Source organism: Geotrypetes seraphini, chromosome 2, assembly GCF_902459505.1.
Source record: "Geotrypetes seraphini chromosome 2, aGeoSer1.1, whole genome shotgun sequence".
Lineage (NCBI taxonomy): Eukaryota > Metazoa > Chordata > Amphibia > Gymnophiona > Dermophiidae > Geotrypetes > Geotrypetes seraphini.
Genome location: NC_047085.1, coordinates 258,082,313 through 258,226,491, shown reverse-complemented (window position 1 = coordinate 258,226,491; position 144,179 = coordinate 258,082,313). Strand labels below are relative to the sequence as shown.

General features: G+C 43.1%; 1 protein-coding gene across 1 annotated transcript; it reads left to right on the top strand.

Moving 5' to 3' along the window:
• The first annotated feature begins 30,190 nt into the window (after positions 1–30,190).
• Positions 30,191–133,615, top strand: NPTXR (neuronal pentraxin receptor). The gene is made up of 5 exons (XM_033929465.1): positions 30,191–30,754; positions 120,588–120,826; positions 125,237–125,483; positions 126,056–126,235; positions 132,933–133,615. The coding sequence occupies exons 1-5, from the start codon at positions 30,191–30,193 to the stop codon at positions 133,155–133,157; spliced, it is 1,455 nt and encodes a 484-aa protein (XP_033785356.1). The 3' UTR covers positions 133,158–133,615.
• The last annotated feature ends 10,564 nt before the right edge of the window (positions 133,616–144,179 follow it).

The following is a 144,179-nucleotide window of genomic DNA, read 5'->3' as shown; positions in this document are numbered from 1 at the left end:
AGATGTCATCCAAACTTGGTATACATATCACTTGCTATCTGGGAAAAAATACTGTGGTGATGGGAAAGGGGGGTGACGTAAAAATAATCAAAAACGACAGATATTAGTGTATAATCCATAGTTTTCAGGCTCGCTGATATTAATACTGATACTCCCGATGCCGTTTGAGTCCAAGTTCAGCCCCATACAGAGGGCCATTCTTGCTGCTACAAATGAAGATGTCCACGAAATAAACAATCAAAATACTTCCCGTTTTACCAGGCGTAATCACTGAATACAAGTCTATCAATACCGGAAGATTGGGATAAATAAATATCTGGGCAAAGCCGGGTAATCAGCTAGTATACAAATAATATCAAGGTGTGCTTGGAAATTGTTTTTAATCAGGCTGGTGGCTCCCAGTGGAATTAGGATAATTCCTTCTCTGTAGGCCCCAATTAATTGCACCTGACCTTTCTTTCTCCACATATAGTACACTGGGTAAGCATACTTGTGACTTCTAGGGGAGGATGGAGACAGTGAGCCTTATGTTTCCTGTGATGGGGAATGGGGGGGGGGTGCTCTTTGAAATAGTCCATAAACCTTAATTTGAAGGGAATAGGGTGAGGCTGCTATCAAAACTCTGCATCGTCTGATTGGAGGATGCGTACAGTTTTGCCACATACAACTCAACAAAAATCTATGAATGTTATCTAACTAGAACCAAGCTAAAATCTAACTGATGTGAGTTTGAATATAACTAGTTTTGCTCGTCATTTGTTGCTTAGGCACACATAGGATGTGCTGAGGCTTGTCTGATACTCAAAAAAAGCTCTGCTCCTAAATTAGGCTGTTATATTTGCAGTCTATTTTCACCCAAACTTGGAAGCAGGGTCAGTTTAAGGGATTGTGGTGCCCTGAGCCAACTTGCTTTGGCGGCACCTCCCCTCCCCCTTCCCCGCTGGTCTAGCATCTCTGTCTTGCCCCCCCAATACAGTCTCTCTTTCTCCCTCTTCTGTCCCCCTATTGCTCCCTTTCACTCCTTTGCAGTCCTATAAAGTTTAAGCTGGTCACCAGCAGCAGCAACATGACAGGCTGCCTTCGGTCAGCCCCTCGCTCTTCTCTCTCTGATGCAAATTTCTTTGGGCAGGATGCAGCAGAGAGAAGAGCGAGGGGCTGGCCGAAGGCAGCCTATCATGCTGCTGCTGCTGCTGCCACCAGCAACAAGTTTCAAGTTTATTAAGATTTGTTATCTACGCAATATCATATATTTCAATGCGTATGACAATTAAAAAAAAAGGGGGGGGAGGACAAAACAAGACATTGTATACAAATTATATACGTTCTAATCCAAACTGGTACAAAAGGCAAGGGGGATGAACTACAATCTTTAAAGAAAGAAAAGAAACATTTAGGGAAGAACACATATGGTGGGAATACATAAGATGAAAATAAAATAAGGATAATTTGGTGACCTACCCGTAAGATTGATTAGGGTCTAAAGGTTTAGTAATTGGTAAGTTATGCTGTCTATGTATTGAATGCATCCTTATATATAAAGCTTTTTAAGGAGCGCTTGAATTTTTCTAAGGAAGGTACATTACGTAGGTATAGTGGTAAATTGTTCCAAAGCTGGGGTGCTATGACCGAGAAAATGGTAGATCTCCTGGTCTCTATTATTTTTAGAGAAGGAATAGGTAATAAATGTTGTTGTGTTGATCTGAGTGCCCTAAATGGAGAATACGGTATTAAAAGACGATCCAGGAATATCGGCGCATGTGATTGTTGAATTTTAAAAGATAACAGTATGATTTTAAAAGTTATTCTGTGTGTGACTGGTAGCCAATGTGCAGTTTGTAAAAGTGGTGTAACGTGGTCATATTTTTTTGAATTTGTAATCATTTTTATTTGCTGTATTTTGTATTATCTGTAGCCTTCTTATTTCTTTATTGGCTATGCCATGGTATAAAGTATTGCAATAATCTAGCTTAGAAATGATTAATGAGTAGATTAGGATGTTGAGAGCTTCAGGTTTTAAAACTTACAGGACAACAGAGGTGAGAAGGGATGGAGCAGTGCTGGACCTGGGGGAAAGAAAAGGCTTAAGGGCAAATTCTATAAGAAGCGCCCCTAAGTTGGGCGCCGATATAGGCGTGATTCAAGCAAAATTGGATGCTGTTTAGTGAATCGCGCTGAACGGTGCCTATTTGGGCACCTATTTGGGAGGCATCCAATAAATAGGCCAGCTCCAGCTCCAGCTAAAATTTAGGTACCCATGCGAGTGCTTAAGCACGCTTAAGAACAGCAATTCTATAACAAGGCGCCTAACACAAAGCCACGCCCACGCCTAACATGCATAGGGCCTATTTTTATGAAGGCCGCCTAAATTTTTAGAGGCGCCTTGATACAGAATAGCTCTTTCTTGATAGGCGCCTAAGTTTCAATGATTGCTGATTAAAAAACTTGATTGACCTTGCTATTCAATTTAGATACGCACCTATCTAGATTTGCGCCTCCATAATAGGTGCCTAACATTAGGCACTGGTTACAGAATTTGGGCCTTAATCTGTAGATCAGGTGAGGTCAGAGGCTGGGTATTTTGGCGCCCTTTATTGTGGGTGCCTTGGGTCAGATCCTCGCCTGGTCCAGCGGTTAAGCGGCCCTATTTAGAAGCCTAACTTTTCAGCTAAAAACTTATCTTAATTTAGGTACTTAGAAACAATACTTATCTGCATGATAGTCAAAACAATTTAACTGGGCAGGTACTGGATGTTACTGGAACAGTTTTTGCATCTTTTCACATTTTTCATGACTAGCTCGGTCCCTTCGGCTTTTCCTGTTATATTCCCCTCTTTCCCTCCTCGATCCTTTGTGTTCTCTTTGCTTTTACTTTTTTTTTCTTCTCTATATTCGCTGTAAGTCGCCTTGAACCTGATTAGGTATTGCGTGACGCACAAATGTCAGATTAGTTTTCAGCAATTTCTCTTCCCATTAAAAATAAAAAAAAGAAACCAGTGAGAAAATGGGGGGGGGATGACTAAAAGCATGAAAGATCACTGATTGCCTTAACCGATTTACCAATAAATCCTCCCTTCGATGATTCCTTCTGCAGTTTGCAATGAAGTCACTTTAACTCGAAGTACCATCTGCTCTGTTCTCTGATTAGAAATTCAATAGGCATCTTATTCATAACTTCCCAATGGTACTGAAAGAACTGGCTGTTTATGTTCTGTGCTCAATACTGAGAGCATCTGCTATGCCTTTTCTACATGTGAATCCCCTCTGCTATAATAAGCCTTCCTCATGAAAGTCTGACTGCAGGACTCTGAAATGTCTTTAACGGAATAAAACTTGTAAAGTGGAAGAACTGACAAATATTTTCTTTGATAATTCAGTTGTCATCCAAACCTTTAAATAAGCTAAGAAAGATACTATAAGCCCAAGTTTCAAGTTTCTTTATTTTTGATATACCGTCTCAACACAAGTGTCTAAATGGTGTACAATATAATGAGATTAAAGAAAGGTAAATAAAAGCAATATCTTATCAAATATTAAAAATACTAGATGGGTTCACATTGACTTACACATGGAACCAAAGGGAAATTGGGGAGGATGAGGCCTTCATTGACGGAGTCATCCAAGAGCTGTCCCAAGTCATCGAGCAGGCACATGACACGTCCATTCTCGGGACCCCTAAACATTCAGCTTTGAAACCGACAGTTGGGGTTCAGGAAATGGCTGGAGATGCTGATTCCTGGCAGCTGGTGACCTCCTCCACAGGTAAGCATAGGAGACCCATCCCCCCTTCTTCTTCTTCTTCTTCAATTTCGTCATCCTCTTCTTCTTCTTTTTTCCGACAGAGCAGTTTTACATCTACCCCTCACCTCACCCTGAAGAACAGATTCCAAATACTACAGGATGGGACTGCCGACGAGGAACAGGATGAGGTCCAACCCGAGGCTCCAGTTCCAGAGTCTTCTGATCAACCTCCCCTGAAGAAGCGCAGAGTTGTGGTCATTGGGGACTCCATGCTGAGGGGCACCGAGGGACCAATCTGCAGACCAGATATACAGTCAAGGGAGGTATGCTGTCTGCCTGGAGCCAGGGTCCGAGATGTCACCGCCTGTCTAGATAGACTACTCACGCCCCAAGACCACTTCCCTTTGCTTCTCATCCACGTAGGAACGAACGACACAGCCAAGAACACCCTGGAGAATATACCCATAGACTTTGGAGCCTTGGGTGAGAAGCTGAGGCGGACGGGAGCACAGGTGGTATTCTCATCGATCCTTCCAGTTAGAGGCAAGGGAAGAGCCAGAGATGAGCGTATTCAGAGGACCAACGAGTGGCTACACGGATGGTGCAGGGAGATGAACTTCGGATTTCTGAACCATGGAGAGGCACTACAGGGACTTCAGGGACCAGACGAACTTCATCTAACCAGCAGGGGTAAGAAGGTCTTCGGACACAGACTAGCACGTCTGCTTCGAAGAGCTTTAAACTAGGTAAGTTGGGGGAGGGTACCAGTGCAGTGGGTAACCATCCTGAGGAGGAGAGTCACAGCTCCACTTCAGAGTCCGAGGTAAGTGTTCACTTTGCTATCAATTCCAAGTCCGTGGTAAGTACTCACATTGCAAATAATTCTGAGTCCGTGATAAATACACACATTGCAAACAATGCATTTGGGGCCACACTCACTCAGATGGGGAACTACCCGCAGCGTCCTAGCAATCACAAGGCATGGAGGGCTATGTATGTCAATGCACACAGTTTAGGCAATAAAATTCTGAAACTGGAGACCGAAATAATAAATGCTGATCTAGATGTAGTGGCGATTTCCGAAAGTTGGTTCACGGACTCTCATGGGTGGGATATGGCTATACCGGGTTACAACTTACTTCGTCAAGACAGGGAGGGCAAGCTAGGAGGAGGGGTAGCGCTATACACTAGGGAGGACATTAAAACTACAAGAATCACGGAGGTCAAGTACACCGGGGAATCTCTCTGGGTAAACCTAGCCAGAGGCAAAGAAAAGTGTCTGTATCTTGGTTTTCCAAGACAGCTGGAAAACAAAGACATAGAATTAATCAAAGATATAGAGAATATCACTTTAAGGGGGGACACTGTTCTGCTTGGGGACTTCAACATGCCCGATGCAGATTGGAACACGCTCACAGTGACAACCAGCGCCAGCAGAAGGCTATTATCCGCCATTAAAGGAGCACAACTGAAACAACTGGTATCAGAGCCAACTAGGGCACAGGCGATTCTGGACCTGGTACTCACCAATGGAGAAAGCGTATCGGAGGTCTCGGGAGGTGATAAGTTAGCCTCCAGTGACCACAACATGGTATGGTTCAACCTCAAGAAAGATTTCACTAGATTGAGCACGACAACAAAAGTACTCAACTTTCGAGGCGCTGACTTCAAACGCATGGGAGATTTCGTCCATCACGCACTACAAATCCAAGAAGTGGCCGATAATGTGGAGGACATGTGGTCAACCTTGAAATCTACCTTACATGCAGCAACGACCCGATACATAAAATCAACAAACAAACGGTGAAGAAACATTAGACCCGAATGGTTCATCGCAGAGATCTCAGATCTCATTAAAGAAAAGAAGCTTGCATTCATTTCCTACAAACATTCAGAGACAAGGGAGGCTAAATTGGAATACAAGGCCAAGTCTACAGCGGTGAAAGCGGCAGTCAGAGAGGCCAAGCATCAAGCGGAAGTAAACCTGGCAAGGAACATTAAGAAGGGTGACAAATCTTTCTTCAGGTATATTAGCGACAGAAAAAGAAACACTGATGGGATAGTGCGCCTTAGGAAATCAGATGGGGGGTTTGTAGAATCAGATTCAGATAAAGCCGAACTACTAAATGAATACTTCTGCTCGGTCTTCACCTGTGAGGCACCGGGGTCTGGTCCACAGTTGCAGGTAAAGCAAAGTTCAGAAGACCCATTTCGGGATTTTGAGTTTAATTCTGGAAACGTCTACGACGAATTATCAAGACTCAAGGTGAACAAAGCCATGGGCCCGGACAATCTACATCTCAGGGTGCTCACTGAGCTCAGGGACGCCTGGCAGAACCTTTATCCGTACTCTTCAATCTGTCCCTGAGAGCGGGAATAGTCCCCTTGGACTGGAAAACAGCTAACGTCGTTCCTCTGCACAAAAAAGGTTGCAGGACAGAAGCTGCGAATTACAGACCGGTAAGTCTCACATCAGTAGTGAGTAAACTCATGGAGACACTCATCAAACACAAGTTGGACATGATACTAGACGAGGAGGAACTACGCGATCCCCACCAACATGGATTCACCAAGGGTAGGTCCTGTCAATCCAATCTCATCAGTTTCTTTGACTGGGTAACAAGGAAACTGGACTTGGGAGAGTCCCTAGATGTCGTGTACTTGGACTTCAGCAAAGCTTTTGATAGCGTCCCCCACCGCAGGCTATTGAGCAAAATGAAATTGATGGGATTAGGTGAAACACTTACAGCATGGGTTCACGATTGGCTGAGTGGTAGACTTCAGAGGGTGGTTGTTAATGGTACCATCTCTAAAACATTGGAGGTAGCCAGTAGGGTGCCGCAGGGCTCGGTCTTGGGCCCGATCCTGTTCAACATATTTGTAAGAGACATGACTCAAGGACTTCAAGGTAAAATAACATTATTCGCTGATGATGCCAAACTAAGTAATATTGTGAGTAACGGCAATCTGTCCGACAGCATGACGCAAGACCTGCTTTTGTTGGAACAGTGGTCCTCGACCTGGCAGCTTAGCTTCAACGCTAACAAATGCAAGGTCATGCACCTTGGCAACAATAATCCGTGCAGAACGTACACATTGAATGGAGAAACCTTAGCAAGGTCTGCCGCAGAACGGGATTTGGGGATGATCATCAGCGATGACATGAAAACGGCCAAACAAGTGGAGAAGGCTTCATCTAAGGCTAGGCAAATGCTGGGTTGTATCCGGAGAAGTTTTGTTAGTCGGAAGCCCGACATCCTAATGCCTTTGTACAGAACCATGGTGAGGCCTCATCTGGAGTACTGCGTACAATTCTGGAGGCCACATTACCGCAAAGATGTGCTGAGAATCGAGTCGGTACAGCGAATGGCGACCAAGATGGTCTCGGGGCTCAAAGATCTATCATACGAAGAAAGGCTGAACGAATTGCGGCTATACTCTCTTGAGGAACGTAGAGAGAGAGGGGACATGATTTAGACGTTTAAGTATGTCACTGGTCGCATCAAGGTAGAAGATAATGTTTTCCTTCTTAGGGGACCCTCAGCCACAAGAGGACACCCGCTGAAAATAAAGGGCGGGAAGTTTCATGGCGACACCAGGAAGTACTTCTTCACTGAAAGAGTGGTGGACAGCTGGAACAGGCTCCCAGTACAGGTGGTTGAGGCCAGCAGCGTGCAAGTTTTTAAGATCATTTGGGATGCTCATGTCGGATCTCTTCGAGGGAAAAGGTCATCAGAGAACAATTAACTAGGGGGGTGGGTCAATGGAGTGGGCAGACTCGATGGGCCTTGGCCCTTTTCTGCCGTCACTTTCTATGTTTCTATGTTAAATACATCAAAGTAAAATTAGTAAAAAAAAGGGAAGTAAATGGGGAGTGGTGAGACATTAGGGTGGGGATCGCTTCAAAAGAGGCGTTTGGTGTTTCAAGGCTTCACCAGTGTTGAGGGTTTGAGAAGCGAGAATTGGAACTAAAGAGTATAGGCGTCTTTAAAGAGAAAAGTTTTAAGTTTAGCTTTAAATTTTCCAAGAGAGTTCTCTAATCGAAGATCTAATGAAAGGGCATTCCACAGAGAGGGGGCGGTGACGGAAAAAATGGATTTGCGAGTGGTATCGTAAAACAGTTCACATACTGATGGTATGGAAAGTAGGCTTCGATTCAGCCGGCAGCGGGCAGCACTTTGACTGCTCGCTGCCGGCATTCAACTCAGATATTTAATGGCAGGCCATTTCCAGTGATCTGCACTGAATATCCAGTTTCACTTTTGACTACAACTTAGCCGGCTAAGCTGTCTTGGTGGGGGCGCTGGCACCTCTCCTGCCCCCCCCTCCCATGCCATACAAACGCCATCCCTTCTCCCCGTACCCTTTAAATCTTCGCTAGCGTGAGCAACTTCCCCAGCCTGTTGCTTACACCGGCCTGGCTCCCCTATGAAATCACGTCCAGATTGCAGGGTCAGGAAGTGATGTCAGAGGGAAAGCCAACATCAGGGCAAGCAGCAGGCCGAAGAAGGTGCTGCACTGGCGAAGATTTAGGGGGTCTTTTACTAAGGCGCACATGCGAATGCATCCATAGAATATAATGGGCACGTTAGCACTTAACGCGCACTAATATTTAGCGTGCGTTAAATCGGCTAGTGCGCTTTAGTAAAAGACCCCCTTAAAGAGGTACTGGGGGGAAGAGAGGTTGCGAGTGTGGCATGGGTTGTGGGGGAGGGGGGTGGAGAGGAGGGGGCGGGTAGCCGCCACCACCCCGGGTGCCTACTAGCCTTGCTATGCCACTAACTGTACCTACATAAAAATGGCATCTGCAGTAGAGGTCTGCATGGGAACAGGGATCGCGGGAATCCTGCGGGTCCCATGGGGGTCTCACGGGAATACCCCCTAACCCACTGGACTCCCTTGGGGACCCCCCTCTAACCAACGGGATTCCCACGGGGATGGAAGGCTTTGGAAGCAGGGTTCATCCATATAATATAATGGACATGTCAGCCTTAGTAAAAGAGGGGGTTTATAAGTTAATTACCTAACAGAAAACAAAAAGAGTTCCACCAAAGAGATTCCACAAGGAAAACAGCAGCGCAAACACAAAAGAAACTGTGGAATTAATGATCCTGTCAGAAGTAATTGCTGATTTTTATGGGGACGGGTGGTGATGGAGGTAATTCCTTGTGGGGATGGGTGGGGACGGAGAAGATCCTGACGGGGATGGGTGGGCATGGGTGGGATTTCTGTCCCCGTGCAACTCTCTAATCTGCAGGCATAAGGGCTAGTGTTGTGGCATACAGGTGAGTATAGGATGTGTTGGGTGGGTTTTGGAGGGCTCACCATACAATAAGCAGGTTATGGTGGCATGTGTACCTGGGGCTTTTTAATGTGACATTCACTGCAGCACCCCCTAGAGTGCCCCTCTGCTCTACTCAGTTGTCTATGTGGCCAGTTTAGTAAGAATGCAGGCTGCACGCCAGTCCCAACGACTTGTTTTTGTGCATTTTTCATTTGGACATTTTGGTATTTGAAAATGGGCCAAAAAGATAGACGCACTAAGGGCCAAAATGTCTGATCCTCTCTTCTCTCTCCCTTCTATAGCGATTAACTTCTTCTATTGATCACTCTGTCCTCAAAAATGGATTTCCTGTCCTATTAACCCTCTTTCTTCCTTCCTTCTTAAAGTCAATCAATTTGTACCTTTGCTTAATCTTTGTAAACCGCATAGAACTTCACGGTATTGCGGTATTTAAGCTGTTATTATTATTATTATTATTATTATTACATAGGTCATTCAAAAAAAAAAAAATAAAATAAGAAAAAGATAGTTGTCCTACAGTTCAAAAAGGAACATTTTCTCTATTGGATTTTTGGACGTCTTTCCCAAATCATCCAAACTCATTCGTCCTATTTAAAATGTTCCTTCATGTCACACAACGTAGCCTGTTAGTGGCTAGCCACTAGTCATGAACATTCAGCAGGAGATACTCCGTTCCTGGCTGATTAGCTTTGAATATCAGCCAGAGGTATGTCCCAAGGGACTTCAACACATAAAGAATCCTGCCAGCTAATATCAGCAACCCAAAAAATTACCGTTGTAAATGACAACATTATATCGCAATTCTTCTATATGGTAATGAAATCCAGATTCTCGTACTACAAGCTAGGCCAGACTCCAGACATGTCTAGGAAGAAGACTTTATAGCTAATCCTAGTTATGCGTGGGAGTTATAGTCCCTGATTTTACCCATTGAAATCCATGATGCAGGTACCATAATGCATCAGTACAAGGATGTCTGAAGCCAGAAATGGTCCATAATCTCCTTGTTTGAACTGGGTGACTTGGCACTTCTGAGAATCTCATTATAAACCCCCCACCCCCCCCCCCCCAGATTGGTAATATACACCACAGTCTCCAACAACGGATGTAGGACCTTTCTAGATACAACTCACCATAAAAAATGTTATTCAAATCACAAAATGTAAAGGGAAAGGGAATGGAGACTTGTATATTCGCCTTTTGTCTCTTTGGCATTTCAAAGCTGACATTCAAAGCTGCACCATGGCAGCATTTCTACTGCGGCTTTGTAAAATGGCCCTAACAGTTTCCATTAGCAAAATTAAGTCTCCAGTTTCTGCTTTCCTCAATTCTTTTTCCCAGGGTCTCCATTTACTACTTCTTCTCTCCCTTTCTACATCCAATTCTGATTTCCATTCATTTTTTTCCGTTTATTTTTTTGCCTATCTGCTCAGATTTCATTCATTCTTTCCATCCAGTATTTAATCTTCCTCTCAGCTGTCTCCCTCACCTTAAACCCTCCTATTACTCATCCTATGATTCTTCAAGTTTTTATGTTAATTCTCTGCTCATCCTTCCAGCATCTCATCTCTTTCTCCTCCCCTCTATCCAGCACCTCCTTTCATTTTTTTTTCCTTCTCTCTGTACAGCACTCCCTCTCTTTTTCCATCCTCTGCCCAGCATCTCCTATCTTCCCCTTCCATCCAATATCTTAGCTCTCTCTCTTTCCACCTCCATCTAGTATCCTCATCATCCTGCTTCCTCCAATGTGCAATATCTTCCTCTGTTTCTCTCTTACTCTGTCATCATCTCCCCTTTTTCGCTATTCTCCCTATGCCAACATTCCCCTTTTTATCCCTATAACCCCATGTTCCTTTTTATTTTTACCAAATCAAATATCTCTTTCTTCCCTCTCCTCTGTGCCAGCATCTTCCCTATCATATTCTAGTACCCTCTGTATTCCACCATACCAATTCAGCATCTCCCTTCTGACACTTTACGCCTCTCCTCATGTCCACAAACTACCTTTCTCCCCTGAACAAGTATATTCTCTTTCTTTCCATTCTTTTCTGATACAGAATTTCTCTCTCACCTCCCAAACTTTGTCCAGCAGCATTTCTCTCTCTCTACCTATCCATCTAGCATCTTCCCCTTGACTCCCTACTCCCCCTTCCCGTGTTCAGTATCTTGGCTCTGTCTCCCTATCACCCCCCCCCCCCCATCATCTTGCCTCTGTCTTTCTACCATCACAAGCCCAGCTTATTCCTTCTGTACTTCTACTCCACAAAGGGTCCAGCACCCCCTCTGTATCCCTATCTGTCCTTTGTGCTCCTATTCCCTCCCCCCATTATGTCTACAATCCTCCCATCCTATCTAATATCTCTTTTTTTTTTCTTTTTCCTTACATAAGCCAGCATCTTCCTTCCCCATCCTAATTCATCTCATCTACTACCCAGCCCATATTTCTGCTTGCTTTCCCCCCCCCTTCAATCTAGCATCTGTTCTCTTCCCCTGACCCAGAATCATACCTTTCTTCTACCCACGGCTTCCTCTGCTACTGCTGCTTTCTGTGACATGCAGCGGAAACAATAAAGCAGAGTAGACATGGGGCCTTCTGCCATGCCTGCTCTGCTACACTCTATGCCAGTGCTGGTCTCAGTTCTATCCTTCACAAACAGGAAGTGGCTTCAGAGGGGAGGTGGATTTGAGACCATCACTGGCAGATTGTGTAGCAGTGCAGGAAGAAGGAAAACCCTCCAGCTTCTCTCTGCTTTATTATCTCTGCTTCATATCGCAGAAAGCAGCACTGACAGAGGAGGCAGCAGCTAGAAGAAAGGTACAATTCTGAAGGATCAGAGGATCCACATCTGCAAAAAAAACTGGAGTGGCAAACAATTATTTTGGGGAGGCACTTGTCACCCTGTAGTGATGCCTACGTACAGTGGCATAGCAAATGAAGGAAGCACCCAGGGCAGTGGCATCACCATGCAGTGCACCCCCCACACAATTCATGTATCTTTTCAATATCTTCAGCAGCAGTGAGCAGCATCTCCTAGCTACTGCTTGAGCCATCCTTAGCCCTCCCTCTGATGTCACTTCTTGGTCTTGTGACCAGGAAGTGATGTCAGAGGGAGGGCTAAGGACAACGTGAGCAGCAAGTTAGAGATACTGCTGCCACCAGTGATCACATGAAGAGGGAGGTGGGTGGGTGGGCGAACAGGCGGAGAAGTGCCAGTACCCCTGCTAAAACAGTGCCTAGGGTGGTCAGCCCTTCCCCCCCCCTTGTTGCACCAATGCCTATGTCTTAGTCCAGTCCTTTTTAATATTATTGTAAGCAATACTTTGGAAGGGCTATCTGGTGAGGTTTGTTTCTTTGCATACGATACCAAAATATGCAATAGATGTTGGTAGCATAAGGAGGGGTGTAGCAAAGTTTGAAAAATGGTCCAAAATTTGGCAGCCAAAAAATGCAGATTCTTGCATTTGAACTACAAAAACATAAAGGAGACATACAGTACAGTATAGTCTTTTGTTAATCACATTGAACTCATGGCTATGCGGTCCAGAAATCTGCTATTATGTTATGTTATGTTATCATAACAGATGATAGAAAAGATAAAGATAAAAGCCAGAAGGATTCTTGGGTGCATAGGAAGAGGAATAGCAAGCAGAAAAAGGAGGTGATAGTTCTCTGTATAAGTCTCATTTAGAGGAGATTGCACCTTCAAAAACTTAGAAACATAGCAACATGATGGCCGATAAAGGCCAAATGGCCCATGTAGTCTGCCGATCCGCAGTAACCATTATCTCTTTCTCTCTCTGAGAGATACCACGTGCCTATCCCAGGCCAGCTTGAATTCAGACACAGTCTCTGTCTCCACCACCTCTTCTGGGAGATTGTTCCACATATCTACCACCCTTTCCGTAAAAAAGTATTTCCTTACATTACTCCGGAGCCTATCACCTCTTAACTTCATCCTATGTCTTCTCATTGCAGAGTTTTCTTTCAAATAAAAGAGACTCGACTCATGCGCATTTACATTACATAGAAATTTAAACGTCTCTATCATATCTCCCCTCTCCCGCCTTTCCTCCAAAGTATACAGATTGAGATCTTTAAGTCTGTCCCCATACGCCTTATCACGAAGACCACACACCATTTTAGTAGCCTTCCTCTGGACCGACTCCATCCTTTTCATAACTTTTTGAAAGTGCGGCCTCCAGAATTGTACACAATATTCTAAATGAGGTCTCACAAGAGTCTTATACAGGGGCATCAATACCTCCTTTTTCCTACTGGCCATACCTCTCCCTATGCAGCATCCTTCTAGCTTTCGTTGTCACCTTTTCAACCTATTTGGCTACCTTAAGATCATCACATACAATCACACCCAAGTCCTGTTCTTCTGTCATGCACATAATCCTCCATAGTCCCAGGTACGTTAGATAGATTGTGAGCCCACCGGGACAGATAGGGAAAATGCTTGAGTACCTGATTGTAAAACTGCTTAGATAACCTTGATAGGCGGTATATAAAAACCTAATAAACTTGAAACTTGAAACCCCCTAAACTATACCGTTCCCTCTGGTTTTTGCAGGTACTAAAATGGTTAGTGGTCTTCATGAATGAGCATATGGGGACAGACTTACATATGTTAATACAGTGGTGCCTCGCATAACGAACGCCTCGCACAGCGAACGCTGCGCACAACGAACTTCATGTCTTGCTTCCAACAACGAACTTCGTTTCACACAATGAAGTCGCCCGAGCTGCATCCTTCCGCGCAGGCACTGCGCTTAACTGCCCTCTCTCCGCCTGGCTCCCTGTGCAGTGGCGGACCGTCGGCTCGCAGGGGCCCGGCGCCTACTGCTGATGCGTTGGGGGGGGCGGAGCTACTCTCGCCGCTTCCCCGATGCTAGAAAAAAAAAATGAACAGTTAAGTCCCAGTTTTTGCCGCTGAGACTCTGCCCTCTCTCACTGTAAAATTAGACTCTACTTAGTCTGTCTTTAAATTTAAAAAATGTGTGTTGTTTTAAAAAACAATTATGTTTTTAGATGTATCTAAATAAAAATAATAACAAAAAATTTATCTTTTTTTATGTCATCTTAGCATATTTTATGCTACAGAACGAATTATTTTTTTTAACATGTATTGTTATGGGAAAACGCGTTTCACATAACGAACTTTTCGCATAACAAACTTGCTCCTGGAACCAATTAAGTTCGTTGTGTGAGGCACCACTGTATGTATACTTTGGAAGAAAGGCAGAAGGGAGGAGACATGGTAGTGACATTTAAAACCACCATAAAACTGGAATTCACACCATCATTCAGATTAACCACATAAAAATACCAACATAGATATAGTGGCAAAAAATGGGCCGCAGCTTTATTGTTATTAACAACACAATCTTAGTACATTCAACTTATCAACATTTGCAATTCAGTGTAGCTTAATCACAAAATCTGGAGCTACTCGATGTCAAACTAGCTCCTTTCACAAATTCTCACCCATTCCCCAATTCCCTTTCTGCAAGACTTGCGGTGCCACAAAGTCCCGCCACCACCCATGGTGGTGTCGCACATGAGCAGCAAAACAAAATTAGTCACCAAGTCTGTTTCATAGCCACACTGATCCAAAATTGTTCCCCTAACATATAAATTTTTCCGCCAACAAAACTGCGACCACCCCACCACCCCAACACCCCAAATAACCAACCCAGCAAAGGGATGGGAAGGGTGGGAATTTTCCACCCAGCAACCTAACCTTCCCACATCCCCTCCAAACCTCTAATGCTGAATTGCCCGCCAATTCTCCTCACATATTCCCCCAATCCCTGCACCTTTCCTTCAGCCAATCCTAACTCCTTCCCAACTAACCACCTATCCCTCAATTTCTTCCTTCAACACCCCCTCCCTTTCCTCACCCTGCCTAACAACCCACTACCCACTTATGTCCCTTCTTGCTCTTAACTAATTAACCCTTTCCTCCCTCTCCCCACCAATTTTCACTGGCTCATCCAGTGTTATCTGCCCGCAGGTTAATCTGCAGATGTCCTAATATAAATGCATAGGAGGTGAGTCTCTTCCAGATGAAATGAAGCTCTAGAATGAGGGGGCATAGGAAGGAGATGAAGGGGATAGATTCAGGAGTACTCTTCTTTATGAAAAGGGTAGTGGATTCTTGGAACAGTCTTCTGATAGAGAAGGTGGAGTCAAAGACATATACATTCATTTATATACCGCAATTCCCTCTCAGTTCAATGCAGTTAACAAAAGAACTCAAAAAAGCATGGGACAAAAAACAAATCTTTGTGAGAGGATGCTATGGATGGACAGACTTGATAGGCCATATGGTCTTTATTTGTTGTCATTTTCTATGCTTCTGTTTCCTAGTCAGGTTTTCAGAATGTCCACAATGAATATGCATGAGATAAATTTGCAGACCAAGGGCTCCTTTTACTAAGGTGCGCTAGCGTTTTTAGCGCACGCAGGAAATTACCATGTGCTATACCGCGCGCTATGCTTAGGTGTTAAGGTCTACAGTGCGCTATTCCGCGTATTAAAGCCCTAACGCAGCTTAGTAAAAGGAGCCCCCAAGTCACTAAAACGAAGAGTAACTTATATGTATATATATTAGAAGGAAAATTGCAAAGGACAAATCGTATAATGAACTCCTCACACAAAAAAATAGTTTTCTTAATCACAGAGTGATACCAGCGGTATTCAAATTGTTATTGTGTTCCAATATGTTCTCAGAGACTTGGAGACTTTATGAGATATTTATCTTAAAATGATGTCCCACTGACCAATCATTGCATATGTTCTGTAGAAAACTTATCTCATGCAGTCACAAAATTCCAAAAATATAGGAACAACTTATCTCAAATTTCAAATTTGTAGGGTCCCGACATGGAACATGTTTCGTGCTCTGCTTTAGGGAACCCAAACCAGAGTTCATATGCAAAAAAACAAAAGAAAAACCCAGTCAAACAAAAGACTCAGAACACTCCATAATAGTAATCACAAGATATTTAAACAACTCCAAATGTGAACAGATAAAATTGCTCCAAACACAGCCTCAAACATAGAATCTGTGTATGCAAATATATCTCATGAATATTCATTGTGGACAGGTTTGAGAATCATTGCAGTTATGCTTTGGATGCATGTAATCTTTCGATTAGAAAACATTCACCTCAAAGATCAGCACATGCTTCAGGTGAATTAGACCCTGTTTCAAGGAGGCATTCAAGATGAGGATAGACAAATATGTTCTTTGCATTTGGAGTTCTAAAACTATTGAAATATAATAAATATAATACATATAATACCTATATGTATTATACCTATATAATACATATAATAAATATAATACCTATAATACCTATAATATCTATATATATAATACCTATATAATACATATAATAAATATAATACCTAAGACAGCATTTTTAATTTAAAACCAGTTTATTTATGCGTGCTTCATATTCTGCCTGAGCTGACACACAAAGACCAAGCAGTTTACAGTCAGCAATGGATAGAAAAGTCAAACACAATCACACAGTACCACAAGCTGACCATTTTATTTTATTTATTCAATTTTCTATACCGTTCTCCCAGAGAAGCTCAGAACAATTTACATGCATTTATTCAGGTACTCAAGCATTTTTCCCTGTCTGTCCCGGTGGGCTCACAATCTATCTAATGTACCTGGGGCAATGGGGGGATTAAGTGACTTGCCCAGGGTCACAAGGAGCAGTGTGGGTTTGAACCCACAACCTCAGGGTGGTGAGGCTGTAGCTTTAACCACTGCACCATTCTAGAAATCATAATGTAGTAAAAGTGAGACAACTACAGGACAATCATGCCATTGTGACATCACTGATGAGGTTGGTTCTTAAGCATTGGTAGAATGAGGCATTATGATGTCACAGTACCAGCTCTGGTTATCAGAGTCTGAAGCTCTTCACACTGTTTATTTATTCAATTTTCTATGCCGTTCTCCCAGGGAAGCTCAGAATGGTTTACATGCATTTATTCAGGTACTCAAGCATTTTTTCCCCTCTCTGTCCCGGCGGGCTCACAATCTATCTAATGTACCTGGGGCAATGGGTGAATTAAGTGACTTGCCCAGGGTCACAAGGAGCAGCGTGGGTTTGGACCCACAACCCCAGGGTGCTGAGGCTGTAGCTTTAATCACTGCGCCACATTCCCTCCCAGGATAGCACCTCCCAACACCTAATTTCCGTCATCCTCACCAAAAACCAATTGAAATAAATGGGTCTTTAATAATACTTTAAACTCTGACCAAGAAACCTCCGATTGAAGATTGAGCAGCAATCAATCAATAGTTAATAGAACAGAATTCAGATAACTATCAATACATCAATACATGTAACTTAATAAAACACCTCATGTATCTGAATATATACATCAAAGTACAAAACAAATGGTCTGCAGTAATTAATAATGAAGTTAGACACTATAAATAAGAAAAAAATCAATGCATGTTACTTGTGCCCCCAAAACAATAATGAAAGATGCATCCAACCATTTTCCTCAACTAGCATTTTCAAAATGTAGTTATTGGTCAGTTTGACGAAATGCGTACTTTCCAATAAAAGGGCTAATAGATTCAAGGATTCATTTTGAATTGAGTAAACTACATAGAAAAAAATTGGAAAATTGTTTTGCCCTTAATGGTATGAAAGCAACATACATGTAAAAATGAAATTAGCACTGTTTTTTAATTACAACGTTTAAAGAGTGATCATCTATGTAAAAGCATGCAGGCTATTCACATAACTTCTCAAAAATATTAATTTGCAAAATCATTAGTTTTTATGTCCACAACACATCTAGGCTTATATAGTACCAGATAATTCCTCAGTTGTCCATGACTATGCAAAATGAAAACTTAAAATACAAAATAAAATAGAAACCACTTTCTGCTTTTGACCGACAGAAAACCGATGCAGTGCTCTGAGGGAGTCACTGCATTCTGGGCCCCTTTTACAAAGTGGTGGTAGCGATTCTCGTGTGGCAAATGCACTGAAGTCCATAGGAATTGAATGGGTTTTGGTGGATTTGCTACAGGGGAATCACAAGGAGCCCTCAGTGAAAGTTACAGCCAAAAGGTGTCGATGCAAATGAAGCCCACATGTTGTAGAAAGTGTCATGTCATAGAGGTTTTTTAGTTTACAGGAAACGAAAGCATGGACAATTATGTAAGAGTTCTTTTATTGCAAGAAAGGGCATATGTCCATATTGCTAAGAGGTTGAAGAAGATCCTTTCAATTGTCGATAATAGCCAAATTACAAGATCTTGTCACATACTTTAATAAATTAGAATCTTTTGTGTAAACACTGCCACACGGTGGCTATCCTCCCCCTAAGACAGGGCTTTTTATTCATATTCTCTCACATAAATGCCTTTGAAAATTGCCCTCATATTGTTTAAAATTCAATCCATCCAATCACTTGAACATACAATAAAATCAGGAATAATATTAAGCCGTGTGAGATTGAATAATGATGCTACAACCAACCTACTGCTTTGGTGCTGGTGGCTGTGGTGATGGGTTTAACAAACAAAGGGAAAACTGCAGGAATGGTGGACAAGACACCAAGTCTTTATTCAATAAACATAAATATGAGCAGAAAACAGTTTGTATCCAAAATATGGTCCAAGAAGTTGATGAACTGGGACCCGACACAGTCCGTGTTTCAAAGAAACATTTCTTCCTCAGGGGTCCTAAAAAGTATCACATACTAAGGTACCAAATGGATAACAACTGAAAATGGCAGTTATGTAGAGAGCTGAGCGAGTTGGGTGGGCTCCTCAGCAGTTCAAAAGCGAAAGTGGTGGTGAGTTTGCCTTGTCATGCAGAGGAAGCTAGGCATGATTCCCAGTACAGGTCTTCTCTTCCCCAGATTGTATAAGGCTACAGACGCTGCAGAGGCAGAGTTCACCGCGCCTGTGGGGAGGGAATCACAATTATTGTGCAATAGTGACATCTAGAGGTCAGATTTAGGGCCCATGATTGCTGAATTCTGGAAAGAGTCCTAGGACATGGCCCTAATCAAAAGCTCTCATTGCAGTGACTAGCCTGAACCAACTTGATCCTAGAAAACAAGTAGGCACTCGGTCTGCAAAATCCAGACCACAGAAAGGTGAGCAGACTGAAGGACAGACCAAGTAATCCAAAGCAATTCAAATCACCATTCATTAGCAGCAACACTGGAGAGGTTTGCAAGTTGATGTCAGTGGTCAACTGAGCTGTAGGCAGTTTCAGGGTAATGTTGACACATACGTAGCTTCTACAAAGCAGTTTTTGGTATCAGATTCAACAGAAGCAGGTGGCTGAGTGGATGATATGGAAGGCCATAACAACTGAAAGGATAGGAACCAGACATTACAATCCAGGCATTGGGAACCAGCTATGACAGTCCACAGATCAGGCTTGTGGAAGTCCAGTAGAGTGACAAGATCATCAGAGATTAAATAGATGCAGAGTGATCACATGATGGTGGCAGCTTGAATGGGGCGGTGAGCCTGAGTTCCACTCATGGAAAAGAAAAATCTTGGAAAAGTTACGTGAGTGTATTGTTTTATATTTAAGATTTGGAAATCTTAACCTATAGGTTTATCTACTAAATTTATCATTAATCTGGGGTTTCTCCATGGAAAATAAAAAAGCCAATGTACATACACTTCTCCCTCCATATTCGCTGTGATAGGGGATTAACAGAACCGCAAATACAGAAAAATGGCAAATAACTTTTTCATATGTTATTCGCTGTTTTCTATTAATAGAATATGGTGGAACCGCGAATAACATGGTGGGAGACCTGGCCTGTTCCTGAAGAAGAGGCAAAACACAGTGAAGAAAGTGCTGGGAATCTGCGATTTCTCTATGCAAGCTGATGTAATTTGGGGGAGGAGCCAGGAAGCTAAAAACCATGAATAATCGAAACCATGAATGCTGAAACTGTGAATACGGAGGGAAAAATGTAGTTTAAAGATACCCCTTGCTTCAAAAGGAAGCAAGATATAAAGGCATCACCTTGTCATATCTTATTGCTAAGAAGATAAGCCTAGCCGTAACATTCTGGATGGTCTGTAATTTTTTACATAGATTTACTGTACAAACTACATAGAGAACATTACAGTAATCTAGTTGAGACAATACAGGTGCTCATAGGTGCCAGCTCTGTGGGTGCTTTGGGTGCTTGGGCACCCCCAATACTTTGTTAAATTTAAAGTTGAAATCTCCATGCTGCAGAGCAGCAATGGACAATAGGAAGGAAATGTTTCTGAATCCCAATTACTGCTACCACTGCCCTCTATTGCAATTGGCTGGAATATCTGACCAATGGGCTACAAGAAGAAGAGACAGCTGTTTTATATCTTATTGGCTTATGTGTCAAAACACTGGCTGTGTCAAGCTGAGCTGTAATTCATTCCATGTGATTCTCCAATAACGATTGTGTGTTCCTAAGGAAGGACTATTTTTTCACCCTTACTTTTTTCTGCTTGAGCCCTGAAGCATACCACTTAATGCTGTCCACTCTTTAGATTTTTCATTTTTACACTGTAAGATGTAAGATGTTCATCAAAAGCCTTCCATCCAGGAATACACTTTGCCACCAAGCCCAAGAAAGTTCAGAATCAACAATAAAAGCTGGTGCTCCACTATATCAAATGCACTTGCTAGGTTGAATTGTAACACAAGAACTTGTTGGCCCATACTCATGCATCTCCTAATCTCAGTGATCAGTGCTGAAATGTTTTATGAAACTCAAATGTCACTCGATTGTGTGAAATGTAGTAGTCGATGGTGTTCAAAGTACTCTATAAAAAGCAAAAGGTGGAACCAAGTCCTGGACTTACAGGAGTTAAAATATCAATATTTATTGGTGTATATTAAAAATACAATATAATGTCATAAAAATCATATTATAAAAATCTGTCCATTGCCAACAGTTATATAACATGAAAAAATAGTGCTATATAAAAAAATAATGGACCCTACACAGTCCATATTTTGGCAATGAATTGCCTTCCTCAGGGGTCCTTAGCACAGTGGGCTGGAGGTTAAGCAGCCAGTTGCATCATGAGATGTACTGTTGTACGAATCTTCTGACTGCACGCCTGGTGGTCCAGCGGTGTATCCCGTGCCGAGCCCCTCCTGCTGATGTCAGCACTCAGAAGCCAGCGATGCACCTGGGCCGGCACACACAGGAGTGAGCTTTTGGAGCTCCTGCCCGGCCCTGCCCGGCTTTCTTAATGGCTGCCATGAGAACCGCGAGTCCTGTGAGAACTGGCAGCAGCGTTTCAGTGAGTGGGGTGGGGCGGGAGCTACAAAAGCTCACTCATGCATGTTCCAGCCCAGGTGCGCCGCTGGCTTCTGGCCGTTGACTTCGGCAGGAGGGGTTCAGCGTAGGATACACCGCTGGAGCACCAGGGAAAAGGTACGTGGGGGAGGGGTAATAGTTAGTATGGGACAGGAGATGGGAGGGATCCCTCCTGTCCCGGACTAGCGGCAGGCCTGCAGTGGTCACTGGGTGATACCCAAATATAGGACGAGACCCCCATTTTGGGGCCATTTTTTTGGCCCAAAAATCTCATCCTAAATTCGAGTATATACGGTAAAACATAAATTTCAAATATGGAAATACAAAGAGGAAATGGAGGGAAGATCGGGAAGAAATGCAATAGTTATAGGATAGAAAAACATATAAGGTTAACACAGCTAGGAGCAGGTTTAAGAAAGAAAAATGATCTCATAAAGGAAGGAAAGAAAAAGATAAAAGATTTTTAAAAACTATATTGAGTTAAGATAGAAAGGCATCCTTAAGAGTTTTTAAGTAGGAATATTGGACAAACATCTAATAAGCACTGAAATTAAATGTACTTGGATAGTAATTTTTTTAATTCTGTTTCTGTGATTGGAGAAAAATCCTCTTCAAATCTATCTGCTGGAGTTTTTATCTGTGAGAGGTCATTCATTTCTTTGGAGCTTGTATGATTTCCTAGTAATTTCTCTTCCCTGTAATGGTAACACTGAATAAGTCAAGTCCAGGAGTTCCTGACACTTGGGAGGGAATGCTTCTTCTGATTCCAAATAAACTGACAGTAGAAAAGAACAAGAGGAGACCATCAGATCAGAAAATGGAGTCTTCTTCAATGACATGAGAACTGCCTTTTATGAATAGTTGAAAAAATTAATGAATTAGCATTACTGTCAACACTCGTGAGCTTCTATGAACTACTACAAATGCCACATGATGTATAACATTTTCAAAAGAAGAGGTCTTACATAGGGGTTTTCAATTCAGAACGCAGAGCATACCAATCCAGTCTGGTTTTCGAGCTATCCAAATTGAATATGCCTGAGATAAATTTGCATGCATTGCCTTCTTTGTATATACATCTATCTCATAGACATTCATTGTGGGTATCCTGAAAACCTGACTGGCTGGGTGTGCCCAGAGGACTGGGTTGAAAACATGATCAACACAGATAATTATACCCAGACAGAGTTTAATGGACCATAAAGGAACTAGCAAACATCAACATATTTATCCTTCTAGTTTATTTCATTCCTACTATATTATAGTGAAAGATTAAAATAGGTTGGCCTGATTAGGATGGAGATTGAAAGGTGCACATTGCCAGGTGGTGAGCAGAGTTTTGGTTCTACCCTGCTCATAGGTGCACTGAAATTATGATAATTGTACAAATATTTCCGATAAAATATTGTTTATTAAAATTTAACAGACATCCTGTTTCAAGGCATTTATTTGTACAATGGAGGAGCATTACAAGTCAGGTCGTATAAATGCAACTTCCCTGACTTAACGTCCTCAAAATTCCGTTCTGCTAGGTTCACTTAAATATACCTAATACATGATGACATTTTACTGCCTGCATATAATTGGTCAAGAATACATGAGGAGGAGGGAATTGGAAGACTGGATGAATTGTTTGCTCACTTCTTCATGTTTTTGAACACTGCTGGATCACTTCATTAGATTTTTGCACTTGCACTTTATCTACTCTGATGATTTTGGGATCAGTTTGCACATGAACTCTTATATTTATGATCTTTGTGTGACTTTTCTTCTGCTGGATGGCTTAGGACTCTAACTCATTTTCTTGGCTCGGCTATTATGGCTATATAATAATAATAATAATAACAGCTTATATACCGCAATACCGTGAATTTCTATGCGGTTTACAAAGATTAAGCAAAGGTACAAATTGATTGACTTTAAGAGGGGAGGAAGAAAGAGAGTTAATAGGACAGGAAATCCATTTTTGAAGAGAGAGTGATCAATAGAACAAGTTAATCGCTATAGAGGGGAGAGAGAAGAGAGGATCAGTTGTCTAGATACTTTAGGAACAGGTGTGTTTTCAGACGTTTCCTAAATTCCTCATAAGTAGTGGGCAAATGCAATTGTTCTAGGTCTTTACCCCATGATGCTGCTTGGTGCGAGAGAAGATGTTCATGGTGTTTTTTCAGTTTACAACCTCTCACTGGGGGGGAAACGAAGTTAGAATGTGAGCTTCTCTTGTGTCTGTTGGCTGAGAAGATGAAAAGGTCAGTTATATATCTAGGGGCAAGTCCGTGTAGTGCTTTGAAGTAGAAGCAGGCAAATTTAAACTTTACACGCGCCTCCATTGGCAGCCAATGCAGCTGCCGGTAGTAGGGTGTCACGTGGTCAAACTTCCTCAGCCCAAAGATCAGTTTGACTGCTGCATTTTGCATCAATTGTAAACGCTACATGTTCTTTTGGGAAATTGCTAAATAGGCGATGTTACAGTAGTCAAGTAGACTCAGTATGAGGAATTGGACTAGGGTTCTGAATGCCGCTGTATTGAAATAAGCTTTAATGGATCTGAGTTTCCAGAGAGTGAAAAATCCCTTTCTGATCAAGGAGTCCACCTGGTCTCTCATGGTTAGGCACTGATCCAAAATTACACCTAGTATCTTTATGGTAGGTTGGATAGGGTAATTAAGATTATTGATACATAGTGGTGATTTGGTGTCAAGCGGATGTGGTGAAGCAACAAAGAAAGTTGTCTTTTCTGAATTAAGTTTGAGCCTAAAGTTTGTCATCCAGTGCTCCATCACGTTTATGGCTTCTGAAGCTTTAGGAATAGTTTCAGAGATAGAATTAACGAATGGGATGATGATCGTAAAATCATCTACATAACTAAATAGTTTTATCGCCAACTGGGTTAGCTGCATGCCTAGTGAGGACATGTTGACGTTGAAGAGCAATGGAGATAGCAGAGACCTTTGTGGCACACCGGATGGATTGCTCCAGGTATTTGAAAGTTCATAATTAAAACGTACTTGATAAGTGCGGGACATAAGGAAGCCACAGAACCAATTCAGCACCTCGTCCCTGATACCAATGGTGTCTAGGCATTGCAGCAGTTTCCCGTGGTCTACTAGATCAAAGGCAGAACTCATATTGAATTGCATAACCAGGGCATTAAGGCCCTTACTAAACAGTAGGCGCAGATTGTCTAAAATAGCCGCAATTACTGTCTCAGTACTGAATAACGGTCTAAAACCGGATTGAGTTTCATGTAGGAGAGAGAACCGATCCAGATAATCCATCAGTTGGGTGTGTACCAATCCCTCCATAATTTTTACAATAAACGGAATGGATGCTACTGGTCTGTAGTTGGATATTATAGCTGAAGATTCTTTTTGATTTTTTAGAATTGGGGTTATTATTATGTGACCATTATTAGAGAGGAACTTCCCAGTTTTTAGGTTATGAGCCAAATATTGCATCAACGATAGTTTAAATACTAAAGGTGCCGCTTTCATGATTTCTGGGGGGCATGAGTCCAGAACACAATAGGATTTAGAGTATTTGTTATATGCCGGTGTATCATTTCCTTGGGTGATAGGTATCGGATGATCACTAGGGTCATTTGTTGAACAATGAATTCTAAGGTTTTTAATTTTCGAATCGAAGTGTAGTGCTAAGTCATTTGCAAAGAGTAACTTAGCTGAAGTTTGGATCAACTCGAGTTAAGTGATTTATGAACAATCACGACTATATAATGAATTTAGTGGATTCCTTTCCCTTTTTTCAATATATATCTTTTTAATATATTGTTTTTTGTTTAGGTGCATGTTTATATGTTTGCTTTTTAATGAATTGATGATGTTAGAAATAAAGTCTTAAATGCATTTATATTATATATATCATGAATTGATATTGGTTTATTTTTATCACATTGACATAATATTTGAATGAATCTAGATTGTGATTTCAAAGAGTGGATTATTTGTGGGTTATATTTCATTAGATTTGAATCTCTTTATGTTTTTGAATATAATTTCTCTCAGAGGTTTTTGTTGTTTGAACAAGAATACTTGATACCATATAAGGTGCTTGCATGCATATTGGGGGAGTGTCTGTCCCCCTCACACAAGAATTCCTGAAATTTATATTTTAATACTAGCTTACCTAATAAAGAAAAGGTGCAAAAGAAACCAAGAAAAAGTATTACAATATACTTACAGAGGAAAAAATTATCCATACACACAGCTTTAAATCATTTCTCCTTAACAGTCAAACTGCTGCTCCCATGTTACTGAGTCACTTAAGAGCATGCATTGAAAATCCTGTGAAAGAGAAGGGGAGTGGCCAATCCACTCCCACAAAACCTACATTTTTCTATATGACTCCTCCAGTACAATTTTTAGAGGTTATTATATTTCAATCTGAACCCTTGAATATGAAAGTTCCTACATTGATAGTTTACTAAAATTTAATTCATCATATATGCATTTTGTATATCCAATTAGCATTTCTAACTTTATCCTGCAAAAAAGGAGAGGGAACCCCCTCCCCTGGAATGTAATCTCTGTAGTAAAAAGAAAAGTCCATCTCTATAGCAACCAGGTCAAAAGCCAAACCTTATCTGCCACAGGTCTTTGGAGACCAGACTGGGCACACATTGAAACAATGGAACTTCATAAAACTAAGCTACAGCCTGGGTGTATCTGCTCTGGTCTTCAACAGAGCTTATATATTAATTCTAGTGACCTGAGAGAAGGCCTACTCCTGTTTCCATTGACCTCAGCACAAAACACATATTTAGGTCAATATATTATCCCATATTTGTCTTATTTGGTTTGTGTTCTGGCTTATCCAATTGTAATTTTATATAGCCATTTATAAACCCTTCTCCTCTGCCCTTGGATTAGGTCCTTATTTTATAAAATCAAACCCTGACTAGTAAATCCAGAACAATGGGAGGAAAATATAATGGCTATTTTATTTTTCATGCTTGCCCATTCTACCACATATCTGTCAATTTTTAATAGGCTGCCACGCCCAGGTTCAAAAGGGCCACATCAGTGGAGAACAAGAATTCAATATCTGGAACCAGTTTCTGTTCTCCAGACCACAGGGATTCTGTGGAGGCTCTGGCTGAGGGATTTCTGGTTGTTTCTCAATAGCAATACCTAGTGGTCAGTCAGAGTAAACAATAGTCTGTGGAACCAGCTTCTGTTCTGTCTAGACCAGTGGTTCCCAAACCTGTTCTGGGGGACCCCCAGCCAGTCAGGTTTTCAAGATATCCCTAATGAATATGCATGAGAGAGATTTGCTTATAATGGAAGTGATAGGTATGCAAATCTCTCTCATGCATATTCATTAGGGATATCTTGAAATCCTGACTGGCTGGGGGTCCCCCAGGACAGGTTTGGGAACCACTGGTCTAGACGATCAATTGGGGATTCCATGGAGGCTCTGGGTTGAGGAATGTTTGACAGTCCAAACAGAGGAACAAAACCTCCACATTAAACAATGGTGGAAAAATTAGTGGAGATGACGGAAGGATTTTTAGTCATTGCTCAACAGCAACAGCATCATCTAGTGGTCAGAGTTAGCTATGGTTTGTGGACTCTGATAGCTGGGCTGGAGTGAGCTTCGATGACAACTGCAGTAGTTGGAATCAGGACAATACTGGGCAGACTTCTACGGTCTATGTCCTAGAAATGTCAAAGAAAATCTAATCATGAATTAATAATGTGTATGACTATTGGGCAGACTAGATGGACGTTCAGGTTTTTTTGTGCCGTCATGTACTATGTTACTATGGAGCTCATTTTCAAAAAGAAAAATGTTTAAAAGTGGCATAAAGGGGCAGATGGATGTTTTTCTTGCCAAACCCTTCTAATTCACTTTTTTCAAAACCTATTTTCTAGATGGATTTCTACGCTGTTTATCCGCAGTTCATCTAAATCTCAAGGGGGCATGTTAGAGGTATGTTGTGGGCAGATCTAGGATGGATGATATGGACATTTTTCTGCCATAATCTAACATTTTAAAATATGTCCAGGGCACAATTTGGATATCTGGGGCTAGACCTGTTTTAACAACAAATAAGTGCCTAAAAAGTGCCCAAACTGATCAGATGACCACTGGGTGTTTGTAAGCATGACCCTCCTCCCCCTTCCACCTCCAAAAATGTAAATGAAAGAGTACATAACTGCCTGTATGACAGCTTCAGATGTTCTGGGCAGTCCTGTTAGAGCAGCATGCAGTTCTCTGGAGTAGCCTGGTGGTCAATCCGTGAACTGCAGAGAAGGGGGACCAGGCCCATATCCCACTCTAACTACTAAACTTGTGGTGGAAGGCATGAACCCACCAAAACCCACCCAGAACCTACTGGACTATCGTATAGGTGTCACCTGCATGCATAAGGGCTATTGTTGTGGTGTACAGTTAGGACCAGTAGGTTTTGGGTGGGTTTTAGAGGGCTCATCACACAATATAAGAGGGTTATGATGAGATGCGTACCTGGGACCTTTTATGTGAAGTTCACTGTAGTACCCCCTGAGATGCCCCACTGCTCTGTTGGGAGGTCTGTGTGGCCAGTCTACTAAAAATGTCCCCCACCACCTACATCCCAATGGCTTATTTTGTACATTTTTCTTTTCGATGTGTATTTTTTCAAAAAGACAGAAGCACATCTGAAACATGGTACCACTTCAAGATCCCAGCCAGCATACCTTCTTCAGCTCTGTGGCTGGTACCAGAGGCAGGATCCAATGGTACTGTCAAAACTAACGTTTTCTTAAGATAGTTTATGCAATTATTATTCTCTTCCTCCCTTATAAGGTGGGTTAGATCAGTTTAAAAATTGAGATTATACTGTTTTCTTTAGTTCTGTGATTTTTCTTGTAATTGCTGGTTTATTTTGAAATTTTCAAGAAATCAATAAAAAAAAGTTTTTTTAAAAAAAAATTGGCACTATATGCAGTTCTCTACACTGGCTATGCCAAATTCCACTTCTAGAAAATCCATGAGGTAATTATGAATAAAGGCTGATGGAATTATAGTCTAACAGGTCTTTCCCAATTTAGCTGGAAGCCCAAATGTGCAGAAGGAAACTGCCTGGACAATAAAATAAAATAGAGTTGGTTTGTTTAGGAATTTCTATTTTTAAAAAAAGGTGGGGAGGGAGACTTTTTTGTTTACAGTAACTATAATTTTAAAAAGTGGGGAAAGCAAGCAAATGAGCATAGCCCATGGAATTCTTTCCACCCCTCTGCATATAACACACAGGTGGTTTGTGTGTATGCATATCTTCTATATGTTTATTTGTTCTGTTCGAGTGTGTGTGTGTGTGTATTTCTGCTGGATTTCAATGTGTTTGTGATCAGGAAAGGAAATGAGAGAGGAGGGCAATTTAAAAGGTGTAATTCCTTTATTACTATATGGGGAGCTGGGGCAGTTGTGAGAAGCATTTGGAGGGATTGGGCCAGTGGCAGGGAGTAGTTTGGGAGCTGAAGGCAGTTCAGTGATGGTGGGGCATTTGTGCAGTGGTAGTATTTGGAGTAAGACAGTGTACAGGATGATGGGAGCAGCTTTTGAGGGTGGGTTAGTTTGTAGGTGCTGGGGCAATTGCAGGGTAGTTTGTGGGGTGGTGGGGGCAACTGCAGGTATAGTTTTGAAGATGCAGAAGCTTCTAAGATGGTGGGACTATTGCAGAGGTAATTTTATGGGGTAAGTGAAGTTGTAGGGCGAGTATTTGGGGGTGGGGCAATTTGGAGATAGTAGAGCAGCTGTGGTGGGATAGATTTTGAGGAGTGGTGGCAGTGGGGGGGGGTGTGGAGGGAGTTGGAAGAGCAGAGAACAGAGAGAGGTAATTTCGAGAAGAGGAATTTTTTCTGTATGCTATAGTTTATTGCAGGGATCTCAAAGTCCCTCCTTGAGGGCCAAATCCAGTCGGGTTTTCAGGATTTCCCCAATGAATATGCATGACATCTATGTGCATGCACTGCTTTCAATGTATATTCATTGGGGAAATCCTGAAAACCCGACTGGATTGTGACCCTCAAGGAGGGACTTTGAGATACCTGGTTTATTGTATGTAAGTTCCTATGCTCCAAAAACGAACTCCTTTTTCTATAGAAATGTATTGCAACATATTTCTGAGAGGCTTATTTTCTGGAACCCCATTCTGGTCTGGCTTATTTTCAGCCTTGTGTCTTTATTTTTATTTTCCCCCCCACATACGAACTTTCATCCTAGTCTGTTAAATTATCAGAGTTAATTCTGCCCCCAGACAGACGGATGAATAGACAGACATATTGGCTCCTTTTGTGTATTTCCGACTTCCCTTTGAATGAGGAAGAATAAAAAAATAATAATTTTTTGCTTGAAACAATAATGTTAAATAATGGATTTCAAAATCGTCTGGGAGAGATCTGTGAAGCCCTGAAGCTCAAGAGTCTTTGTGAAGAATCAGATAGAAAGGCAACCTCACATTCTAATGATATAGCACTGTTTCTTTAAGAGGCAAGGCCTGAGTAAAATCACAAGAGAGACGAGCCAGTGACGTTAATAGCGAGCTCTCTATTGACTGTCTCCAGTGAGAACTGATGAACAGCTCTGCTCCAAGCAGCAGCTAGAAGCAAAACCCAGAGCCGAGTTTGCTTATTTCGTCTTTTTCCTCCCTCTATCCGCTCCTCTATTTCTATCTGTCTCTTTGGAAGGTCTTTGTTTTATTGGTTTGAGGATCTTTCCTATTTTTTTATTTTTTTTTATTTTCCACTGGTGTGGCGATCCTGAAATCTGCCACCCTGAAGTTTCTAGCTGTTTTACTGGCAGCGGGGATGCTCGCTTTCCTTGGTGCAATTATTTGCATCATCGCAAGCGTCCACCCTGCCACCAGAGGAACTCTCCACGGTACTGAAAATGAGTCCGTCGCCTCACCTGCCGAGGGACTGGGAGCTCTCCACGGTGTTGAAACAATGTACGGCGGCCGGCACGGTCACAAAAATGGCTTTGTGGACCTGTCTAGTTCCAGACCCCACACACCGCAGACCTTCAGCCAGTTCCTGTGCCGCCCTCTTACCCTGGAGTGCCCATCGGACAGCCCACAAGATGCCCCCCACCCTCCAGAAGACCTTCTCTTCCTCCAGACAACAGCTGAGCAACTGAGACAGACCGTACTCCAACAGAAGGAACAGATAGTCATTGACCAAGAGGCCATCAGGGAACTGACGGGCAAGCTAAGTCAATGTGAGAATGGTTTGGAACTGAGCTTCCAGGACAGTACCCATATCTGGGGACCCAGAAAAGACCACATGGGAGACCTGCCAGTGGATTCCCCTGAAGGAATGCAGGAGATGGAAGAGTCAGTGAGGACCCTGAAAGACAGGATAGAGAAGATAGAGGTATGTTTAACCAATGTGATAGCACACCCCAGATAAAATTTAGAGTTTCATTATTTATTTTTTTGGGGGGGGGGAGTGCAGGGGTATTCGTTTCCACATTATATTATATAGTTTTCTAAATAATATTATAGCAATAAAATCTGCATTATAAAATAATTTTTTCACTTTGTCTGTCACCATTTAGCACATGTATCGATTTTCCATGTAGCATGTTCTAATTTAATAGATGATTATAATTAGCATATTAATATTTTAATTATTTTGTAAATGGTTTAACCCACCCACCCCCCTTTTACAAAACCACATAAGCAGTTTTTAGCGTAGGCCAGCGTGCTGAATGCTCTGCATTGCTCCCGAAACTCTATGAGCGTTGAGCGCAGCACAGAGCATTCAGCCTGCACTGAAAACCACTTTTGTGGTTTTGTAAAAGGGGTGGTGGTTAATTTTCTATATATTTTAGTCTCTCCTTTTTCTAGATAAGATCATGGGAATTATGAGAACATTTTCCATGGATTTATAATCCCCTTAAATAAATTGCAGTATAATTTTATTGGAAAATGAGATTCAATATAGGACTTTTATAAGAACATAAGAAACGCCTTCACCAAATCAGACCATAAGTCCATCTAGTCTGGCGACCCGCACACGCGGAGGCCAAGCTAGGTGCTCCCTGATGGAGACCTTGATTACCTGTATCCCTCAATGTGATTTGCAAGAAGGTGTGAATCCAACTTGCGCTTGAATCCTAGAATGGTAGTCTCCATCACAACCTCCTCCGGGAGAGCATTCCAAGCGTCCATCACTCGCTGTGTGAAACAGAACTTCCTGACATTTGTTCTGAGCCTGCTGCCCCTCAATTTCAGTCCATGACCTCTTGTCCGTGTCACATTTGAGAAAGTGAATAATGATGTTTCGTGGTCTATTTTGTCGAATCCTTTTAATATTTTGGACCAAGAAACATCGTCATTCACTTTCTCAAATGTGACACGGACAAGAGGTCATGGACTGAAACTGATTACATACATGAGGCAAAACTTTTTGCATGTGTGTATGTATATATGTGTGCACATGTACATGTGTTTGTGTGTGTGCATAGGAAAAGAGAAAAAAAATTGACAAGTCCATGTGCACATATGCAAGTTTCCAAGTTTCCAAGTTTATTAGTTTTTAATATCCCGATCATAAAACAAATATCTGACCGGTTAACAGTAGAATTAAAAAAAGGAGAAACTAGAAAGAGATAATAGTAAGTGCACGAAAGTGTATAAATTAAATGTAAATGACATATACAGACATACTGGAAAGTGAGGATAAAATGGGGGGGATGGGAAAAGTTACATAATTTAGAAGAAATGAGATAGAGGGGAAGGGATGGAACGAGAAGGGTAGGGGTGCATGGTTGATGAGAATAAGGCTAAGAGTGATGTAAAAAAAAAATAAAAAAAAAGAAATAATGGTTAAATTATGATTTATCATAGGCATCTTGAAATAGGAAAGTTTTAAGCTCAGTCTTGAATTTGAGTAATTGAGATTCGTCGCGAAGGAACTGAGGAAGGGAGTTCCATAATGTGGGAGCTGTTATTGCAAAGTTGGTTTTACGAGTATAATAGGATTCTTTTAAAGATGGAATAAAAAGGAGTTTTTGGTCGGTTGATCTTAAAGAACGGGGAGAACTTTGAGGAATAAGTAGTTTGTCAAGAAATAAAGGCTTATGAGATAGTCTGATTTTGAAGGAGAGCAGGATAATTTTATAGATAATGCGATGGGTGATAGGGAGCCAATGAGCTTCTTTGAGAAGAGGAGTGACGTGTTCAAATTTTCCTTTTTTGTAAACAAGTTTTATTGCTGTATTTTGTATAAGTTGTAGTCGGCGAAGATCTTTTTGGGGTAATCCTTTAAAGAGAGAGTTACAGTAGTCTAAGTGGGAAATGACTAGGGAGTGAATAAGAATGTTAATTGAATCGGTATCTAAAATAGAACTGAGTGAACGGATAATTCGTAATTTAAAAAAACAAGTTTTTACGACTGAACTTATGTGATCTCGAAATGTAAGCTCTCTATCGAGAATAACACCTAATAATTTTACTTTGGTAACCATTTGTAGTGGTAAAGAATTGATAGAAATTATACCTAATAGAGATTCAGATGTTTTAATGGGAAGAAGGAGACCGCAAGATTTGTCAATATTAAGTGAGAGTTTATTTGAAAAGAGACAGTCGCTTATAGTGTCTAATTTATTGTTTAAATCTTTTATATCTGAGATGTTTGATGTATTGATTGGATAAAGAAGTTGTATATCGTCTGCATAAGCGAAAGTTGTGAAACCTATTGATTGAGCTAAAGAGAGAAGAGGGGATAGAAAGATATTAAACAATAACGGAGATAGAATGGAACCTTGAGGTACTCCGAAAGTTTGTGATACCATTGAAGAAGTTTGGTTTTTTACATGTACTTTAGAACTACGTTCATGAAAGTAAGATATGAACCAAGTGAGAGCATGACCTGTAATACCGCAATCTTGTAGTCTAGATAAAAGAAGGGAATGGTCTATAGTATCAAAGGCTGAGGATAGGTCGAGGGAAATTAGTATGACAGATTTGAGATGGTCATGATAATATTGGATAGTTGAGATAAGGCCTAGTAATGATAATTCAGTTGAATATGAGGCTCGAAAGCCAGTTTGATATGGATGAAGAGCATTAGTTTGGTCAAAAAATTCGGACAGTTGAGAATAAATGATTTTTTCAGTGAGTTTAGTAATTACAGGTAGGTTGGCGATTGGACGATAATTGTTGGGCAAAGAAGGATCTGAGTTATATTGTTTAAGTTTTGGAAAAACAAGAGCTGTCTTCCAAGCTGCGGGGACGTGGCAATCGGAGAAGGACTTAGAAATCATTTCCAGTAGGTAAGGGCCAAAAAAGGAGAAAAATTTTTTAAGAAGTATTGGGGGAATACTTTCCAAAGAGTTATTAGGAGAGTTTATAGATTGTAGAATAGAAAATAGTTGAGTTAGAGAAGGCATTATAAAATTGGTGAAAGTGCTGAATGGAAGTTGAGTTATAAGGATTGCAAAATTGTATATAACCAATGTTCTTTACAAAGAAATAATATAAACATTTTAAAAAAATGTACCTTCCCACTAAAGCACTTTAGTATTTTTCATTATTCAACTACACTTACCCCCCTCTTTTACTAAATCTGCTAGCATGCCTTGATAAAAGAGGGGGTTAGTCCAGATGGCATAGTGTTTAGAGCTACAGTCTCAGCACCCTGAGGTTGTGGGTTCAAACCCTATGCTGCTTCTTGTGACCCTGGGCAAGTCACTTAATCCGCCACTGCCCTAGGTACATTAAATAGAATATGAGTCCACCAGGACAGATAGGGAAAATGCTTGAAGAACCTGTATATAAAATCGCGGACTAACCCCTTCTTCTACGAAACTGCGCTAGCGATTTCTAGCGCAGAGAGCCACGCAGAATGGCCCGCGCTGCTCCCGACGCTTATAGGAACTCTTTGAGTGTCGGGAGCAGCGTGGGCCATTTGTCGCGGCTCCCTGCGCTAGAAACCGCTAGCGCAGTTTCATAGAAGAGGGGGTAAGTGTATAGCCCTTGATGGAGACTGCCCCAACTTTGTTGGTTAGGCTGAGAACTTTTCAGCGGCCCTTTGTATGCTCCATATGTGGGCATATTTGAATACATGCATGTGCACATGTATGTGTGCAATTCTGTGTGAAAGCCAGTATCTTTACATACCATTTTGGGTTTCCCTGTACAAGAGTGTATAATATTGTGTACTTGAATGTAAGTAATACCTTTTTAGTGTGCTAACAGTATAGTTTTAATAGCATTTCAGAGTTATATTCCTTCCATCAGACTACTGCATAGTGAGCCGTGGATGATATTGGCCCTAATATGGGAGTAAATTGCAAATTGGATTAGAAAAATGGTGTTTGTTTTCAAAAATGAAAAGAGTTGTAAAGTAAAGGGATGAAAGGGACAACGACATGTTTATAGAAGGGATAGAAAGTTAACAGAGACAGCAGAAAATTTTGCAACTATAGGAAATTCAGGTCTCATGCATAAAGAAGTCAATCTCTCTAGTAAGCCCTTTTTAAATGGGTTTTTTTAATTGTTAGAAAATAATGTAACATTTCTGGGTAGGCTTGAGAAAAACATTTACTATTGCGAGCATAATGTCATTGATAGAGTGATCTGACCCACAAGAGCTGTTTTTAAGAAAATGTTGGGTCAGATCAGCAGTCAATAAAATAATAAGGAATCAACAGCATGTGAATCTTTTTACTTATCCTTTATTGCAGTATCAATTGCTTGCCCCATCATTTGCATGCCTGACGGGACCCGTTTCGCCTAAACAGGCTTTCTCAAGGGTTCAAACAAGGAGCACTGCATAATACAAAGAGTTATTTCTTTTTTCAACCATCTTTATTTTCTCTTCTTTATTAATTTCCAGGTACTTTTTAGTTAGATTGTGAGCCTTCGGGACAGTAAGGGAATTTTTTTAAGTACCTTCTTACTTCTCATTTATAATCTTAATGCATATTTTCTTCAAACCGCTTAGAACCTAACGGATGTAGCGGTATATAAGAAATAAATTACATTACATTACATTATACCATATCACATTAGCATCCCTGAAACAGATCAACATACAGAGTCAGCATGTTATGCTATCATTCCATTTTATAATCAGACCCTGACAAGTGAGGGTGATTTGGGTTGTGGAGTTTTCCTACTTACCTCACTTTCCGTCTTCAATTTTTTGCTTCAGATCAGCAGTCTACTGAGCCCTGCATCTTCTCTCCAAAAGTGACTGGTCAAGATTATGGGCTGTCCTAGTGGTTTTAGCGCGAGCTACATTGCCGCACGTGCTACACGCTAACGCCTCCATAGAGCTGGCGTTAGTATTTTCTGCGTAACGCAGGGATTAGCACGCAGTAAAAATGCTAGTGCATCTTAGTAAAAGGAGCCCTATGTGTAACTTTGTGGCAGATATTAACATAGAAATCCATTCACTGTTGCTTAGTCCCAGAAATGATGATCCCTAAGTCTGCCTGGTTAGTACTTGCTAATGAGTTTGGTCCTCCAAAAATATGTCCAACCCTTTTTTAAAGCGCAGCTATGATACTAGCCTTGGCCACATTTTCTGGCAACACATTTCACAGCTTAATTATGTACGGACTGCAAAAAATAGTTGTTTTGTTTAATTTAATTTAAAAGGATATTTATAGCCTGCTTCTATCCAACTTTAAGTTCAAGGCAAATCATATCATAAAAGACATTATAATTAATATACAGCGATATTACAATCAATACACATCATTCACAATGTTTAAAAAAAATCTCTTTACATTGCATCCTTACTAATTGCTTAAGACTGAGTACCCAATCAAATTTCAAATTAAAAAATCCACTGTGTTTAAAGCCAAGTCTTTGCCATCTTTCTACATTTTCTAACTCTCTCTCTTGTATAGCATTCCACTGTACTGGTGTTCTCCAAGTCAAAGTTATTTTTTGCTAGCTCCCATCAATCCGCATTCTCACATAGGGCCCTTATCCAAAGCTGCGGTAGCAATTCTCCCATGGCAAATGCACTGAAGCCCATAGGAATTGAATGGGCTTTAGTGTTTTTGTTGCAGGGGAATTGCTGCTGTGGCTTTGTAAAAGGAGCCCTTGGAAACTGCAAGTAAATATCATCTTCTGAGTTCTGATCTCACTGCTTTCTGGACTAAGTGTATAGCCCTTAATGGAGACTACCCCGACTTTTTTTGATTGGTTTGAGAACTTTTCAGCAGCCCCTCATATTTATATACATATGATGATTCAGCACCCCAGATTATTTAATGCATCATCACCAAAAGTTAGCAATTATAGGGGTAACATGATCATAATTTTTGGCCCTTTTAAAATTTTGAAGCAAAATTCTGTATTAGTTATAGGCATGATTGAAATTTTTTCTCAAGATGAAGTGTCCTATAATCCTACTACCGGTACTATTTAGAATATAAGAACATAAGAGTTGCTGTACTGGGACAGACCAAAGGTCCATCAAGCCCAGTATCCTGTTTCTGACAGTGGCTAACCCAGTTCACAAGATCCCAAAGAGTAAAACATATATGCGGCTTATCCTTGAAATAAGCAGTTGATTTCCCTTATGGACTTTTAGGAAGTTATCCAACCCTTTTTTAAAACCTGCTAAGCTAACTGCTTTTCCTAAATTCAAAATACCATTCCACTACTCACAATTTTATAAACCTCTATTACATCCTTTCTGTCATCTGCCTTCCAAGTTGAAGAACTTTAATCTGTTAAGTTTTTCTTACTTTTTGTTGCCTTTTTCTAGTTCAGCTATATTTGTATTTCCTAACCTGTCCGAACAATAAGCCTAGCATAGGTTACAATAAAACATGTAAACCAACAATCCCTCTCCTTTACTAATGCATAGCACGGGTTTTAGTTCCAGCAGTGGCGGTAACTGCTCCAACGCTCACAGAATTCCTATGAGCGTTGAAGCAGTTACCGCCACTGCCGGCACTAAAACCCGCGCTACGCATTAGTAAAGGAGGGGGGAATATAACATAAACCAATAATAAACAGTGCATTGTGACCTAGTCAACACAATAACCAGGATCAGCTATGCATAGTCCAAGTGGATTTGTAATCAGCTTAATTACCACTATCGAGCCACCTCTATGTTTTTTTTATAATGGCACTGAAAACCAATATTACTCAGTGGGTGGTCACACCATGAATTTATACAAAGGCATTATCAATTATTTTCTTTCTCCATAATTTTTTGATTGCTGTCACAAACTGATTTGAGGATTTCAATGTTCTGTCCACAGGGACACCAAGATTGTTTTCCTTAATAGTAACTTGTTCCTCCTTCCTCCGCCCGACGCCACTCGAGCAGGAGGGATCTGCCCTGCCCTGCTTAACTGCGAGCCTGCTCTCCTCCAGCCCATCCGAGGGCTGCTACAGGCTAGCGTGATCCGGCTTCTCTTCAGCCCACTGCGGGCCGCCGAAAGTTTCTGTTCCGCCTCAGCGACTCCAAGGCAGAGGAAGGAGGAAGTTTCCTCCATCTTGTTCCTTCCTTCCTCCGCCCGACGCCACTCGAGCAGGAGGGATCTGCCCTGCCCTGCCTAACTGCGAGCCTGCTCTCCTCCAGCCCATCCGAGGGCTGCTACAGGCTAGCGTGATCCGGCTTCTCTTCAGCCCACTGCGGGCCGCCGAAAGTTTCTGTTCCGCCTCAGCGACTCCAAGGCAGAGGAAGGAGGAAGTTTCCTCCATCTTGTTCCTTCCTTCCTCCGCCCGACGCCACTCGAGCAGGACTGAACGGCCCTGCCCCTGCCTCACACTTGAACTCTGCCTCCACAGCCCACCCAAGAGCTGCCGAAGTCCCTGCTAGACAGTACTAGCACTTCTGGGCTCCTTTATGCCTCACCTCACCGTCCCCCCCCCCTCCTTAGCTCATCAAGGTCCACTGAGGACCTCCAGACTCTCAGCTCCCCTTGCCCAACCCGGACTCTGCTCGTTGCCAAAGTTTACCATTGTTCATATTCCTGTCTCTGTACCATATTTTATTATTGTCTATGCTTTTCATTTAGATGCCAAATTCCACCTTGTCTTTGCCTAGCTCAGCACCAAACTGTATCTCTGCCATACGGAAAGCGCTTAGCCGCTAACCGCTTCTCACCGATATAGCTCCCCCTTTGATCCACCCCTAGAAAAAAAAAAAAAAAAAAAAAAAAAAAAAAAAATTTATATATATATTAAAAAACTCTCATCCCTTCTCTTGGCCCTGCACTCAGCCAGTTTAATCCAAGTTCTCCTGCTACTCCCTCCTCTACCTCTCTCCCCCCCCCCCCCCTGCTGCAGACTCTCACACATCAACCTCCCAGTCCTAATTCCCCGCTATGAACCCTTTCTTCTGGATCCTTCTCCTCCTACTCTGCTCACCTCTCTATACCTCCCTCTGTCTGAAACCTCCCTCTCCCAACCTACTCGACCCCGCTCACTCCAATAACATCTGCCCTGGACTCAAAATCCCCACACTGATTCGCACCAGAATTCCCCCTCTCAAGAAAAACCCTCGAAAAGTCAACCAAGATTCTCTAAAACCCCTGCCCACTGCCAATCTTCCCAACACTGCCTCAGACTCTCTCACCCCAGTCCCGACACTTTATTGCAATGCCAGATCCGTGTGCAATAAGACCCAAATCTTGAAAGACCTTCTAGATGAGCACGACCCTGGATTCCTATGCATCACTGAATCATGGATCGCCAAAGACGATCTATTCACACAAAACGAACTCCTCCCCCACGGTTACCAAGGCCTCTTCTCCCCCAGACCCAATCGAAAAGGAGGTGGTCTAGCACTCCTCTACAAATCTTTCTTTGACGTCCAGCTCCTTGAGACGGGCACTCACGCTTCCCTAGAATATTTGCTTGCCTCAGTCAATGACGAACTCTGCACCCACCCATTGGGCATCCTGTTACTATACCGCCCACCCACCCCTTGGACCAAATCCTCCAATCTCGTCTTTGAGACCATAACAAATGCCTTCCTTAAATTTCAAAGACTTCTGATCGTTGGTGATATTAACCTCCACCTTGATGACACCAACAGCAAGGACACGACTGAATTCAACAACTTCCTTAACTCTCTAGGCTTCCCCTCACCCACCCCTTCTCCAACCCACGAAAAAGGGCACACTCTAGACCTCACCACTTTCCTTGATCTCACCGACTACAAAACTTCAACCGACGACACTCGCTGGGAACAAGTCCCTTGGTCCGATCACTTCTTAGGGACTACCTGCCTCCCCATTTTCATGTCCCATCTTGACTCCCCACCCCACCCCTCTCATTCCATAACCTTTCGCAAAAAAACCTCGAGCAATCTATTCTGGTCCAAATTCCTCAACCAACTCTCCTCCAACCCTAGACCTACAGACCCCGAATCCCATTGGCGCAACTGGACTGCCCTCTCCGAGTCCACCTACCACTCCCTTGCTCCAATATCCACTAAAACCATCTCCTACCCCCGAAAGGCCCCCTGGTACTTACCTCTTCACAGAGAACTGAAACAGAAATGTCGCGCTCTAGAGCGAAAATGGAAAAAAAATCCAAATCCCCCTCTGATAGACAGACCTGGAGGATCAATATTAAACTTTACAATTCTACACTAAAAAAAGCCAGGAAAAACTTCTTCGGAGACAAGATCTCTAGATCCAACAACCAGATCAGTGCGCTGTTCAACATCTGGCGCTCCCTAACTACAAAAAAGGACCCATCTGTGCTCCCACCGTCTCTATCAGCCGATGCCCTCGCAAATTTCTTTAATGAAAAGGTTACCACCCTAAGATCCTCCTTCCCACCCACAGTCTCCTACAATTCCCTGACCTCTACTGACCTCAACCCTACCTTACCTATATCCACCCCCATTCCCGCCGACAGATCTTGGACCGCCTTCGAGCCTGTTTCCGATTCGCAAGTCTCCAAACTCTGCCTCAAACTAAAAACCTGCAAGTGCACTCTGGATCCTTTCCCCTCCTATCTATTCGAGAATATCCCTACACAGGCCATCGCTTCCCTCACCGAACTCATAAACTCTGCCCTAACATCGGGCCTTTTCTCCCCCAACATGGGACACATTTCATTGACTCCTCTACTGAAAAAGGCCGAACTTGACCCCTCCATGCCATCAAACTACCGCCCCATAGCAAATATCCCTCTCCTAACCAAGTTATTAGAATCCATCATATCCACCCAACTCTCATTCTACCTAGAAAGATTCTCTATTCTCCTACCCCACCAATTCGGCTTCAGACCCAACTTTAGCACCGAATCCCTCTTGGCTTCACTAATCTCTAAGGTGCAACATCTCCATTCTCGCAACAAATTTGCTGTTCTCCTACAATTTGACCTCTCCGCAGCCTTTGATGTCGTCCACCACGACATCCTAATCTTCCAACTCTCCGAAATAGGCATAAGCTCCACAGTCCTAGATTGGTTCTCGAAATTCTTACGCTTCCGCTCCTACACCGTTAACACAAACGGTACCTCTTCCCCCCCCTGGAAGCCAAAATGTGGAGTCCCGCAAGGCTCACCCCTCTCCCCTATCCTTTTCAACATCTACATGTCCTCTTTGAAACTCCTCCATCTATCCCCCCTAGAAACTCTCTACTCCTACGCTGATGACATCCTCATCCTCCTCGAGACCGACTCAAACCTCTCAAACCTTGCTGATAACATATCCACATGCATAACGAATCTCCAATCCTGGGCCCAATCTGTACAAATGAAACTGAATGAGTCCAAAACAAAACTACTTTGGCTCGGCCCAATTTTAGATCATTTACCCACCTCCATCCCACTACCATCCGGCCCCACTCTTCAGCTTGAATATTCAAGCAAAGTCCTAGGCATCGTCATAGACTCCTCTCTCTCCTTCAACGATCACCTCAACTCCTTGGTAAAAAAATGCTTCTTTAGCCTTCATATGCTGAGGAGAGTGAGATCCTGCTTTCATCATTCTCACTTCACCGTTCTCGTTCAATCTACCATCCTCTCTAGACTGGATTACTGTAATTCCATCTACATAAGCCTAACTAAGAAAAACCTCCATAGACTTCAGCTAATTCAGAACGCCGCGGCCAAGCTTATTTTCGCAAAAGGCAAGTTCGATCACGTCTCCCCACTCCTCTCCAAGCTTCACTGGCTCCCAGTATACTCCAGAGTCCTCTATAAATGTGCCTGCTTAGTCTTCAAGATCCTACATGGCGTCCTCCCTCCCGTTATCCCACTCCTTTGGAACTCCTCAAACCCACACCCCACTAGACCCTCACAAAAACTGAAACTGTCTTTCCCCTCTATAAAAGGTATATCCCACGCAGGAAAACTTGGAACATCCCTCCTCTTTAGAACCACAGAACTCTGGAACAACCTCACACCCCCGCTCAGAAATTCAAGCTCCTTCCAATCCTTCCGCAAACACTTGAAAACTTGGCTCTTCTCAAAAATCTAATTACTTCCCGTTCTCTAGCAACCGGTCCCTCTCTATCTTCTTAGTCCCTCTCCTTTATCCCTTCATTGTAGTTCCTTTCCTCTTAACTTCTGTAAACCGTGCCGAGCTCTGCGCTTGCGGAGATGGCACGGTATACAAACCTAAGATTTAGTTTAGTTTAGTTTAGTAAACACAGAACTATGTACCTTTAGATTAATTCTTCTTATATGTATCACTTTGTACTTCTCCATATTAAATTCCATTTACCAGACACCCAATTTCCCAGTCTTGCAAGGTCTTCCTGCAATTTCCAATAGTTTGCTCATTTTTAGCTATTTTATGAATAATGTGGCATCTGAAAATCTGATCACCTCATTCATTGATTATTAATTAATGAATAAAAAAGGACATTTTTGAAAGGACAACCAAGTCAGAATAGAGACATCCTGCTCATATCATCCAAAATGGACATCCATCTTACATATATTTTCCAACATGAAATATGTCAGGATTTCCTGTTTGAAAATATGTGAGATGGACGTCCATGTGCTGAGGTACAACATGAACAGCCATTTTACAAACTGGAATGTCCAACATGTGAACGGCAAAAAATCAGGAACAAAGACGTCTGTCTGGAAGCATTCTTAGAAGAATGACTACATATACATCCCTACAGGGCAGAAGGGCGGCCTAATGGTTAGTGATTGACTTTAAACAAATGGATCCAGCTTCAAATCCCATTTTAACTCGATAAGAAGCTCTTCTGCGGTTTAGTAAAACCCAGCATTACTCTGTAATTATGAGTCTTCCAGGAACAGAAAATACCTATACGTACTGTAGCTGAATGTACACCACTTCAATAGCCTTCAAGCTTGCAGGTGGCTTATGGATTTAAGTACAGTAGGTATGTTTCTGTTTCTGGAGGGCACTCAATAAAGAAAAAAAAAAGAGCTAAAGTGGGATTTGAACCTGAGTTTCTTAATTTAAAGTCCACTGTACTAATCACTGGGCTACTCTTCAGACTTACTCTCTGCTTTGTTAAGAATGCCCATAGTACATGAAGCTGTCACAGAACCTGGTATCCAGTGATATACCTAGTATATTTGACACCCGGGGCTGATCATTTTTAACACCCCCCAAATATATATTTTTTAATATATATCTTTATTCATTTTAAAGCCAAAAAATAAATGCATCATGTTATACAGTCATTTTACACTTTAAGAGCACTTAAATTCTATCAAATAATATTTTATAACAAATACATATATCATCCCCACCCTTTCTACATATCCAGCAATTACATTCAAATTAAAAGTATCTCCCCCACCCTGGATGTGTATCATCAAAGGGGAAAATCAACAATCACTCCTTACAAAATTTTTCCAGTGGCTCCCAGACATTCATAAACTTCTTATAATGTCCATAAATATTTTTATTAATAATCCATGAGTCACACAACAAGGGTGCACCTAGGAAAAGGCAGCATCTTAACCACTGCAGTGAGCACTAGAACATCAATGCACCAAGCCAAATTAATACAGATCGATCCTGTACAGTCAATGTTTACAGAAAACCATGTCTTTTTCATACATACAGAACACAGATACGCACTCACATAAAAACATAAGAACATAAGAATTACCGAAGATGGGTCAGACCAGTGGTCCATCGTGCTCAGCAGTCCACTCACGTGGCGGCCCCCAGGTCAAAGACCAGTGCTCTAAATGAGTCCAGCTTCACCTGCTTATGTTCCAGTTTAGCAGGAACCTGTCCAACTTTGTCTTGAATCCCTGGAGGGTGTTTTCCCCTATAACAGCTTCCAGAAGAGCATTCCAGATTTCTACCACTCTCTGGGTGAAGAAGAACTTCCTTACGTTTCTGCGGAATCTATTCCCTTTCAGCTTTAGAGAGTGCCCTCTCGTTCTCTCTACCTTGGAGAGGGTGAACAACTTGTCTTTATCAATTCCCTTCAAGATCTTGAATGTTTCGATCATGTCCCCTCTCAGTCTCCTCTTCTCAAGGGAGAAGAGGCCCAGTTTCTCTAATCTCTCACTGTAGTATATGATTACCTTTCAATATACTGTAAACCACTTTGGGTGAATCTCTTCATGAAAAAGCAGTTAATAATTCCCAAATAAATGAATAATTTCTTCAGGACTATCTCAAGAGAGATTTTATCAAATGCTTTCTGTAAATCCAGATACACATGCTATTACTTTACAAACATAGCCACCTGCAAATAATGGCATTTACATGTGAATATTGCACACAAGTGTAAATATTCATTTCAGAAAGCCATTATTTACGCATGGAGATCCACACCACACAGACATTTCAAGGGGGTATGGCTTGGGCATAGTCTGGGAGTGGCATAAACATTGCTAAAATCTATATATTGTATTCCTCATTTTATAGAGGGAAAATGAATGGGGGGAAAATATCCAGCAGGTTTTACACCAGCTGAAAGGCATAAATAATTGTACAGAAGTGTTCGTTTCAGTCGAAGATTTGCATGAGGGATTCTTCTAAACCCGTGTAATTTATTACCACCTCCAAAATGAAGCCACTTTAGATGTGTGACTTCACTACTCAATTGGCAGCATTTTTACAAGGTTTTAAAAATAGAGCATCTACAAATGGAAGTGGCACTACTTACAGGTGAAAGATGTGACATCGCTATCACCATGTATAGGTTCTGATATATCTATATGGGAGCTCCTGGGTCCATGCTGTTCATTTTTTCTTTTATTATATCTTTATTCATTTTCAAAACTTCAATAGTGCAATATAACAAATGCAACGTATAATTATACAATAAAAGCACTTTCAACTTAAACATGTTCATAATCAACCATTTCCCACCCAATAAAACACAAAAACATATATTACCGCAAAAACCTTACCCTATTCTAAATACTGATATCTTCCCACCCACCCCAGGTGTAAATATTTAATTTGGAAGAGTAAATTTATTTATGTATTTATTTATTTTTATTATAATATTGAAAGTATAATATATAATATTACTGTTAATAATTAGAATAAGAAGGGGATAAAAATTGTTGAATGTAATAATTCTGATGATAATAATGTATTTTCATACAGTTTTTCTGATTCTTCAATTGTATACATTATAAAGTTTGAAATATCAATAAAGATTTATTTAAAAAAAAAAAAATCAATTTAAGACACCCCCCACCCCCACCCCCACACCACACACCCTTCCCTGGATATGTATCAAAATAACAAAAACTGACTCACAGTCAACAATCAATTATAAAGCTGTTCATTTTTTCAATGTGTATATTTGTAAAATGGCTGCTTAGGCAGCATGTGCTGAAAAATGCACACACGTGTGATCCTGCTAGCATTTTAGAAAAGGTGTTGCGTCAACAGATTCTTTTCTAAAATAACAGCAGAAATGGGCATGTCCTAACCTGGGTGCCTCCAATCCAATATTAACGTTCTAAGTAAAATGGAGCTCTATAGCAACTAATTCTTCTTTATCCACATCCTTATTTGTTTATGCCTTCAAAGAATTCTAATAGATTAGAAAATATGAATTCTCTTTGCTATATACTTATCAGCTCTTCTCCGTTCAGTCTTGTTTTCCCATACGACCTGTTATTCTAATCCTACTGTGTCACCATTTCCTGACACCATAGTTTCCTGAATCACCCCAGAATCCTTTCCAATTTTCAGATATACTTGTGGATTTAATGACAATTTACAGATTTTGAATAAGTTGATGTTTGATTTCCTTCAGAATTCTGGGGCAGATACCATCAGATCATGGAGATTTCTTGCAATTTAATTTGTCAATGTGCTCTAGTATTTCTTCTAGATTCGTAGTGATTTACTTCAGTTCCATTGAATTGTCCACTTGTTCTCTGTAAAGGTTTATTCTTGACATTTGACCTGTTTCACTAATGTAGCATACCTTTTCACATTTTCTGCACTGTTTTCCATTTAGGACTAACAAAAGTACTGCAGACAGATGTACAAGATGCAGGCAAGGTTTATTTTGAACAAACAAACAGATTGTTGCATACAAATAGACCACTTTAAATAAAATATGGGGCAAAACATGGTCCATGTTTCAATCAATGAATTAACTAATGTAATAAAGGTACAATCGTATTCTGTAAAGAACAATCTCAACTCAATGTACATTGTTAAATAATCCCCTGAAGTAGCCTGCTCGCAGGCGAAATAGAAGATCTTATCTATCGGGACGAAGATGTTTCTTCAGATGAGTGTTTGACTCTCTTATACATGCTAAGATACATAACTGTTTAGCCACGCTACTAGACGTTGTTTAGAATTTATCTACAGCTGTAGCTGATTGCCATACATTTAGTTAGTTTGGGGCTGTCTCTCTTATTTATAGAAAATTACAGGACGTTTGATTTCAAATCCTTTGAGAATCTTTTGATAAATATTCTTCTAAAGCGATGCTGAAGTATGAAAGTAATTTATAACTGTACGGAGTTTTTTCATAAACCCGTGATGAGGTGGTGAGCTTTGGTACTTGTGTAGTCCTGGCGACCCACAATTGAGGTTTATTTTTCTCCGTTTATTTATGATTTTGTCAACTGTCCTGTTTTTGTGATGTTTTGAGTGAATGAACCCCTGCTTTAACCATGTTTCAATCAACCATCTATTTCAGGGGTCCCATAAAATTGTGGATTCAAAGGACACCCAACAATAATGCCTGATCTGTAAGCTATTTATTTAAGCGATGGGAATGTACTGCTCTAGTCCCTAGTACATTTCCATTGCTTAAATAAACAGCTTACAGATCAGGCATTATTGTTGCGTGTCCTTTGTTAATCTGTCTGCAGTACTTTTCTTTGTCCTGGGTTCACCGCATTTGTGCTGCAGGCTTGTTGGATTCTCTTTTTCTTGTCTTCGTTCTACCTGTTTCTCCATTTAGGCAGAATGCATTTTCCACATGGTTAATTTTAAAGTCTAGTTTACAATGTGGCATCTTGCAGGTTTTGTGATATCTTCTTTTTGGCTTTCTGTTTGAAGCTTCCTTCTCACCAAATTTTGCTATAGATTCAGTGGTTACTGAATCTATAGACTAGAAGAACTGAAGGTCTTTTTTTTGGTGGTGGGGGGGAGTTTTCAGGGGGGGTTGTACTCTTGGATGAACAGTATTCAAAAGATTACTGGTGTCAAGGTTTTCCTTTGTTTTTATTATAGTAGGCCTTCCCTTGATATTTTAAGTGAGCAAGAACTTTTCTTGAACATTGCTCTTTAGAGCAGAGGTTCTGCTTGCATTATCTCCACTATATGCAAATAATCTCATGCATGTTCATTGTTGATATATTTTAAAACCAGACTGGCTTGGTGTGTCCCAAGGACTTGTTGAGAACCTCTGTTTTAGAGTTATAGACAAAGCCTAGGTTTTTACAATTCTGCAGCTGCAGAAAGGGACAGAATTTCCATTCCCATATTGAATCACCAGGGGAGAGTACCAGATGATAACAAAAGCAACAGCAATTACAGCATTCATATTTCAACCCACTCCTCACCCCATACCATTCACAGCTTGTTGAGAGGAGGACAGCAACAATGGAGCATCTCAGGTTGAATCACACAACATTATGGCATCCAGCACGGACAGAGGAGGAAGATGCAACCTGAATCTAATCAGCTTCTTTGATTGGGTAACAAGAAAGCTGGATATGGGGGAGTCCCTGGATGCCGTGTACTTGGACTTCAGTAAAGCTTTTGATAGCGTCCCACACCGCAGGTTATTGAGCAAAATGAGTTCGATGGGATTAGGTGCAACATTAACTGCATGGGTTAAAGACTGGCTTAGAGGTAGACTTCAGAGGGTGGTGGTGAACCGTACCCTCTCCAAAACCCAAAACATCAGAGGTAATCAGTGGAGTGCCACAGGGCTCAGTCTTGGGCCCGATCCTTTTTAACATCTTCGTAAGTGACCTGGCTCTGGGGCTTCGAGGTAAAATTACATTATTCGCCGATGACGCCAAACTATGCAACATAGTGGGCGAAAGCACAGTGCCAGATAGTATGACACAGGACCTACTCTTACTGGAACATTGGTCCATGACTTGGCAACTAAGTTTCAATGCCAAAAAGTGTAAGGTCATGTACCTTGGCAGCAGAAATCCATGCAGATCTTACACCCTAAATGGTGAGACCTTAGCAAGAACTACAGCAGAACGAGACTTGGGGGTAATCATTAGTGAAGACATGAAGACGGCCAATCAAGTGGAGAAAGCTTCATCTAAGGCTAGACAAATGATGGGTTGTATCCGTAGAAGTTTTGTCAGCTGGAAGCCAGAAGTCATAATGCCATTGTACAGATCCATGGTGAGACCTCATCTGGAATATTGTGTATAGTTCTGGAGGCCACATTACCAAAAAGATGTGCTGAGAGTTGAGTCGGTTCAGCGAATGGCAACCAGGATGGTCTCAGGACTCAAGAATCTCCCGTATGAGGAACGGCTGGGTAAGTTGCAGCTATACTCACTCGAGGAGCGCAGAAAGAAGGGAGACATGATTGAGACGTTCAAATATGTCACGGGCCGTATCGAGGTGGAAGAAGATATCTTTTTTCTTAAAGGACCCACGGCAACAAGAGGGCATCCATTGAAAATCAGGGGTGGAAAACTTCATGGCGACATCAGGAAGTATTTCTTCACTGAAAGGGTGGTTGATCATTGGAATGATCTTCCACTGCAGGTAATCGAGGCCAGCAGCGTGTCAGATTTTAAGAAAAAATGGGATAGAAACATAGAAACATAGAAAGATGATGGCAGATAAGGGCCATATAGCCCATCAAGTCTGCCCACACTATTTACCCACCCCCTTAAGTCTTCTGACCCCTTAAGTATAATTGTAATTATACTGTCACTCTACTGACCCGCTCATTCAAGTCCTAGTGACCCTATCCCTTGGCATGACCCCGTAGGGATCCCACATGGGTATCCCATTTGTTCTTGAAGTCTGGGATGCTGCGTGCCTCGACCACCTGCACTGGAAGCTTGTTCCAGTGCTCGATCACTCTCTCCGTGAAGAAGTACTTCCTTGCATCTCCACGAAACTTCCCTCCCCTGAGTTTGAGCGGATGTCCTCTTGTGGTCGAGGGTCCCCTGAGAAGAAAGATATCCTCTTCCACCTCGACCCGTCCCATGATGTACTTAAATGTCTTAATCATGTCTCCCCTCTCCCTACGCTCTTCAAGAGTGTAGAGCTGCAATTTGCTCAGTCTTTCCTCGTACGGGAGACCCTTTAGCCCCGAGACCATCCTGGTGGCCATCCGCTGAACCGACTCAATTCTGAGCACATCCTTACGGTAATGTGGCCTCCAGAATTGCACACAGTACTCCAGATGAGGTCTCACCATGGCTCTGTACAATGGCATCATGACTTCAGGTTTCCTGTTGACGAAGCTTCTCTTGATACAACCTATCATCTGCCGTGCTTTAGATGAAGCCTTCTCCACTTGAGTGGCTGCCTTCATGTCAGCACTGATGATTACTCCTAAGTCTCGTTCTGCCGTAGTCCTGGTTAAAGTTTCTCCATTCAGGGTGTAAGTTCTGCAAGGATTTCCGTTACCGAGATGCATGACCTTACATTTCTTGGCGTTAAAGCCCAGCTGCCACATCAAGGACCAACTTTCTAAAGTACGCAGGTCTTGCTCCATAGCATCTTGTAGATTATGGCCGTTTACTATATTGCATAGTTTGGCGTCATCAGCGAATAAGGTTACTTTGCCTTGAAGCCCTTGAGTCAGATCCCCAATGAATATGTTGAAGAGGAGTGGGCCCAGGACCGAACCCTATGGCACTCCGCTAGTCACCTCCGACATTTTAGAGCGGGTACTGTTAACTACCACCCTCTGAAGTCTGCCATGAAGCCAATCTTTAACCCATGCAGTTAGAGTCTCTCCTAATCCCATCGATTTCATCTTGTTCAGCAGCCTGCGGTGTGGGACGCTGTCGAACGCTTTGCTGAAGTCCAGTCTTCTTGTTACCCAGTCAAAGAAGTTGATTAGATTTGACTGGCATGACCTACCCTTGGTGAATCCATGTTGGCTGGGATCCCGGAGATTTCCCTCGTTCAGGATCGTATCTAATTTATACTTAATTAGTGTTTCCATGAGTTTACACACTATTGAGGTGAGGCTTACCGGTCTATAGTTTGCAGCCTCAGCCTTGCAACCCTTTTTATGTAGAGGAATGACGTTGGCTGTTTTCCAATCTAACGGAACTTTCCCCGTACTTAGTGAGAGATTGAAGAGCACTGCTAACGGTTCCGCCAGAACGTCTCTCAATTCTCTGAGCACTCTTGGGTGTAAATTGTCCGGTCCCATGGCCTTGTTTACCTTTAGCCTTGCCAGTTCGTTGTAAACGTCCCCAGGTGTGAACTCAAAATTCTGAAACGGGTCATCCACGTCTTGTTTTATCATCAACTGTGGTCCGTGTCCCGGTGCTTCGCAGGTGAAGACTGAGCAGAAATATTCATTTAGTAGTTCTGCTTTTTCTGAGTCCGCCACCGTGTAGTTCCCGTCCGGTTGTCTAAGGCGTACTATACCGTCTGTATTCCTTTTCCTATCACTGATATACCTAAAGAAGGATTTGTCCCCTTTTTTAATGTTCTTTGCCAGAGTTTCTTCCACTCGAAGTTTGGCCTCCCTAACTGCTGTTTTGACCGTTGCAGATCTGGTCTTATATTCTACTTTAGTTTCTCTTCTCTGCGTACGTTTGTAGGAAAGAAATGCTTTTTTCTTTTCCTTAATGAGGTGCGAGATCTCTTCAGTGAACCATTGGGGTTTGTTGTTTCTTTGTCGTTTATCTACTGATTTTATGTAGCGATTAGTTGCTTCGTGTATGGATGATTTTAGGTACGACCACATAGTTTCCACATTGCTGGTCCCTGCATGGTCCTGCAGCGTCTGATGAACGAAATCCCCCATGCGTGCGAAGTCGGTGCCCCGGAATTGGAGCACCTTTGTTTTTGTAATTGATTTAGGGGATCCTTTCCCAAGGTTGAACCATACCATGTTATGATCGCTGGAGGCTAGCGTATCTCCTACCGAGACCTCTGAGACGCTTTCCCCGTTGGTGAGTACCAGGTCTAGGATCGCCTGGGCTCTAGTGGGTTCCGTTACCATCTGTCTGAGATGTACTCCTTTTATGGAGGTCAAAAGCCTCCTGCTGCTGCTGGTTGTTGCTGAAAATGTGTTCCAGTCTGCATCAGGTATGTTGAAGTCCCCTAGCAGTACAGTGTCGCCCCGTAGAGTTATATTCTCTATGTCTTCAATTAATTCTGCGTCCATGTCTTCCGGTTGTCTTGGAGGTCTGTATACCACTCCAAGATACAGGCATTTTTTGCCACCTCTTGCCAGGTTTACCCAGAGGGATTCCCCGGTATACTTGACATCAGTGATCCTGGTGGTTTTGATGTCCTCTTTAATGTATAGTGCTACCCCTCCACCTAACCTGCCCTCTCTGTCCTGACGAAGTAAATTGTACCCCGGTATAGCCATATCCCACCCATGTGCGTCCGTGAACCAAGTCTCCGATATTGCCACCACGTCCAGGTTGGCATCCCTTATTTCAGTTTCCAGTTCTAGAATTTTATTGCCTAAACTGTGTGCATTAACATACATGGCCCTCCACACTTTGTGTTTGCTGAGTCCCTGTAAGGCTATTCCTGACTGAGTCTGTGTGACTCCTAGAGAACTGTTTGCATATTGGGTCCTTACCTCGGAAACAGAGTGTCGACTCGTCCCATCAGGATAGTTCCTTTCCACACCAGTATATGAGTAGGTCCCCTCCCCCAACTTACCTAGTTTAAAGCCCTGCATAAGCATGTGGGATCTCTTCATGAAAGAAATTAGGGGGGTGGGTCATTAGAATGGGCAGATTTGGTGGGCCATGGCTCTTTTCTGCCATCATTTTCTATGTTTCTATGTTTCTAAGTCAGGCTAGGTGGATGAGTGAAGAGATCAGAAGGAGTAAATCAAGGAAAATTTAGGTTGCTTACCTGCAATTACATCACTTTCTTTTCCAGAGATAAATTAAAAAAAAAAAAAAAAGATTTGGCATCAATATGTGAACATTTCTTAAGAAAGAATAAAAGAATAATTTGGGCTGGACTCCAGGATCACAAATGGGAGGGATGACCCACGTACACCCCACAGTCCCTCTGATCCCCTACCTTACAATCATTTCACCTTGATCTTCTCAGCAATACTCCACAGTTCCTTTCCCCTTCATACATAACCATCTTTTCTAATCCCCTCATTCATTTTCTCCCCACAGCTCCTCTGATGCGCTCACTATCTTCCATCCTATATGAACTCCTCATTCAAGCCTACCTTCTGATCCTCTTGGTTTTGCTCACTTTTCTTCTACATTTCCTCCGGTACTCTCACCACCCATAGCCCCTCTCATCTCCTCATTATCTTTTCTCCCCATATACAGTCATGTAAAAAATTAGGACACCTCATGAAATATTCAGTTTCTCCCCTCCCTCTCTGATCTCCTTGTTCCTTTTCCCTCTCCTCATTGGTTCCCCCTCCACTTCTCCATTGCCTATCTTTTTAACCCGTGTGTGCACCCAAGTTCTGGCAATATATGTGTGTACTTTACAGTATGCTATAACTAATCAGTGTAACTGCACACCCTGCCCACCTTCTGCCCAGACACCGCCTCTGTATATGTCCACCTGCCAAACTAAGATCAGTTTTGAAGGAGGCATGAAAAGTTTGCATATATTTCCAATTTTACAATGGCAACACATGTGTACTTTAGAAATTCTAGAAGCTGGCATTTGCTATCTTCTATGTTTGCCAGGGAAGAGGTGTAAACTGTACCTCTGGATCGAGTATATAGGACTGAGAGAGAAGGCAATTCTGCCTTATCTGTCAAAACTTCACTAAAAATGAGTTGTTTCTTTAACTGGCCCTCCTCCTTGGATGTCCAGATTTGGAAAATCCAGCATTTATACCTGTAAGTACCAGCACTTACACATTCCAAACATGGAGTAATGCCGCCCTTTTTCTAAACTAAACTAAACTAAACCTTAGGTTTATATACCGCACCATCTCCGTAGATGCAGAGCTCGGCACGGTTTACAGGAATTAGGATGAGAAAGGAACTCCAGTGGAGGGTTTAAGGATTAGGTGTAGGAGGGTGTGGATGGGTGGGAGAGACCTAAGGGGGGGGGGAAGTGTTACAGTTTTGAGAATAGCCAGGTTTTTAGGTCGAACATGTTCCTTCCTAAAAATAGTTTTTAAAGTTTCAAGTTTCAATTTTAATTAAATTTTCATATACTGACCATCGATGTGCACCTGGCCGGTTTACAAAGCTAAAAAATGTTAAAATAAATTTAGAGGGGGGAGGAAAAAATGCGGAGTTTCAAGTTTCAAGTTTTTATTAGTATTTGATGGATCGCTTATTTAATTTACTAAGCGATGTACAATTTTATAAAAACAGGGTTGTGAATACAGACAAAGTAACATCAAACTTACAAAATAAGACTAACATGAATCGTGGAGGATAGGAGGGAAAAGTTACATTAAATAGACAGATTACGAATACAAACATGAGTTTGAGGGTAAAGAGGGAGGAAAGTTAATAATTACATCGTTAAAACAAATTAATTAAGGGGAGAGGGGGGTCAGAATAAAACACCAGGAAAGGGGATTGCTTCTTAAAAGTGGTTTGTTTAATATACTGTTGTTTAATATACTGTTGGAAAAGGAAATATTTAGACACTATGGTATGCGTCTTGGAATAAGAATGTTTTAAGTTTAATCTTGAATTTGTCGAGTGAATTTTTGTGGCGGAGTTGAGGTGGCATGGCGTTCCATAAAGTTGGAGCTACAACGGAAAAATTAGTATTTCTAGTGTAGTAGAATTCAACCTATATGTGTTTTTACCACATCCTTATACAGTGGTGCCTCACACAACGAACTTAATCCGTTCCAGGAGCAAGTTTGTTATGTGAAACGTTCGTTGTGTGAAACGCGTTTTCCCATAAGAATACCTGTAAAACAAAATAATTCGTTCTGCAGCCCTACATTTCCCTCCCTCCACCTCACCTCACATGCAGAGCCTGCCAGCCTTCTCCCTCACCCAGCCGCACGATCTCAAAAAGCTGTGCACGCGCAGCTGCTGGAGTTGATCAATGTTCTCCTCTCCTGCAACTTCCGGTTTCCGGTTGCGTCAGAGGAGAAGATTGAACAACAGAGCATGCGCGCATGTGCTGCTCTTTGAAAGTGTGTGGCTGGCCGAAAAAGAAAGCCGGAAAACTCGGTTTTTAAGGTAAGGTGGAGGGAGATGATGGAACACTGCATTCAGACAGGAGGGTGCTGCTGTTCCCGGCTCACATTAGAAAGCGGCGAGAGTAGTTCCGCCCCCCCCCCCCCCCGGGCCCCTCGGGCGACTTCGTTGTGTGAAACGAAGTTCGTTATAGGGAGCAAGACAAAAAGTTCGTTATGCGCAGCGTTCGCTGTGCGAGGCGTCCGTTATGCGAGGCACCACTGTACATCCTTTGCAAAAGACTCCATGTTTGGTGAGCCTTCTATAAAATACTCAGGAAACTGTGCACATCCAGGCTCTGAAGTCCCTTTTCCCCAGTTGGTGTGCTGTTTATCTTTAACGAGAGTTCTTTCTTTGTGAGCATTTTTTTACTGTTAGCTGCTTTGATGTCTTTGTCTGAAGGCGGTATCTCAAGAGAAAATACACTAAACCAGTGTTTTTCAATCTTTTTACACCTATGGACCGGCAGAAATAAAATAATTATTCGGTGGACCGGCATCGGTCCGTGGACCGGTGGTTGAAGAACACTGGGTTAAGTCGTGGGCCGGACCCTGCCCATCTCTACCCAATCTCCACCCCAGACCCCGCCCCCATAATAGTACTAATTGCACCTTGCACATCCCGTGCCTCATCTGGTACCTTCCCTCTGACGTTGCAACGTCAGAGAAGGCTTCCGGTTCAGGCGCAGGATGCCCGTAGGAGCCACTGCCCGTGGCTTTATGCACTGAATCAGTTAGGAAGAGGGAGTTGGCTCGAAGATAACGCCACATCGATCGCACCGTGGACCGGCAGTTGAAGAACACTGTTTTGGGCCTGATGCATGTGTTGGCACTGTGGACCGGCAGGAAATTTCTGTGGACTGGCACTGGTCCATGGACCGGTGGTTGAAGAACACTGCACTAAACTAAAGACAGCACAAGCTTTATTGATTTCAAAGTAGTCATACTACAATAAACAGTTTCCTTTGCAGGCAACGGTGCACCATGCCCAAAACACAGAATCAAAAGACAAAGAGAAATCACACATAAGGACAAGAGACTGAGATCAAACCTGTGCACCTAAACATACCATTTGTCCCTTAGAAAAGTATCATTCCCCCCCCCCCCCCATTTTACAAAAGTGCAATAGCAGTTTTTAGCGCAGGCCAGCACGTTAAATGCTCTGCGCTGCTCCCGACACTTATAGAGTTCATATGAGTGTCAGGAGCAGCGCAGAGCATTCAGCGTGCCGGCCTACGCTAAAAACTGCTATCGTGCTTTTGTAAAAGGAGGGGTATGTAAAGATCGGTTATTTAATCAAGCATTCAAGTACCTTTCTTATTTCTAATCTTAATGTATGTTTTCTGTAAACCGCTTAGAACCTAACGGATGTAGCGGTATATAAGAAATAAATTACATTACATTACATTACATTCGTCCAGCTAACTTCTTTTTTTATAGTTTACTGAATTAGACATCACTTAGCAATACATGTGGAAATAGATGTAATATCTATTGGACTTTGCTTGATTGCACACCTTTCTACCTTTATTTTTTATTTAATCAGGAGGTTTTTACTTGTTGGTAATATTTACTATTTTGACTATAGGACAGATATTCAGCCGGCAGCAAGCTGTATGCTGTCTGGCAAATGCCGGCACTCAATCCGTATATCCAATGCCTGGCTGTTTCCAGCAACTGGAATTAAATATCCGGGGAGGGGGGAGGGGTTGGACAGCTGTAACTAAACCAGCTAAATGGATATTCAGTGCTGACTAGTTAAGGTCCTCTTTTACTAAGCCGCAGTACTACTGTGGCTTGGTGCTGCTCCAATGCTTATATGAGGGTCGGGAGCAACAAAAATAAATCCAACCAAATCTGCAGTGAAACCACCAAAACAGGAAAACCAAACAAAAACTGCAGACAGTGTACAAGATGCAGGCAAAATTTATTGTACCAAAGTTAAAATGCAGTGATATAAAACCTTTTTACCAACCAAGGGACCCGACACGGTCCGTGTTTCGGACAACACGTCTTCGTCAGGGGTCCATGGTAAATAAGGTATAAAGTATACCGCAAAAAATGAAGGTAACAACAAGCGCCTGTGTTTTTAATTCGCCAAGAATCGCTGCCAAAATTGACGAAGGCGTGTTGTCTGAAACACGGACCGTGTCGGGTCCCTTGGTTGGTAAAAAGGTTTTATATCACTGCATTTTAACTTTGATACAATAAATTTTGCCTGCATCTTGTACACTGTCTGCAGTTTTTGTTTGGTTTTCCTTTATATGAGGGTCGGAACAGCGTCGAAGCATTTAGTGCTCAAGGCCACGATAGGAACCTCTACCACAGCTTAGTAAAAAGGGAGGGTGGGGGTAAGTTAATAGCGAGCAAAGATAGAACTGCTGTTTATGCAGTCTGATTTGCTCGCTAAATTTAGCCAGTCAGTGTTTGAATATTTGCAGCTATCTGGCTATGTCGTGCAACATAACATCAATAGCCATTAGGTGGCTGTTTCTATATTCAAACAGCAGCCCTTAGAATTTCCCAGTGTCCCAATCTCACAGTCCTCAGCGACACCACCAGAGACTCAAAAATACTTTCACAGTCCGTGGCTTTAAAGCCCAAATTCTATAAGCAGTGCCTAAAGTTAGGCGCCGACTTTGGAGGCACCTAACTAGATAGGCGCCTATCTAAATTGATTAACAAGCTCAGTTAAGCTTTTTAATCAGCATTGATTGAAACATAGGCGCCTATCAAAAAAACGCGATTCTGTAACAAGGCGCCTATAAAAATTTAGGTGCCCTTCAAAAAAATAGTACAGGAAGAGGCGGACAGAGCATACAATGAGTGATTTCCTTCCCTCACCGGCGCTCCGGCTGCCCTCTCCTGCCTCTCCAGCTGCCCTCTCCTGCTCGGTCATTCGTGGTTGGAAAATACCGCAAATGACCTTGAACTCATGACCGCAAATTCATGGGGGAGCACTGTATCTTGTTTTCTTTTTTGGCCACCACCGCACATTGGGCAGAAGGTTTCAGCATATTGTCTATCATGCAAAAAAATTTGATCACGTCACTCCTCTCCTCCGTAAAGCACATTGGCTACCTATCACTCATCGTCTCACCTATAAAATACTCCTCCTCACCTCTAAAACAAAAAACTCTAATTAACCAGCATTTATAAATAAACTTTTGATCCCATACTCATCATCTAGGACCCTCCGATCTAACAATCAAAACCTACTTTCCATACTGTCAATAAGCGAACTGTTTTACGATACTACTCGCAAATCCATTTTTTCAGTTACTGCCCTCTCTTTGTGGAATGCCCTCCCATTAGATGTTCGATTAGAGAACTCGCATGTAAAATTTAAAACCAAGCTCAAAACTTTGCTCTTTAAAGATGCCTTTACTCTTTAGTACCAGCTTCCACTTTTCAAACCTCTCATTTCTGTGAAGCTCTGAAACATCAAACTCTTCTTCTGAAACGATCCCTTTCCTAATGTCTTGCCATTTTACCTTCCTTTTATATTAATTTTACTTCGATGTATTGTAAACAACTTCTCCCTTCCCAACTTCCCTTTTGTCTCATGTACGTTAATGTGAATTTGCCTAGTATTTTAATATATGATAAAATATTGTTTTTATTTACCCATTTTAACAGTTTTCTACAATCTTTTTATATTGTACACCGTTTAGACATTTGTTTTGATAGACGGTATATCAAAAATAAACAAACTTGAAACTTGAACTTGTCTACAGAACTATTTTCTTGGGCACTGACCCCCAATGTGGACCCTAGCATCTGGTAACTATGATTTCGGTTATTCTTCACTTCACAACAAAGGAGTCGTGAAGATGAGATGTCAATAAATCAGCCACTGGTGTAAAGTTCAAAGTTCACTTTATTGAGAGTAGCACTGCGAGGACTATTCTTCTCAATGTGCATCATTTTGCATTTGTCCACATTAAATTTCATCTGCCATTTGGACGCAGTCTTCTAATTTCCTAAGGTCCGCCTGCAATTTTTCACAGTCTGCATGTGTTTTAACAACTTTGAACAGTTAATTTAATCCCCCACTCATTTTTCCAATCTTTTGATCTTTTAGCTAAATAGCATTCTACTATGGCACTCTACTATTTACCCTCCTCTACTGAGAAAAATGGCCATTTAACCTTACCCTGTCTGATAATCCATTTTTAATCCACAACTGAACATTGCCTCCTATCCCAAGACTCTTTAATTTTCTCAGGAGCCTCTCATGGTGAACTTTGGCAAAAGCTTTCTGAAAATCTGGATACACTACATCAACCGGCTCACTTTTATCCACATGTTTATTCACACCTTTAAAGAAGTTCAGCAAATTGGTGAGGCAAGACCTCCTTTGGCTGAACCCATACTGACTCAGTCCCATTAAATCATGTTGGTCAACATGTTCAACAATTTATTCTTTATAATTGTTTCCACTATTCCGAAAAGTTAGGTGCACTGGTATAGAATATGCCCGATCTGCTCTTAACTTAGGCACTGATATTTAGGCCTGGTTTTTATTGGCATAAATGTTTGCACCTAAATGTTAGTCAATGAGGATGGGTGCTACACAAGCTTCTATAAACCGACTCTGAGATTAGGTGCATAGTGCTAAGCCTTTTCAGCACAGATTTTTTATAGGCATCATATATGGAATATAGCCCTTTATGCAATATAAATGTTTAAGTGCCAGTTTATAAACATCTAACACATGAATAACATTTCTAAAAGAAGTACCTTTATGAAAGCCACCTAGAGTCATAGAGAATTGGCATATACATTTGAATAGATACATAGGAAACTATATATAAATGTGTTCAGAGTGAGGTTTATGAGGGGAAGTTATCGTTGTAGGCTACCTTTAAGATGGGCTATTTTATTGTTAATCTCAATTATTAGTAATCAGGTCTCATTGCATAAACTGAGAGCTGTACTAAAATAGAACAAATTAGTGGTAAAATAACATATCTTAACATTTGCCCGCTTAATAACTACATCCCTATGTCATGCATAAAGCAAACCTATTTGCAGATAGGAACTTAAAAGATGCACAAGAGACAAATGCAAACAGCATGTATGCAGTCAATAAGGTCAGACCGTGAAGCACCAAGTTGTAACAAGCACTGAGCACACCAGCAGACCTGACAGACACAGAAATGGGCCGGTGTACTAACCAACCAAAAACAATTTGCAGTTTAGGGTTTGTTTGGTTTTTGTGAAATGTAGTTATAAAATGTAAATGAGCTGTTATTTGCAACCCACAGACATATTTTGCAAGAAATGTTCTGCACTTTTCCACGCTCAAGAACTTCATAAGTTCCCAACCGTGGCTTAGCATGAAAATTTTATATAAAGATCACCATGGGGTTCAGGGACTGTAGTGAAGTCCTCATGACAAAAGGCAGCTGAGCCCTGGTTTAGAGAACTACACAAGAATGGAAATTGTGGGAATTCCACAGAACCTGCAAATTCCCGTGAGTATGGAAGAAGTTGCCATGGGATTCCCATGGGAGTCAAAATCTTTGGTGACTTCAGAATGAGGCTTGGAATGCACTGAGAGAGGCAGTTGTAGGTAAGAGTTGGGATGGAATGGATCTTAGTGGGCACAGATTAAATTCCATTGGGGTTGGATGGAGATGGGTGAAATTTCAGTCCTCATGCAACTCTCTACCATGGTTCAGAACACAGAAGTCTCTATCCAGTACAGGGAAACACGAAACAATGCCTGGTTTAAGGTTACCATATGGCTCCAGAAAAAAAGAGGCTGGATTAAGACATCCAAGTTTTATTTCAATTAAAAACAATGAAAGTAAAACCCAGATGTCTCAATTCATTCTCTTTTTTCTGGGGCCATATGGTAACCCTAGGTTTACCTTCTCAGGCTTCAGAATATATCATCAATCTCAGATATAAACAATGTGGGCATATTCTTCAGACCTTCCTCCTCCTAATCCTGGCCTCCTTGCTTTACTCTAGGTCTGGGCTTTTAACTTCCTCCCTTGGGCCTTGTCCTTTATTTTAAATTCCCAGATATTTCTCTGTTAAGGTAGGTTGGAGCTGTTGTGTCCCTAAAAGCAGTATGAGAATGGCTTACAGCAGGGGTGTCCAATGTCGATCCTCGAGGGCCGCAGGCCAGTCAGATTTTCAGGATTTCCCCAATGAATATACATGAGGTCTATTTGCATGCACTGCTTTCATTGTATGCTAATAGATCTCATGCATATTCATTGGGGAAATCCTGAAAACCCGACTGGATTGCGGCCCTCGAGGACCGACATTGGACACCCCTGGCTTACAGGGACTAGCCATTAGATGATTCATTATTATTTTAATATACTGCTCTTTCTACCAACATGACAAGGTGGTTCACGAAAAACAGTTGTTGTAAGTTACTAAGGAGTGCCATTTTGTTTAACAGAAAACAGGAAAAGAGAAGACAGATAGATAAATAGAATAAATGAATTGTGTTGATGAAATATAAAGATTTGTACATAGACCATATCTAACTATATCAGTGGAATCCAGGCATAGGTCCGGGTAGGCCAGCTTAAAGAGATAGGTCAGGGGTAGGCAATTCCGGTCCTCAAGAGCTGGCGCCAGGTCAGGTTTTCAGGATATCCACAATAAATATGCATGAGATAGATTTGCATCTCAAGGAGGCAATGCATGCAAATCCATCCATATTCATTGTGGATATCCTGAAAACCTGACCTGGCTCTGGCTCTCGAGGACCGGAATTGCCTACCCCTGAGATAGGTCTTCAGGGCTGTTTCAAATTTGGGGAAAGACTCTTCTCTTCAAACAAACACAGGATCAAGTTTCAAAGTGTGTGGGCAGTGACAAAGAAAGCATTATGACCTGTGGAATCCAGCCACGTGTGTTATACTGATGGCACATAAAGATAACCATCAAGAAGTGATTGCAGTGCAATATGCAGAGAGAAAAGATAGGAAGGAGAACTCTGTAGGTAAGCATGAGGATATTGGATTTCGTGGCCAATGGAATTCGTGGCCAATGGTGTCAGTATAAGAGAAAAATGGCACGATCATATCTTTTAGCCTGACATATGATTCTTATTGTTCTGTTTTGCACTACCTACATACGCAGGCAGATCTAAGTAAAAGAAAGATTGATTTTTGCCATCTGAGAAACCACTACTGCCTTTATTAGAAGGACAGCATTCAAAAAGGTAAAGAAAACACAGAGTACGCAGATGGAAAATAGGACGTTTGTTTCGTCCGGGTGCTTGCTTGCCTTCTATTAGCGTGGAGCTTGCCTTCCTTATAGCATTTCAGTTTTTGTTCACAGCAGGGAAGAGCCGTTCTGTGTGTGTATTGAATTTTTTCCACTGTTTCCTAGGAGCAGGGCTCTTAAGACCTCACGGTCCAAATAACAGTTCAGGATCTGAAAAGCCCACATGTTAGAGGCAGACAGATATTAGAAACCTAAATTCATATATTTTTTTCATAAAGCTTTAAAGACCTGCTTTTTTGCTAAATGTTATTCTTGATGTTTTAACTCCTTTCTGTCATCATTTTTAAGTATATATGCTCCCCTTAAATTAGGGGGTTTCTTGTTGTAATCCTCTTTGAATCTGAATTGAAAATTGCGGAATATAAGATTATTGATTATTAGATTAGATATTAATGCTATCATAGAAACATAGTTCAATGATTCTTATAAATGGGACACAACCATACTGGACTATAATTTTATAAGAAGGAAACGGATGGCTGAAGGTGTGGAGGAGCGGTGCTGTGTGTGAAAAACAATATGAAAGCAACTGAAATGTGGGGGGCCTGGGGAAAGGAGGAAGCAATATGGATCATCCTGGAAAGTGAAGATGAAATCTATATCCATAGGGGGGTTTTCTATAGACCTCCAACACAGATGCTGGACAAAGATCTGTTCGTAGATACCCAAAAGCTGGAAATGAAAGGGGAGATTCTGTTGCTGGGATATATTAACTTGATTGATGTGGCTTGGAAACGCAGAATCATTACATTACATTACATTACTGATTTCTATTCTGCCTCAACCTTGCAGTTCTGGGCGGATTACAAAAGAGACTTCTGGACTTTTCCAGAAGAGTTACAAGAAGAAGAACATTTCCAGAGGAGTTACAAGAAGAATGGTGTAGTATAGTTTAGGGAATGGGATACGGCAAGGAGGATTGGACTATTCCAGTGGATATACAATTCGGGATGCTGTACAGATAGGATATAGTGCAGTTTCAGTATATATGCAGTGAGGGAAGCAGTTGACAAGCTTGGGCTTTGAGGAGAAGGGTAACTGGTGAAGAAGGGAGGAGTCACACTGAGGGGAATCCAGGTTGGAGTTATGACATCTGTATACATTTTTTGAATAGATGGGTTTTGAATTCTTTGCGAAAAGATTTGAAATCGCTTGTTTCATCAGCAGGTTGGAGATGGCATGGTCCAATTTCGCTGCTTGCGTCGCTAGCAGACTGTCAAAGAATCAGAAAGAAACAAAGAGACTGTGGATCCTGCCAAAGTGCTTTGCTCAGACAACTGTGACAGAACCCTCAAGGGATGAAAACATGTTGTTCAGGATTTGATGCTTTATGTGGAATCTCCAGTACATGCGGTCCATTTAGCCCAGTTTCCCATTTCCAACAGTGGCAATCCATGTCACAAGTAGCTGGCAGGAAACCAAATAGTAGCAACATTCTATGCTACCGATCCAGAGCAAGCTGTGCCTTCCCCCACGTCTGTCTCAATAGCAGACTATGAACTTTTCCTCCAGGAACTTGTCCAAACCCTTCTTAAACCCAGCTATGCTAACTGCTGTTACCCTATCCTCTGGTGAAGAGTTCCACAGCTTAACTATTCTTTGAGTGAAAAATTATTCCCTCCTATTTCTTTCAAAAGTATTTCCATGTAATTTTATTGAGTGTCTCCTGGGTTTTGTACTTTTTGAAAGAATGAAAAATCGATTCACTTTTAGTTGTTCTATACCACTCAGGATTTTGTAGACCTCAATCATATCCCTCCTCAGCTGTCTCTTTTCCAAGCTGAAGATCCCCAACATCTTTAGTATTTCCTCATACGAGAGGAGTTCCATCCCCTTTATCATTTTAGTCACTCTTTGAACCTTTTCTATTTCCGCTATATCTATTTTGAGATACAGTGACCAGAACTGTGTGCAATACTCAAGGTGAGATCTCACCATGGAGCAATATAGAGGTACTAGCTGATGCCCCGGCGTTGCACGGGTATTTAATTATAGCAATAACACTGTAAATGGATTTAAATAAAGATACTTTATAGTGGTAAATGAAATAATTTTGTTACAGCTTTATAAAAAGTAAAATATTCAAAGTATAATGTGAAATATTTGACAAAATGAATACAATTCAACTAACACAAAAATTGATTATAAACAACATTTTTAGTTTCACCTCCAGGAGCAAGAACATATACATTCTTGGGTGAACCCACCCTTCCCACGTGTGCAGGTGGGCCGCGAGACCCCCAGAACATATCACCCCAGCTAGTGAGGGATCTGCATACCAAGTTTCGTTCAAATCGGTCCCACAGCTTCTTACATTTTTTCCATTGACTTGAATGGGTGAAATCTGATTTTCTGTTTGTAGCTCCGCCCACGTGTGCAGGTGGGCCGCGAGACCCCCAGAACATATCACTCCCGGTAGTGAGGGATCTGCATACCAAGTTTCGTTCAAATCGGTCACACAGCTTTGTACATTTTTTCCAATGACTTGAATGGGTGAAATCTGATTTTCTGTTTGTAGCTCCGCCCATGTGTGCAGGTGGGCTGCGAGACCCCCAGAACATATCACCCCAGGTAGTGAGGGATCTGCATACCAAGTTTCGTTCAAATCGGTCACACAGCTTTGTACATTTTTTCCAATGACTTGAATGGGTGAAATCTGATTTTCTGTTTGTAGCTCCGCCCACGTGTGCAGGTGGGCTGCGAGACCCCCAGAACATATCACCCCAGGTAGTGAGGGATCTGCATACCAAGTTTCGTTCAAATCGGTCACACAGCTTTGTACATTTTTTCCAATGACTTGAATGGGTGAAATCTGATTTTCTGTTTGTAGCTCCGCCCACGTGTGCAGGTGGGCTGCGAGACCCCCAGAACATATCACCCCAGGTAGTGAGGGATCTGCATACCAAATTTCGTTCAAATCGGTCCCACAGCTTCTTACATTTTTTCCATTGACTTGAATGGGTGAAATCTGATTTTCTGTTTGTAGCTCCGCCCACGTGTGCAGGTGGGTCGCGAGACCCCCAGAACATATCACTCCCGGTAGTGAGGGATCTGCATACCAATTTTCGTTCAAATCGGTCCCACAGCTTTTTACATTTTTTCCATTGACTTGAATGGGTGAAATCTGATTTTCTGTTTGTAGCTCCGCCCACGTGTGCAGGTGGGTCGCGAGACCCCCAGAACATATCACTCCCGGTAGTGAGGGATCTGCATACCAAGTTTCGTTCAAATCGGTCACACAGCTTTGTACATTTTTTCCAATGACTTGAATGGGTGAAATCTGATTTTCTGTTCGTAGCTCCGCCCACGTGTGCAGGTGGGCTGCGAGACCCCCAGAACATATCACCCCAGGTAGTGAGGGATCTGCATACCAAGTTTCGTTCAAATCGGGCAAGCCGTTTTTGCGTTGGCAGCTGTTTTACATTTTTTCCATTGACATGAATGGGTGAAATCTGATTTTATGTTTGTAGCTCCGCCCACATGTGCAGGTGGGCCGTGAGACCCCCAGAACATATCACCCCAGGTAGTGAGGGAACGGCATACCAAGTTTCGTTCAAATCGGGCAAGCTGTTTTTGCGTTGGCAGCTCTTTACATTTTTTCCATTGACATGAATGGGTGAAATCCGATTATCTGTTTGTAGCTCCGCCCACGTGTGCAGGTGGGCTGCGAGACCACCAGAACATATCATCCCGGGTAGTGAGGGATCTGCATACCAAGTTTCGTTCAAATCGGTCAAGCCGTTTTTGCATGATCGCGGCACATACATACATACATCCGATTTTATATACTGTATATAGATTATATAATATTCTTGGTTTTATATACCATCCCTTTTCTAATAATTCCTAGCATCCCGCTTGCTTTTTTTGCTGCAGCCACACACTGACCTTGACCAATGGACTATAAAGAGATGTATATTGGTACCAGAACCAGTATGCGCCACGTTAGGAAAACTTGTATTGTAAATGGCAAATCTAACCTATAAACTGTATGTGAAATTAGGATAAAACTTGTACTGAAAACCTTGCATTGTACGGAAAACTATGGCAAATTGTAACTGATAAACTGTATATTATGTATATTAGACCAGTGTTTTTCAACCTTTTTACACCTATGGACCGGCAGAAAGAAAAGAATTATTTTGTGGACCGGCATCAGTCCGTGGATCAGCAATTGAAGAACACTGGGCTAAGTCATGGGCCAGACCACGCCCTCAGAATAGTACTAATTGTAACACTATTTTTTCCATTCATTTTTCATAGATACACAATATAATCTTATTAACAACACATAATGGTTAACCACAAAATTAAACTATACAAAGCACACTAACAGCAGATGTAAATTCTCAAAATTGACATAATTCAATCACTAAATTCAAAAATAAAATCATTCCCCCCCTACCTTTTTTGTCTCCCTCCCTCCATGCTTTGCTTTACCTTCTGGCCTGCTCCCACCTGGCCATTTTATGCCGCCCCGGTATTATCTTCAGGCCGGCTCCCTCTTCCTCACTGATGCAGTGCACAAAGCTGCGGGCAGCAGCTCCTTGCATGTCCCGTGCCTCATCTGGAAGTCTTCCCTCTGACGTTGCAATGTCAGAGAGAAGGCTTCCGGTTCAGGCGCAGGACGCATGTAGGAGCCACTGCCCGTGGCTTTGTGCACTGAATCAGTGAGGAAGAGGGAGCTGGTTCGAAGATATTGCCACATCGATCGCACCATGGACCGGCGGTTGAAGAACACTGTTTTGGGCCTGATGCACATGCTGGCCCTGTGGACCGGCAGGAAATTTCTGTGGACCGGCAGCGGTCCATGGACCAGTGGTTGAAGAACACTGTATTAGACCCTAGTATGTGTCAAGTTAGGATAAAAACTTGTATCGTAAAACTGTACTGAAATTATGTATGTTAACCTGTAACCTATTTTGAGCTCTTTGGGGACAAAGGGATAGAAAACAAATTAAATAAATAAACAAAATGACACCCAAATCTTTTTCTTGGTTGCTGACTCCTAAGATGAACCTTTGTATAAGGTAACTATAATTCATATTATTCTTCCCGACATGCATTACTTTGCATTTGTCCAAACTGAATTTCATCTGCCATTTGGATGCCCAGTCTTCCAAAGTCCTATATATTCTGATGACTTTGAATAGTTTTGTGTCATCTGCAAATTGAATCACCTCACCTGTCATTCCAATTTCTAGATCATTTGTAAATATGTTAAATAGCATTGGTCCCAGTACAGATCCCTGTGGCACTCCACTCTTTACCCTCCTCCAATGTAAAAAAAATGGCCATATAACCCTTCTCTTTATTTTCTGTCTAATAACCAATTCCTAATCCACAACTGAATTTTGCCACCTATCCTAAGACTCTTTACTTTTCTCAGGAGTCTCTCGTGAGGAACTCTGTAAAAAGCTTTATAAACATCTAGACACACTACATCAACCGGCTCACTTTTATCCACACCTTCAAAGAAATGAAGCAGCTTTCTGAGGCAAGATGTCCCTTGGCTGAATCCATGCTAACTCTATCCCATTAAACCATATTTGTTTATGTGTGAACCTGGATCTACGTCTCACAAATGAAGAAAGTGTTTCTAATGTCCATGGGGGAACTCATCTAGGCAATAGTGATCATAACATCATATGGTTTGATATAAGAACTAAAGTGGGGTGCAGAAATACGGAAACTACTGTATTTTAGACATGCTGATTTTAGTAGAATGGGAGAGTGCCTGAAGAAAGAGCTGATAGGATATTCTTATGCTGACAATATTTTCCTTGTCTACTACACTGACAGTAAGACTATGAATCTACAACTTTTACAATCATATCTTCATGAGAGCTTGGGCAGGCAAGCAGGAGCAAGGGGAAAGTAGGAGACAGAAGCAGAAGGAGAGGGAAGCAGAAAACAAAGAGAGAAACTAGAGAAAAAGGGAAGCAGAGGCAGGAGACTACAGGGGGAATCGGCGAGAGTTAGTTCCGCCCACCCCCGACGTTGACCAACGAAGCTCCCCCTTATAAGGGGAGGTGCCAATGGTGCGCAGCTGTTCGCCACACGGCGAAGACGAACGGCAAAGACACTCGCCTTAGCGAGAGCACCTTTGCAAAGGGCCTCAAGAAGGGCTGAGTCAAAACACCCAAGGACACCAAGGAAGGGCAATCAAGGTAAGGAAGCCAATGCAGCTTTTTATAGTAGGGGCGACCACATCAGCCCCTACTTTAAAAAGCTGCATTGGCTACCAATAGAAGCGCGAATATTATTCAAATTTGCTTGCACCTGTTTCAGGCAAGCCTGGGGACTAGCACCTTCCTACCTACAAACTCACTTCATCCTACATAACCCCACACGAGCATCCAGAAACAAAAACATCTTTGCATACCCAAAGATTACAGGCTGAAGATACAAATCATTCCTGGACAGAACCTTTAAGTTCCAAGCGAACAGACAGCAAGTTTGGCTGAAAAACTACATAAACGAACCCAATCTGACATACAGTGCATTCCAAAAATCAATCAAAACCGCCCTTTTCGCCAAATTCATTGACTAAAACTGTCTCCTCCCTCACTAGGACTTCCCCCCTGTAAACGCCTTTTTCTTGCTCTCAAGAAGCTCCTTTCATGTATTCAGGTAGTCTCTACCCATAGAACTCCAATTAAAATGTAAGTACTAAAATATTCAGGTACTCATAACCCATAGAACTCCAATTAGTACGTAAGTTTCCCATTTAGATTATTGTATAGTATTTAGACTCATTGTATGGTATTGTACTTAGACTTATTGTATTGTATTGTATTCAGACTCATGTAATGTATTGTACTGTACTGTATCTAGACTCATTGTACGGTATTGTAAGTAGACTTATTGTATTGTATTAAGACCTTTTATTATTCGCTGAATGTCCAGCCTTCTTACAATGTAAACCGCCTAGAAGTCGCCTGACTATGGCGGTATAGAAAAATAAAGTTATTATTATTATTATTATAACAAATAACACATCTAAATAGCCAAACAAGTACATAAAAGCAAAAACAAAGCAGACACAGAGGGCACGTATATAAGCAAAAAGGAACCAGTGAGATAAAAGAGAGTACTACAAAAGGGTGGACAGTAATGGAAGCAGAGGGAATCCAGAAGATGAGCTTTCCAGTGTTCTGAACAGTCTGTCATATGTATGACTACCTCCCCTCGGGGAGGCAGTCATATGTGTGCAGTCGGTGTCAGGAGCTGAAAAGCTGGAGAGGGAAGTCAGGCAACTGAAGGACAGGATACATGAACTGGAAGGACTTTACATCACAGAAGACCCATTCAGGACAGCAGAGGACTTCATGAGAGGGAGACACATTGAGGAAGAAGTCAGAGAGCTCGAGGAATTCATTGAGTAGGTCTACAGGAGGAGGGTGGAAGAACACGAACATCAGAGGAAAGATGAAGACACACCAACATGGATGGGAGAACAAGTGGAAGATGACTCCAAGGAAGAAACCCACAGAGGAATCCCGCAGGAAGGAGAGGAATGGTCTAGTCGATGCCCAGAAGAAGCAGCAGCTAAGTATACCAAGGACATAGAAGAAAAGCAGCGAAGCACTCAGAGGACTGGAGCGAAAACTGAACTGCGACCGGAGCGAAAACTGAAGAAGGGAAAGTCTGCAATCCTAGTGGGAGACTCAATCCTTAGGCAAATAAACAGCCACATAGCAGGTGGATCAACTGGTGACCTGCCTCCCAGGAGCGAGAACAAAGGACATCATTGACAAAATTGGAAAGATCCTAGAAGGAGCAAAGACGGAAGAGACTACAGTAATGATCCACATCGGGACAAATGATGTCAGCAGGAGGGACTACAGTAGAAGTGCACTGATAGAACAGTTCAAGATTCTGGGAAGGAAGTTGAAGATGAGGACTCAGAAGATAGCATTTTCAGAGATCCTACCAGTACCAAGGGCAGATGTGAAGAGGCAGGTGGAACTATAATCAATAAATGCATGGATGAGGAGATGGTGTGAGGAAGAGGGGTTCCACTTCGTGAGGAACTGGACAACATTTTGGAGCAAGAGCAAGCTCTTCAGGAGAGATGGACTGCACCTGAGCACGGCGGGAACTAGACTTCTAGCAAACAATGTCAGGAGATGAATAGAACAGGCTTTAAGCTAAGAAGAAGGGGAAAGCCGACAGTCAACCAAGTGTCAACGATTCGGAAGAAGGTATCCCGTGAAGATACTAAGTGGGAAAAATGCTGGGAAGAAACAACAGGCAAAACACAGGAATTGACTGACCCAGAAGAGGAGGATAAGAAGATTGTACCACAGGAGAAGAAAATAAAGATCGAAGCACAGGGAAAGGAAATGAAGTCAAAAAAATACCAGGACTTAAATTGCATATATACTAATACAAGGAGTCTAAGAAACAAAATGGTGGAATTAGAAGCCATGACCACAACTGAGAACCTAGACATCATTGAGGTCTTGGAAACATGGTGGAATGAATAAAACAATGGAGAAAGTGTCACAGAGGTCTCGGTGGGCGACACATTGGCCTCCAGTGACCACAACATGGTATGGTTCAATATCAGGAAAGGTTTCACTAAATCTACTACACTAACCAAAGTCCTCAAATTCAAGGACACAAATTTCAAAGAAATGGGAGACTTCGTTCACCAGGCGCTACAAAGCCAAGAAGAAACCGATAACGTGGAAGACATGTGGTCGACTTTGAAAGCAACCATACAAGAAGCAACAAACCGCTATGTAAAATCAGTAAGTAAACAGCGAAGGAACAATAAGCCACAGTGGTTTACTGCGGAGATCTCAGACCTGATCAAGGAGAAGAAAAAAGCATTCATCTCTTACAAACAATCAGGGAAGCAGGACTCTAGAGCAGACTACCTGGCCAAATCAAAAGCCGTCAAAACAGCAGTCAGGGAGGCTAAATTCCTCATGGAGGAGTCTCTAGCAAAGAACATCCAGAAGGGAGATAAATCCTTCTTCAGGTATATCAGTGATAGAAGAAAAAACTCAGGCGGGATTGTACGTCTTAGGAAACCAGACGGAGACTATGTGGAAAAGGATTCGGAAAAAGCCCAACTATTAAATGAATACTTCTGCTCAGTCTTCACCCGAGAAGCGCCAGGGCTCGGCCCTCAGCTACAGACAAGGGTTGGCTCAGTTGACCCGTTTAGTAACTTTGAGTTTACGCCCAGCAGTGTCTACGGTGAGCTGTCAAAGCTCAAGGTTAACAAAGCAATGGGGCCGGACAACCTGCACCCCAGGGTGCTTAGGGAGCTGAGTGATGTCTTGGCGGAGCCACTGTCCGCGCTCTTCAACCTCTCCCTTAGTGCAGGCAGTGTCCCGTTGGACTGGAGGATGGCTAACGTCATTCCACTCCACAAGAAAGGCTCAAAGATGGAGACAGCAAACTACAGACCAGTGAGTCTAACATCAATAGTGAGCAAACTAATGGAAACTCTAATCAAACACCAATTAGATAAGATCCTGGATGAAGAGAATCTACGGGATCCCCGACAACATGGATTTACTAAGGGGAGATCCTGCCAATCCAACCTGATCAGCTTCTTTGACTGGGTAACGGGGAAGCTGGATATTGGGGAGTCCCTGGACATCGTGTACCTGGACTTTAGCAAAGCATTCGATAGCGTACCACACCGCAGGTTACTGAGCAAGATGAGTTCTATAGGATTAGGTAACACATTGACGAAATGGGTTGGGAGCTGGCTTGGAGGTAGGCTCCAAAGGGTGGTGGTGAACGGCACCCCCTCCGAAATGACGGAGGTGATTAGTGGAGTACCACAGGGCTCAGTCTTGGGCCCAATCCTATTCAACATCTTTATAAGAGACTTGGCAGAAGGGCTTCGAGGTAAAATAACATTATTCGCCGATGACGCCAAACTGAGTAATGTAGTGGGCAAATGCACAACAGACGAAGATTCAGTGCCCGACAACATGATGCATGACCTACTCCTACTGGAGCGATGGTCTAGGACATGGCAACTCAACTTCAATGCCAAAAAATGCAAAGTTATGCACCTGGGCAGCCAGAATCCATGCAAGTCTTATACCCTTAATGGCGAGATCCTAGCAAAAACGGTAGCAGAACGAGACTTGGGGGTAATCGTCAGTGAGGACATGAAGTCTGCCAATCAAGTGGAACAGGCTTCGTCCAAGGCAAGACAAATCATGGGCTGCATACGAAGGGGTTTCGTCAGTCGTAAGGCGGAAGTCATTATGCCATTGTATAGATCCATGGTGAGGCCCCACCTGGAATACTGTGTGCAATTCTGGAGGCCGCATTATCGCAAGGATGTGCTGAGACTGGAGTCGGTGCAAAGAATGGCCACCCGGATGGTCTCGGGACTCAAGGATCTACCATATGAAAAACGGCTTGACAAATTACAGCTATACTCGCTCGAGGAGCGCAGAGAGAGGGGGGACATGATCGAGACGTTCAAGTATCTTACGGGCCGCATCGAGGCGGAGGAAGATATCTTCTTTTTCAAGGGTCCCACGACAACAAGAGGGCATCCGTTGAAAATCAGGGGCGGGAAACTACGAGGTGACACCAGGAAATTCTTTTTCACTGAAAGAGTGGTTGATCGCTGGAATAGTCTTCCACTACAGGTGATTGAGGCCAGCAGCGTGCCTGATTTTAAGGCCAAATGGGATCGGCACATGGGATCTCTTCACAGGGCAAAGGTAGGGGAGGGACATTAAGGTGGGCAGACTAGATGGGCTGTGGGCCCTTATCTGCCATCTATTTCTATGTTTCTATGTTTCATAGCACTGCCGGGGTACAAACTATCGCAAGGACAGGTCAGGTCAGAAAGGAGGAGGAATAGCCCTATACATAAAAGAAAGCATACACTCGACCAGAGTGGACATAGCAGCGACGAACAACAAATTGGAATCGCTATGGGTTAAAATACCAGGAAGGAAAGGGCCCGAGATAAAATTGGGCCTGTACTATCGTCCTCCCAGGCAAACCGAAGCTACCGATGAAGAAATGGAAGCCGAGATAAAACAAGAATGCAAAAGCAGTAACACGATTATTATGGGAGACTTCAACTATCCCGGGATAGACTGGAGTCTTGGAAACTCAAAGGCCCTGATTCTCTAAAGTGCATCCCGATTTTAGGCGTCCTACAGCTGTCTAATCAGCCAATCAGGATACACGTTTGTAAAAAAAATGCTCCCCAGGCAAGCCTGAAGGCACCTCCGGGAGCCTAGGGAGACCCGCAAGATGCCTAAGCTCGTCTAAGGGCCTTAGGCGGGCCTTAGGCTGAACCTAGGCGGCCCTACACATCTCCCTAGTAGAGGAGAAGCTTAAAATGTAGGCCAGCAAAATGCTGGCCTACATTGTAAGTAGACGCGGCCGCTATACTTATCGCGGCAAGGGATCTCTCTGCTGCTATAAGTATAGCGGGCCGCGGCCCCCTGACCAGGAGGGTGCCCAAACCCTCTGCCCGAAGACGCACCCCCCCGACACTACCGACCGCCCCCCGACACTACCGACCGCCCCCCCCCGACATTACCGATCCCCCCCGACAATATCGATAGCTGGCAGGAGGGTGCCCAATCCCTCCTGCCCGAAGACGCACCCCCCCGGCGCTAACCCCCCCCAAACCTCCACTCCACCAAACCTGTTCTTAGAAGGGTCTTGCACGTCTTGAGCCGGCAGGCACGCCTCGTCGAAATGAAGCGGGCCCGCCCCTTCCCGGCCCATCCCGCCGAAGCCTAAGGCCTGATTGGCCCAGGCTCTAGAAGCCTGGACCAATCAGGCCTTAGGCATAGCGGGTCCGCCCATCCCCACTTAATCTAAGGCCTAATTGGCCAATCAGACCTTAGATTAATTGGGCACCCTCCTGCCAGCTTTCGATATTATCGGGGGGGAGGGGGGGATCGGTAGTGTCGGGGGGGGGCGGTCGGTAGTGTCGGGGGGGATGCGTCTTCGGGCATAGGGTTTGGGCACCCTCCTGGTCAGGGGGCCGCGGCCCGCTATACTTATAGCGGCAGAGAGATCCCTTGCCGCGATAAGTGTAGCGGGCTGTTTCTAATCTAACCCGTTTCTCTAACCCGCGTCTGTAACATGATGCCTCTCCCGGGCGTCCTATTCAGAATCAGGGCCTAGGTGTCTTGCGGGCCTCGCCTTCAATATAGGCGGCCTGCCTGGGGAGCATTTTTTTTTAAAAACGTGCATCCCGATTGGCTGATTAGATGCCTACAGCTGCCTAAAATCGGGACGCACTTTTAGAGAATCAGGCCCAAAATGCGCTAGGGAGACCAGATTCCTGGAGGCTATTCAGGACTGCTTCATGGATCAGCTTGTCAGAGAACCAACGAGAGGGAATGCCACTCTGGATCTAATCCTAAATGGGCTAAGAGTACCTGCAAAGGAAGTGGAAATAGTGGGAACGTTGGGAAACAGCGATCACAATATGATCAAGTTCAAAGTTGAAGTAGGAATACCGAAGGGAAAGAGAACCACAGCGACAACTTATAACTTCAAGAAAGGAAACTACGAAGCAATGAGGGTAATGGTAAGGAAGAAACTTAGGACCAGCTCAAAGAAATGGCAGACTGTAGAGCAAGCCTGGTCTTTATTCAAGGACATGGTGAGTGAGGCGCAAAATCTGTATATCCCCAGATTCAGAAAAGGGTGCAAAAAGAGTCGAACAAAAGACCCGGCACGGATAACTAAAGAAGTGAAGAAAGCGATAGGGGATAAGAAGAATTCTTTGAAGAAATGGAAAAAGGGCAAAACCGAAGAGAACTGGAAAGAACACAGGAAGTATCAAAAAGAATGTCACCTCGTGGTTAGAAAAGCAAAAAGAGACTATGAAGAGAGGCTAGCCAGGGAAGCACGAAATTTCAAATCGTTCTTCAGATATGTTAAAGGGAAGAAGCTGGCTAGGGAGGAAGTGGGACCACTGGATGATGGAGATAGGAAGGGAGTGGTGAAGGAGGAGAAAGAAGTAGCGGAAAGACTAAACATGCTCTTTTCGTCATTTCGTCAAAGAGGACATTTAATATACTGGAACCTGAACAAATCTTCAAAGGAGAACAAGCAGAAAAATTAACATCCATGGAAGTAAGCCCGAAGATGTACACAGGCAGATAGAAAAATTAAAAACTGACAAATCACTGGGCCCGGACGGGATCCACCCTAGGGTACTGAAAGAACTAAAGGAGGAAATAGTGGAACTACTACAGCAAGTCTGTAATCTATCCCTGAAAACAGGCGTGATCCCAGAGGATTGGAAGATAGCCAATGTTACGCCCATCTTTAAAAAGGAATTGAGAGGTGACCTGGGGAACTATAGACCGGTAAGTCTGACCTCAGTCCCGGGGAAAATGGCGGAAGCACTGATAAAAGATAGCATCGAGGAGCATCTAGAAAGGAATAAACTTATGATAACAAGCCAACATAGCTTCTGCAAGGGAAGATCGTGCTGACGAACTTATTGCACTTCTTCGAAGGAATTAACAAACGGATGGACAAAGGGGACCCCATAGACATCATATACTTAGACTTCCAAAAAGCCTTTGACAAGGTACCCCATGAATGCCTACTTCGGAAACTGAAGAACCATGGGGTGGAAGGAGACGTACACAGATGGATCAGGAATTGGTTGGCAGGTAGGAAGCAGAGGGTAGGAGTGAAGGTCCACTACTCGGACTGGAGGAGGGTCAAGAGTGGTGTTCCACAGGGGTCAGTGCGTGGACTGCTGCTATTCAATGTATTTATAAATGATCTAGAAACAAGGGACGAAGTACAAAGTAATAAAATTCGTAGACGACACCAAACTATTTAATGGGGCTAGGACTATAGAAGACTACGAAGATTTACAAAGGGACCTGAACAAACTAGGGGAGTGGGCGATGAGATGGCAGATGAAGTTTAATGTAGAGAATTGTAAAGTCTTGCATGAAGGAACCAGAAACCCGAGGAACAGCTACATGATGGGAGGGCTGTCATTGAGTGAGAGTACCCAAGAAAGGGACTTGGGAGTAATAGTGCACAAGACAATGAAGCCATCAGCATAGTGCGCAGCGGACGCTAATAAAGCGAATAGAATGCTAGGTATAATCAAGAAGGTTATTACAACCAGAACAAAAGAAGTTATCTTGCAATGGTGCGCCCGCATCTGGAGTACTGCGTCCAATATTGGTTACCATACCTAAAGAAGGATATGGCGATACTCGAGAGGGTTCAGAAGAGAGCGACACGCTTGATAAAGGGTATGGAAAACCTTTCATACGCTGAAAAATTGGAGAAACTGGGACTCTTTTCCCTGGAGAAGCGGAGACTTAGAGGGGATATGATAGAGACTTACAAGATCATGAAGGGCATAGAGAAAGTGTAGAGGGACAGATTCGTCAAACTTTCGAAGACTACAAGAACGAGAGGGCATTCGGAAAAATTAAAAGGGGACAGATTCAAAACCAATGCTAGGAAGTTCTTCTTCACCCAGAGGGTGGTGGACACCTGGAATGCGCTTCCAGAGGGCATGATAGGACAGAGTACAGTTTTGGGGTTCAAGAAGGGATTGGATGATTTCCTGAAGGAAAAGGGGATAGAAGGGTATAGATAGAGGATTACTATACAGTTCCTGGACCTGATGGGCCGCTGCGTGAGCGGACTGCTGGGCATGATGGACCTCTGGTCTGACCCAGCAGAGGCATTACTTATGTTCTTATGTTCTTATATTGCAATATGTCTTCAGGATCATCACCTGGTATTTAATTCAGATAAGACTTTAGCCAGTTGGGTCTCTGGTTCATCTCTACCACCATCCCTTTCTCCAGTTCTCTTTGGCAAACATATTTCCCCTGTTACCTTGTTCAAATATCTTGGTATTTTCTTAGATTCAGCACTATCATTTTTACCACAGATTTCTAATGTATTAAAAACCAGCTTTTGTTTCTTACACAAGCTCAGAGCCACCCAAAAATATTTTAACACAGACACTCTACTGATGTGTACTGGTACATCAACTCTCACTATGATTATTGTAATATTGTCTATGCAGGGATTACTAAAACCAACTTGAGGTATTTATAGACCCTGCAGAACATGGCTGCAAGGATTCTCTGCTGAGCAAAACCACGTGATCATGTCATTTCCCTTCTTAAATCGTTACACTAGCTTCCAATTAAGTATACAGTAAAATTTAACATACACTAAACACATACCCCCCAATAATCAGTCGTGGTGGTCAACATTTTTTTTATGCTGATCATTATCAGGTAAATTATTCCCTGATATGTAGTGCCAGGCCATGTCCATGCAACAGCACTGAATATCAGGGGATAATTCTGGGCTGTCTGGCCACCTGGAACTTATACAGGCCAGATCAATATTCAACAGGGCCCTCATAAGAGTTATGTGGGTGCCTGCTGATTATCGAGCCAGCCCCCTTGTTCTTCCACTCTATGTAAGTTAAGCAGGTATTTACAGAATAACACTTAAGTGTCCTGCTAGCCCTTTTACGGATATTGTATATGCACACCTATTCATATGTGCTAGTATTCCAAGCATTTATACGGAGCATTTATATGGAGGGGCATTTTTGATAGCACGCCTAAGTCTGAGTTTGGATATTTTGGGAAAGATGTCCAGAAATCCAGGAGATAAAATGTCCATTCTCAAAACAGCAATACGTCTATCTTTTTTTTTTTTAATGACCTATGTAGATGTTTTGATCCTTAGAATTACTATATTTTTTGGCCATTCTTAAATATAAAGACGTCCAAATGAAAAATGCACAAAAGCAAGTTTTCCTCTAGACAACCTACATTCTAGTAAACTGTTCATAAAACTGAGCATAGCAGAGGGGTTCTTCTAAGAAGTACTGTAGTGAATTTCACTTTAAAAGTCCCAGATACAGATGTCACTTTATCTTGCTTATATTGTATGGTGAGCCCACCAAAACCCACCCAAAACTTACTGTACCCAACTGTACACCACAACAATAGTCCTTGTGCCTGCTGGTGTCATCTTAATGTAGGTACAGTAGGTTTTGGAGGGATCACCATACAATAGAAGCAAGCTATGAAGACATCTGTACCTGGAACTATTAATATGAAATTCACTGCAGTAACATCAGCTTTCCTTGCTCAAATGTCTGTGTTAACATCTGAAGCTGCTTAGGCTGAGAACTTTTCATCACCCCCTCGTAATACCGGCTAGAATGTGCTATTTTTTTTAATACCTTTGGGTGGGGTGTCAAAATCAAATCACATAAGGGCCGAAATCTAAGTCGCTGGCCGGATTTTTTATTCAAATACTTATTATCTCCTTTGCTGACGCACAGCGTGGGCCCCAGCGCTGGCAGCTGCTCCGATGCTCACAAGACTTCTGTGAGCATCAGATCAATCGCTGCCACCGCTAAAACCCACGCTAGCAAAGGAGGGAGTTAGTCTTATTAGAAGTATAGGGATACAACCTCTACATCCCCATGCCGGCTACAAAATACATAAAAGAGACTTTTCCTCTCTTTTAGGTCCTAGTTCACACTTGCTGTCTAACACCAGCTCTGGCAGGATACATATTTCAAATCTAACATATTGTAATCACAAAATAGAAAATATAATTATTTTTTCTACCTTTTGTTGTCTGGTCATTATGGAGTTCATAATAAAAAAAAAACCACGTCTAAAAAGTGTCCTAAATGGCTACTTGGATGATCAAAAAGCCTGATCCTCCAAGTACCCATAACCAAAGCTGGTTTTTAGACGTATCTAAAAACAGCTTAGGCCTTTCCCCTGCCTCTAAATGCACAGAGAGAAAAGAGGCGTGTTTAGAGGAGGGGAAAGGACGGACAGTGGGCGGGAGGTGGGCCGACCTATACCTAGGCATACAACAGGTATAACCAAAACATTTGACAGGTTGCCTAGTCGGCACTTAGACCTTTTTGACTTAAACGAAATCAAACCAGGTCTAAGTGCCGAAAAAGGGGCCGCTGAGCTGATAGCCGCTGGTGTGATCAGTTCAGCGGCCTGGCAACCTACCCATCGCAACCATCGTGGCAGGAGAGATGCCTCATCTCCCCTACTGCGATGCGATCACCCCTCTACCCGAACTGCCGTGACCCGCGGCAGGAGAGATGCCCAGTCTCTCCTGCCGCGGGTTGTGGCAGTTCGGGTACAGGAGTGATCGCATCGCGGCAGGGGAGATGGCCAATCTCTCCTGCCACGATACATCACCCCCCCCCTGACAATATCAGGGCAAGAGGGAGCCCAAGCCCTCTTGCCCCGTCGAACCGCGACCCCCCCTGACAACATCGGGGCAAGAGGGAGCCCAAACCCTCTTGCCCCGTCGAACTGTGACCCCCCCCCGACGATATCGGGGCAAGAGGGAGCTCAAGCCCTCTTGCCCCGGTGATCGTGCCCCCCCTCCCCCCTGCCGAGTACGAGCAGGCCAGGAGGGAGCCCAAGCCCTCCTGGCCCCGGCGACACCCCCCTCCGACACGAAGGGGTCAGGAGGGAGCCCAAGACCTCCTGGCCCCGGAAACCCCCCCTCTGACATGAAGGGGCCAGGAGGGAGCCCAAGCCCTCCTGGCCCCGGTGACCCCCTACCCCCACCCCGCACTAAAATACGGGTAGGAGGGATCCCAGGTCCTTCTGCCCTCGACACAACCCCCCTCCCCCCAACAACCGCCCCCTCCCAGAACCCCCGATCGCCCCCCCCGCCGACCAGCGACCCTCCGGCCTACCCCACGACCCCCCACCCCCCTTTCCCGTACCTGTTAAGTTGGCCAGACGGACGGGTGCCAAGCCCGCCCGTCCGGTAGGCCAGCCGGGTCCAGAATGGGGCCGGATTGGCCCAGGCAGCAGAAACCCCTCCCACAGGAGGGGCCTAAGGCTCCCGGGCCTATTCTGATTGGCCCAGGTGCCTCAGGCCCCACCTATGGGCAGGGTTTCTGCCGCCTGGGCCAATCCGGCCCCATTCTGGACCCGGCTGGCCTGCGGACGGGCGGGCTTGGCACCCGTCCATCTGGTCAACTTAACAGGTACGGGGAAGGGGGTGGGGGGTCATGGGGTCGGCCAGGGGGTCGCGGGTCAGCAGAGGGGGCCGATCGGGGGTTCTGGGGGGGTGGTCGTTGGGAGGAGGGGGGTTGTGTCGAGGGCAGGAGGGTCTGGGATCCCTCCTGCCCGTATTTTAGTAGGGGGTGGGGGCAGGGGGTCACCGGGGCCAGGAGGGCTTGGGTTCCCTCCTGGCCCCTTCGTGTCGGAGGGGGGATCGCCGGGGCCAGGAGGTCTTGGGCTCCCCTGGCCCCTTCGTGTCGGAGGGGGGTCACCGGGGCCAGGAGGGCTTGGGCTCCCTCCTGGCCTGCTCGTACTTGGCGGGGGGGGACACGAACGCCGGGGCAAGAGGGCTTGAGCTCCCTCTTGCTCCGATATCGTCGGGGGTGCTGCAGCTGCTGCGGGGCAGGAGGGCTTGAGCTCCCTCTTGCCCCGATGTTGTCGGGGGGGTCGCGGTTTGACGGGGCAAGAGGGCTTGGGCTCCCTCTTGCCCCGATGTTGTCGGGGGGGGTCGCAGTTCGTCGGGGCAAGAGGGCTTGGGCTCCCTCTTGCCCCGATGTTGTCTGGGGGGGGGTTCACGGTTCGACATGGCAGGAGGGCTTGGGCACCCTCTTGCCTGGATCGTTGTAGGGGGGGATTCTTTAACTGGTGTTGTTTTTGACAGACACCGGTTACAGAATCCAACTTTTAGGCGAAGGACGTTTGGGGCTTAGGCGTTTTTTTGGTTCATTATGGCGAAAAAGTGTAGACGTTGTGGGGGTGTACTTGTAGACGTAGTAGTGATCTGGGCGTTTAGTAGAGGCAGGCCATAATCAAAACAAGGACGTTTGTTTTGGTTATGGAGACTTTCCCTGCTTCTGCTTTGAACGTTTAAGGACTTAGGCCGAAAGGGGACTTGGACATTTTTTTTTTATTATGCCCTCTTTGCTTTTAGTCCCAGTTTCTCTTTCTGATTTTGCCTATCTTCTAATTCTCTTTCCAGTGTCTGCTGTCTATTTTTTTCTCCTCTTCTCTCTTGCTCCAATTCCTGTCTCCAACATATTGATTTTTCAAATTTTCTCCTTTTTTCTTTTTTGCCTCTGTCCACACAAATCTCGCCCTCTTTCTCATCCTTCTCCTTTTTAAATTTTCAGCTACCTATCAATTTTCCATGTCCAGATCCAACTTTTCTCCCTTTTGTCTTTCCAACTGCCCCCCATCCTATCTCTCCCCCTGTCTGCCTGCCTGCCTCCCTCCCACCCAGGTCCACCATTTCTCCCTTTCTCTTCCCAACGGTTCTCCTTTCAAGTATCTTTTTCCCCTCTTCCTCCACACTACCCCTGGTTCAACCTGTCTCCCTTCATCTCGCTCTTTTCACAGCCCAGCATGCCTTTCCCTCCAGTGCCAGTCCCTCTCTCCTCACAGCCCAGCTTGCCTTTCCCTCCAGCACCGTTCCCTCTCTCCTCACAGCCTGGTGTCTTTTCCTCCGGCGCCAGTCTGATGTCACCTGTGAAGCCGAGGAGTCTGCCAGTCTCAGCAATTTAGCAGTGTTGTACATGGCACGCAACTTCCTATTTCCTCCCAGGTGGACCGCGGCGGACGGAAGGCAGGAGGGGGAGCCACAGACAACACTGCCGAATCACTGACGAAGCTGGCAGACTTTCCGGCGTGATGGCAATGTCGGACCAGCACAGGATGGAGGACACGCTGGGCTGTGAGAAGGGGAAGTTCGGGAGCATTGCCGCGGTCCACATAAAAAGGCCAGGCGGGCCTTGTGTTTGACACACGTGGCTTAGACGTTCATGTTAGGTGGCATATGAAGCACTAAATAAACATAAAACTAGAGTGTAAATGTAAGGGAAACAGGTTGAGGCATAGCTGGCAGCATCAGACACCCTCATGGGCCATCGGTGCTTTACGTCCTTCTCGTATTTCTGGGCATCTAGATGCTTTTGCAGGGTGAATAAAATGTATGCTGGATCATTCTTTATTGGCACAAATGTTTGCCCAATTCCTGCTTTCAAGGCTAATCCATATTTAACGACCTGGCAAATTGGGGTCATTTTATAATGGGACCCCTATGGGAGAAGTCCAAAAAGGTGTGCATTATATAAATGCACATATTGGCAGATAAGCAATAACATCCAACCAAAATGGTGAAGCAAAATGAATGCACATATATTTGAAGTGAATGATGTAAATTGCACACGTGATTTTTTTTTCTAGAAATATATTAAGTTGCATTATAGTTTTATAAGTTTATTTCTTTGTATCCCGCCTTTTCCAAGGCGGGTCACGGCAAATACATACATAATCATTACCAACATACATTGATTCGACAACAATTTCAAACAAACAATATGGGCTGGGGAGGGCTTCAATGGCTGGGAGGATGTAGATGAGCTGGAGTAAGTCTTAACAGAGATTTCGGCAGTACAGGGTAGAGCTTTGGATTCTTGCCCAGAAATAGCTAAGAAGAAAAAATTAAAAAATTTAAATTGAATCAGGTTGGGCAGACTGGATGGACCATTTGGGTCTTTATCTGCCGTCATCTACTATGTTACTATATTAAAGCGACCAGCGCTTCTTCACAATGGGGTCCTTTTACTAAGGCGTGCTAACCAATTTAGTGCATGCTAAATGCTACAGCGTCCATTATATTCTAAGGTGCCTTAGCATTTAGAGTGCTCTAAATCGGTTAGCGTGCCTTAGTGAAAGGTCCCCAGTGTAAGATACAAAATTTAAATTCCAGACTTCATTTTACAAAAAAGGTGTTTTTTTCAGTAATGTACAACATAGACTCTAATAGGTCTACATATTAGGCCCCTACTCGTAGAACCACTCCCGATAGCGTGCACACAAATTTACACTGCTCTGAAAAAAAGGCGTAAATGTGTCTGTGCACTTTGGATAAGTACCCAAATGTTTTACAAAATACACACCCTGTCCAAACTGTGTTTCCCAGAACGCCTATGTGCAGATCGCTTATAAGAAGGCATTTTTCCCTCCTCCTAGGTTTACCCACATATATATTTGCACAGTTTTATAAAAGCTCTTTTCTGCATTTATAACAGGACTTACATATGAGTATACTGTAGAAAAAAATACTTTCCCTGCCCCCTAATAAAGCAGGGAGGAAGATTTCCTGGTGCAGTTTTGCTGGAGCAACTGTCTAAATGGGAAAGAGCTGCGAGATTTGGATTTTCAACAGATGGGATCAGTAGACAAAGCAATTAAGTTTTCACTTCTTACATGTTTTTTTTTTTTTTTACCATAAATACATTTGAGAAGATGAATAAATGACTCAGATGTGTAACTTAGCATTTCTTCTTTTTTTTTTTTTTTTCAGAAAAACATTAGCAATCAGATTTAAAAATAAACAGCAACATTTACAAAGGGCGGGGGCGCCCAAATCATGCAGTTAGACACCCATCTGGTGTAAGATATTTGTCTTGACACAGTGACTAAATAATAGCTATTTTGGTTTAGAGGCTTAAAACACAGGTGTTCTGGGAGGCAGACAGACTGGGGCAAAGAATGGCCAATCAGGGACTTCCTTAAGCTCCTTCCTAAGGAAGTCCCCGATTGGCTCAGACGCCACAGGCCCCTCCCAAGGGAGGAGCATGAGGCGTCTGAGCCATTCAGGGCCTAAGGCTCAGTGGCATAGCAGGCCGGGCAGAAGAGCAGGAGCAGGAGGTGTTTGCAGTTCCTCCTGTTCACAACAGCAAAGGGTATGAGGGGAGGGGAGTGGGTATTGCAGAGGCAGGGGGAGTGGGCATCCCTCTTGCCATTTCGGCATGATGGGTGTTTGGCATGGGGGTGTTCATGGGCATGTGGGAGGGGGCCGATGACAGGGAGTAGGCATCCCTCCTGCCATATTTTTCAGCACAGTGGGGGGAGCGTCGGGTGGTAAGAGGGAGTGGGCATCCCTCCTGCTGGTTTTCCAGGCTTAGAAAATGTCTCACTTCTAGGGTGGGGGTGTAGAGATACTTTTTCCCACCCATCCACCCCCTCCTGCTTTTAGGCCTAGATTCATTAAACTCACCGTTGTTGGGCGATCCGTGGCCGAGTCTTGTCGAGCGACCAATTCATAACAGCTTTAGCATGCAAATGATGTGATCGGATGCACATCCTACAGCAATCCCACAGATCGCTGTAGAGCGATTGAGACGCATGCGCAGATCATCCTTGTTGGTTGTAGATGCGATTTGTGCATGCGCTAGCTCTTAGCACAAGCAAGGTCAAAGGGGGAGTGGTGGTTGCAGTTTAGCTGACCCTACAAGTGGACATTAATAAGGAATCATTTCAATTTGGCCCAGGTGCAGCCAGATTGTGGAACAGAACACACTTTCAACCCGCAGGTTAAAGCCGTGGGTTAAAACCACGGGCTCACACTGCGCTTTTTTATAAAAAAAAGGGAGTTCGTATGCATATGTACAGTTTTATTTTTTTATTTTGATGGTTTTATTTTTTAATTTGATACTGGGATTTCAGGGCGGCAGAGAGCAGGAGAGTCGGCAAGGACAGTAGCGACTGGTCCTCAGCAGTTGCTTCATTTCGGATTGGCAAACCCAATCGGTGTTTCTTCTTCTGCTTAATGAATCGCTGCCTTCTTACTTATGCATGCCATTTCCCCTCATTTGCATCTGCGGATCGGATTGGGTGGGAGATTGATCGGCCAGAAGGTTAGTGAATCGGGTCGGGGAACGCTTGCAAACTGGTTGGGACACGATTGGTGAGTTTAGTGAATCTAGCCCTTAGTTCCAGCTTTTGTGGAGAGCAAATCCTAGCACATCTTGACAGCAGATTCATGTGTTCTCTTTGCTGGCTAGATCTCTTTGTAGGAAATGTTCATCTATTATTTACAAGAATTATGGAGAAGTGATGGGGAGGGGCTGCTCCTGCTTATCATACGATGGAGTTAACCCTTTTGAGACCTCCTGCACACTTTACCAAATCCTTGGCTACTTTGTCTGACAGGCCTTTTGATCATGTTTTATGCAATAAAAAGCTGCTGTGTTTTTGGTTTCTCTGTCTACGCTTCTGTCCATGAGTCCATGACAACAGCATTATGATTAAGGTTTAGTAAATGGGAAAGTGAACCACATAAAAATGAAAGTGTTGGCACAGAGTCCCCAAGTCTCACCAGCCGAAGCGCAGTTGTCATCAGCCAGAATGGAGCAGTCTGACTCATTGTAAGGGCTGAAAAGGAGGACACAGTTACAGTTAATTTATTTGATATAACGCCATTTTTAACAAAAAGTCAAATCAAAGCGGTGTACAATTAATAAAAATAATGGGCAATATTTATTATTTCTTTATTCATTTTCAGACTTACAATAAGTGTGACAATATGTCCAAACAAATTAACAATAAATATATCACTTAATAATCATCAATGGTACAAATAATATGCTCTTATCACCCACCCTTCCCACCCTTTCCTGTCATATAATCAAATATCTTGTACAATATGTAATAATAAAAATACCCCCCTCACCATTGAACTCGTAAATTTAAGGGAAACAATGTCATCTAATCAGTACAATACTTTGTTAATGGCTCCCACACATCCTGAAATTTCTTGAAATATCCCCGCTGTATTGCAATAAATCTCTCCATTTTATAAACATGACATAAGGAATTCCACCAGAAATTATAATTTAATCTACTCCAGTTTTTCCAATTATACGTAATTTGTTGAATGGCAACACCAGTCATTATGAGTAATAATTTGTTATTATTTGTAGAAATCTGACTTTTTGCTCTCATTGCCATACCAAACAGCATAGTATCGTATGATAATGCCACTGGGTTGTCCAATAAACAATTAATTTGGTCCCAAATTGATTTCCAAAAATTCATAATAAATGGACAACAGAATAATAAATGATCTAAAGTCCCTGTGCCAACATTTATTAGACTTAGAGCTATTCAATTTTTGTAACCGAACAGGGGTCCATAATGCTCTATGTAACAGAAAAAAACAAGTTTGTCTCATAGATGCCAACACTGTACATCTCATCCTCCAAGACCAAATTCGTGGCCATTGAGATGCAGTAGTTTGATGCTTAATCTCAATGCTTCAAATGTCTCTCAGACCAGTGTTTGGTTTCTTTTTAATAAATCCAGTCAGCAATTTATACCACTGGGCGGCCTGGTAGCCCAAGAAGTCCGCCTGAAAGCATAGGAATTCCAAACTATAATGATTATTAAGGTTTTTCCAGTCAGGGCAATATTTAAAGTAAAAACATAATAAGGGGAAAGTACATGAACAAATTAATCAAGCTAGACACAAAAGGGCAGGAAAGGTTTACAATATATTAAGGAAAAAAACAAGCAGGATAGGAACAAGAGGATACAGAAAGAATAAGGAAAAGAAAAGTAAAGATAAGTATAAGATGGTGACTACCTGATCACAAGAAATATGAAAAAGTTACAAGGAAATTAGCTACATGGAGGGGCATAATAAAAAACAAACAAACGCCTAGGACCCCTTTTGGCCTAAGTCCCTAAACGCCGAAAGTAGCAGCAGGGAATGTCCATTCTCAAAAACATCCAAAATGAGGTCTTTTTTGAGAATGGCCTACCTCTACGTTCAGCAGTTTAATCGCCCAGACCACCACTACGTCTATCCTTAAAACACATTCCCAACCAAAAATCGCCCAAGTACCAAACGCTCAAAACAAGACCTTTTAGGCGACGGAGGGGCTAGTCCTTTGCCTAAAAGCAGGATTCTGTAACCGGCGTTTGTCAAAAACAACACCAGTTACAGAATACCCCCTCCCCCATGGCAACAATCGCGGCAGGAGAGATGCCTAATCTCTCTTGCTGAAGGTGCACCTCCCGCGACTACTGGCAAGAGGGATCCCAAGCCCTCCTGCCGAAGATGGCATGGCACCCCCCATGAACCCCCGAACGCCCCTCTGAATGCTCCCCCACTACTCCCACCACCACCACCACCACCTTGGAACCCCCCCCACACTAACCTTTCTGTTGGCCAGCCCACCATCCTAACCAAGAATCAGTTGGCCCATAGGTTGGACCTCAGACAACTGGCTCAATTCCGATTGGCCCAGTTGCCTAAGGCCTCTCCTAAGGGCGGGCCTTAGGCACCTGGGCCATTCAGGCCCTAGGCCCCTCCCTGGTTCATCCCACAATGCACTGGGAAGGGGCAGGCCCGTCATTCTTAGGATGGTGGGCCTGCCAGACGGATGGATCTAGGACCTGTCCGACCGGTCAAAAGAAAGGTTAGTGGAGGGGGCATTCAGGGGGAGTTTGGGGGGGTTCACCGGGGGTGCTGTGCCATCTTCGGCAGGAGGGCTTGGGATCCCTCCTGCTGGTATTTGGGGAGATTCGGGGTGCCATGCCATACTCTCTTCGACAGGAGGGTATAGGATCCCTCCTGCCATATTCGGTGGGGTGGGTTCGGGGTACCATGCCATGCCTTCTTCAGCAGTAGGGCTTGGGATCTCTCCTGCCAATATTTGGCGGTGGGGGGGGTTTAGGGTGCCATGCCATCTTCAGCAGGAAGGCTTGGGATCCCTCCTGCCAGTATTTAGGGAGGTGGTTCGGGAGGCTGTGCCATCTTCGGCTGGTAGTTGCGGGGAGTGCGCCTTCGTTAAGAGAGATTGGGCATCTCTCCTGCCGGTTCGTGGCAGTTCAGGGGGGATCGTGATCGCGGCAGGACGATCGTTGCAATGGGGGGGGGGGGCAGGTTGCCAGGACTGCTGAGCTGATTGCGGCAGCTGCGATCAGCTCAGCGACCCCTATTCGGAACTTATACCTGTTTTGACTTGATCTAAATCCCCGGGACCGGATGGCATCCATCCGAGGGTCATCAAGGAACTGAACAGGACCATAGCTGAACTGCTTCAACTAATAGCCAATCTGTCGATCAAATCAGGAAAGATACTGGAAGACTGGAAGGTGGCGAATGTTACGCCGATCTTCAAGAAAGGTTCGAGGGGAGATCCAGGAAACTACAGACTGGTGAATCTGACCTCAGTACCGGGAAAGATGGTAGAGTCACTGATAAAGGACCGCATCATTGATCACCTTGATGGACATGGGCTGATGAGGACCAGTCTGCACAGTTTTAGCAAAGGCAGATCGTGTTTGACGAACTTGCTGCACTTCTTTGAGGAAGTAAACAGACAGATAGACAAGGGTGACCCGGTTGACATTGTATATCTGGATTTTCAGAAGGTGTTTGACAAGGTTCCACATGAACAACTACTTTGGAAAATTGCGAGCCATGGAATCGAGGGTGAAATACTGGAAAGAGCACAGGAAGTATCAAAAAGAATATCACCGTGTGGTTCGAAAAGCCAAAAAAGAGTATGAAGAGAGACTAGCCAGGGAAGCACGAAATTTCAAGCCATTCTTTAGATATGTTAAAGGGAAACAGCCGGCTAGGGAGGAGGTGGGACCACTGGACGACAGAGACCGGAAGGGAGCGGTGAAGGAAGAGAAAGAGGTTGCAGAAAGACTTAACATGTTCTTGTCGTCTGTATTTACAAGCGAAGACACAACCAACATACCGGAACCTGAACAAATATTCAATGGAAATCAAGCACAAAAGTTAACATCCATGGAAGTGAGCCTTGATGATGTGCGCAGGTAGATAGAAAAACTAAAAACTGACAAATCACCAGGTCCGGATGGAATCCATCCAAGGGTTCTGAAGGAACTAAAGGAGGAAATAGTGGAACTACTACAGCAAATTTGCAACCTATCTCTGAAAACAGGTGTGATCCTGGATGATTGGAAGAGAGCCAATGTTACGCCCATCTTTAAAAAGGGATCAAGAGGTGACCCGGGAAACTACTGACCGGTGAGTCTGACCTCGGTTCCGGGGAAAATGGCGGAAGCACTGATAAAAGAAAACATCGATGAACATTTTGAAAAAAACGAACTTCTGATAACCAGCCAACATGGTTTCTGCAGGGGGAGATCGTGCCTGACTAACTTATTGCACTTCTTCGAGGGAATTAACAAATAGATGGACAGAGGAGACCCCATAGACATCATATACCTAGATTTCCAGTAAGCCTTTGACAAGGTGCCTCATGAACGTCTACTCCGGATACTGAGGAACCATGGGGTGGACGGAGACGTGCATAGATGGATCAGAAACTGGTTAGAGGGTAGGAAACAGAGGGTAGGGGTGAAGGGCCACTACTCAGACTGGAGAAAGGTCACGAGTGGTGTTCCGCAGGGTTCGGTCGAGCGGCCTCTGCTTTTTAACATATTCATAAATGATCTAGAAACAGGGGACGAAGTGTGAGATAATAAAATTTGCGGACGACATCAAACTATTTAGTGGAGCTCGGACAAAGGAGGACTGCGAAGAATTGCAAAGAGACTTGGACAAACTAGGGGAATGGGCAGAGAGATGGCAGATGAAGTTCAATGTTGAGAAGTGTAAAGTATTGCATGTGGGAAGCAGAAACCCGAGGTACAATTATACGATGGGAGGGATGTTATTGACTGAGAGTACCCAGGAAAGGGACTTGGGGTGGGGGTAATGGTGGACATGACAATGAAGCCGACGGCACAATGCGCAGCGGCCGCTAAGAGAGCGAATAGAATGCTAGGTATAATCAAGAAAGGTATTACAACCAGAATGAAAGAAGTTATCCTGCCAATGTATCGGGCAATGGTGCGTCCGCATCTTGAGTACTGCATCCAGTATTGGTCACCGTACCTTAAGAAGGATATGGCGTTATTCGAGAGAGTTCAGAGGAGAGAGACACGACTGATTAAGGGGATGGAAAGCCTTTCATACGCTGAGAGATTGGAAAAACTGGGACTCTTTTCCCTGGAGAAGAGAAGACTTAGAGGGGATATGATAGAGACTTACAAGATCATGAAGGGCATAGAGAGAGTAGAGAGGGACAGATTCTTCAAACTTTCAGAAAATAAAAAAACAAGAGGGCATTCGGAAAAGTTGAAAGGGGACAGATTCAAAACGAATGCTAGGAAGTTCTTCTTTACACAACGTGTGGTGGACACCTGGAATGCGCTTCCAGAGGACGTTATAGGGCAGAGTACAGTACTGGGGTTTAAGAAAGGATTGGACAAATTCCTGCTGGAAAAGGGGATAGAGGGGTATAGATAGAGGTTTACTGCACAGGTCCTGGACCTGTTGGGCTGCCGCGTGAGCGGACTGCTGGGCGCAATGGACCTCAGGTCTGACCCAGCGGAGGCATTTCTTATGTTCTTACTCAAGTGGATTAAAAACTGGCTGCAGCATAGGAAACAGAGAGTGGGGACAATACTCGGACTGGAAGAGCGTCACCAGTGGGGTGCTGCAGGGCTCGGTGCTTGGACCCGTGCTTTTCAACATCTTTATGAACAAACTGGACATTGGTACGACGAGTGAGGTGATTAAATTTGCAGACGATACAAAGTTATTCAGAGTAGTGAAGACACAGGGGGATTGCGAAGATCTGCAACATGACATAATCAGGCTTGAGGAATGGGCATCAACATGGCAGATGAGGTTCAATGTGGATAAGTGTAAAGTGATGAGATAGATTTGCATCTCAAGGAGGCAGTGCATGCAAATCCATCTCATATATATTCATTGTGGATATCAGCTGCCCAGCACTCAGGAGAGGAGCGTGGGAGCCCTTGCTCCACCCCTCCCCCGGACCGAAACCAGTCTTCGGGAGCCTTGAAAAAGGACTCCCCAATGAAGTGCAGCCTTTTTCAGCTGCCCAGCACCCAGGAGAGGAGCATGGGAGCCCTTGCTCCGCCCCTCCCCCGGACCGAAACCAGTCTTCGGGAGCCTTGAAAAAGGACTCCCCAACGAAGTGCAGCCTTTTTCAGCTGCCCAGCACCCAGGAGAGGAGCGTGAGAGCCCTTGCTCCGCCCCTCCCCCGGACCGAAACCAGTCTTCGGGAGCCTTGAAAAAGGACTCCCCAACGAAGTGCAGCCTTTTTCAGCTGCCCAGCACCCAGGAGAGGAGCGTGGGAGCCCTTGCTCCGCCCCTCCCCCGGACCGAAACCAGTCTTCGGGAGCCTTGAAAAAGGACTCCCTAACGGCGTGCAGCCGTTCGGCGTGTGCGCCTTCGGGAAGCGCCGACACGGGAAGTGCCCCAACGCTGCACAGGGTGACTAGTGAATCTCCACCACAGTAACCAGCCACCACAGTAACCAGTCTCAGCAGGACTCCCAACAGCCTCAAAAGTCTCCTAGCGATAAGTATAACTAAATAACTATTAACCTCAATAATTTATACTGACTTAACATGACCATACATGACATTGCTTGGCTAGGTTTAACTGCATGACTACACAAACCTCCATGCTACTACGAACCTGCATGATTTTTGCCTGAATATTGTGAAGTTTAATAATTGCCTAAATACTGTGAAGTCTATAACTGCACTGCCTGACTAGGTGAGAGCGCAAGACATACACGATATTGCGATCCTGCTTGTCACTGCATGAATACCGTGAAGTTGCATGAATATTGTGAAGTTTTATCATTATTATTATTGTAAAGTTTTATAATCAGCCTCATATTCATATTTGTACTGCGTCTCTACTATCACCAAGGCCATATCTGTTTCACCCATAGCCAAAATGAGGGCATCAAATATCACACAGATAGTATTATGCATCATCTACCTAACTTACTATAGATGCCAGTGTAACGACAAAAGACCCCCTGAACAAATCCCAATCCACATCTCCTGGCAAAGGCCACTCAAACAGACAAAACCAACTCCCTCTCCTCAAACCCTTTTTAACTGCTCAGAACTCGGTCCTTTTCAAATACCCGCAGTAAACCCTAAATATAAAGCATCCAAACAACACAGAAACAAGACCAAAAACAAAAAAAACTTAAAACAACTGAAACATATTGAAACCCCCACCCCCAAACAATACAGGAACTTCAAAGGATACTATCTCAACGCCCGGTCGGTGAGAAATAAGGCACACATCATACATGACTGGATAGAACACAAAAACCCGGACATCATATTCCTAACCGAAACATGGATGATCTCAGACACAGATGTCATTATGAAGGAAATGTTACCGCAGGGCTATAAAATCGTCCCAATAACTAGAAGCTGGAAAAGAGGAAGGGGCCTAGCGATAATCCTTAAATGCTACTTTGACCTCACCAGAATGGACTCAAAAATCACAGAAGATCTGGAAATCATCACCTGCAAGATCACCAACCCCGAACTGGAAGAATCTCTAATAGCCACACTATTCTACATCCCCCCCCAATAAATGGTCAAGTGCAAAAGAAGAATTCTTTGAATACCTTTCATCCAATACCATAAAAGGCCCATAAAACTTACTTCTGGGAGACATAAATGTTCACCTAGAGAAAAAGGAAAAACCGGAAGTGACAGAAATCAACTTGTTCCTAAATACCCTGGGCTTTGAAATTCCTGACAAAGAGGAAACACATGAAAAGGGACACCAACTGGACATCGTCACTTTTTCCCACAAAGACCCCGACACAAAAAAAATACAATACCATGCAGGAAAATGGGTTAAGAACATATGGTCAGATCACTATACTTTCAATTTTGAATTATGTTGGCAAAAGAAACACTCAACAGCAAAACATATAAACAAAACCAGTTTGAAAAAAACAGTCACCTGCAGAAACATCACCAATCCAACAGAATTCTGGACCCATTATGAACTACACCCCAAAATAGAGGAAGAGCAAGACTTCCCCACTAGATGGGACAAATTCACAAAAGACACACTAAATCAAATAGCTCCTGTTCAATCATACAAAAAGAACACAAGGGCATCAAAAGAATGGTATGACGCCGAATTATTAGCCCTCAAACAAGATCTCAGAAAACTGGAAAGAGTATGGCAAAAAACAGACAAAGTGGAAGATAAAATTAAATGGAAACAAAAAATGAAAAATTACAAGAATCGGATCAAAGAAAAGTGTTATAACTGTTATGCACAGAAAATAGGAACAACCAATACAAACAGTAGAGAACTATTCAAATTAGTAAGCAAAATAACAGACACCACACAGATACTACAGAACCATCATGATCAAATCCCAGAAGTCTCCACCCTAGCCAACCACTTTAGGAAAAAAATCACCGACCTCAGAGCCTCAATACCCCCTCCTCCACCCAATCTTGAATTCAACCTCAAAACGCAGAGTAGTGAATCCAAAGGCAATATGAGCTGGAACCACTTCGAGCCCCCAGATTGGAATAACTTCCTTGCACTCTTCAACAAATACTCCAAATCAAATTGTCTACTAGATGAATGTCCATCTAAGATCATGCAAGATGCAGTACCAGAATTTAAGAGGGACCTATTTAACTGGGCAACTTACTCTCTCAAAAATGGAACCTACCTGGAAAATATGGGACACATCCTAATCACACCCATACCCAAAGACCAGAAGATCTCGCTCACACTGGCGTCCAACTACACACCCATAGCGAGCACCCCCTTTTTCACCAAAATGCTGGAAGGGCTGGTCAACTTGGAATTAGTAAATCACTTAGATAAGTACTCTCTCCTAAATGACCACCAATCTGGATTCAGAAAAGGATTCAGCACCGAGACAGTCCTAGGCTCTCTCCTTAACCACCTATACGACCTTTTCAATCAAGGTTCCAGCGCCTTGATCCTACAGTTAGACTTCAGCAGTGCCTTCGATCTCGTGGACCATGAAACTATGCTTAGGTGCCTCGACGAAATGGGAATATCAGGAAGAGTGTGGACCTGGTTCCAAGGTTTCCTAACCAAACGATCTTATCAAGTGGTCCATGAAGGAAATTACTCTGAACCCTGGAAAAGCCCCTCGGGAGTCCCACAAGGATCCCCCCTATCTCCCACCTTGTTCAATATATACATCTCTTCTCTAGGCCACCTTTTACAAAAGCTTAACTAGCCCCGACAGGGCCTTTCTTCTACCGCATCCGAAGTGATGCGGCAGAGGAAAAGCCCTGAAGGGCTTGCCGCGAACAGCCTGTTTACAGCGCTGCCACTGCTGCTTTGGGTAAGGAATGGGGGGGTTGGCTGGTCAGGACTGCTGCCACTGTGCTGATGATTTCCTCATCGGCAGTTCCTCCCTGTTTGGTGGCTTCCCTGCCCAGTGGCTTCCACTATGGAGTCACCGCCGTGGTGTTTGCCACTTCAAACTCTGTGCCTCTGCATGTGCAGTAGAAGGATCCAGAAAACCGCTGCACACAAAACGCCACAGGCTCCTTCTACTGCGCTTGCGGGGCCACGGAGCTACGGATCACGGAGGCAGGGATCAAGGAGGTAGGAGTGCGCATGCGCGCTTAGGGTTTTATTATTATTGATTCTGTTTTTTGTCAGGTTAACGGAGGGATTAGTATATTGTTGTTGGATTACTTGGAGCAAGTTTCACTTCTGCATGAATCTCAATCGGAGTTCTGTCCACCTCGTATAGCACTGAGACAGTGCTAGGTACACTTTTGGATTACTTGTGCACTCTGTTTAGTAAAGGTATGGGAGCTCTAGTATTACAATTTGATTTGAGTAATTGTTTTGATCCTGTAGATCATGCAAAATTGCTCAATTTGCTTGGATGCCACAGGTATATCTAAAGAAGCATTTCAGTGGTTACAAACCTGCACCTATCAAGTTCAATTTGAGGGGATGCATTCTCAAGAATATGGAGCAACCCATGTGGTATTCCACAGGGATCTCCCCTCTCTTCAATGCTCTTTAATATCTACTTGGCCTCTTTAGAATCAAGATTAACTGGTCTAGGCATAAAATAATATAGTTACTCAGATGATAGAACTATTGTAATTCCAATTTCTTTTATACCATCCCAAGCTATACAATTCATTTCCACTGTAATTTTAATCATTGAACAGTGAATGAAAAAATTAAAATTGAAGTTGAATTCAGATAAAACAAAATTATTTTTTGTTGTGCCATCTAATAACGATGCTCTATCACTGATCACCTTAAATAGATAATAATAAATAAAATTTATATATAATAACATGCTATGATGGTCTCATTTGCAACTGGCTCTGTGAAAAATCACTAGAGTTCAGGTTGTGGGTCTGAGCGTTCACTTAATAGCACCTTTTGAAGCCAGTTTGATAGTGTAATTTTATTATATATATTATATTTATTATTATCTATTTAAGGTGATCAGTGATAGAGCTGTTAGTTTATCACCATTGGGTAATTTAAATCTCCCTAGTATATAATCTAATAACAATGAACATAATTTAATATTGAGTGGTTTTCATATTCCATTAATTCTACAATTCAAATTTTAGGGGTCCATTTGGATCAGAATTTATCAATAAATGTCCAGGCTGATACTTTATGCTCTGGAAATTGCAAACAATTAGATCTTAAGGCCCTCTTTTCCTAAGGTGCGCTAACCGATTAGCGCGCGCTAATCGATTTTGCCCACGCTAAATGCTAACACGTGCATGTTAGTCTATGAACGTGTTAGTGATTAGCGTGTTTAGCGTACCTTAGTTAAAGAGGGAGTTACTTTGATACTATTCCATTTAGATTATTGGTACAATCTTTGCCTTTGAATATTTTGGATTACTGTAATATAGCCTATCTTGCAGGTTATAAAAAAAAATTTTCATAGATTACATATAATGCAAAATATGGCTGTTTGTTTAATTTTCAACCTTAAGAAGACAGACCATGTGACACCTTATTATCGAAGATTACACTGGCTTCCTGTTGAGGCAAGAATGATCTTTAAATTTGGATTATATGTTCTAAGGTATCACTCCTAGGTATATTGTGGACCATTTTATGTTTTCTAATTAAAGGCGTTTGTTGCGAACTTCTGCATTATTTGCTTTTCCATCTGTAAAAGGTTGCTTATACAAAAGATAAACATAAACATAAATAAATATGGCCTTAATAAATCACAAAATTTTAGTTGGATGCAACTGAAGCAGGCCATTCATGTGTGGAAAAATCTTAATAATCAATATAGTTTAGAGTTCTCATGCTTTCAGATGGATTTCCTGGGACACCAGGCCGCTCAGTGGTACAAATTCATATCTGGATTTATGAATAAAAAACCAAAGACTGGTCTCCGGGACATTTGGAGCATTGAGATTAAGCATCAAATTACTGCGTCTCAATGGCCACGAATTTGGTCTTGGAGGATGAGATGTACGATGTCTGCATCTATGAGACAAACATGTTTTTTCCTGTTACATAGAGCATTCTCGACCCCTGTTCATTTAAAAAAATTAGATTGCTCTAAGTTGGATAGATGTTGGCATTGTCATCTTGAAGCAGGGACTTTAGATCATTTATTGTTCTATTGTCCATTTATTATGGATTTTTGAAAATCAATTTGGGACCAAATTAATAGTTTGTTAGAAAATTATGTGGCATTATCGTGATATAGTATTATTTGATATGTCTATGAGAGCTAAGAGCCAAATATCTTCCAAAAATAATAAACTCTTACTTATTTTAACAGGAGTCGCCATACAACAAATAACATGCAATTGGAAAAATTGGAGTAGATTAAACTATAGTTTTGGGTGGAATTCAGTGTGTCATATTTATAAAATGGAAAGAACATTAGCTCTTCAGAAAGGAAATTTTAATAAATTTCAAGATGTGTGGGGGCCATTAACAAATTATTATAATGAATAAATATCATTTCCCTGGTTAGTACAAATGAAATAATGGGGAGGGGGTAATTTTTTGAATTTTCACTAGGTGCTTTGAATGAAAGGAAAGTCTTTATTATATGATACCTTGGTTTAAGAGCATAATTCGTTCCAGAAGCATGCTCTTAAACCAAAACACTCGTATATCAAAGCAAGTTTCCCCATAGGAAGTAAGGGAAACTGCTTTGATTGGTTCCACCTCCTCCCCCCCCCCCCCCCCGAGGCTACCGGCGCTGCTCCATTCTCCCCCCCTTGAGGAATCCGACGCTGTTCCAAACCCCTCCCCACGTTCCGGCTTCCACCCCTGCGAACCGGCATCCTCTCCCCACTCGCATTGCCCCCCCCCTCCATCGCGATCCTACTTCCCCCCCCCCGAGCAGTCAATGACACTTCCTTTACCCGACTTGGCACCAGTGCCGGTGGCCTAAGATCCTCCCTCTTCTGGCGCGGCCTGGGCTGGGCGGTGCATTGGAGATCCTCCTTCTTCTGGGCTGGGCTGGACTGGCTTTGAGCATGCGCAAATGCTCAAAGCCAGTCCAGCCCAGCCCAGCCCAGAAGAAGGAGGATCTCCGATGCACCGCCCAGCCCAGGCCGCGCCAGAAGAGGGAGGATCTTCGGGCACCGGCACTGGTGCCAAGTCGGGTAAAGGAAGTGTCATTGACTGCTCGGGGGGGGGGGAAGTAGGATCATGGTGGAGGGGGGCAACGCGAACGGGGGGGGATGCCGGATCGCGGGGGTGGGCGCTCATACAGCGAGGCAAGCTCAGTTTACGAGGCACCAAGTTTGCGAATGTTTTGCTCATCTTGCAAAACACTCGCAAACTGATGCACTTGTAAACCGAGATATCACTGTATTGAAGAGTTGGGAGGGAATGGGATAAAATATATTGAGTATGATTAATTATAGAATTTCAAGTGATATATTTAAGTTAAAATGATGTTATTTTTTGTTACACTTGATGTAAGTTATAAAAATGAATAAAGAATTTAAAAAAATATATATATATATTTTCATTGATTGCCATTCCCGGATGTAAGCCAGGATGTTGACTTTCATCGATTGATATCCAGCTTTATTTCTTACTCCATATTTTAGGAAATTATTGAAAACTTATTAATTGGTAAAATTCCTGGAAGCCTGATGCTTTGTACTTCACTGTGATTATTCAGTCCTCTTTATCTTGTTAACCACATAGAACTACAAGGTTTTGCGGTATACAAATACATTTTTATGTTATGTTATGTCTTAGGAAGCAGAGATCCAGGTCACCTTGGTGGGATCTGAGACAACCCTTCAATTCCTCATTGGCACGTACATGTCTACATATGAGAACATCATAACAAATGTGATCAGAGATATTTATTTTATTTATTTAAAATACTTATAGCCCACGTTGTCCCACAGTTAAAAGTGGTTCATATAATCCCATAAATGAAGTTACTGTATATTAATTTTATTGTTATTTTTAAATGTATTAAATTTTATAATATAGAAAAACAATCATTCATTTATACATTATTTACAATAAAATTTCATTGCATTCTATGAACACCCCTGTGTCATTCTCTATTGCTCACGTCAAAAGCTTCCCTCTGACTCAGCTTCCTGTTTCCGCTTTTGACTGAGCATCACGTTGCCGATCTGAAGTTCTGTTGATGCCAGGGGTAAGAGGAGGCCCATTGCCGATCTTAAGTGTCATCGCGGGGGGGGAGGGCCTTGCTGATCTTGTTGCCAAAATCAGAAAAGTGAGGAAGGGAGAAAGATGGGCCTGTGGTGGATGGAGAGTGAGAGAAGGGGCAGATGATGGAAGTGGGGAGAAAGGGGAGAGAGAAGAGGGCAGATGATGGAAGTGGGGAGAAGGGGAAGATGATGGAAGTGGGGAGAGAGAAGAGGGCAGATGATGGAAGTGGAGAGAAGGGAGAGCAAATGCTAAATGGAAGTGGAGAAAGAGAACACATATTGGATGGAAGGAGGGATAAAGAAAAAGGACATATGCTGGATGGGGGAAAAAGATAGAGTTAGTGAGATAGTGGAGGGGTGAAGGAAACGGGTGGCATGCTGTGGGTAGACATAGTGAAAAGAGGGAAACTGAGGACTGCATAGTAAGAAAGAATTTAATTTAGATGGAGGCAGAAAATAAAGAAGGAAGACCAGAGAAGGAAAGGGAAGAGAGAGAGGAGAGAGAGAGAGATGCCAGAGAAAAGGGAAGGAGACAGAGATATCAGATCTGAGCGGAGGAAATGAGAAGAGAAAGATGCTAAAAACCACAGGGGGGAGGGAAAGAGAGATGAAAGGAGAAAAATGCCAGACCATGAGGGAACAGAGGGAAGATGATGGATGCCAGACCAAAGGGGGGGGGTCTAGAGGAGAGATGGCAGGGGGAGACAGACAGTTTCTGGAAGGGGCAGACAGTGGATGGAACGGGCAGATGCTGGATTGAAGAGACAGGGCAGACGCTGGAAGGAAAAGAGTAAAAAGAAGATAAAAGCAGAATCCAGAGACAACAAAAGGTAGAAAAAAATCATTTTATTTCTATTTTGTGATTAGAATATATCAGATTTGAAATATATATCCTGCTAGAGACATAACTGGGGACTGCAAAGCCCAGGCTGTGCTTCTTTAGCTTCTAGCTGGCTTAGGGCTCTCTCGGACCAGGGGGCAGTTGCCCTAGTTGTATTCCCCTAACACTATTCCTGTCATGTGTGACTGCAGTATTCTGTTAGCATGATATTTCTGTGTAGCATTCTATAATAATTTGGCTTGTTCAGTTTTCTTGATAGTAAAGGGGATATATGTGAAGGGGAGGGGAGACAGTGGTTTTGTTGATCCTTGCTCTGTATATTTATATTTATAAAATGACAATTGTACAGAATATTGTTTCTTTTTATACTTTAATAAAATATGTTCAATATAAAATCATAACTGAGACTTGTACGGATGGGATCAGATGGTTTGCGGGGACTGAGTGGCGGGAACGTGTTTAATTTCAGTCTTAGTAGTTTGCCGGTCCACAAAATAATTATTTTATTTCTGCCGGTCCACGGGTGTAAAAAGGTTGAAAAACACTGCTCTAGAGCAGAGTCGGCAGCTGCGCTGAGGTGCAGAAGGTCCCCCGATGACTCGTGTGCCGACTTTGCTCCGGAAGAAGTAAGTTATGTTGGAGGGGGTGGACCCGGTAGATGCAGTCATTGTGGGTCCTTGCCGCAACTCTCTGCATCTGCCGGGTCAACCCCCTCCGATGTAACTTACTTCTTCCGGAGCAAAGCCTGGAGTCATCATGGGACTTTCCAGCACGTGGCTGCCGACTCTGCTCCAGAGCTAGTACGTCGGAGTGGGGTGGACCAGCAGCCGGCAGCTACAGTCATCGCGAAAAAGGAGCAGGACTGCTGGAATGAAAGAGTGGTGCAGGGTGGTATGGAATGGTGGTGCTGATGGAATTGATGTACAGGGAAAGGGGAGAGAGACATAAGGGGGAAGGATACTGGATGGAATTGGATCGGATTAAAATAAAGGGGGCAGATGCTGATTGAAGAGGGGTGGATGGAGAGAGAAAGGGCAGACATTGGATGGTAGTGTGGCGGGTAGAGGGGGAGCCTATGCTGGATGGAAGTGCAGATGGGAGAGATAAGGGAGCAAATGCAGAAAGGAAATGGGAGGAGAGAAAGAGGGGAGCAGACGATGGAAGTGGACAGAGGAGAAGGTACTAGATGGAAGGGATAGAGAAAGAGGGCACATGATGGAAGGAAGGGATAAATAAAAGGAGGGCACATGATGGGGGAAAAGGATTGAGTTAGGGAAATACTGTAGGGGGTGAGGGAAAGAGTTGGCGAGCTGTAGGTAGACAGTAAAAAAGGAAATTGATGAGAGGGTAGTAAGAACGTAATCTAGATGGATGCAGAAAATAAATTGAAAAGGAAAATGAGGGAAGAAAGGGATTGCAGAAGAGAGGTGTGGGAGAAGGAAGGAGAGGAGAGAGGTGCCAGACCAATGGGGGTGAAAGGAGAGATGGAAGGGGGGAGGCATACAGTTTCTGGAAGGGGCACAGAAAGAGAGAAGATGCCATATAGGGGCAGAGAAATGGCAGACAATGGATGGAAGGAAGAGAGTAACAAGAAAATGAGGAAAGCAGAAACCAGAGAAGACAAAGGTAGAACAAAAATCTTCTATTTATTTATTGCTTTAGGAGACATGTGTCACTGTTTCTGTGGTGTTGCATTGTATGCAGAGTCCAGCTTCTTGTTGGTTCAATTTAACCTTTGAATAATGAATTTCTATTTTATCCCCCCTTTTACAAAACTGTGGAGCGTTTTTTAGCGCCAGCCGTGGTGGTAGCAGCTCTGATGCTCAGAATTCCATGAGCGTCAGAGCTGTTACCACCGTAGCTAAAATCCACACTACAGTTTTGTAAAAGGGGGAGGGGTTAGTTTCTGATGACGTTCCATACTAGGCGAAGGTGTTTTCTGTGTTCTGTGTGTTCAAAAGACATGGTTTTGTGTTAGGATTGACGGTGTAGGATTGATCCGTACTAGTCTGGCTTGTTTAGTTTTACAATGGGTGTATTGCTGTTGTACTGCTCACTGCAGTATGTAAGATGATGCCTTTTCCTAGGTACACATGTGTGACATGTGGCTTGTTACTAAAAATCATGTTTTTTGTACAGAGGGGGGGGGGGTGCCAAAAAATGATGGGCCCCAGTTGTCACATATGCTAGGTACGCCACTGCAATTCACAATAAAAATACATCATCTCATACCTTATTTTCTTGTTAGGTTCCATTGTATTCCTTTGATATATTAACCGCTGTTCCTTGTTTAGCAATATGGTAGACGGGTTTCCTCCTCGATATAGATCAACTTTAATTAGTACTATAAACTTCATTTCATCTACATTATGATTTTCCTGTTTCCAATGTAGCACTAATGGTGTATCCTTTCTCATTTCTCAAATTATTTAAAAGTTGTGCTATTTGTAACTTGATTTTTCTTATTTGCCCGATGTACCATTTATTACAAGCCACACTCTCAAAAAAAGTTCACAGCACAGTAATCATATAAATCATGCAAAACAAACGGAGCTACTCAAAAAATATCTATATTTTTACAGGAAATATAGTCAGGTACCTCCGGTTAAACACGTCAAAGGCTTTCACTGCAAAAGTTACCATGAGGTAGGAAAAAGCCTCAGATCCCCTCCTCCACCAAACCAACAACTAAGGTCATAAAAAAAGTGGAGGCTACATGGGGTAAGATTAAATCACTGGCATAAAAAACCTTTGTCATTGGAGGAATCGACTTCATGAACTTATGGGCTGGGAGGCCCGTTTGCAGGGCCAGATTTTCCTATAGGCTAACTAGGCTAACTAGGCTTCAGCCTAGGGCCTCAAGATCCATGTCACATTTTTTATAAAGGTTAGTACCAATAACAACATGTTTCATTTAACATATTGATATATATCACAGTAATGATGTATTTTATTATCTCTCATGTAATTTACAAACTTAAAAATGGGAGGTGAAAGGGCCTCATAAGTGGAATAGCCTAGGGCCTCTTTTCATCTAAATCCTGCCCTGCCCGTTTGGTCTGTTCTTCTCGTCGCCAGAGCAGAGACTTTGTCAACACTTGGACTCCATACTTGAACATTTTGTCCCCTGAGAGTCGTAGCCGTATCCTGAACAGACTCCACCTCTAATTCAGTTTCCCTGTTTTGGAGTTGTACTGTTTCTCTTGGTGGGGGTGGGAGGGGAAGGGGGTGTGTGGGTTTCTTTCTGAGGGGTTGGGGTGTTGCTTTTGATCGTGGAGGACATCAGAGTCCAGTCCTTCACGGTTGTTGGTTGATATTGTAAACCTTGTTTTCTACTATTGTTGTACTTGCTGTTGCCACTGCTTAATAAAAAAGATTTAAATATTAAAAACCTCCTCGTTTAATATTTTACTAAAGAAAGAGCCTTGTGCAATGCAAACCAGAGAGGTATCTTAATTTACTATAAATTCACCATGAAAATAAATATTAGTAGCAACTGGTGCTCTAATAGTCACAATGGAACAATACTCATCTGGATTTTCACTTTGGAGACTGAAGAACTCTAGCATCCAGATAGAACTCTGGATGCTTTCATTCAGACTGAAATTAAACCCAGACAAAACAAAATTTTTTCTAGCCTCCCCCAAAGATAAAATTAAGGAAACCACAATTCAACTAAAAGGAAAGACCTTCCCCCTTGATCCGACCATAAAAATTCTGGGAGTCACGCTGGACAAAAACTTATCTCTAGATAACCATACCGACCTCATAATTAGGAAAAGCTTCTCGGTACTTTGGAAACTTCGCACCATAAAAAAACACTTCTATGACAATGCATTCCGCCTACTTGTACAATCCTCCATCCTCAGCATCCTCGACTATTGCAATATCATCTACCTTAACGCCACTAAGAAAACTACCAGGAGACTAAAAACAGTCCAAAATACCGCGGTGCGCCTCATCTTTGGCCTAAAGAAATGGGAACATGTCACCCCTTTCTATCACCAACTACACTGGCTACCATTTGAATCTAGAATTCTCTTTAAATTTGCATGCTTCTGCTACAAATCGGTTAACGGCTCCTCCCCAAGTTACATAAACACACACTTGAACCTCTACTGCAGCAACAGGACATCACGGAGAACTCAATTGTTCGCCTTCCCTTCGCCTAAACACTGCCCTCTCAAAAGATTCCTGGATAGAACTTTTGCCTTCCAAGCAGCCAAGTCGAACCCATGGCTAGCACAGATGATACTCGAGGCCCCCACTTACCTATCATTCAGAAAACTACTAAAAACGTACCTTTTCAGCAAACACGACCCTTAATAACCCATTCACCTCACATGACACTTACCCCACCGCTGCCCCCTTCCTCCTTCACCAGTCCCTCCCTCCCCCACTCTCTACCTCCACTACCTAGCTCGGTCAAACCTGCAATTTCTGTAATATTGATGTAAACCTGCCCTCTTTGCAGACAGTTAAGAATCGCTGTAACCTCACGGCTGACTGCGGCAAATCACTGTAATTTATCGTAATTCAGCCTGCAATTTTCTGTCAAAAATTCTTCTAATTATGCTGTAAATCTGCTTCTAATTTTGTAAACCTACTTCTAATTTTGTTGTAAATCTGCTATTCAATGCTGTAAATCTGCTTCTAATTTTGTAAACCTACCTCTAATTTTGTTGTAAATCTGCTATTCAATGCAGATCATTTGCTAATTGATGTAAACCGCCTAGAACTCACTGGGTATGGCGGTATATAAGAATAAAGAATAATAATAATAATAATAGAACTGAATGGCACCATATGCTGTAATTGGAAGCTGTAGCTTTAAATTTTGTAACCGTGTCACACTCAGCTGTATCCAATCCTTCAACTGGAGCATAAGGGTTAAATAGGTGGGGCGTTCCCCGCTCTCTGTGTTTGAGTAGCCGCCATGTTTAAAATCAGAGCTCCAGTGAAAGTACATCGGGGTTCGCTTTTGTCTAAGGAAGAGGAAAAGATTCTTGTCAAAGCTAAGTATTTTAAGCATTTCCACTATGTTTATAGGATTAACCACCCTTACATCCTGAGGCAGCTTATGATTAGCGAAACGCTGGCCATTGTCGATGTGTGGTGTGCTTTCTGTCCTCTATCTCAGATGAGTATTGTTCCATTGTGACTATTAGAGCACCAGTTGCTACTAATATTTATTTTCATGGTGAATTTATAGTAAAAAAAAAAATAAAAAATTCAGGACACCCAGACAGTCCTCTAGAAAGAAGGCATGGCCAGATTTTCCCAGACATAAGGTAACCCTAGCTGAGTTCCTTTGTGTATCCAATAACATGTACCTCACAGTAACTGTGCACTTCTGCTCACACAGCTTTTTGCATTGGCCCCTAAACAACCTGAACCCAAAGGGGTTAAAGCTTAAGCAGGTCTCTAGCAGAGTAGACAGGAAAATGATAAACTGAATAGAGGCCAGGAAAGGGGAGAGGGATACGTTTGTTCTTTTCTGCTAACTAAGATGTCAATCATTTAATGTAATGGGTCTCTGGAGCAGAGTTCTGGGAAGAAGGTGGTGGGGGAGAGGGAGATCTAAATGAAACTCCTCTCTGGCGCATTTTCTCAGGTACCTTGAGTCCCTAATTAATAGAGTGAAAGAAAGCCTCTGGGCTGGCTGTGTAGTAGATGACAGGCAGGAAGCAGAGGGTCTATCTGCTCTCACAAACCAGAGGGAGGGTGTGGCACTGTGGCTAGTGGCCAGATGCAGGATTTCATGCAGATGTGGCACACTCACACACAGGATGCAGGCAGGTAAAAGTCAAAACACTTTATTAATGTACACAAAGGAAATAATAGGCTTTTTTCCTCAGAGGGTTGGTACTTCTAATAAAGATATTGCTTTTAATTTACCTTTTTTATTTCTTTTTTTTTAATCTCTTCCGGTACCAAAGTCAGACTCACCGGTCTGTAGTTTCCCTGATCTCCCCTCGAACCTTTCTTGAAGATTGGCGTAACATTCGCTACTTTCCAGTCTTCCGGAATCCTTCCTGATTTGATCGACAGATTGGCTATTAGTTGAAACAGTTCAGCTATAACCCCTTTAAGTTCCTTGATTACCCTCAGATGGATGTCGTCTGGGATGCCGTCCGGGAAAGATGGTAGAGGCGCTGATAAAGGACCGCATCATTGATCACCTTGACGGACGCAATCTGATGAGGACCAGCCAGCATGGCTTCAGCAAAGGAAGATCATGCTTGACAAACTTACTGCACTTCTTTGAGGGAGTAAACAGGCAGATAGACAAGGGTAACCCGGTTGACATAGTATATCTGGATTTTCAGAAGGCGTTCGACAAGGTCACGCATGAATGACTACTTCAAAAAATTGCGAGCCATGTGGATTAAAAACTGGTTGGCGGATAGGAAACAGAGAGTGGGAATAAATGGACAATACTCAGACTAGAAAAATGGAGTGGAAAAGTGGAGTGCCGCAGGGTTTGGTGCTTGGGCCCGTGCTCTTCGACATATTTATAAAGGACCTGGAAATTGGAATGATGAGTGAGGTGATTAAATTTGCAGATGATACAAAGTTATTCAGAGTAGTGAAGACATAGAAGGATTGCGAAGACCTGCAACGTGACATAAACACGCTTGAGAAATGGTCTGCGACATGGCAATTGAGGTTTAACATGGATAAGTGTAAGGTGATGCATGTCAGTAACAAAAATATTATACACGAATACAGAATGTCCAGAGCAGTACTCGGAGAGACCCCCCAAGAAAGAGTCTTGGAAGTACTGGTCGATAAGTCAATGAAGCTGTCCACACAACGTGCATGCGGCGGCAGCGAAAAGGGCGAACAGAATGCTAGGAATGATTAAGAAGGGTATCACAAAACAGATCGGAGAAGGTTATCATGCCACTGTACCAGGCCATGGTACACCCCCACCTGGATACTGCATCCAGCACTGGTTGCCGTACTTGAAGAAGAATACAGTACTACTCGAAAGGGTCCAGAAAAGAGCGACTAAAATGGTTAAGGGGCTAGAGAAGTTGCCGTACTGCGAGAGGTTAGAGAAACTAGGCCTCTTTTCCCTTGACAAGAGGAGACTGAGAGGGGACATGATCGAAATGTTCAAGATAATGAAGGGAATAGACTTAGTAGATAAAGACAGGTTGTTCATCCTCTCCAAGGTAAGAAGAACAAGAGGGCACTCTCTAAAGTTAAAAGGGGATAGATTCCGTACAAATATAAGGAAGTTCTTCTTCACCCAGAGAGTGGTAGAAAACTGGAACGCTCTTCCGGAGGCTGTTATAGGGGAAAACACCCTCCAGGGATTCAAGACAAAGTTAGACAAGTGCCTGCTGAACCAGAACGTACGCAGGTAAGGCTAAACTCAGTTAGGGCACTGGTCTATGACCTAAGGGCTGCCGCAGGAGCAGACTCCTGGGCACGATGGACCACTGGTCTGACCCAGCAGCGGCAATTCTTATGTTCTTATTATACTGTACACCATTTAGACACTTGTTTTGATAGACAGTATATCAAAAATAAAGAAACTTGAAACATAAAAGAGGACACATGGCCCCAGCCCAGCCCAGCCCATCTCCTAGGTGGCTGCCAGCCGCATGCAGACAAGGCCATGGCAAACTATAATTGCACCCCTTGCGACTTGCCCTCCATGGTGCCCCCCCATCCTTTTTTGCTCTACCTCACCGTCTCCCCCATATTAGACTGTCAGTTGTATTTATTCAAAATTTAAAATACAATTCTTTTTTCTACCTTTGCTGTCTGTCTAATTTTTCTAATCATGTTGGTCCCAGTCTCTGCTTTCCTGTCTTCTCTTAACTCTCATGCCAGATTTTTGTGTCCATTTGTCATTTTTCTCTCGCCTCCTGTCTTCTTCATCTCCTCCACTACTAAATCCATCTCTAACATTGTTATTTTTTCCCCTCACAACATTCTTCAATTTATTTTTCTCCCTCTATTCTTTCTTACTATATCTTGCTGTGAACCGCTTTGAACCTTTTTTGGTATAGCGGTATATAAAAAATAAATTATTATTATTATATAATTTTCAATTCCCTTTTTACTGTCTACCTATGGCTATCTTTTTTTTCACATCACACCTCTCATTCCCTTTTCTCTTATTCCCCAGTCTATCACTAACTATGTCCGCTGCCCCCTTCCATCCAATATGTCCTTCTCTCTCTCTCTTCCTACGTCCATTCATTGTATTGCCCCTCTCTCCCTCGGGTTTCTTCTCACTTCTATCCAGCATCTCCCCTCTGTCTATCCCCGCCCTTCCATCCAGCGCCTCTCTAAGCCTTTTCAATCCAGCATGTCCCCTTTTTCTCTCCTTATCCTTTCAATTATCATGCCCCTCCCCATCCTTCCATCAAGCGTCTCCTCTCTTCCCATCCTTTCATCCAGAATCTTCTCTCTGCCTCTTCTCTATCCAGTATGTCACCTATTTCTCTACTCACCTTTCCATTTAGCATGTCTTCCATCCCTCTCCCTAATCCTTCCATCCAGCATCTCCCCTCTCTCCCCAACCTTCCATTCAGCATTCCCACTCTATCCCTTTTCCATTTAAAGTCCCTTTTTTCTTTCCCCGTCTTTCCATTTAGCATGACCCCCTTCTCCCTTTTCCATCTATGGTCCACTTTTTCTCTCTCATCCTTCCATCCAGCATCTCCCTGTTCTCCCTATTCTTTCCCACCCCTCATCCCCTTCCCAGTGGCGTAGTAAGGGGTGGGGCAGTCTGCCTCCGGCGCTGTCTTGGTGGGGGCGCCAGCTCCCATTCTTTTCTCCATTCCCCTGTCCCTTCCCTGCCCCTCCCCCCCACTACCGTGCCCCCTTCCCCATACCTCTTTAACATTTCTGGCGTGAGCAGCATCCCCAACCTTCTGCTTGCGCCAGTGTCGGCTCTTCCTCTGATGTCACTTCCTGCACCTAGGAAGTGACATCAGAGGAAGAGCCGACACCGGCGCACGCAGAAGGTTGGTGTTGCTGCTTATTCTAAGAACGTTAAAGAGGTACAGGGGGAAGGGAAGGGGCACGCACATGTGGCAGGCGGGGGCAGGGAAGAAGGCGGGGAGGGGAACAACCAACCCAGGTGCCTCTCACCCCTACTAGGCCACTGCCCCTTCCCCTTCTTCTGTTATCTTGGCCTCTGTTCCCTCCTGCTGCTGCTTGATATGTAGGACCACTCTGCTAAGGTACACACTGTTGGCTGTGCCGATCCTCTGCTTCCTCTGACGTCAACTCCTGTTCCAGGGCAGAATATCGGCACAACTGACAGTCACAATGCGCTCCTCAGCAGAATGGTCCCATTACTTTTCATACAATCCCTGGAGGCTTAGACTTGAGACGTCTTTCAACAAAGGATGCAGGCATTTGAGCTAGGGCTATTGCTTTTCCCTGGAGCTCCTCTCAGGTGTTGCAGCCAAGCTAGAACACCCTTGGAAGATCTTTGCCCGGGGCCTTTATGATCTGCTCACTCTATAACATTTAGGAGCTCATTTTCAAAAGAGAAAAATCTCCAAAAAGTGGCACAAAGTAGCAGATGAACAGTTTTGTCAGCAAAACAACCAAATTGCTATTTTTGAAACCCATTTTTAGATAGTTTTCTATGCAGTTTGTATATAGTGCATCTACATCTCAAGGGGTGGGTTGGGGGTTGTGTTGGGGGTGTATTATGAACTGGACTAGGGTAGACTTATGATTTGGACGTTTTTCTGCATTAATGGAACGTTGTAGAAAACATCCAGGGTAAAAATTGGACATTTGAGGCTAGATCTGTTTCAATAACTAATAAGTGCCAATAAATTGCCCAAATTGATCAGGTGACCACTGGAGAGATTAAGGCATGACCCCCCCCCCCCCCGTACTCCCCCAGTGATCACTGGTCACTGATCCCCTCCCACCCACTAAAGATATAGTGGCATACCTAGGCTATGTGACACCCGAGGCCGAACATTTTTTAACACCCCCCTCCATTTAAAAAATATTTTTAGTAATTTTAGTTAGTTAGTTAGTTTTATATCCCATCCTCTCCAAAGAGCTCAGAATGGGTTAAAGTTTAACATTCACAGTGTTACAATATAACATTACATGGATTTACAAGCTCTCCAACCCCACTCAGGGGCTGTGGTGTAAACAAAATAAACAAAAAAAGATTTTTCCTCTCTCTGTTAGGTTCCAGCTCATGCTTGCTGTCTAACACCAGCTCTGGCAGGATATACATTTCAAATCTGACATATTATAATCACAAAATAGAAAATGAAATTATTCTTTCCACCTTTTGATCATTTTATTATTCAAATCATGTTGGTCCCAGGCTCTGGTTTCTATTTGTCTTCTGTTAACTTGCTCACCAGGGTCTCCTGCCTTTCCCATTCATCTTCCATCTCTGTACCTTCCCTTCCACTGCCATATCTTCCCCACTGTCTACCACCTCTTCTCTTTCTCTCTCCCTGCCTTGTGCCCTGGGTCAAACCTCTCTATTCCCCTCCATGCAGCATCTTTCCCTTCCTTTCCTCTATTATCATGTGCAACATTTCTTTCTCTCTCCGAATGCACCATCTCTCCTTGCCCTGCTCCCTATATTTTTTTCCTCTCTTTTCTCCATGCATGTCTCCCTCTCCTCCACCATAAGCAGGATTTGTCCCTGTAACGTTTAACTCCAGCCACCTCCCCTCTTTCCATTTTGCCATATATAGGACACAGTAGAAGTCTGTCCGGCATCGACTATACCAGCAGGGAACATCTTCTACCAAATCCTTCTCTGTTATGAATGAACCTCACCTGAAGCACCGTGATTCACAGTCAGTTCTAATATATGTGTTCAACCTTGCGTGCTGAAATTTGGACCCACTGCAACATAACTATCATGTCAACATTTCCCTAAATTGCTTCCTATTAGCGCGATCCATATCGTCCTGAGGCATTTTCATATCCTCTACAGTAATTCTGTCACTAAATGTTACAACTATCTGTGCTAGTATTGACAAAACTTCCTCTGCTGTTTTATGATTTCAATTTTGTTCTTGGTTCGTATTGCTCTTTTCACATACTGTATAAATATAAGAACTGTGCAGCCCGACAATTTTTCATTTGGTTTCAATTCCCCTGTCATCTCTGGGAATTTTCATTTTGGTTTTCAGTTTTGTCGTTTCAGGGGCAATATTGTAAAAGGTGTTCCCTTCATGAAGAGTACACCATTTGCAACATTTCTCAGGCTGTTTCCACATAGAAACATAAAAACATGATTGCAGATAAAGGCCAAATAGCCTATCTAGTCTGCCCATCCGCAGGAACCATTATCTCGTTCTCTCTCCAAAAGATCCCACGTGCCTATCTCAGGCCCTTTTGAATTCAGACACAGTCTCTGTCTCCACCACCTCTTCCAGGAAACTCTTCCACGCATCTATCACTCTTTCTGTAAAAAAGTATTTCCTTAGATTACTCCAGAGCCTATCACTTTTTAACTTCATCCTATGCCCTCTCATTGCAGAGTTTCCTTTCAAATTAAAGAGGCTTGACTCATGCGCATTTACATTATGTAGGTATTTAAATGTCTCTATCATATCTCCCCTCTCCCATCTTTCCTCCAAAGTATACAGATTGCACATCTCTAATAACAATGATGAATCAATCTACAATACAATGGGACAATCATACAACCTTTTATAGCATCAGTTATTTCAATACCTCAACACAAAAAGGAAGCTAAAATGTACACACATACAAATTTTTATCATTTATTTGTTAGAACAGTGATATAAATCAATCATTCATTAATAATAAATATCTTATATCATCATGACACAATATTGTGAACACACACACAATATACAGCAATGAAAGCCCTCCCCCAACAAGTCTAAAAACTCTCCTTGAATATCCAAAGTTATTAATAAGAATGCTCTTTTAAGTATCTTCCGTATCACAAACCTAAGGTTCAGTTTGAAATGACTCTGATGTTGGCACTGTCAAATTGAAACAGATAACTTTAGATCATTTTTTGTTTCATTGTCCTTTAATAAAGGTTTTGTGGAGGTCTATGTGGAGCTCAATTATGCTCATTCCTGAAGTGACTTTACTATTGTCTTATGGTACGGTTATCTTCGGCACTTCTTTGTCTAAAAATCCGCTTAGAGCAGATAAAGATAAACTGTTACTAATTGGAATTGCAATACAGATGATAAGGAGAAATTGGAAACATTGGGATTGTTTGAATTTTTCATTCTGGTGAGAAACTGTATGTCAGTATTATAGTTTTGAAAGACAGATGTCATAAAAATCTGGGGAGTTTCGAAAATTTAAATAAACATGGGGTCCGTTAGATTCATATGTTAATTTTCTTTAAACATACTCGCATAAAATGTACCCTTTTGGACTTGGTTTCAGTTCAAGATCCTTTTATACAAATACAAGAGGTGGGTGGGAGGTGGGCTTATTTGAGGGGGTTAGGGGGTTGGTCTTAAGTTATTTATGTATAGTTTCTTGGTGTTTTCTGAACATATTGCTAATTTATGTAAATTTCTTACACAGTGTATCAGCTATATTTTGCTATATAAAATTAATAAATAATTTTTTAAATAAAAGAATGCTCTTGTAAGCATCATCCATATCACATATCTAAGGTTCAGTTTGAAATGACTCTGATGTAAATCTGAGCAATCTACGATTAGGAAAAACTGATTTGCCTCTGGTAGCTCACTGGATTGATAATAATCATAATGTGGAGGAGTTAAAATTTGTGGTTCTCATTAAAGTTCAACTGTCAAGAGGAGGTAATGTTTCTGAAATTTTGTTAAGAAAAGAACATTTGATTCATTGGTGGGACACCATAGAACCCGCGGGCCTCAATAAGGAGGTTGAGTGGAATTTATTATAATTACATTACATTAGTGTTTTCTATCCCACCAATACCTTTCCATTCTAGGCGGTTTACAAAAAGAGTTGGCCTTGGCATTCCCAGGGAACTTACAGAGTTGATAGATAGAGTGAGCTTACACGAACTGAAGACTAGCATGAGCGATGGGTTTTGGGGGAGGGTTTATAAGGTTTTTGATTAGCTCATTTGACAAATTTTTTTGGAAAAGTATAGTTTTCAGTTGTTGGTCATCTTGGTCAGTAGCTTGGAGAAGTGGCTGTATATTTTCGCTGCTCTGGTGGTTAGTAGTTCGTCATATAATAAATTGCCCATGAGAGAGTTGAGATAAAAGAATACGTGATCCTGATTAGGCATGAGCTGAATGAGCACGGGGGTTAGCTTTCAGTTTGGGCGCCTTTGTTAAGAGTACCTGGCTTGGATATTTGTTACCTACATGCATCACTTTACACTTATCCATGTTGAACCTTATCTGCCAGGTTGATGTCCATTCCAGATGAGGTTCAACGTGGATAAGTGTAAAGTGATGCATGTAGGTAACAAAAATCTTATTCACGAATACAAGTTGTCCGGGGCGGTACTTGGAGAGACCTCCCAGGGAAGAGACTTGAGAGTTATGATCGACAAGTCGATGAAGCCGTCCACGCAATGTGCGGCGGCAGCAAAAAGGGCAAACAGAATGCTAGGAATGATAAAGAAGGAGATCACGAACAGATCGGAGAAGGTTGAGCGAAACACAGTCCTGTGTCGGGCGTGACTGATGAAAATCTTTTTTAAAGTTGATATCGGATAGATTATTATTTATCAGGTTTGGTGAAAGTGTTACAACGAAAGAAGGAGTGAAATGTGAATTTGCATCAGAGATATTTCAGACTGAACCTTAGATATGTGATACGGAAGATACAAGAGCATTCTTATTAATAACTTTGGATACTCAAGGAGAGTTTTTAGACTTGTGGGATGGAGGGCTTTCATTGCTGTATTGTGTGTGTTCATTATATTGTGTTATGATAATATAATATATTTATTAGTAATGATTGATTTATATCAGTGTTCTAACAAATAAATGATAAAAATGTATATGTGTTTACATTTTAGCTTCTCTTTTGTGTTGAGGTAATAACAATGGTGGGAGCAGTTATCTATCTGGGCATCCCAAGAATGTTATATTATACTAGTCTTTAAGCCCGTTACCATAACGGGTGCTAGAATAGATGTGTGTCTTTCTTTTTCTCTTTCTTTCTTTCTGTCTCTCTCTTTCCTTGGCTGTCTACCACCACCCCTTGCCTGCTCCCTCCTGTCCAGCAGTAGCTCTTCTCCCTTCCTTTTACCTCCCCCGTGTACAGCAGCACCCCTTCACTGCTCCCCCTGTCCAGTATTAGCCCTTCTCCCATCCTTTTAACCCCCCTCCCCCCATCCAGCAGCACCTCATCCCTGCTCCCCTTGTCCATCACTACCTGCTCCCAAACCGCGGCTGCTTCCGTTGCATAATCCTCTTAGAATGAGTGAGGGCGGGAGGGGGGAGTCATCAGTGTGTTCGCCTCCTAGTGTCCGTGGTCACCATTTCAAACTCCGCATGCACAGTAGGAGCCAGTAAACCGCCATAGGCTCGTTCTACTGGCACGGAGCTACGGATCACGGACGCAGGGATCACGAAATTTGATATGTTAATGTATAGTGTAAGATAAACCTAGCATGTAACTATAGTAAATCACAGTAAGTAAGCTATCACAATTTAAATAATTTTATTTAAACATTCAGTTTAATGAGTTTTTGGAAGTGTAAATAATCATTGTTTTGAAGTGTAGAATACAATAAAGAATTTCAGAGTTTCACCGACAAACAGTAAAATGATTTGTCAAATAGATAATAACTTTAAGTAAATGTTTTTTTACAGATAGTTTATAGTTTATTGCTTGTATTCCACCTTTATCCAAAGTGGATTGCAACTTCACATACATATTTAAAAACAAACTTAATAACAAACATACATCAATTTATCTATCTAAAAGGCTGACTGCAAAAACTCTTCTCTAAAACTTTCAACATGTGATAAAGGATGCAGGTAACCAATATGAGTCAAACAGTTCCTGTGCATTAAAGTGCATATTTCATCTGACAAAACAAGTGACATTTAAACAATTTCTCAAATTGACGTGAATCTTTCAATTTTTGAAGGTACACTGGAAGCTTTTTCCACTCTATTGGCCCAGCACATGAAAATATACTTTTTCTTAAAGTGTCAAGATGTAATTTTTTTGAAAAGGTATAGCCAGGCTATCGCTTTTTAACCTGGTATTCTGAGAATCTTGCCCTCAATCTCTTCACTATGTTCTTGTCTTCCCTGAGAGCCCTCCTTTTATCCCTCAGTCATCTAGCGGTTCAACCGATTCTCTTCCCAGCTTCTTGCTTTAATATACCTAAAAAGGTTTTTACTATGTGTTTTTGCTTCCAGCGCAATCTTCTTTTCAAGATCTCTCTTTGCTTTTCTTAGCGCCTTGACATTCCTTGTGGTGTTTGCAATTTTTATTTTCAATTGGAAACTTCTACTTTCTGAAGAATTCTCTTTTAGCTCTAATAGCTTCCTTTACCTCACTCATTAACTATGCTGGCTGCCATTTGGTCTTCCTTCCTCCTTTTTTAATTAATGGAATATATCTAGTCTGGGCTTCCAGGATGGTATATTTTTGACCTTTGTAGCTGCACTTTTAAGTTTCTTTTTACCATTCTCCTCATGTTATCATAGTCTCCTTTTTTAAAGTTACATGCTGTTGCATTGGATTTTCTGTGTAAACTTATTCCAGGGATTCCAGGAAGCATGACAGTCTGACCCCGAGAGGCCCCTCCATCAGTCCCTAAAAACTTGCTCAAATAGCCATGTTTTATCTGCAATTTTGAACTTTTTCAAGGAAGACTCACTACGGATTGCCAAAGGTAATGAGTCCCATAATGCTGGAGCTATGAGAAAGAAAGCGCTCTGTCGAGTGGACTCCAAGGGTCAGATTCTGTATAGATGCCCAGTCTCAGAAGCCGCCTAAACAGCTTTTGAGAATCGCACATGGACATCTTATTGAGAAACGCATCTGCCTAAGCCTGCCTAATAACCTGATTCTCTAACCGAAGTTCATGTCACAGTCGCTGGTTAGAGAATCGGGTGGCCGCTGAGCTTATCGCGGCAAGGGATTTCCATGCTGCAATAAGTTTAGCGGCAAACACCCCCCTCCCCCATTAAGACTACCGGCAGGAAGGATGCCCAGTCCCTCCTGCCGGAACACCCCCCAAACATCACTGGCAGGAGGGATGCCTAGTCCCTCCTGCCGGAACACCCCCACCCACCCCCATTACCAGCAGGAGAGATGCCCAGTCCCTCTTGCTGGAACACCTCTACCCCACCCCCAAACATGGGGGAGTGGCCTAAAGGATCTTGCCTAAGGGATATGGCCAATTGGAATCTTAGGCCATTCCCAGTGCATCACAGAATACACTAGCAAATGGGGCCTAAGATTCCGGTTAGTCCAGGTGCTTAAGGCCCCTCCTATGGGAGGGGCCTTAAGCGCTTGGGCTAATAAAGGCCTAAGGCCCCTCCCTAGTGCATCCCACAAGGCACCAGGAAGGGGCAGGCCTGCAATATCGTGAGAAGGCGGGCCAGCCCGTTGGAGGCAGGAAGAATGCTTCTGACCGGATAACATTTTAAGGTATGGGTTTTTGGGGGGACTGGGGGGTCCAGGGAGGCTGATGAGGTCCTGGGGGGTGGAGGGAAGGTTTGGCAGGGGGATGCCCGCAATGAACTTTTTGAAACTTACTGTACAGTGCATGATAACTTATTTTCCTTATTTTCCTCACCTTCAAGCTGAATTCTGCAACAAAAATACTGGAATCTTATGGCCATTGTACAATGTCTTTAATAAATTTGTTCTTAGTACCCAGTATTCTTTATTCAGGAGTTGACATATCTTTTCTCAGAGGTCTCAGAGGGCAAAAGATGATACCATTTAAATTGAACAAACCTTTGTCTTCACCAAACCAGACAAATTACTATGGGGCTCATAATCGAAAGAGAAAAACGTCCAAAAACTGGCCTAAGTCGGCACTTGGACGAACATTTCTCAAAAACGTCCAAACACCGATAATAAAACCGGGTTTTGGACGTATTTAAAAACGACTTAGGCCTTCATTGTGCCGCTCAACGTCCAAAGCTAAACGGGGCGTTTCGGGAGGCGTGTCGAGGTCGGGAGTTGGGCGGGACATGAGCTGGCTTAGACATAGTCGTACGGCATTTATAACCGAAAGTTTAACAACAGAGCCTAGATGGAACTTGGACATTGTGACTTAGACCATGTAAAACATTTTCTAAGTCGCAAAAAACCACCTAAGCTCACCAGATAAGCACTGGAAACACATAAAACAGACCCCCACACGTTATCCCAGTGATCACCAACCCCCCCCCCATAAAAATTTTATTCACAACTTCAAATTTCAGCCTCCAGACCATCGTCACCTGGCCGCCTGGCGTAGGAAAGCCTAGTCATCCAGCCCAGCTTAAGTCATCTTGGGGGTGGGTTAGGGATCCATGGAGAGGAGGACCCAAGCCCATAAGCTCCTGTAATCACTGCATTGATACTGAAACATGTGCACTGCCCTATACACCCCCAAAACCCTTTTTTACTGGCATATAAGTGGCTCCTGCAGCCATACAGGCTATTGGGGTGGTAGATAAGTGGGTCTAGAGGATTTTGGAGGTGGTTTGGGGGGCTCACCATCACCTATAAGGGAGCTGTAGTGAGGAGAAGCCATGGCACCCTTTTTGTGAAGTTCACAGTGGTGCCCTGTAAGGTACCCCACTATTTAGGTGACATGTCTGGGTGTGCAGTCCATCACTTTGCAGACCCCTCCCATGTCCAACAGGGCTTGTTCTAGGCATTTTGTTCTTGGATGGAATGTTGGACAGAAATGTGATATAAAGATAGACGATTTAGTGGCTTGGACGATCAGATCGGCAGGACGTATAATTAGACAATTTTCTAAAGTAAAAAAAAGTTGGACGTATCTTTCGAAAATGTGTCTTAGGCTCTTTTTAACTTTGGACGACTTGCGATATAAACGTAAACAGACTTAGACGTCCCTTTCGAATATGCCCCTCCACGCCTTCATACCACAAATAATAAAGATTGCTATATAAGTCCTTGTTCTTCACTCCAAGTCATCAAGGGCTGCTAAAAGGTCACCTTTTCTGGCTAACCCTAAAGAGTACCAAACAACAGAGGAAATCTACTCTGCACAAATCCCAGAGTCCAATAAGTGCAGAGTGAGCCAGGTCTTCAAATGAACTACACTTTAATGGCAACCAATATAGCATATATAAAGTATCAACTAAACATGCATTGGACTTGACACGAGGTGGGGGGTGTTCTGGCAGGAGGGTCTGGGCAAATCTCCTGCCAGTGATATATGGGGGGACGGGCAGTCGCGGCTGTGGCCACTAAACTTATCGCAGCAAGGAGATCCCTTGCCATGATACGCTCAGTGGCCGCGTCTGCTTACAATGTAGGTCAGCATTTTACATTGTATGTGTCTACCACGGGCCTAGGGAAGCGTGTATGGCCACCTAGGCCTGCCTAAGGCTAGGTCCGGGCCAAAAATCTAGTCTTAGGCAAGCTTAGGCAGGCTTACTCATCTCCCTAGGCTCCTGGAGATGTCTACAATGTAGGTGGCCTGCCTTGGGAAGTTTTTTTTTAAAAACGTGCATCCCAATTGGCTGGTTAGGCAGCATTTGGCCACCTACAATCAGGACGCCATTTATAGATTTTGGCCCCCAAGTGTGCATATCAGGGTGATGGCAAAACTAGCCAGTGATCATTGATAAACTAAAGTGTACAGAGAGGAGTATATGGGATAGTTAGGCAATGGAGATATTCGGGTAAACCATAATGAAAAGCTTTGAATGCCATAAAAAGTTCTTTAAATTGTATTTGTTGTTCAATTGGGAGCCAATGGTAATCTTTCAGAACTGGTGAGATATGAGTAAACCTGCTTACATGACATACGTAATAGGTGAATAGCACAGTTCTGCATGGTTTGTAATTTGCGAATCAGAGTTTGTAAAATTCCTGCATAAATGATGCAGTGATCCATCTTAGTCATAAACAGAGAAAGAATGAGGGTGTGGAAAGTATTTTTATTGAACAGCTGTCATAAGGTAAAGAAACAGGACCTACACAGTGAGGAAACTTGAGGATCAAAGGATAACTGAGAATCAAAAATTATGCCAAGATAGCAAAATGTTTGAACTGGAGCGATTGTGATTGCGTTGATGTCCGCACATGCATAAAGGCCCTCCAGACGCAACCCCGAGCTCGGGGACTTCCAAAACTTGGACAAATTGTCGGGTTTTGGAAATCTCTCTGGACCCCGGACAGTCTTCTAAAAAAGAGGACAGGTCCGGGTTTCCCCAGACATCTGGTAACCCTAGACAGGGGAAGGACTGCCCCAGGGCATTGAGGCATAGAGTCAGTCCTTGGAGAAGACCATTTTCAGATATCATCATCTGAGGAAATTCCTTATTTGAAAATCATCCTGCTTTTATCCACCTAGAAGATCTAATCCTATCCATCGTCAGATCCATCCATCCCTGCCCAACCATTACAGACCTGTTTTGAATCTATGCTGTGTTTCAAAAATCCTCGATAGTCAGGCTTTTGTCTGTAGTACAGAAATAATTATTGCATCAGTGCCGAGTGAAGTCCACACCCATCTGGAACATAGCAATACTGTTCTTGCCATTTCACTGGATCTATCTGCAGCATTCGATTTGATCAATCACACCATGCTTCTAACTCGTCTTTCTGATCTGGGGATTACTGGTACTGTGGGGAAGTGGTTTAGCTCCTTCCTTCAGGAGAGATCATTTAGGGTTCAAACATCCTCATCATCTTCTCTTTTACGTCCCAGGCCTCTTCAGGGTGGAGTATCAGTCCCCCTGGCACTACTAATACAACAGTGTGTTATTCTGTCATCCCACATCTATGCCAATCATATTTTTCTCCTATCCTACTAATTCAACTAACCCTGATTTTCACCTGCTCCAGGTCTGCCTGGACAAAATTGCAAAATGGCTATATGATCACCACTTAGGGCTCCTTTTACAAAGGCGTGCTAGTGGTTTAACGCGCGTAATAGCGCGCTAAACCGCCGGACACGCTAGCCGCTACCGCCTCCTCTTGAGTAGGCGGTAGTTAGCGTGTGATGAAAAGTCACGCGCGTTAACCCCGCTAGCGCGTCTTTGTAAAAGGAGCCCTTAGTCTAAAATCTCAGAAAACTGGCCTGATGACTTTCAGGATACCCGCCCCGTCCTGAGGGTGACCTTTCTTGTTATCAACATCTGCACATGTGCAGAGGGCCTCCAGACACGGCCTCCAGCTCAGAGAGGTTTGTAAGGGGGTGGAGCTGGAGACAGAATGGGGCAGGGCTGGGAGATGAACAGGGCAGAGCCAGGTGTCCTCTTGTTTTTTTAAAGAGGAAATCTGGCAAACCTACCCCTGACAGAAGTGCCCCGTTATACACACATCCACTGCTACGGCACAGCTCTCTCTCTCCCTGGTCCCCCAGCAAACATAGAATGGTGGAAGCAAAAAGAATCAGCTGCGGGGGAGAAGATGCTGAGAAGAGATAGCTAAAAGAGGCGTGATATCACTATTCTTGTTCCTGGCACAGTGTCATTCACATAAGACAATCTTAGACGTGTCAAGTAATCTTTTAAAATATATTCTCTTTACATGATGCCTTCATGCTGTGGGATTTCAAGCTGATCTCATTTTCAGAAAAGGAGTAGCCTAATGGTTAGGGAAATAGATTTATTTTATTTATTTATTTATATACTTTGATTAACAAGACCCCTGCTTTTTTATATAGATCGCTTATTCCATATTCTGCAAAGAGAATTTTACGATCTAGCGAACAAAATCTGCTAACGATCCCATCATTAAAAATTATTAATACAAGGAGACAATTTATTTTTTCTTGTACGGCACCGCAAACATGGAACGCCCTCCCTATTACTTTACGGGAGGAGAAAGACCTTGGAAAATTTAAAACTGAATTAAAAACTTTCCTTTTTAAAGATGCCTTTTTTACATAATTTTATACTTCATGAATTATATTTACTTGGTTAAAACTGTTTTAAACTATATCCCTTTTGTATTTTCCCTCAATGTTTCTTCTTTACTTTAAAATTGTATTTCATCCCTCCTTTCCTCTTGTTTAAAATGTTCAAATTTAGAGTATTGTAGCCATTATTTAAATTGTATGTATTGTAATGTATTGCATTGTTATTGTTCTTCGTTTTTACATTGTAAATTTTAAATGTAAATCGCTTAGAATATCCGATTAAGCGATTTATCAAGTCCCATAATAAACTTGAAACTTGATACCACTTACATTCAGGTACTCAAGCATTTTCCTTGTCTGTCCCAGTGGGCTCACACAAAAGTAAGGAAGTTCTTCTTTATCCAGAGAGTGGTAGAAAGCTGGAACGCTCTTCCGGAGGCTGTTATAGGGGAAAACATCCTCCAGGGATTCAAGACAAAGTTAGACAAGTTTCTGCTGAACAAGAACGTGCGCTGGTAGGGCTAGTCTCGGTTAGGGTGCCACCGCGTGAGCAGACTACTGGGCACGATGGACCACTGGTCTGAGCCAGCAGCGGCAATTCTTTTGCTCTTATCTAATGTACCTGGGACAATGGGGGATTGAGTGACTTGCACAGGGTCACAAGAAGCTGTGTGAGATTTGAATCTACAAACGCAGGGTGCTGAGGCAGTGGCTCTAACCACTACGCCACACACTCCCCACCAGACAGAGGTCAGGTCCCATTTCACCAGCTGCCATTGCTTGTGATCTTGGGAAAATCACTACCCCCTCTGGTACAGTTTAGATTGTAAGCCTTCTAGGACAAGGAAATAACTGGAGAATTCTAACTTGCCAATCTAAAAAAAAAAAAAAATCCAGACTTTTATATTTTAAACTGAAAATCCGATCTGGGAATAAGCCTACTTCAGCATTAAGTATTTTTGTGCATTTTTGTTTTCATAACTCTGATATATTTCTTTCCCTCTCTTTGTCTCACCTGTTACCTACACTACATGCAGCAAGAAATCCAGCAGCGAATTCGCAATGCCTCCACTCACGCCTCCACTTCCGCTCCTTTTCCGGCCCGCGACTCACTGCATTCCAAGATGGAGGAACTGGAAGGCGAGCTGCTGGCAAAGCTCATGGAGCTGGAGAAGGAACGATCGTCCATCTCCAGTGACAACAGCAAGCAGCACCAGAGCATGGAGAAGGACCTGAATTTCCTTCAGAATCGCATTACTGAACTGGAAAAGGGTGAACAAACTTAACTTCTATCATGTGCTAATGCAAAGTCAGCATTTGCATGGCAGGGGAGTGGGCGAGTCTGAGGCATTTGGACCAACCTTGCACACACTTTATGGAAAAACTGCATTTATATTCCCAACTGCTGTATTTAGTCACCAACATTTATGGCAGGACCTGCCAGTACTCTAAGCTCAGTAGGAGTCCTTACTCTATTTACAGTCCTGCCAGCTGGTGGCGCTGTCTTTCACCTTTTCAATAGTGAGGGACAGGCAAGCTCTGCAAGACTCCAGGGCACTTGCTTGTCTCTATCAAGTGAAAACAATATTGAAGCACCCTCCACCCCCCCCTCCACTGGCAGTAATGCAGTTGGAGGACTTCCGCTCAGTTTAGAGGAAGCAATGATAGCTGCTGATCTATACTCAGTGGCAAAGTAAAGAGGGGCGAGAGGGGTGGTCCACCCGGGTACCATGTTGGTGGGGCACCGGCATCCCTTCTCCTCTCCGCCCCCCCTGCCTCTTACCATTCCTTTCCTCCATGCAAGCGCCCCCATGCCTCTAGCTGAAGCTGTTGTTCGCAGTGGTCAACAAGGTGCTCTTCGTGACCCCATCTGCTCTCCCGCTGACATCACTTCTGAGTGCCGCACATAGGAAGTGGCGTCAGAGGAAAAACCGACAGGTTTGCGAGGAGCGCTTTGTTGAGCACCACGAGCAACAACTTCAACTAGAGGTACAGGGGAAGGGAAGGAGCAGTGGGGGGGGGGGGCGCATGCTGATGGTGGGATCGGGGAAGGAGAAGAGGGGTGGAGACGAGGGCGGGAGAGGGGCACCACCTCCCCAGGCGCCTCTCACCCTCACTATGCCACATCACACATTGTTATCATGAACTGCACTGGTTACCCCAGAGCAGTGGTCTCAAACTCGCAGCCCAGGGGCCACATGCGACCCACCAGGTACTATTTTGAGGCCCTCGGTATGTTTATCATAATCACAAAAGTAAAATAGAACAGTTTCTTGATCATATGTCCCTTTAGCTATAAATGACAATATTATTATTAAGACTTAGTCAAAAGGAAAGATTTATAAACTATAGTTTTACCTCATGCAAAATTGTCATTTCTTTAATGAGACATTAACTATTTTTTTCTAAGGCCCTCCAAGTGGCCCTGCAAAGGGTTTAAGTTTGAGACCACTGCCCTGGAGGCACAAATTCTTTTTAAATTGGGATGTCTTTATTATAAGGTATTGGTGGGTCTGGTCCCTTCCTACATGACAGACTTGTTTTGTTATTCTTCTATGCATTATTCTCGTAGGTATAAAAGATTTCATGATAAAACACTCTCTTTCCAGATTGCACTCTGAGACAAAGATTTTAAGTGGCTCTTTTCTTCATTGGTTTCTTATCTTCATTATAGGAAAGAACTTAAGACATTCTTGTTCTCTAAGGGCTAGATTCACTAACCCCCGATTCCGTGTCCGATCCGTTCCCGATTGCATGCAGGCCAACGAATTCACAAAAGGCCTGCATGCAAATGGGGATGATCATTGACACGCCCCCCTCCCACAGCACAGATCGCTAGAAAGCGATCCTTGAGCATGTGCAGACCCTCAGTAGTGACAGGAGAAGCAGCCTCCTGTCATTGCTGTCCAGGCTTCTGCCGGTTTGTTTGTTTGTTTTTTTTAATGGAGCAGATATTTTTCGTGTATTACACATGCAAAATAACTGCTCAATTAAAAATATTTTTTTAAAAGCCCCCCTTCCCCGAAGTGCTTCCTCCCTTCCCAAATCCCTCAAAAATGCCCCTCCCCCCTCAAACGCAGCCCTGCCATAGAACAAAAGGCAGGAGGGATGTCAACTCCCTCCTGCCATCTCAAACCCGTCCTGGCCAGGCCCGACATGGCCCACCTCCCTCCCTGTACCTTTAGCTAGGCCCACCGGCTGTCCTGACCAAGCCCACCCCCTCCCTGTACCTTTAAAATCATTGGGAGCAGGAGGGGTGCTCAGTCCCTCCTGCTCCAGGCCTCCTCCGACACCAACTGTGGCCTTATGCCACACCCCGGTGCATCATGTGATGCACGGGGAAGGACCTAAGGCCCTGATTGGCTGAGGCGCCTCGGGCTCCTCCCTTGGGAGGGGCCTGGGGCGCCTCAGCCAATCAGGGAATTGGTGTCGGAGGAGGCCTGGAGCAGGAGGGACTGAGCACCCCTCCTGCTCCCAATGATTTTAACCAATCTAAATGAAACATATTTTTTGCTACTAATGCACAGAGGCTTTTGATCACTGCTTTATAATGCACAGAAACAGTGACCAAAAATCCTATACTAATTAGCTTGTTTGTATTAAAATGAGCTCATTAGCAACTCTGTAATACTCAGAACAGGGCACAATACCTTAATGACTGTAACTTCCAGAGCTGTCGGTAGGTTTTAGCCATTAGGGAGGAGTGACTTTTATAGCCGCAAAAGCCTCCTAGTACAGGACAGAAGGAAGCATGGCTACACAGCACACCTCCCCTTACAATTTCTGCTGCTCAGATGCCCTCCGACAGTTCCTTCCTCACCCCCTCCCCAATTCAATGTTGCATCTACCGTACAGCTCTCGTGGGCATGTGCCAGGAACTCTGGAATTCGTTGCCAGAGAATGTGGTGAAATCAGTTAGCTTAGCGAGGTTTAAAAAAGGTTTAGATAATTTCCTAAAAGAGAAGTCCATAGGCCATTATTGAGATGGCTTATTCCTAGGATAAGCAGCATAAAATCTGTTTGACTACTTGGGAACTAGCTAGGTACTTGGGACCTGGGATGGCCACTGTTGGAACAGTATACTGAGCTTAATGGCAATTCTTATGTTCTTATTCCCAGCCCTTTACCAACCAATGCTCAACACTAACAGCATGCTATTAATGTTGAACATTGGTCAATATGCTCAGTGCTCTACCCAGTGTTTTCTGAACACTAGAGAATGACATGGGGACAAATTTTAACCCGTCACCGCAGGAACTGAATTTTCTCATCCTGTCACCATGAGTTTTGTCGCTGTCAAAATAGGTTTGTGAATTTTACACAAGTTGAAGAAAAACGTGGATACAAAATGACAGAAGTCACTGGTTGATATTTTTTTTTTTTTTTTGACAGATGTACCATAAGCTCCCTTTTCAGCATCTAACCATTTCAATTTTTTTCTGTGCAGTGCATGACCCTTGGGAACAGGAAAGAGGGTAGTGGAAGAATATCCAAAAACATTGTTCTAGAACTTTTCCAAAGTCTTCCATTCCCTACCTCCAGCCTTCCCATAAACCCTGAGCAGTTTTCCTCTTACCTTTCCAGTGGCTGGTGCAGAACTCCCTTGCGCTGCTGCTCTCAGCCCTTTTCTAAAACAGGTGTCCCCAACCCAGTCCTAAGTTCACATCCAGCTAGGGTTACCAGATTGCCTCTTAAAAAAAGAGGACACCTGGCCCCACCCCACTCCTCCCCAGCCCCGCGCCACACGAATCGCATGTTTCCTTCTTCAAGCTTGAAGCCGTGTCCAGATGTTCTCTGCGCATGCACGCACATTGATGCGATGGCATCACGCACATACTTGTGACGTCATGTTGTCAATGTCTGCGCGTGCAAAGAGGACATCCAGACACGGCCTTGAACTCAGAGCCTTCCAAAACATGAACAAACTGCTGGGTTTTGAAAGTCCCTCTAAAAAGAGGACATGTCCGAGTTTGTCCAGACATCTGGTAACCCAACATACAGCCAGTCTGGTTTTCAGGATATCCACAATGAATATGCATGAGATAGGTGTGCATGCACTGCCTCATTGTACGCAAATCTATCTCAAGCATAGTCATGATATTTTTTTTTTTTAAACCCACGCTAGTTTGTCCAGAGGACTGGGTTGTGAATTCCTACTCTACAGTAGCTGCTGATTAATTAGACACTCGGCCTTAAGCATTATTAGCATAAAATGCTATGGAGGGGAATGTGGAGAGGCAGAAGCCGTCGGTGCTTAAATGGCTAGATTTTAGCCACATAATAAGGGGGAAGCATAGGTGAAACCAATAACTCTTTATTTAGTGATGAGATTCAGTCGCTAATGGATAACTAATCTGCTTTAATTTAGGCATGCTGAAGAGCAAGCCTACATTAACGCTGTAGTTACCAGGGTGATCACTGCCTATATGTATATTCAGCAGTGCTCCTTCAACAGATATGTTTAGATTGTAAGATCTGTCGAGCAGGAACTGTCTCCTTCATGACTCTGTACAGTGCTGTGTGTTCATCTGGTAGCGCTCTAGAAATAATTAATAGTAGTAGTTATGTATAATGGTAAGCTCCAGGACCAGGGCTTAACTTTAAATGCTGGCTGCTCCTTCTGAAAATCAGACCCGTGGTTTTTAACCTTTTACAAATACGTGACAAACTGGCTGTTTTCCATTGTAGGTGTTCCGTCTTACGCGCTTCCTGATGGATACAAGGTTGCATTTCCTGTGCGCACAAACTATATGTATGCTCGGATGAAGAAGACTCTGCCGCAGCTCTATGCATTCAGCTTGTGTGTGTGGCTGAAATCCAAAGCCTCCTCTGGCGTCGGAACCCCTTTCTCGTACTCAGTCACGGGTCAGCCCAATGAGATAGTGCTACTGGAGTGGGGCCACAACCCCATGGAGCTTCTGATTAATGATAAGGTAAAGGAAGTGGGGGGGGGAAGAGGAATGCAGAGAGGGGCATTAGGTGATGGTTTCTGTCTTCAAGTGCATTTAGTGAATTAATTGTTGCACACAAGTGAATAATTGCAAAAATCAAAGTATGTGCTTATAGTCACCAAATACTGTATTGCCGAATGAAGTAATATATTTGTCTCATGAGACACCTGAACATTGGTAATTAATATACTCGTAGCTGCCTGCTCCTGAGCTTGAGAAAGGCATGGTGAAAGACCAAGGTCAATACAATCTGGGTTCTTCACTTCACCCCCAGCACAAAATGTTTCAAATAATTCTCCAGTCCAAGCAAATCAGGTGCAGTGGCTTTAATCTAATTTTAGTGATCAAGAATCTGTTCCCATAGCCTTCTGGGATTTGAAGTCCCATTGTCTTAGTAGCTTTCAGGAAGTGAGTTACACACCTAGAACTTGCAACACTGTTTCCTAAACCCCCCAGAATGACTTGGACAAAGAGATAAACCCCAGGCTTAGGCACAGAATGATCCTTGTTCATCCAGACCTCCTGTTTTATGTGACTGTTTGAATATCATTTAGATCACCCAGCTCCCACTGAGTCTGAAGGATGGGCAGTGGCATCACATCTGTATCTCCTGGACCACACGCGATGGTGTATGGGCAGCCTTCCAGGACGGTGAAAAGCGTGGCACTAGCGAAAACCTCTCAGCCTGGCACCCCATCAGATCAGGAGGTGTAATCATCCTGGGCCAGGAACAGGTAATTGCCATAACATCTCATAGCTAGAAATATTGAACAACAAATTCCAAAAGAAAGAGTGCCTGCCAGCTGTTCAGTAACACCTGAGTGCCAGAGGGCATCCGTAAGGGTAACTCACCTACCAAAGGAGGTCAGGAAGGAGCAAGAGGGTGGAGAAAAGTGTGGGGGAGGGGTGGTGCCACCACTCCAGGCGCCACTCACCTTTGCTATGCCACCAACCACTACTACTATTTATCATTTCTATAGCACTGAAATGCGTACATAGAGCTTTACCTCAGCCAGAGAGAATAAATCTAGTTTCCAAAAATCACTTTATCCAGAGATTTCTTCATTTTCCTTCGGAAGGGGGGGGGCAGGGTTCACTAGTATGCCACCTATATCAGTGTTGGATTATCCAGTAAACAAAATAAGCACTTAATTAGGACACCAAGAGAAGTGGAGCACTAGAGACATTTTGCCCCTAGTTATCATGCCCTCAACTCTTTCATAGCTGTCTGCCATATCCATTATCCAACATGAATTTCAGTGTTTTTCTGATCATTATAATTATATATGATATTTTGTTTCATACAAAAATTATATTCTCAGCACTTACTGAGTCTTAATATCTTATCAATTAAGCAGTAGAAGGGCCGAGAGTAGTGGCGTTGTAAAGGAAGCTTGTGCCCGGGGCAGAGACCCTCAGCATACCTAGGGTTACTAGACTTCCGGGAAGACCTGGACATGTCCTCTTTTTAGAGGACTGTCTGAGCTCCCAGATGGACTTTCCAAAACCTGTCATTTGTCCAGGTTTTGGAAAGCCCCAACGAGCTCCAGCCACACCTGAAGGGCCTTTGAGCGTGCGCGTACCAGACCCACAGCTCTTACTGTGAGACTGGTCCTGTGGCGGCAGGAGATGACGTTTTATTATGGCATCTCCTGCTGCCTCTGGAATTGTAAGTTGCTCAGCGGGAGATCCTGGCTCACCAGCAGGAGTGCAGGACACGAACCGCAAAAGCGGGAATATCCTGCTCAATGCGAGATACTTAGCAGATCTGTACGTTGCATGCCAAAAAGTCATGTAACATACAATGAACTAAATCTTACTGACTATATGTTAACTATAATCCTCAATAACATGTGGATGGATAGGATTAACAGGGGGAGGGGCGATATTCAGTGGCACGTATTAGTTTAGCTGGAGCTGCTAATCAGATAAGTGTTGGAGAGGGATATTCAGCGGCACTGACTGGAGATCCTGCTGCTTTAATATTTCAACTGACCTCGGCACCATCTGGACAGTGTCAGGGCAGACCATAAAAGTGGAGCTTGGATGAAGAGCTTACTTAGACTGCTAACCAGATACAAGTATCAAACAGAATAAAATTAGGACAGTAAAATGGCTGTCCTAACTTTTATCTGATTAGCTATCTGGTTAGCAGTCTAGGGTTACCAGATTTTTGCTAGAAAAAAGAGGACGCATGGCCCCGTCCCCGCTCTGTTCCACCTATAGTCCTGTCTCGTTATGCCCCCCCTAACCTCGGCTCACACACAAACCTCGTCTCTTCAGGGGCCGCATGAGGAGGGCATCTGTCCATGAGCAGATATAACAAGATTAGGGCTATCAGACGTCCGGATTTTTTTAGGACATGTCAGGGGATCCGGATGGCTTTTCCAAACCCGGCACTTTGTCCGGGTTTTGAAAAGCCCCCTCAAATCGTGTCGGGCAGGGCGGATGCCATGTGATGACGTCACATGCACACGTGGAATTCCGCCCTGACCAACAAGAGCAGGCAGCGGGGGCGGCGCTAGGGCGGGCCTGGGGGTGGGATTAGGGCATTAATGGGCGGGGATGGGCTGAACTGGGCGGGCCTGGGGGGCGGGTCTAGGGGTCCGGATTTTCTGATTGGAAAATCTGCCAACCTTAGATATGATGATGTCACATGCATGCGCAGATGCCCTTCAGACGCAGCCCCAATCTCAATGCTTTTCAAAACCCAGACAAAGTGCCAGGTTTTGAAAAAGCTGTCCAGAAAAAGAGGACCTGTTCAAGTATATCTGGACATCTAGCAATCCTATAGCAGTCTGAATATGGCCTCTACCTGGACAGTACTTCCAGTTTGGTACTGAAGTTGGATATTCAGCACTAGCCAGCATGGATTATCCAGTTTCATTTTAACTGTAGTGGTCAGTATTTTTCCATCACAGCCCAATATCAGCTAACACAAAATGCAGTGTCTGCATGCTACATCATGAAATCTTATTGCAACCCACCAAAATTAGAAGAACCAATTAGTATGAGGTATTTTGGTCGCAACAAAAAGAGAGCCCAAGGAGGCCTCAACGATGAGACAGTCAAGGCACAACAAAGGAGTCGTGTGGATGAGATGTCAATAATTCAGCCACGGGTGTAAAGTTCAAAGTTCACTTTATTGATAGTAGCACTGCGAGGACTCGAAAATTAGACAGAGTCACTCCTGACCCTCAGCTTCACTTTGGACACCAAATATTTTCCTGCTCGCTTCTAAATTTGACCTGTATTGAATGCTCTATTTATGTGATAGAACTACCAGCCATTGAGACTCTTGACAAAGGTATAGATGCCAAAACACTATCAGTGTCGAGTCATTGAGTCTTCGCAGTGCTACTATCAATAAAGTGAACTTTGACCTTTACACCCATGGCAGAATTACTGACATCTCATCCTCATGACTCCTTTGTTATGCCTGTATTTTGGTTGCAACCACCATCCCATCAGGAATGACCTGGTCCTCCCCCAACTATGTAAAGTCTACAAACCATAAATAAGTGCTCTCTCGGAGCTATATAAAATGGTTTATAAACTTTTCCTGATAATGGAGTTTTTTTATTTTAGTGCTGAATGTCTCAGTGCTGCAGTAGTTGTAACTAGGGTCATAGCTACCACAGAGCGAACCCCACAAAATTTCCATGTCCATCCAATAGTAGGGGTTGCATTCAACTGAACCATTCCCACCCCTACAAGTCCAGCAATTCTCTCTTGCTCTGTCCCTTCATGGATCTGGCATCTTTCCATCACCCCCGTCAGTCCTCCAAATGGGATGGGATGACTTCCCTGTGAGGAAAAGCTACAGTGACCAGGGTTCTTCAGCTTGAAGAAGAGATGGCTCAGAGGTGATATGATAGAGGTCTATAAACTACTGAATGGAGTGGAAAGGGTTGATGTGAATCGCTTGTTCACTCTTTCCAAAAATACTAGGACTAGGGGGCATGCGACTACTAAGTAGTAGATTTAAAACAAACTGGAGAAAATATTTCTTCACATAACGTGTAATTAAACTCTGGAATTCATTGCTGGCGAATGTAGTGAAATCAGCTTAGCGTGGTAGAAAAGAAATAAAGACCATACTCTTCAAGAAAACTCTGAAAAAAGAAATAATACCGCAAGTCTCAAACTCCACCTCTCACTAAAGCCAACTACCCCAAACAAATAACCTTACCCATTTCTTACTTCTTTTGATAATGACCAATTTTTTTTATTTTTTTTTTGTAAGTTCTTGTTCTAATATATCTTGGATAATTCTTTTGTAATCCACCTTGAACTGCAAGATAATGGCAGAATAGAAATCCCTAATGTAATGTAATAATTTCCTAAAAGAGAAGTCTATTGGCCATTATTGAGATGGCTTGGGGAAATCTATTGCTTATTCCTAGGATAAGCAGCATAAAATCTGTTTTACTACATGGGATCTAGCTAGGTACTTGGGATCTTTGTTGGCCACTGTTGGAAACAGGATACTGGGTTTGATAGACCTACAGTCTGTCACAGTATGGAAATTCTTATGTTCTTAAGTGGTGGGTCATTGGCAGAGGCAGCGATGAAAACAGCTGCATCCAGGCCTTTCTTCTGAAGTATCCAGCTCCATTGCTTTGTCCACCTTTAGTTTAGCTAGCCCCTTACAAACACAGTTTTCTGAAAATTGTTCAAGATCTATCACACTTCCATTCTTATTTATGCTTGTCTTCTATGGTCCTGCTCCCAGCCCTTCAGAAATTTTTTCTAAACAATCTCATCTTATCTTTAGAAGCTTCTACATATTCCTCACTTCACCTTTGAATCTCAGTTTTGCACTTCCTCCTGTCATCAATATATCTAAAATTAATCTTGTCCCCCTTATTATCATATTGACTATTTTTCTTCCATTTGCATCTTTGCTTTCCTGACTATTTTACCAGCATCTCGTAGCTTTCCAGATATTGTCACTTGTCTTCCCCTTTTTGTGATCTCTTCTAGTTTATGAAGGCTAACCTCTTTAGCATTATCTTTTGAGTTACTAGAGAATTTTGGTCTCCTTTTTTCCTCATCCCTTTATTTGCTTTCCAAACAAAAAGAATTGATGTTCTCTATTTATTCACTTGCATAATTTATAAGCCACTGCTTTTCTGCTTCCCCTAGATTTTCTCAACCAAACAACTCCTTGAGATGTTCTCTTAGGTGTCCGTGGCTGGCGTCATGATTGTAGCAGTTTCCGGGTCTCGCCACATCTACCCAGACGTGGCGAGACCTGGAAAACTGCTACAATTTTGAGGTATTCCCCCATCTTAATACATTTAGCCCCCTGTTTACTAACCCATGATACAATTGCATATATGGTTGCAATTTTACTACAAGAAAATTTACCTCCAGGATCCACTAACTGGCATTACCTTGGTACCGTGTTTTCCTGAAAATAAGAGTGTCTTATATTCATATGGGGCCCAAAAAAGGCACTAAGTCTTATTTTTGGGGTATGCACATGATCATCTCTCCCTTCCTCTCCTTCACTCTAATTCTTCCTCTTTCCTTTCTCTCCCCAACATGTGCAGCATCTTTCCTCCCCTCCTATCCCCCTGTGCAGCAGAAGTTTGCCCAGCTTCTATCCTTCCGTCCCTCCCATCCCTTGTGCAGCAGAACCCTTGAGCATCTCCCCCCCCCACCACGCAGCTGAACCCCTGCTAACCCTCCATCCTCCCCCCCTCCCCCGCCAACCACGAGCGAATCCTACCTTCATCTGAAGCAGCATTGGGCCGGCAGCATTCTAAACAGGCTGCTTGGCCTTGTCCATTGGGGATTTCACTCTGCCGTGTCACTGATGGGGAGGAGCTGGGTTGAAGAGTTGCTGGCAAATCCTAGGACTAGGGCTTATGTATGGGGTAAGGCTTATATTAAGACCTACCCCGAAAATGATGCTAGGGCTATTTTCGGGGTAGGTCTTATTTTGGGGGGAAACATGGTATTACAACTACTACTACTATGTCTAGAGCACTACCAGGCATTCACAGCGCTGTACAGACTAGAGTCAGAAAGGAGATAGTCCCTCCTTGAATGAGCTTACAATCTAAACAATCAAGAAAAACAAACAGGATGCTAGGGTAGAAGTTACAGTTAGAGGGGATGGTTTAAACTGCTGGCTAGGTTGGTGAGCAGAGGGGAGTAGGGTTATAAGTTGAAAGCTGTCACAAAAAGGTGGGTTTTCATCCTACTTTTGAACAAGAGAAAGAGCATGGCAGACAGACTCAGATAGTTTATTCCAGGCATATGGGGCAACAAGATGAAAGGAATGAAGTCAGCAATTGGAAGTGAAGGAGGATACAGATAAAGCGATTTGTCTGAGAAACGGAGTTCTTGGTGAGGTGTATAAGGAGAGAAGAGATATTGAGGGGCTGTAAAATGAACACTGTTGTAAGTTTATAATAGGAATTTGAACTGTATGCGAAGGCGGATAGGTTGCCAATGAAGTGTTTTGAGAAGAGGGGAAAGGTGTGTGTAGTGAGGTTGGCAGAAGATAAGTCGTGCAGCAGAGTTATGTACATATTGCAGGGGGGAGAGGCAGTTCTGCGGGAGACCTGTTAGAAGCAGATTGCAGTAGTCTAAGTGTGAGGTTACGAGAGTATAGACAAGAATCCAGGTAGTGAGTTCAGAGAGGAAGAGGTGAATTTTGGTGATGTGTGGAGATAGAGCGACAGGCTTTAGCAATTCGTTGGATGTGTGTAAAAAATGAGGTAGGAGTCAAAGGCTGATTTTATGGGAGGAATTTAATAGGCTGTAGATTGGTGCTGGAATTTAATCATGACCCCAAAATGAACATCCTTACACGTCTCTCTCCGTATTCGCGGTTTCAGCAATCGCGGTTTAAATTATTCGTGGTTTTTAGCATGCTAGCTTCTCCCCCCAAATTACATCAGCTTGCATAGAGAAATTGCTGATTTCAAGTGTTTACAGAGAAAATTGATGATTCCCAGCACTTTCTTCACCATTATTTTGCCTCTCCTTCAGGAACAGGCCAGGTCTCCCACCATGTTTTTCGCCATATTTACAATGGTTTTAAATAGAAAACAGCGAATAACATATGAAAAAGTTATTCACAGTTTTTCTGTATTTGCTGGTCTGTTAATCCCCTATCACAGTGAATATGGAGGGAGAAGTGTATTCTTGTCACAGGATCAATCTTTTATACCTACAAAGTAACCATGTCCTTAGCTAAAAGGTTTCCCTGTGAGACTCAGTAACGCAGTGTTTCCTAATGCCATGCTAGGCCTGTGCTTCAGAGTTCTTTTAAGTTATTTACTGTAAAGTTTCTACCATGCTAATCATCATTAACTCTCTTGCATCCCCTCCATCCCTGACACATACACACATACTTCCTTTGATTGACTTTTTTCCTTACTCTCTTCTCATCTCTGTCTCACTACTGTGCAGGATGTACTAGGTGGCCGATTCGATGCCACTCAGGCCTTTGTAGGTGAAATTGCACAGTTGAATATGTGGGATCGCATTCTGACACCTGCTGAAATCCTTGGCATTGCCAACTGCACCCATCCTCTGTCTGGCAACATGGTCCAGTGGGACGACAAGCAGGTAGAGGTCTTTGGTGGTGCCAGCAAACGGCCCTTCAAGAGCTGCGAAGAGCGATCAAAGCCATGAGTGAGAGCAACCAAGGCCTTCTCGACTTTCAACCCTTGTAATAAAGCCAACAAATGCATCACACTGCTTTTTGTGTGCTTTCCCTTACGCAGATAAGTAACCACTTGGACAACAACGTACAGGGGACACTGCTAAGTCCAGTTTATCAGGAAAAAAAGATATTTTTAGTCACAACTTGATATTTAGTACCTAGTAAAGCTGCCATAGACACTTTTAACTGGTTTGCTTTTTGGTCTTCCTCCATTCAAATTGTCCAAAACAGTATTTTGGTCTTGTTGAGTGACAGAATATAATGGTAGCATTAGGAGTCATAAGCAGGTCTGGTTTTCAGCAAAAGTATACAAACTGACCATGTACTTGAGTTACTGCAATGTTCACAGTGGATGCCCCACAACCTAGACCTAGGTCTCAAACTCGCGGCCCAGTGGGCACATGCGGCCCACCAGGTACTATTTTGAGGCCCTCGGTATGTTTATCATAATCACAAAAGTAAAATAAAACAGTTTCTTGATCGTATGCCTCTTTAGCTATAAATGACAATATTATTATTAAGACTTAGCCAAAAGGAAAGATTTATAAACTATAAATAGTTTTACCTCATGCAAAATTGTCATTTCTTTAATAAGACATTAACTATTTTTTTCTGAAGCCCTCCAAGTACCTACAAATCAAAAATGTGGCCCTGCAAAGGCTTTGAGTTTGAGACCACTGACCTAAGCCCACTTGTGACCCTAAAGGCCTAGCATTTAGTCTGTGCCCCAAGACCAGAATAGCAGCCATCATGTACAGACAATACTGTAGTGAAGACCACTGAGTGAACTAGAAATTCTGTCACATTAGAAAATTGGTTTTTTCCTTTACTTTTTCTTTCTAAATAGACTTGACCATGTCATTTTACCCAGAAAGAGGACTATGTAAATGCTGATGATGATAAAGCTCTATGGAAAAATGTGTCCATCATTAATTAATGCAACACACATATGCAGGGGACTGCTGCTGGTAGTTCATTGGGGTCATTTATTAACATACTATCTTCCACAGGGACAATTTTATTCCCAGATAGCTCTTAGTAAATGGCATCTCCAGACAGTGCCCTAAGGAAGCAGAAAGCCAAAAGAGTGATCTTCCCAGGCAGCCCTGAGCAGATGCCTGATTTCACCACCTGCTTCTCTTCTTTTATAGCCAGCTATTGCTTCATTGGTTTCCACAAGACACTGAAGCATAAGAACATAAGAGTTGCCTCCGCCGGGTCAGACCAGAGATCCATCGCGTCCAGCAGCCCGCACCCGCGGCGGCCTATCAGGTCCATGACCTGCTAAGTGTCCCTGCCTTTCCAGTACCTATCTCTATGTCTATCTGTACCCCTCAATCCCCTTATCCTGTAGGTATTTATCCAAACCTTCTTTGAACCCCTGTAGTGTGCCCTACCCTACCACATCCTCCTGGAGCGTGTTCCATGTGTCCACCACCCTCTGAGTAAAGAAGAACTTCCTAGCATTTGATCTAAACCTGTCTCCTTTCAATTTCTCCGAGTGCCCCCTTGTATTTGTGGCTCTCTTCAGTTTGAAGAATCTGTCCCTGTCTACCTTCTCTATGCCTTTCAGGATTTTGAAGGTTTCTATCATGTCTCCTCTAAGTCTCCGCTTTTCCAGGGAGAAGAGCCCCAGCTTTTTTAACCTGTCAGTGTATGAAAGGTTTTCCATACCTCTTACCAATTTAGTTGCTCTTCTCTGGACTCCCTCAAGTATTGACATGTCTTTCTTGAGGTACGGTGACCAGTACTGGACACAGTACTCCAGATGGGGGCGCACCATTGCACGATACAGCGGCATGATGACTTCCTTCGTCCTGGTCGTGATATCCTTTTTGATGATACCCAACATTCTGTTTGCTTTCTTTGAGGCTGTTGCACATTGTGCCGATGCTTTCAATGTTGTATCCACCAACACACCTAGGTCTCTTTCAAGGTTACTTACCCCTAGCAATGATCCCCCATTTTGTAGCTGAACATCGAGTTCTTTTTCCCCACATGCATTACCTTGCATTTCTCTACGTTGAAGCTCATTTGCCACTATTTTGCCCATTTTTCCAGTTTCATTAGGTCCCTTTGGAGGTCCTCACAGTCTTCCGTGGTTCTAACCCTGCTGCAGAGTTTGGTGTCATCTGCAAATTTTATAACCTCACAATTTGTCCCCGTCTCCAGGTCGTTTATAAATATATTGAACAGGAGCGGTCCCAGTACCGACCCCTGCGGAACTCCGCTCGTGACCCTTTGCCAGTCTGAGTATTGGCCCTTTACTCCAACCCTCTGTTTCCTGCCCTCCAACTTGTGTTTAATCCATCGGTAGACATCCCTTTCCACCCCGTGGTTCCACAACTTTTTAAGCAGCCGTTCATGGGGTACCTTGTCGAAGGCTTTTTGGAAGTCAAGGTAAATGATGTCAATGTATTCCCCTTTGTCCATCTGGCTGTTTATCCCTTCGAAGAAGTGCAGTAAGTTCATAAGGTACGACCTTCCTTTGCAGAAGCCATGCTGGCTCGCCCTCAGCTGTCCATTGCTTTCCATGTGCTTGCAGATGCTGTCCTTGACCAATGATTCCATCATCTTTCCCGGAACCGAGGTCAAGCTCACTGGCCTGTAGTTTCCCGGGTCTCCCCTTGATCCCTTCTTGAAGATAGGTGTGACATTCTCTATTTTCCAGTCCTCCGGGATCACCCCAGTTTTTAAGGATAGGTTATAGATTTGCTGGAGCGTAACCTCTATTTCGTTCCTCAGTTCTTTTAGCACCCTTGGGTGGATTCCGTCTGGGCCTGATGATTTGTCACTCTTTAATCTGTCTATCTGTCGGAGGATATCTTCTTGGCTTACCTCCATTCGCTCTAGCTTTTCGTCCTGATCCCCACTTATGATTTCCTCGGGTTCTGGAACATTGGATGTGTCCTCGCTTGTGAAGACCGATGAGAAGAACTTGTTTAACCTTTCAGCTACCTCTTTTCCCTCTCTCACCACTCCCTTCATATTTCTATCATCCAAAGGTCCCACTTCCTCCCTCGCTGGTTGCTTCCCCTTCACGTACTTGAAGAATGGTTTGAAGTTTCCCGCTTCCCTTGCCAGCCTCTCCTCATATTCTCTTTTTGCTTCCCTAACCACCCGGTGACATTCCTTTTGATGTTTTTTGTGTTCCTTCTGGTTGCCCTCAGTTGGGTCCTTTTTCCAATTCTTGAACGATATTTTCTTGTCCCTTATCGCCTTTTTCACTGCGTTTGTTATCCACACCGGGTCTTTTGTTCGATTCTTTTTGCACCCCTTCCTAAACCTGGGGACGTACAGGTTTTGTGCTTTGTGCACCGTGTCCTTGAGTAGGGACCAAGCTTTCTCTATGGTCGCCAAAATGTTATGCCTTAAACAGATGCAGCAAAAAAAAAAAAAAAAGGGGGGGAAGGGGGACAAAAATTCCACAGCACAAATGATATAAAAAAACAGTAGAACAAAAAACACACAGTACCCAGATGAATATAGGAAATTATATTAAAAATGTTTATTAAAAAGTCCAGTAATAGTTTTGTAACTGTACTCGATTGTAGGTGATGTGCAATGGAATATTAGGACCCAACACCATCTGTGTTTCAGCAATTTAGCTTTCCTCAGGAATCCTCCGGTAATACAAAATGACATGCAATGTATTTGGCAATAAAGTGATGGTTATGAATAATAAAGGTGACATGAGATAAGACAAGTGTAAACAGACAAACTATGAAAATATGAGGCAATAATAGTGAAAACATAAAGCTGTGATATTAAAATGAAGAAATATGAAAGCTATGTTAAGCAAAGGCAGTATTAATGTGAGCATGAGATGCAACTTGTATGAACTGTGTAATTCTCATTTCCAGTTCATTACACTTTCATAAATATATTTTATTTCACATATTCTTTCCTTTTTTATTACCAGAGGACTCCTGAGAAAGGCTAGAATTGCTACAACACAGGCCGTTTCAGGTCCTAATATTCCATTGCACATTGCCTACAATTGATTATAGTTGCAAAGCTATTGCTGGACTTTTTAATGAAACGTTTTTATACAATTTCCTGTATTCATATGGGTAGTGTGTGGGTTTAGTTTGTTTGTTTTTTTGTTACACTGTTGTTTTTTTTGCATGCCTGGAGCATCATTTGAGAACTCAGGTAACTTTTGCAAATCCTTAAGGAAACTGAACTAACTGCGAACTAACCATCACTTTCTGATTATAGGAAAAGCTCAACCTTCCCTTGAAGCACAGTACTAATTATAATCTTGAAAATATCTCCTTTTGGCCTTCTGTGCCCAATTCTCCTTGCTTCCCCCCTCCCCCAACCATATGTATTGTTTTACACCTTTTTGGAGTAATAGGTACACACAATGCCAAGCTATATATCCTTCAGCTTTCAAATGTTTTTTCCCTGGAGTAACTCCCTAGCTCTTCCTTCTGTATCCATACATCTGGCCTGTCAGTGTGATTCTTGCCTGCATGCAGATCCATTAGCTGCTACCATTTATATTCCCAGTAAGCTCATTTGTTGCATATTGCATTCAGGGAGATGGAGTTCTGATTTTCCTAAGAACAGCAAGACTAGAAGCCTCTGCATGCATCACGAAGAGCCAAGACTGGGCACAAAACAAACAGAGACCGCTAGCAGCACAAGACGACATAGATAAGCGGATGCGATTGGTGGCAGTGGGTAGGCAGAGCGAAAGAAGGAGTTATCATGATATTCTTTTCCAAAATGAGGAAAAATGGTATAGGGATATGGGTGAAGCCTGGCTCCATTGTTAAAGAGAAACAGCTACCGAGGGCATGATATTCAGCTGACAGCGATCAGCATTTTGTTAAACCCAGAAAATCAATGTTAGGTTGTGTCCAGGCACTGGCATTGAATGCCCCAAAATAGACAGGATCTGCAACATCTGTGCGATCCAGCCCATCAAAAAACTTGTAAAAAAATTTATTGAAGATACATTAAGAATATACAGTAGAACAGTCTAAAAGTCCAACATGGCCATGTTTCACCCCCTCAAGGGCTGCATCAGGGGCTACGTGTAAAACAAATTGTCAACAGTCAAACTAAAAACCCAGCATGCTGTTCAGTGAGGGGGTAACATGGCCATGTTGGACTTTCAAAGAATGTACTGTGTTCTTAGCGTATCTTCAATAAATTTTATACAAGTTTTATCAAGTTGGCCTGCTTTGGTTTTTACTGAATTTCCGGGTTTGGAGAGCCACCTAATTTATAGCTGGTTAAGTGTGATATTCAGTCATTAACCAGCTACAGGTTTCCGCATAGAGACGGGACTGACTTTTATGTGGCCCTGTTTATGAGATTAACCTGGCCAGTTAAGCGCTGAATATCAGCCTTTAACCAGCCAAGTCCTGACTCCGCCCCCCCCCTCCCCCCCCCCAAATAGCCAGTCTTCAGTTTGGCGCTAACTGGTTATTTTCAACAGCACTAACCAGGTAAGTGCTGCTGAAAATTCAGGGTTCGCCTCAAACAGGCGATTTAGCTGACCATTTTCCGGTTAAATTGGTTTAAATATTAAACCCTTAACTACTTCTTTCAGGTGCTTTAGACAAGTTGGGTGTAGTTCTGTGACACAGGCACTAACATGTATGTGGATGTTAATACACATACCTGTTTAGAATTCTAGCATAGAAAATGACACGGGGACATATTTTTCCCCGTCCCCATGAGTACTCATTTTCCGATCCCATCCCTGTAAGTTTTGTCTCTATCTCTGCCCCATTCCTGTAAGCTCCGTCCTCATCGGCACAAGCCTCAAACTCTTTAAAATCTTAAGTGTTCAGGGCTTATGCGATTAAGGCGGAGCTTACAGGAATGGGGCAGGGACAGAGACAAAACTCACAGGGACGGGATGGGAAGATTGAGTTCCTGCAGGGACAGGGACAAGGACAAATTTGTCATTCTCTATTCTAGCATAAATGTGTTCATATGCACATACACACTTTGGTAAATACACGTCTTGGATAGTTCCTATTTGCTAGGGGTGAAGCCAGGGTTAGACTCCCACATACACATGTGACTTATGCTCAGACCGCTGGCAGAGGCACCAAGTCCATGCGGTGGCATAGCCTTGGGGGGCCTCATCCCCCCCCCTCCCACACTTTGGCCCCTCCAGAGCTGCAGCATCCCTTTACCTTTGCAGGCGGGGATTGAAAAGGTTCTGGTCCCAATAGTGCCTCACACTCTCTGTCGTATGTAAGTAAGATGCATCTGGGGATAATCTCTTTTAGAAAGAATAAATACACATGCACACTGTTTGTATATCCAAAGAGATATCCCACTTTATTCAGTAAACAACCACATATTTATAGTCCCCCCTTTGTACATGCGCAGTCACAAGCTAGTTATGGGTGTAGCTTCTGAGGAAATCTAAGTTTCGTTTCTCAGGAAAGCAGGGGAGGGAGGAGGGAAATTCCACAGCCAGTACAAATAGTCATAGTTACAGATAACAAAAAGAGAAAATGTTTTGTGATTTCTTGTGTAGCAAAATAAGCTTACAAAGAATATACACCTACAATCCCCCCTTACGTCTTGAAGATGACGTCATAAGCGAACGGCAGTAGCGTGGAGGGAAAGGTACTCCGTGAAGGTTTCAGAGATCTGATATATAGATAAAACATGGGAAAATAAATATAAATAATTCTTGCACATATCATGCAAACCACATATCACACACAGTCGATTGGGGCCCCATTCACACACAACACGGTATAGTGCAGGCACACGAGACATATAACTATCTACATTTAACAATGTGAAACTGCATATCCGCCACAAGCCAGGTGGAGAGGTCTGGTATGAATGAGAACCACGAAGCGCAAGGCGGGAACACTCAGAGAGAACAAAGAACGGACAGAGACAAAAAGTCACTGACAGAAAATGGAGGCCTGAATAGAAGTATGTTACGTATGACCTGATTTCCGCTATGGTCTGGCTGAGGAGCAAAGTACATACAGAAAATATGATGATGCGTGTCCTTAATATGAATCTGTAGTGTGGTTTTCTGGCCTTGGCTACATCCATATTCAGATTTATATGCACACAACTTTTCGTACGCTTCTATTGGGTGTGGCCTTAATTAAGAAAAATGGGGAGACCCAATGATCCACAGTGAAATCAAAAAAGATTAAACTGGAATGAACAGAGATTTATTTATTCACTTGATACAGTAACACCTAGGGGACTGAATGCAGAAATTGAGTGGATGTCATTGATAGGAATCTAGAGGATTGAATGGGGACAGAGTGGAAGTTACTGATAGGATAACATTCTAGCCAATGGGGAAAAGAAGGGGGAGGATACCTTGTAAGAGTTCAATGGGAGGAGTATAAAAAGGCTGGGGTTAGAGCGGCCGCCATCTTTCTCTCATACTTTTGGAGTCTGATGACGACAGCACACTCGGTGAGTTATTCAATAGTAATTGTTTGAAACATTTAAGATAGGTAGCTGGGTATGAAGGGATTTTCTCAGCACTTCTCCTTATACTGTTTTATAACAGGGGGACCCTTGATAAAGCATTATATGCGAAACATGTCGGGTCAGACTCCTGAGTTCTTGACTGTGAATCAAGCTCAACAATATAAAGCTAAGTAATATACTAACAAAAGCACAAGCACTTTAATGCAATACTTATATTTATTGAAACATGCAAATATTTATTTAAAGCTAATATATGATATAACTAAGCAACACAAAACAAGGACGGCCAATGATGAGGCGCCACATAAAGCTTCTCGCAGTAAGGTAAAACTTTTGCGGTGGAGTGGTGGGGCTGAGGCTTCCTTTAGAAAAAATATATAAACATATATGGTCCAGGTTGGAGCACGGATATATAGAAGATAAGTAAAGTTCAGAAGCATAATTCAAATGGAGTAAGTTACAGTAAAGTTCTTGGAAATAAAGTCTGTTTTTCAAAATCTTATGAGTCCAGAAATAGCTTTGCAAATAGATTTTTAGCAACTTGTAAGGTCAGTCTCTGAATGAATTTAAATAAACTGCATAAGAACTTTAGAGTTCATGCTAAAACATTTTGAAGGTAATCTTGTCTGTTATTCAAGCTTATCTTCTCTGTAACTACAGAACTGCCACTGCTTGCTTTCTTTGTCCAAGGGAGTGGAAAACATACTGTCTTTAGAGAGAAACTGAGTAATGTGAACTGCCACTGCTGAAAAAGAAGCACAGAATTAGTACTATTCTCTGTGCTCTTCGCTAGTGGTGGAATGTGGTACTGCTCCTTTCCCTCAGAGGGCGGGCGATGTAGGCACTGTAAGAAAAGCACATACTCATTAAGAAAAGAGAACAAAGAGAAAATAAGTCCCTGCAGCGAAGAGCCACAGCCTTTGAGCTGAACTGTGGAAAGCAACAGCTGTTGAAAAAGACTCACTACGGGACACAATTAAACTTTCTGCTAGCACAAAAGAATTATTCTCAATCCATAATCTGTATCAGGTTCCTATCCTGAAGCGCTGACTTGCAAAAATGTAAATTCGGCTCACAACTCCACCCACAAGCCATGCAGGGGAACAAAACGTGTTTTTTTTCAACACGTACCTCGGCTCCTGCTTACACATGCGCAACACCTCCTGCTTACACATACGTTATACCTTCTATAAGCGTGCTGGATAAACCAGCAGGCACTCTTTCACAACTGCCAGAACACGTAACTGGCTCAGCTCTCTTTAAATCATGCACTTCCTGTAACAAATCCACTTCACTAATGCTTGACAAAAGTATTATAAAATCACATTCCTCATTCTCTCAGTCATCTTTCTGAAAACACCTTCTCAATTCACATTCGATTTCGTTCCCTATAAAACTGGTACCCCTCTGAGAACTTTGAAAAAGAAAGGAACAAGAGAAATATATTCTCCAAAGTCTACACCCAGCTCTAATCAAATTGGAATCATGACTCCTATTTCTCCATACTTTTCCTATAACACGAGCAATTCAAAATATTCAAGCTACATAAAATCCGTTCTTTGTGCTAGGATGCATCCAAGGTCACATGGCTCGTAGGCTGCAATCAGCTCCGGAAACGCTTGAACAAGTGCAGCCAAAGCTAAACCAGCAGGGATTGCTCACTTAGCTATGCAAATTCTGATCTCCCAATATGCTGATCTCAGCATATAGAAGCCCGTTTAACTTAAATCAACATATTCAAACTACACAAATTCTCAATAAACCCTTTTAATATGCAAATGAACCTGAGTTCCGAAACTACTTAAAGAAGAATCCTTTGTTCTGCATGCCCTCAGCCATGCAATCCTCTGTTTATCCCACATACTGCCATTAAATTGGCCAGAGAGTACTAAGCCCCTCTGGATCCTCCCTCCTCCCCTCTCAGGAGAAAAAAGGGGGCGGCCAAAAGCCCGCCTTCTATCTCACTGGAAGGCATGGAAAAGGAGGAGGGGGTGAAACATCTCACTGCTGCCCAGAGGCACAGCATGGGGAACTTTTTTCAAGTTGACAAAAGAAAAGCTAGGCATTTTTTTTTCTTTTTTTTTTACAGACAGAAATCAGTAATGTAATGCAGACACGCACCTCGGCTGAACAGAGAGCACAAACAGATTTAAAAGATACCAAAGCTGCAGGTTTTTTGTACAAGTCTCATCTTTCTTAGGAGAGGGATGATCCTTAGTGCCTTTCTGACCTATGACAAAACACAAATCTCGCTTACCTTACCTTATAAGCAAGACACAGTAAGATACAATGTAAGATAAATCTTATACTCTAAGCGATAGAAAAAAAGCACATGCACAAAGCTTGTACCCCACAGACGACAGAACAGGCAGGCATGTCTATTAATATTGTTCTTCCCAAAAGAACGTGTGGCCACTTAAATGGTCTACCGGAGTTTCCCAAACTCTGTGAGGCTTTCCAAAAGCAGGAGTTTCAAAACTCCGTGAGAGACTTGCCAAAAGCCTCAAGAGACTTGCCAAAAGCCTCAATAATCAAATAAGGGCTTGGAAGAGGGCAGAGACCCTAGTGAGCACTAGAGAACACATACTCACTGGAGTCCCGGCACCAATCTCCAATCCCGGACGAGCCCCCAGCTGAAAAGGTTCTGGTCTCAATACTGCCTCACACTCTCTTGGCATTTGTAAGTAAGATGCATCTGGGAATAATCTCTTTTAGAAATAATAAATACACATGCAGACTGCATATCCAAAGAGATATCCCACTTTATTTAGTAAACAACCACATATTTATAGTCGTCCCCCCCCCCCTTTGTACATGCGCAGTCACAAGCTAGTTATGGGTGTAGCTTCTGAGGAAATCTAAGTTTCGTTTCTCAGGAAAACGAAGTTTCATTTTATAGGAAAGCAGGGGAGGGGGAGGGAAATTCCACAGCCAGTACAAATAGTCATAGTTACAGATAACAAAAAAAGAAAATGTTTTGTGATTTCTTGTGTAGCAAAATAAGCTTACAAAGAATATACCTCTACAGGGATGCTGATGCCCCACTGGCCAAATAAATACAGTACCGCTACTACTGCTACTACCATTTATCATATCTATAGCGCTGAAAGGCGTCCCATGCTCCCCTCCTCCTCATGCTGCTTTCTTAAGGCAAACATCTGCGGGTAAAGGCCCGGGATGGCTTAAGGAAGCAGTGCAAAGAGGAGGAGAGTGGCAGTACTGTATTTATTTGGCTTGCAGCAAAGGTATGTTTGGCCTGAGAGGGGGAGAGAGAAAAGGAGGAAGCAAAGCATTCTCTCCCCCCCCCAATCCACCCCTGGATGCCTCCAAAATTGGAGAGCTGGCTATGCCCCTGGCTCTATGGCTGGCTTACATGCGTACACCAGGTTGCATTTCTTTCTTTTGTTCAGTAGGCTTCTAACTAACATCCTGTTCTATAGCTCTCCTGGTTATGTACTGAAGAGGTAGGAGGCAGAGAATGGTACGGTGACAAAATTCATCACCGTTCCGGTCCCCGCAGACAATCGCGGGAAACTATCTCCATG

Excerpts from the sequence above, each read along its gene's own strand:
- NPTXR (XM_033929465.1), top strand. The coding sequence starts at position 30,191 with ATGCTCGCTTTCCTTGGTGCAATTATTTGCATCATCGCAAGCGTCCAC. Across the intron at positions 30,755-120,587 it reads ACAGGATAGAGAAGATAGAG|CAAGAAATCCAGCAGCGAAT; the intron begins GTATGTTTAACC and ends CACTACATGCAG. Across the intron at positions 126,236-132,932 it reads TCATCCTGGGCCAGGAACAG|GATGTACTAGGTGGCCGATT; the intron begins GTAATTGCCATA and ends ACTACTGTGCAG.